General features: G+C 37.1%; 3 protein-coding genes, 5 long non-coding RNA genes and 1 pseudogene across 13 annotated transcripts in view; 6 read left to right on the plus strand and 3 right to left on the minus strand.

The window, feature by feature from the left end:
- Positions 1 to 265, minus strand: part of LOC122037222 (zinc finger MYM-type protein 1-like) — an 873-nt gene extending 608 nt beyond the window's left edge. Inside the window, exon 1 of the mRNA XM_042596668.1 lies at positions 1 to 265. This exon is cut by the window's left edge and continues 608 nt beyond it. Coding sequence (XP_042452602.1) covers positions 1 to 265 — 265 coding nt within the window.
- A 17,684-nt stretch (positions 266 to 17,949) lies between these two features.
- LOC122037234 lies at positions 17,950 to 23,051 on the plus strand. Of its 2 annotated transcripts, none has more exons than XR_006127587.1 (5): positions 17,950 to 19,043; positions 21,932 to 22,005; positions 22,082 to 22,178; positions 22,379 to 22,464; positions 22,761 to 23,051. It is a non-coding gene; the product is annotated as an uncharacterized LOC122037234 (long non-coding RNA). The 2 variants fall into 2 exon arrangements; XR_006127588.1 differs by having other exon boundaries at positions 22,791 to 23,051.
- A 47-nt stretch (positions 23,052 to 23,098) lies between these two features.
- Positions 23,099 to 26,992, plus strand: LOC122037220. The gene is made up of 6 exons (XR_006127583.1): positions 23,099 to 23,197; positions 23,280 to 23,420; positions 23,756 to 23,809; positions 25,044 to 25,187; positions 25,309 to 25,479; positions 25,581 to 26,992. It is a non-coding gene; the product is annotated as an uncharacterized LOC122037220 (long non-coding RNA).
- Positions 26,993 to 28,908: 1,916 nt separating this feature from the next.
- LOC122037237 lies at positions 28,909 to 30,349 on the plus strand. Of its 2 annotated transcripts, XM_042596677.1 has the most exons (3): positions 28,909 to 29,597; positions 29,733 to 29,781; positions 29,925 to 30,349. In XM_042596677.1, the coding sequence occupies exons 1-3, from the start codon at positions 28,958 to 28,960 to the stop codon at positions 29,965 to 29,967; spliced, it is 732 nt and encodes a 243-aa protein (XP_042452611.1). In that variant the 5' UTR covers positions 28,909 to 28,957; the 3' UTR covers positions 29,968 to 30,349. The 2 variants fall into 2 exon arrangements, with proteins under 2 accessions (XP_042452611.1, XP_042452610.1); XM_042596676.1 differs by having other exon boundaries at positions 29,733 to 30,349.
- A 2,866-nt stretch (positions 30,350 to 33,215) lies between these two features.
- On the plus strand, positions 33,216 to 44,328 carry LOC122037219. The gene is made up of 3 exons (XR_006127582.1): positions 33,216 to 34,972; positions 35,065 to 35,115; positions 44,150 to 44,328. It is a non-coding gene; the product is annotated as an uncharacterized LOC122037219 (long non-coding RNA).
- A 295-nt stretch (positions 44,329 to 44,623) lies between these two features.
- Positions 44,624 to 73,537, plus strand: LOC122037223 (annotated as a pseudogene).
- A 465-nt stretch (positions 73,538 to 74,002) lies between these two features.
- Positions 74,003 to 82,144, plus strand: LOC122037214. 3 transcript variants are annotated; one of them, XR_006127575.1, is made up of 11 exons: positions 74,003 to 74,107; positions 74,195 to 74,469; positions 74,904 to 75,099; positions 79,680 to 79,834; positions 79,974 to 80,038; positions 80,136 to 80,217; positions 80,948 to 80,996; positions 81,082 to 81,154; positions 81,609 to 81,686; positions 81,804 to 81,881; positions 81,986 to 82,144. It is a non-coding gene; the product is annotated as an uncharacterized LOC122037214 (long non-coding RNA). The 3 variants fall into 3 exon arrangements; XR_006127574.1 differs by having other exon boundaries at positions 74,901 to 75,099; positions 79,680 to 80,038; XR_006127573.1 differs by having other exon boundaries at positions 79,680 to 80,038.
- LOC122037213 lies at positions 77,970 to 78,909 on the minus strand. 2 transcript variants are annotated; one of them, XR_006127571.1, is made up of 3 exons: positions 78,455 to 78,909; positions 78,194 to 78,335; positions 77,970 to 78,119 (listed from the first exon to the last, which is right to left on the minus strand). It is a non-coding gene; the product is annotated as an uncharacterized LOC122037213 (long non-coding RNA). The 2 variants fall into 2 exon arrangements; XR_006127572.1 differs by having other exon boundaries at positions 78,404 to 78,909.
- Positions 82,145 to 119,137: 36,993 nt separating the features above from the next.
- Positions 119,138 to 121,254, minus strand: LOC122037224. The gene is made up of 3 exons (XM_042596669.1): positions 121,222 to 121,254; positions 119,648 to 120,331; positions 119,138 to 119,551 (listed from the first exon to the last, which is right to left on the minus strand). Exons 1-3 carry the CDS (start codon positions 121,252 to 121,254, stop codon positions 119,138 to 119,140), a joined length of 1,131 nt encoding a protein of 376 aa, XP_042452603.1.
- Between the last annotated feature and the right edge of the window lie 22,925 nt (positions 121,255 to 144,179).

Genomic DNA, 144,179 nt, shown 5'->3' on the forward strand with positions numbered 1-144,179 from the left:
TCTCATCTCGTACATTAATATGATATTCACATATCTGTTTTCTTTTTCCTGGATCTCGTTCAATACAACTAGAGGATAACTGATGATTGTCGCTAGAAGAGGAAATTGAAGGAATTTGGACACTAAGAATTGGAAGACTTTCACAAGATTGATGTTGCATTATAGGGACAGTGGGAATTGAAGTGCTTTCACTAGTTTGACGATCTCTTTTCTTAAAATACGAGGCTATCGTCTTTCCTTTCTTTGCAGCAGATTGATGTTCCATTTTAAAATAGTTCAAGTTATATCCCTAAATAAAAAATGAAATAACAATAGAATAAATAAACAAGTAAAAGTAACAATGAATAAACAGTGTTTCATATGGACATTCTAAGAGTGTTATTTATTGAAGAAGAAAACATTCAAGGAATTATAACACTTATAGAAGAAGTCAAATCCTAAGTAATCTGTAGTTCCATTCAGAAAAACTTCCCAAATGAACTCGAGCAGTCATATAAGATAATATGCATACGATATGTGTTAGTTAACCAAAGCAAATACAATAAAAGAACATTCTCATAACCTAAGCAAATAAGCAATTATGTTAATTGTTAGTTTATTTGGATGAAACCAATTTGACCAAATCACTATTAGATTGAACTTCAACTTGGACATTAACTATAAATGATATGCTTGTCTTGCATAATCCGTGTGCAGCAAAGTTAAAAGTTCATAACTTTCAATGCTTTAACTTCAACAAATATCTTCTAAATGCTTTAACTTTCAATCTTACTTCAATATGAAATCTCAAAGTTCATAATAACCTTAATCTATAATGAGATAAGAATCATTGATCCGACATGATAAAGCTACTTTGTCAAAGATGCAAATTGCAAGAATCAAGTTCTACACAAAGCTCATTGCTCAATAGACAAAGCAACTTAGACCAAATAAATATGAGTTAAACCCATACCCATTGAGATGTGGTGCTGCAAGATATTAACAAGCACTTTTACAAAAGAAATAAAGGGCATCCATTTTAGAATTGTCTCGCAGTAACAATCATAAGCTACTGAACATGAGAATTGGGGCATCAATTTCATTCTCAGAGCTGCATCCATACAAGCATTGAGTTGTTTCACAAAATCACACAATGTCTAAGCTCAAAAATTTAAAGTTCATCAATAATCAAACAACTAGAAGTGGGAAATCAAAAATCTAAAAGCACAGCAAGTCAACAACCATTCTGAAATCCAGGTAAGCAATTCATATGGTAGAAACTAGAAACATCACAAGTTCACAACTTGACATATAATCTAATAGAAGAAATCAAGAATCCAGGAATCCAGAAATAATCAAGAAGAAAACCAAATAATAAAAGAAATAAAGAAATCCAGAAATCCAGAAATAATCAAGAAGAAAACTAGGGCAACAATCGATTTAAAAACTAATTACTATAAGAACGAAAATAGAGAAAATACTAACCTTTCTTCTGTCGATGATGGTGGACGCCGACTCTTCCTTCTGAGTTTTGATTCGCTGTTGCGATGATGCCTTGCCGATTCGCCGATTCGCAGATCGCCAACTTGCTGTACGCAGGAAGCCAGAAAGCCAAATGTTATATACCTATAAAAATAAATTTTGGGCTGGGCAACAAGGCTGGGCTATAGCCCAGTATAGCCCTAAGGAAGATCCGTCCCTGTCAATCGCCACACGACAACTTAAGTTCAAAAAAAAAAAAAATTCAGGTGGCATTTGGTTCTCTCTTAGGAATCGGAATGAGAATGAATATTATAATATTATAGAATGAGAATGGGTATGAGCTTGGGTATCATTCTTAAAATTAATGTTTGGTTAGTTGAATATTTTTAATCGGAATGAACCTAAATTTTCTTTTTTACCCTTAGAGGAAAATAAGAGAAAAAATTATATGAGATAAATGTGAGAGAAACATATAATGAGAGAGAAAGTGTTATGGAAAAAAATTAAGAGAGGGAAAGTATGATGAAGGAAAATAAAAGAAAGTGCATGATAGGAGAGATTGAGAAGAGAAAGAGTATGATGAGAGAGAAAGAGTGATGGGAAAAAATGAAGAAAGAGAAAGTATGAAGAGAGAAAATGAAAGATCGAGGAGAGAGAAAGTGTGATTGGAGAAAATGAGGAGAGAAAGTGTTATGAGAGAGAATGAAGAGAGAGAAAGTGTGACGAGAGAGAAAGTATGATGAGAGAATGACAAGAGAGATTGAGGAGAGAGAAAGTATGATGAAAAAATAAGGAGGGAGTGTGTAATGAGAGAAAAAGTGTGATGGAAGATAATGAAGAGAGAGAAAATAAGGAGAGAGAGTGTGTGATGAGAGAGAATATAGAAAGAAAATGGTAGAAAATGTGTGATGAGAGAGAAAATATGTTGAGAGAAAAAGTGTGATGATAGAATAAGAGAGAGAAAATATGATGAGAGAGAACAAGGAGAGAGAGTGTGATATGAAAAAAATTAAACAAATATACTAAGGGTATTTTTGTCCAAAACTAAATTCACATTCCTATTCCATCAAAACCCAAGGGAGGAGGTGAGTTTCATCCATACCCAAGTTTTTGGATTTCATTCCAAAATTTTGATTCTATTCCAAACAACCAAACATAAAATTTGGTTCCCTCATTCCCAAACCCCTAAACCAAATGTCACCTGAGCTTAACTTGACATGGGATCGTGTTTGACCCAGCGTGAAATTAAACCCAACATTTTAAAGAATATATTCTATTTAAATATTTAATTTGAGAAACATATAATTTTTAAAATTAAAAACTAGTTGTATTTGATTAATTATTTAATATTTTAAAAAACAATTTAATATATAATTATTATTAAATTATAATTAATTTAAAATTATTGATTTAAATTTTCATAATTAAGTTATCTAATTATAATCATCAATCAATTTATCTTTATTTCGTTTCAAAATCAATAAATTTCTTTCACTGATTTACGATTAATAATAAAGGATTTGCGTGAATTAAAAAGTCTCATGCCCGTTGCGTGTGACCGTTATCGCTCTTTAATCTCATGCCCGTTGCGTCGCTTTGCCCCTCCGTCTCCCACATCGCCCCCTTTCTCGCCACACGGAGTCGAAGGAAAGAAGAGGTTGAGTCGGGCTCCTCCGTCTCCCACATCGCCCCCGTTTCTACCCCGTCCACCCCGCTTCCTCGCCTCCTCCCCTTCTTCCTGCCCATTTTCCAATTTTCCGGGTTCCTCCCTTTTCCCCTCGACTCGTTGCGTGAAGAGGAGCTAAAGCGACGGCGAGCTGTGATGGGCACCGGGGGCAAGGTACCAATCCCGCTTCCTGCTCCCTGTTTTTTTCCCGATGCCAGAAATCTTGCTTCGTGTTGTGGGATTTGGGCATTTTTGTTCGATGCCCTAGTGTTGTGATTGGCTGCTTATTGTAGTGATTCTCATAATTGCACGTTTATGTCCCATTTCGTTTTGTTTTTGTTTCCTTTTCTTGGTTTGTACTGGGTACTAGAGACATTTGTGCAAACATTCACTTTGTTTTTTATCGCTTCTTTACCTTTTAAATTCATGTTATTTTCTGTGAGTTAATGTAACTTTTGTTTTATTGCTTCTTTTCCTTTGAAATTCATGTTATTTTCTGCGAGTTAATGTAACTTTTGTCACACAAGTTGATGTAATTTTACTAGGTTCCCAACGTATGCATGTGTTTGTTTCTTTGACTTAGGACGTATGGGTTTGGTTATTGCAAGTATCTTTTGTGCTGTGGTAATTTTTTTTTCGGATCTAGAGTGCCTGGATTTCTCTTAACTGCATTTTTACTCATTTTTACAGCTCACATTATGTGGTACAGATTCGTGAGGAATCCTTCAATCAAGAAAGCTTGTCTTATCAATTTTCTATATGTTTACATTATGTGAATGAATATTTCTTGTTGAATTTTCCAAATCTAAATATGTTTGCTATACCTTTTTAGAGAGCTATAACTTGGTGATAATTCCTAGTGTGAGTGGGTGGGGTTAAGACTCTACCCAGATGCTTCCATTTAAATTATTGTTGAAGTCTCTTAATAATGCAGGATTTCTGAACAATGTGTGTTAAATTTACTTTAGTAGAGTTTTTATTTTTTTGGTTTCTAGATACATTCACAGATAATACCTATTAACTTACCACAACATGTTGGTGTCAAACTTTGATAACTCAGAACACAAAGATGATTTGCTCTTGAAGAAAAAGGGGGAAAACTCCCTTTTGTGATGCTCAGTTGTCATAAGAAATTTTATTACAGAATGTTAGGTTAATTCAAAGTTCTAGTCTGAATCAACACACATGTGGGTTAGCCTAATAACATACTTCGACAATTAGTTTCCTCAAAATATTTTTTGTAGTAAGTAATTTGTATGCATATTCTTTTCCCTTCCAAGATTTCTTTTCTATTTATCTTATGACATCCTAATAATTTAATGGAACTGAGAATCTAAGCCTAAGTTGTCTAAGGCAACTTTTCCAAGATTTCTTTTCTATTTATCTTATGACATCCTAATAATTTAATGGAACTGAGAATCTAAGCCTAAGTTGTCTAAGGCAACTTAGGTGTAATTCAACTCTTTGAGGGTCCCTTTGCCTTCTTCATGTCTGATAATGTTAGTTTGTCATATCAGAAAGGAATTTTAGGATTTCTATATCTTCAAAGAGATAATATAAAGCAACAAAATACCATTGTACTTTCTTTCTCTCCACTTCAGAACATGTTGCAAAGATCATTTAGAACTACTTTAGAACATTCGTGACAATACAGGGAGTTTGTTGTTACTAGAGTTGCTGCAATTGCTGTCCAAGCTTATTGCCGAGGTACTTTGCACAAATTCTTTTTCTATAAAATGCATAATTCTAAGTCTAATTAAATAGCATTGTGGAAGCTTTTGTGGGCCGTCAAATGTTTACTCTTTTTTTTAAAGCTGTAGTGTTTTGAAGAATTCCAAGGAATATTAACAAGCTTCTTTGTAGAGTACGAGCATTGTGGTAGTCACTAATGATTTGAATAGTTGATCCATGTTGTGGATATAATTTTTAAATTTCAAAGGATAGATGTGAATTAATGTGATAACATTAGTTCCACTTTTTGGCTATATAATTTTTCTACTTTATTCTCTTGGTTGTAATTCTTTATATATACTGATCAATCGCCTTATGTGCATAGCATAATTCTATTGAGATATCAAACTACCTCAAGTTATATAATAATATCCTGTGAACATAAATTGCATATGAGATTTCTTTGTTTTTCTTACAATGTTTCGCCAGATTTTTTTGCATGTAGAAGAATTGGAAGCAGCTGTTTTTATTCAGAAAAATGTTTGGGGATGACTTCATGTATGTTCATTCAGTTGTTGTCATACTCCAATCCTGGTTTCCTTGGTCTGCAGAAATATATGTACATCAAGGAGCAGAAAACAGCCATTCACATCCTGGTTTTTTTTTGCTCTTGTTTCTAATTGCTTTCATAATAGTTGCTTTGACATTTCTGTAGTTGGTTTTTTAGCTTAATTAATTGTGATTTCACCTTTTTTTGGTCTCATATGTTTCTGGTCTTGATTGGTTTGTAAATATAGAAAGTGAGTTTAGGAAATTCAGAATGAGTCCTCTAGTTTCTTCTTTCAATAGTTAGTTTCATATGTGCTTTCTATTTATTACAAGGATCTATCATCAATGAAACAATTTTTCATCAGCTATATAATCAGAGTCAATTAAGTTCACTCTTGGCAATTTTGATTAAGCTCCTTTTGAAATGGATCATACGTTGATTGGTTTTTGATTATACGTTCAATCAATCATCTATTTGAACTTTTAAATGGCTCACCAAATGTATACACATGATGCTTGGTGGATACATTCTGAATTTATTAGTGGTGCTATCTGAATTTTTAGCAAGGAGCTTAATTGATTTGTAAATTAAGTGATACGTATTGCATTGTTATATGGTCTAGCATGGATCAATAGTCTTAGTGAGAATTCTTGTCGAAAAATGGTATTGGTTAGTATTAATTGCATTATTTATTATTATATATTTTGAACTGTTTACATAAGAGGGGAATATTTAGTTCCATAGAGGATTTGGATTAGCCGACCCCGCCTATAAGGTTTGATTGTTGTTTGTATAGGGGATATAGATTATAAGTTAATGAAGCAATTTGATTAAGCCTATAAAGTTAATGAAGCATATTGGTTGAATAAAGTATAGGGAGTCTCTACTAATAATTGCCAATAGCAGAAGTATAGGGCTTTCTCATTATTATTCTCCCAATATGGGGATTGTGCTGCTCTCTCTAGCTGGACATTATTGATTTGCTCTATTGGGATGTTATTGGACTTCTGGTAGTTCAAGGGATCAAACTCCTTTCCTCGACTGGGACATTATTGGACTTCGGGTCTCCTAGTCTTATCTGTATTTTCAATATTATACCTTATTGATCTGCTCGGTCGGGACATTATTGGACTTTTGATATTCTTAGTTTTCTGGTTATCATCCTTCTGACCAAGGGATCAAACTCCTTTCCTTGATCGGGGACGTTATTGGATTTCTGGTATTCTTGGTTTTCTGGTTATGATCCTCCCGACCAAGGGATCAAACTCTCTTCCCTGGTTGGGACATTATTGGACTTATGATATTTTTGGTTTTCTGGTTATCATCCTCCTGACCAAGGGATTGAACTCTCTTCCCTGGTTGGGACATTATTGGACTTATGATATTTTTTGGTTTTCTGGTTATCATCCTCCTAACCAAGGGATCGAACTCCTTTCCCCTGTCTCGGGACATTATTGGACTTTTGGTATTCTTGACTTTCTTATTATTACCCTTCCGATGTAGGGATTGAGCTCCTCTCCCTAGTCGGGACATTATTGATATGCTCTATTGGGATGTTATTGAACTTCTGGTATTTCTGGTTTTCTAATTTGATTCCAAGGGATCAAACTCCTTTCCTCGGTCGGGACATTATTGGACTTCTGGTATTTCTAATTTTCTTATTATTATCTTGTGATATATAATGATTAAGCTCCTCCCGTCGGTCGGGATGGATCGTATTCAAGTATTCTGGTATTCGTATTCTTAATAGTGGATTGTTATTTAGGCATTCTAGGCATTTTTCTTCTTATTTATCTTAATGGCCATGGGATCAAGCTCCTTTTCTCCCCGATCTAAATGAAATAGATATTCTGGTATTATGCTATTCTTGGTTTTCTGGTTATCATCCTCTCGACCAAGGGATCAAACTCCTTTTCTCTTGTCGGGACATTATTGGAGGGTATTCTTGGCTTTCTCATTATTATACTCCCAATATAGGGATTGTGCTGCTCTCTCCAGCTGGACATTATTGATTTGCTCTATTGGGATGTTATTGAACTTCTGGTAGTTATCATCCTTCCGACCAAGAGATCAAACTCCTTTCCTCGGTTGGGACATTATTGGACTTCTGGTATTTCTGATTTTCTTATTATTATCCTGATATAATGATTGAGCTCCTCCCATCGGTCGGGATGGATCGTATTCAAGTATTTTGATATTCTTATTCTTAACAGTGGATTGTTGGTATTCAGACATTCTAGGCATTTTTCTTAATGGCCGTGGGATCAAGCTCTTTTTCTCAGTTGGATAATAATTCTAGTACATACAGATATTATTATTATTTTTCTCCCCGGTTCAAATGAAATGGATATTCTGGTATTCTGGACATTCTTATTCTTATTCCTAGCCGCAGGATCGAGTCCTTTCATCTCGGTCCAAATGAAATGGATATTCAAGTATTGTTAACATTTTTATTATTTTCATCACGACCAAGGATCTAGTTCCTCTCATCGGTTAGCTCATATTTAATCTACCAAACTCATTGTTACCATTATTTTTGGGTCATTGAATCCTATAATTTTTTGTATTTATGCATTTTAAATTTACATCTTTCCTATTTGGTGTTGATATTTTGTTTGTCCTCTTCTTAGTCACATGTTGTTAATAAATTTCTATTCCCGAATTAATAATCATTGCCTTCAATAATAGCGTGAATTCGCTGACAATTAAGTAGGTTCTTAGCCTAGGTCCTACTTATGTTGTGTTGAAGTTTATAGAAAGTAAATTCTTATGCACTTGTTTGTATGTTCATGCTAACCAATATTTATGATGTAGGTGTTCTAGATATCCTAATGATGTATGGTGCATTTTCAACATCACGTCGATCAGTTGTTACCCAAATATTTTGTCGTTTTCTTTGGTTTTCAATTGCTTCTTTTGCTATCTTTTATTTATATGTATGTGCTTTCTATTTGATTATGAGGATCTATCTAACTAGGTACATTCTTGTGCTAATTTCAACGAAACAATTTATAATCAGGAGTCAATTAAGTTCACTCTTGGCTATTTTGATTAAGCTTTGATCACTAATTGCTTATGTTAATAGTTTACTAATACAATATAGGTTTTGTTAGTCCTTGTTGCTCTTTTTGAAATGGATCATACGTTGATTGGTTTTTGATTATATGTTCAATCAATCATCTATTTGAACTTTTAAATGGCTCAACAAATGTATGCACATGATGCTTGGTGGATACATTCTGAATTTATTATTTTTTATATGAAGGAGAATTAGTGGTGCTATCTTAATTTTAGCAAGTAGCTTAATTGATTTGCAAATTATGTGTATGTATTGCATTGTTATACATGGCTAGCATGGTCTTAGTGAGAATTCATGTTGAAAAATGGTTGGTTAGTTTTAATTGCATTATTTATTATTGTATGTATTTTGCGCTCTTTATGTAAGAGGGGAATATTTAGTTCCATAGACGATTTAGGTTAGCCGACCCTGCCTATGAGGCTTGATTTGTTATTGTATAGGAGATATAGATTATATGTTAATGAAGCAATTTGATTAAGCCGAAAAGCATGTCAACCTACAATATTCTATATTGGTTGAAGTATAGGGAGTCTCTACTAATAATTGCCTATAGCAGAATCTCTATTTATATGAGAATAGTAGCTCCAAGCTATAGTATCTTATAATATATCACCATGAGGGATTGTATTTCTTATCTTATCTTATCAAAGGGATTAGCCGATCCCTTTTACTTCTAAGTTATTCCCTATTGGGATTGGTTTTCTTATCTAGTATTCCCCAACAACGGGATTAGTTTCTCTGATTGTGTTGGTCTGGACCTGAGCAGGATAATTTTATCCATATCTTATTAATATTCTCCTAGGGGATTGGTTCTCTGATCTTACTAATAGACCTCAGTAACATTAGTTTTTCAGATTTTATTGGTTTTTTCACTTACTATCTCCTGGTGTGATTGAAATTCTATTAGACTTACTTGATATTGTCTAGTGATTTTGACTTTCTGATATCATCGACATATCCCCGGGCAAAGCTCTTTTTACAAATATCCCCAGCGGATTGGTTTTCTCATCTTATTGGTATTATATTCTCTGAAGAGACATTATTGGACTTTTGGTATTCTTGGTTTTATCATCCTCCCAACCAAGGGATCAAACTCCTTTCCCTGGTCGGGGACGTTATTGGACTTCGGGTATTCTTTGTTTTCTGGTTATCATCCTCCCGACCAAGGGATCAAACTCTTTTCCCCGGTCGGGGCATTATTGGACTTCTGGTATTCTTGGTTTTCTGGTTATCATCCTCTCGACCAAGGGATCGAACTCCTTTCCCCTGTCGGGACATTATTGGACTTTTGGCATTCTTGGCTTTCTCATTATTATCCTTCCGATATAGGGATTGAGCTCCTCTCTCTGGCTAGGACATTATTGATATGCTCTATTGGGATGTTATTGCACTTCTGGTATTTATGATTTTCTAGTTTGATTTCTTACGACCAAGGGATCAAACTCCTTTTCTCGGTTGGGACATTATTGGACTTCTGGTATTTCTGATTTTCTTATTATTATCCTGATATAATGATTGAGCTCCTCCTCCCATCGGTCGAGATGGATCATATTTAAGTATTCTAGTGGTATTCTTATTCTTAACAGTGGATTGTTGGTATTCAGGCATTCTAGGCATTTTTCTTCTTATTTATCTTAATGGACGTGAGATTAAACTCCTTTTCTCAATTGGATTATAATTCTAGTACAATATTATTATTATTTTTCTCCCCGGTCCAAATGAAATGGATATTTTGGACATTCTTATTATTATTCTTAGCCGCGAGATCGAGTCCTTTCATCTCGGTCCAAATGAAATGGATATTCTAGTATTCTTAACATTTTTATTATTTTCATCACATCCAAGGATCTAGTTCCTCTCACCGGTTAGCTCATATTTAATCTACCAAACTCATTGTTATCATTATTTTTGGGTTATTGAATCCTATAATTTTTTGTATTTCTGCATTTTAAATTTACATCTTTCTTATTTGATGTTGATATTTTGTTTGTCCTCTTCTTAGTCACATGTTGTTAATAAATTTCTAATTCCCGAATTAATAATCATTGCCTTCATTAATAGCGTGAATTCGCTGACAATTTAGTAGGTTCTTAGCCTTAGGTCCTACTTATGTTGTGTTGAAGTTTATAGAAAGTAAATTCTTATGCACTTGTTTGTTTATGTTCATGCTAACCAACATTTATGATGTAGGTGTTCTAGATATCCTAATGATGTATGGTGCATTTTCAACATCACGTTAATCAGTTGTTACCCAAATATTTTGTCGTTTTCTTTGGTTTTCAGTTGCTTCTTTTGCTATCTTTTATTTATATGTATGTCCTTTCACATTAGATTATTACTTTAGAATTTATAATTCCTTAATATATTGTCATACTTTTGTTATTATATCTTTTTTTCTATGTTTTATCACCCCTTCATTAATAATTACTAATATGCTTATCAAAATTGATACACTTGGTTTAAGTAAAAGCACTGCATGATGGTTCCATGGTTCCAGTTTTACTGCTTTTAGAATATATATCTTTTTCATTGGAATTTATGCTGCATATAATTCCTTTGTTGGATTCCTTGTGAGAATTTAATTCTGTCATCGCTTAATGGATTTATGTGATTGGATGATTGCTCCTTGGCTTTCTTTGAGTGTTCAGTTTGTGTCGTCTTCTTGTTCCTAGTAATTGACACTTGTTTTTTTTCTTCCTCAAGGAAGATTAATATGTTGGATGGATATGTAAGAGGACTATAGTTCTTTTCTTCCTAGCAACATGTATGCAAAGAGCATGGACAAAATCATCATCCTTTATGTGTTTTTGAATTTACTATTTTGATGCACTTCAAGTTCCTTATGATGATTTCCTTTATCATCATTGAATCTTGGTTTTCAATTAATTCTAGTGGTTGTTTTTCCAATTCTTTTACCTAGATTTCTTGCTTCTCAACTGTTTCTACTTAGGAACTTTGACTATCTTTCCAATTAAACAACCTTTGTGATGTTTCGTATTGATCACTCGAGCACTCATATTTGATTTGTGGTTTGAAATAAATGCTTATGATTTAACAATTAGTTTGATTGATATTAGGATTGTAATTGAAAGGAATTTCTTTTCTATTGTGTTACCAAAATTTTGCCTTTTCTAGTAGTAATTACTCAAATTTAATATTAATCTTATGAGTGAATGTAATGAACAAATTGTGATATTTAGTGCTATACCACTATTGTCTAAAGATCTATTGATATGTCGTTGTAGTATTTCAGTCATGAGAAATAATTCTTTGCTGTTTTAAATTCTAATCATATGAACATATATACAAGGTAAGTTAACTTCTATGATTCTAGTTTTATTTTTTGTTCTTTGTTTTTGGCCTATTGGTTCTTTAGTTGCTATTTGAACTTTAAATGCCTTTCAGATCTTGTCAACGATATTCTGTTTGATGATATATGATATTTCATATTTTAGATATGTACTTTTATGGTTGGTCATTCTTGGCGGGAAATTTTCTTTTGCCTCTCTCTAGGAAAGTAAGTACTCGACGGTGTCTAAGTTCAATCTTGATTTTTTTTGTTCCATATGCAGTTTTTTCTACCTTATGTTGCTGATAATTTCTTTTATTTTTCTAATTGTGATTTTGTTGATTCATGAAGAAATACTGCTCAGGATTTTTCTTTTTGCAATGTGCTTAGTGTAGGATTATTTAGACAGTGTTGTGTTAAAGCCTTTGATAAAGCTCGAGCTGTTCTCTATGATGATTCTGATCCTGATGTAGTCGGAAAATGTGTTGTTTGTTTCATTTCTTTGATTTGTCAATGTTTTATTATTTAATCTAATTATTGATTGTCTTAATATTTTCTATCATAGGTAAAGATCTTAAAGGAATTTCAGTTGACCTATTGGTTCTAGGCATGATGGTTAATGCTCGAGTGATTTCTGTTCTTGAGAATGGGATAATGCTATCATTTCTTACATACTTCACTAGATGTGTATGGCTTTTCAATTTTTTCATTGCTTATATTTTTTTTTTGAAGGTGCAAGGCTTTGAATTGAATAAGATGCATTCACCTAGCTGCTTATAATCTAATGCTTTTTGATAGGTTGATATGTTCTATTTAGAGAAAATGCTTTCCAAACTAGAACAAGAAGAGACATTTATGCTCAGAACAAAAAGGTATTACATTCTCATTGCCAATGAGTTAGTTGTTATCTTGTAAATAACCATGCTTTCTAATTCTTTTTTTTGACACATGAGCTACACTAAATAGTGTATGCAGTCGACACATGAGCTACACTAAATAGTGAATGCAGTAGTTGAAATGGTAGCCCTTGCGTGTGCTCAGGCGGTATTGCCAATGCAACAGTAGCTTTTGTAATTGGGTTCCATCCTTTGAACTCCTGAATTTCTGATTGTTGAAACTGTTTCTCAGATTCTTTTTCTTGCATGCCAGAGAATGTATCAGTCACTAGGCGTCCTGCAGTTGTTGCAGTTGTATCAGAATGCTTTTATAGGATCAGCTCTAGCTTTATTTAAAAGTTCCTTTCCGTTGTGATGACTTGCCTTGAGTATATGTGGAACCTTTCTTAGAATCTGATTCAGGTAGCTATATTTCCTCATTTGATACTGCCAGAGGTTGGGATAGTTCGAAATTGTTACTGTCCCAGGTGGACACATGTCCTTCTGGTTCTGACCATCTGTGCACACCTGGGTCCGTAGGTCATTCTCCCCAATATCTTTTATGTTGTAGTGAAATGTTGATGTTGCAGTCATTATCTGTTTGCTGTTGTGTAAGTGGCTGACTATTCTGTCCGGCTGTTCCCACTATCACAGGACTCGTGTTGTCTCATCACTGGCCTCATCAGCAGCACTTCCAGGTCTTCATGGTTGTTTGGGGATTCTGGGAGGCATTTCAGTGGGCCACATGGTGTCCCAGTTGCCGGCAGGCAGTGCAAAGCTTCAATATAGATTCAAAATGCAGTTGTGTGGCTGGTAGATCAATTACTTATTGCTATGAAAAGGAGGTAATCATTTTTGAATTGGAATTTCTTTTTATTACAACCAATTTACCTTTTAATTTTTTATTTCATATAGGAATTTTTATTCTTTTATCTATTGAAATGGGTTGTGCAAAATTAATTGATTTTTTTATTGCCTAGAATTTTTGTTCTTTTTTCATTACCTTGGTAATTGTAGTTGTCAATCATAGAATTGATGGATTGAAAGCACATGATAAATGCCAAATATGATAAATGCTTCGTCAATGATAACTCAAAGAACAAAGCCTTTCTTAACTTTATGCTAAAATTTGGCCACTAGATTGGATCCATTCTCATGCCCTTGACATTAAGTCTTGTAAATCATCACATATGTTATGTTGCCTCTTCAACTTATGGCATCTAGTCTTAAAAATTTATCACATATGTTATGTTGCCTCTTCAACTTATGACATCCAGTCTTGTAAATTTATCACATATGTTATGTTGCCTCTTTTGTTTTTTTTCCCACTTTGTAGTTTTTGCTTTTTATATTCTGTTATTGATATTTCAACAATGTGAAGTATTTAGAGAACTTTTTGTTTTTGAGTTCTAAAAATTGTTCCAAGTTGCTCGAGATTGAAAGCCAGAATGTCCAAGGTTGGTTGATTTTGTTTCTTTTTCTCCTCTAATCATTTGAAATGCTATAATTAGTATGTTTCCATGAAGTGTTCATCATGAGTTTTTTTTTTTGAAGTTTCGAAGATTGGACTACAATATATGTCAAGGTTTAAAATTTCGACTCGTGTCGAGGTTTCGGTTCTGGACTGGAATGATATGGTTTCGGTACCGTATCATGCCGTGCCGATATAGTTTCGGTATTTTTTAAATATAAAATATATTAAGTTAAAACTAAAATATTTAACATAAATATTTAAAAAATAAAAAGATAAAAAGATATGAAATTAGATAAATAAATACATAAAAATTTTATTATAAATTTTAAATTAAAATAAATGAAATATAAAATTAATTAGATAATTTTATTTGGGTTTAATAAAATCTCTTTAGATTATATTGATCATAGTCATGAGTTGATTAAAATAATTAACCTAAGTTTAATTAAAAAAAAAAATCTAAAATCTGACACCACTCGCGAGCCCGCTCGACTTCGGCACTGTCGCGGGATTGTGCGACCAGCCATGGTCGCGTGGATTGCGTGACTCCTTCGGCGCGACCACGTTGGCCAGTGACCGCAGGGTCACTTCCGCGGCGGCAACGGAAGAGTTATGCGACCTCTCCGCTATTGTTGCAGGGTTGAGCGACCCTTTTGCTGTGACCATAGGGTCGTGCAACACGTCGCACCTGTCGTGGGTCTGGTGCCGAGGTTATGTCGGTGCCGGTTGCCGAGCGGAACGAGACGTTTCACTCGTTTCGACCGTTTCGGCACAACACTTTAAACCATGATATATGTGTGTGATCATTAATGAATGACTTAAGAATCATGCTCTTGTTTCTTGAAACTCAGTACGATTTGATCTTTCTAGGTAAAAGTTATTTTTGACAAGCTTCTTCTTTCTTCTTTTGGTTCTTTTAAGGTTTGTAGGTCAGATTTTGGTGTTCATTCTCTCCCCTTTGGATGTTGTTGTAAGAATGTTTCTCTCTTTTCTTTTTAGAGCTAACTACTTTTGTCCTACTTTTTATTGGAGTAATTCAACGACATAAATTGATTGCAATAGATAACTCATTAGTCATTATATAGGTTTCTTAGTTTTGTTGCTTGATATGACATTTTATGGGCACTTTGATAGCTCATTCATACGACTGCTTGCTACTACCATGCTTAGTGGGAAGAAACTTGCCCAAGCATTGGTGAGCGCAGATATTATTTGTAATGTGATTTTCATATTCAACTAATGGAATTCAATTTGATTGAACATCTTTTTAGCTCCCTACTAAGAAAAGTGCTATTGCAAAACCGCAAGTGAAAACAATAGATGGGGTGGAACAATCGAAGGATTTTGTTGAGATTGATATGACATTTTATGGGCACTTTGATAGCTCATTCATACGACTGCTTGCTACTTCCATGCTTAGTGGGAAGAAACTTGCCCAAGCATTGGTGAGCGCAGATATTATTTGTAATGTGATTTTCATATTCAACTAATGGAATTCAATTTGATTGAACATCTTTTTAGCTCCCTACTAAGAAAAGTGCTATTGCAAAACCGCAAGTGAAAACAATAGATGGGGTGGAACAATCGAAGGATTTTGTTGAGATTGAAGATGCTGAGATAATTAAAACTCCAATTCTATTTTTTTTTTGAATTAAAGACCACTTGTTTTATTTTACATGGAATTAAATTACAAAGATGGAAAAAAAGCTAATGTAGAATAATTATTCAATAAATCTTTTGGGTATATTTCGTTGATTGCGAAATGAGTTTAGAGAAAATTGAAGGAAGATTGGGATCACACGTAAAGGTGGAAATTATTGGATGGAAGGTAATGAATCCTTCCACAAAACCTTCACTTACTCTAATTGAAGCTACAACATTGGGAGAAGTCGACAAAGGAATTAGGGAGCTGAAAAATGATCCTCTTGTAGAATTGCTTTCACCAAAATGGATTTTCACTTCTGCATATACAACCAAGTGAAATCTTTTTGTTAGAGACTGGTGTATTGGTGTGCAAGGTTGCCTTTTTGAATGAGTAGAATTGGCAGCTAGTGGCTTTCTCCAGACAGCTCTTGATTTTGTTTGGACTGTCCATAGATTTCCTTCCTCTTCCAATTTCCTATCTTGAATAATTGTAGGAGCATCTACTTTGAGAGCAATAGAGGCAATTGTTACTTAACCTGAAATCAGACATTGCAGTAAATCTTCTAAAGTATGTATCCTCATTAAATTCGTGCAATGTTCTAAGTTTCATGTTGACCTAAATTCTGTTTTATCCTCCACAACATGGAACATCTATCCTGTTTGCATTCTTTGTTTGATATGGGTTACTTTTACCACTTATCAGCCATATCAAGAGTCTACCAAGTAGAAGCGTCGTTCACAAATAGCTCAAGGTTCCATTTTTTCATTCAAGATTATGAATGTTTCCTTCTCAAATTTTTATTTTTGATAATTTTTTATACTGTCATCTCTTTGTCAGATATTGTTTGGTTTATTATGTCTATTGAGCATCAAGAATATATATTGTTGTTTATATTGCATGTTTTTATAGCTCTTATAGACTTGATGAAACTAAAAGTGTAATATTTGAAAACTAAAAAGATCTGTATGTTATTAGTTAATTCTAACAAGTAGTATATTGTAAGTGGCTACAAAACATTGCTATTTTGAGTTTCTTCTAGTGTTTCACTTTTGCCTATCTCGGGAATATATGAATTATACATAGTTTTTATTGGAACCACCAGATGATGTATTGTGAAAGTTGGGACATTGAATTGATTTTTCGCCATAATAATTTTTAAACAATCTTCCTACACAAAATATTTTTTTCTTTTTATGATATTGCAAATAATCCTTATTTGTGCAAACTATTATAGATTTTAATATGGATTGCTTGAACCCTGTGAGTAGGATTGTACTGAGCAACATTATTTGGAAACAACATAGTGTCCTCAGGCACATTATTAATAATTCAATTTTTTCATTGTTTATATTTTTGAAGGTGCAAGGCTTTGAAATTGAATAAGATGCATTCACCTAGTTGCTTATAATCTAATGCTTTTTGATAGGCTGATATGTTCGGCTTTGAAATTGAATAAGATGCATTCACCTAGTTGCTTATAATCTAATGCTTTTTGATAGGCTGATATGTTCCATTTAGAGAATGCTTTCCAAAGTGGAACATGGAAAGACAATTATGTTCAGAACAAAAAGGTGTTACATTCGCATCATTGTCAATGAGTTAGTTTTCATCTAGAGAATAACCATGCTTTCTAATCTTTTTTTTTAACACATGAGCTACACTAGATAGTGAATGGAGTCATTGAAATGGTAAAAGAAAACTATTTGGTAATCAGCTGACTGGAGTTTGGTTATACATGCCACTTATATTCAATACACAAGCCTATTGTATATTTATGCTATTATCATGCTAATCATGCTTGCATATTCTTTGCTCTTTTGCAAAAAATAAATTTAAGGATTTGCTAAACATGCATATGTATGCAGATTTATCCTTTTTCCAATTGTTGTTTAGTTTTTTTTTGCATCTTTGTGTAATTTATGTTTTTTACACAAAGTACACAAAGTTATTGGCAAGCTACTAGTTTTAATATCATAATCTTTGTTTTTACTTTTCTTTCATTGCCTTCATCATGGTTCTACTCATCCTAAAAGGGTTTGATGATGTTTGATATATAGAGTTGAGGAACCATTTGAAACTTTTAATTCTTTTTTTCTTGAGCCACAAAGGCTAGGCCAAACGCTTGGAATTCCTAAGAATAGTGTAAGGACAAACACCGAAGCAGAAATATATGTAAGGTTTTGCTTTCTAAAAGCATGATTCTTCTTTAATCCAAAATATCTATCAGCTTAATTTTAGTTGTTTTAGTTCTTCGTATTTTCTTTAGTCCACGATTATATTTCAGGCGTCTAAGTTGTGCAACCTTCTTCTAAAAGCTGTATGGAATGCTCCTGCATTAGGTGGCTCATCATGCATTATATGTAAGAGTATCTTTAGGCTTTGAACTTAATTAGTTTTTTTTTTGTAATGCAGCTTTGTGTTTTACAATTTTGTAGATCCATATTGTTTACAATAAAATCGTGGGATGCTTACGAGAAGAGGATTAGATTAGTGACCTATAAGTATCCATCATGGGTACCATTAAGTTTTTATGTTTAAAGTTTTATTCATGATAGACATAGCCTATTTTGTTTTATTTACGGCGAGAGAGATGCACTTATTATGCCTAAGAATTCTGGAATTCTTCCAATGGTCCTAGTAGCCATTATTCTTGTTGGCCAGCAAGGTATTTAATTTTTGCTCCCCCACATATTTGGTATTTTCTTGTGCTTTATAAGGTAATTTCTAGTCTTGACTATAGATATTTGTTGCCAGAGATACAACAACAAATTCCAAGGATTCACAAGATGGCCTCATCTGGTCCAAGATATCAAGAGATGAATACATGAGATATGCATTCGAGGAGTGTTATATCATAGTATTAAAGTTATTTTGATGTTGGTACTTGGACATCTGTTAACTTTTTTTTAGGTGGAGAGAATCTACAAGGGTACATATTAGTAAAAAGAAACATACAAGCTTCAGGTTAACCAAGTTACAGTTCGTGACGCCCAGAATTTTTTGCTTTAACTGGTATTCTCATATTCTCTCTCCATGCAATTTGCACTTTACTTATCCAATATTATTTTATTTACCTTTTTTTTCTTCTATCAAATGTTCATCTACAAAAAAAGTTGTGTTGGGTTCCATCAAATTTTGGACGTTCTACTTTCTTGCCATCTTAATGTTAGCTAACCACTACTTATTACAAAGCTTGAGCTGTGTAAAAAGAGACAAATTTCTAGTGGTGACAACATCCAAAATGGAGACAACATCCAAAATGGAGAAGTAGTGACAAAGTACAAATGGTAGCAACATTCCAAGATAGTTGTACAAGCATCAAATCTAGAGGAGGTATCATTATTATTGTATGTCTTGGTTGGTTCTTGGATATAAATATCTTATGTCTTGCATATAAACCATTATAAAATGATAAATGATTTATTATAAAGACTAACTGTTATTATATATGATGTCTGTTGATTGCATATATATCTTCAAAAATAAGATGAGTAGAAATTGAGGAAGAGTATTTTATCACTAACCTTGTTAAGGCCCAATAATAAGTTCAATCTAGCCTAAAATGTAAGGACTTTCATGAATCCCTCACAATTTTTTAACATACTAAAGAAATCTAACTTAGCACTATAACACAAACAAAAGGGTCAAGTTTAACCTCCAATATTTGTCTCTTACATACGTTAACATGCCTACATTGTCAACTCATGCAACCCAAGAACTTAATCTGACATAGAAAATAAGTGCTAATAAGATAGTTGTTAAAACATCAAGTTAGCTTCTAGCTTAGTATGCACACAATGAAGATTGATTTATATAACAATTTGATCAACCTGATATAGCCAAATTCCACAAAAAATTGGACCAAATTGATAAAGAACAAAATAACATCTCACAAATATTAGAGATTAAATTATTATTTTATTGATAGAAAAATATCAATACATTAAGCGACGACTCTTTATAAACTTACTCTAAACTAGTAAAACTAAAAAGAACTTTAACAAAACTTTAAATATATTAATCTTTTTTATACCAAAATAATTGTCATAGTAGAGTTTCTCCCTCTCGCAAATTATAACAATTTTTTTTCTTAGCCACCTTACTCTTCACACCATTTTAGTGAGTGCTTCTTATCCACACTTCCCTTCTTCCTCTTCTCTTCCATTATTTTGTGTTAATGGCTTGTTTTTAAGAGTAATTGCTCAACTTTTCCCTCTCATTCTCTTAATAAGCTTGTAGAGGTTACAAAAAAGGTAAGTAAACTTTCATCCCTTTATTCGTATTTTTTATACTTTATGCTTGTAGTGAGTGCTAAAATTTTCAATAGAATATCCTGTATGCACTAGGTAACAGACTTATTGCATGCAAATCATAGGTTTAATGCATTCTTTTGTACCAATGCAATAGTCAATTTTACATGTATAAGTTTTAATTTTGTTTATTGATTGTTTTCCTTATGTTTTCTGTGACACAATTTTTTCCCAAGATTATAGATCTATTCAGAATGGTCTCTATACAATTTTTAGATTGGTTGAAGTGATTTGTGAGTAATTCCTTTGCATGACACATTTTTAAATCGATCTTCTTTCTTTTTACTAATAAAAAAAAAAAATTTTTAGTGCTCTTGTAGTTTTACTAAACAATCCTAAGATCTTTGAGAGAATTTTTGGACCCAAATATATTTTAGATATTATTGGTTGACTTGAATGCATGTTCTCTTTCTTGTGATTTTTTTCTCTTTTTATTGTTTTTAGTATTTATCTCTAAGTATTTCTCTTATGATCGAATCCATCCCCAACTTTTTGTGCTTGTTAGCACATGATTAGATGCATTGTAATCATTATTTATTTGTTTTTTGATACCATTCAGATAATACAATTCTCGTAGTGGTAACCGGAATTAATTGGCTGACTTTCTAAATTCTAATCCTAATTATTCCTATAAAATCTAACTTGATTTTTTATGTGTCTTGAACTTGTGGGTAGCATCAATAATAAATTTTGTTATTTATAAGTTGGAGCCAAATTTTGTTGTCTGGGATTCTTTAATAAAAAAAAAGGTAGATCCGTTACCTTAGCGCCCCCCTAGTGCCGGCCCCACGGATATGGAGGGAGGTACATGCAGGTACATAGACCATAGGCGCATGGTGGGGTAAATCCCAGGTCGTCAGTTCCTGAGAATCGACCCCTAACCATTACGCTAGAGATGTCATGTGCCCACCGTTTGCGCTATGCCCTGGGACGTCTGGGATTTTTTAATGATTTGAGCTATGTTGCTGTAAGAGTTTTGATTGCCCTTGTATGTGGCTTATGAATCGTTGGATTTGAATATTGGTTTGTGTATGTGGCTTCTTTTGGTGTTCTTGTTATATTAGGGATACATAAATTTTAATTCGGATTGTGATTATGCTGTGTTGAGGAGTTTTTTTGGTTTGCCTGAGATTGTTCATTAAATCTAGCTTTGATTTTGTAATATTGTCCTCAATCTTTGCCTTGGGTTACTTGAAGTTCATATGTTACTTGTATTTAGTTGAGGGAAATCTTTCTTGGGCAATACTTGGCAGCTCAAATCACTAATGGAGATGGAATAATGTTGGCATAGTGCTTGTTGGATTTAAGTGGGGCTTTCTTGTCCTTGTTGATAACGATGAAGTTATCATATGGACAAGTTGTTTATTGGAGTTTAGAGTTTTATTGGGAAACAACAACGAACATTTACTTTAATGATGAATTTTATATTGGGTTGAGGCGAAAAAGGGCTACCGACCAAAAGTAATATTTGGAAGCATATGTTTTATTTCTCCTAATTTATGTAAACTTCTAATAGACTGGTTTTCTCCTTGTATTTAGTAATGTGCAGAGTTACTAGAGGAATTCATGAATTCTATGAAAAGATATGGAAAAAAGTACTAACTCAGGTCACTGACTAGATCTCCTCATCGCGGGTCTATGTTGAAACAAAGATTGGTTTTCTCCTTACCTTTTCATTGAATGAAGTGATATAACTTGTTTCCTATTTGCTATTGATTAAATTAGGTGAAGCTCTAAAGTTGTATGACACATATTTTTAAAATGATTGCATATAGGTTTGTATTGTCTAGCCATAACTACTGTTGTCCTGCTTTTTGTTGGAGTTTCAACAACATAAAATGATTGCAATAGATAACTCATTAGTCATTCTATAGATTTCTAAGTTTTGTTGCTTCATATGACATTTTATAGGGCACTTTGATAGCTCATTCATAAGGTTGTTTACTGCTAGCATGCTTAGTGGGGAGAAACCTACCCAAACATTGGTGAGTGCTAATATTATTTGTAAGGTGATTTTCATATCCAACTAATGAATTTCAATTTAATTGAATATCTTTTAAGCCCCCTACTACGAAAAGTGCTACTGCAAAGCCATGTATGAAAACAACAGATGGGGTGGGACAATTCAAGGATTTTGTTGAGATTGGAAGATATTGAGGTAATTTGTCTCAACAAAACTCCAATTCTATTTTTTTTGGCATTAAAGATCTCTTGTTTTCTTTTACATGGAATTAGATTGCAAAGTAGGAAAAAAATTAATGTAGAATAATTATTCAATAAATCTTTTGGGTATATTTGTTTGCTAATACTCTATTTCTGATTTGGTTCTTAATTTCTTTGATTGTGAAATGAGTTTAGAGAAAATTGAAGGAAGATTGGGATCATGTGTAAAGGTGGAACTGTCTCTCAAATAAAGAGCAGTGTTTCGAAGGAACTGCTAGCAGGTAATGAATCCCTCTTTCTTGTCATTATTATGTTTAGTTGTCTAGCCTACCTATATGGTGTGCTTTCATATAGGAACATAAGTGATACATCAAGGTTGTCATTCTGTGTAGCATGTTTCATTCTATTAACTCCATATAACAATTGTAAAGTAGTACAATCAACAAAATTTTCATTCTTGTAATGATCTAGAATATGTCGTAAAATCAATCATTATAACATTGATGCTAGCATGGTCAAGGATTTATTTTGATTGAGTAAGAAATTTGATTTGTTTTTATTTTAAAATTTGTATAAGCTGTTACAAGATGCTTTGTTGATGTTCAAGCTCTACAAAATCATGACATCCCAAGGTTTCCGGTGAAGGCATTTCATGGATGGTATCTGTAGTTGAAGACTTTCGAATTGCACATATAAAGCTAAAGGTGCTATTGGAATCTTTTTACCGCTTGTAATTCTCACAAAATCCTCTCTTCAAAGTAAGTGTTGGTTATAGAATTTAATTAATTTTTGCAAAGAGTTTGGGCTGTAATCTACAATCAGGAAAGCGTACTGTTAGACTTATTGGAGTCTTACATAAATTTGTAGGCTCAATTTTTTTGACTTTTCAAATAATAATTGTTATGACAATGAGAATCTTAAGTTTTGCTTTATGAGACATTAAAGGTTTCCTCCAATGTCAAGCTTACTCTTTTGAGTCCTTTGGATGCTAAGTGTGAAAAGAATGCATATGAGGTAAAATATGAATTATGCAACATTATCTTTTTGTTGGATTTATTTAATTCATCACTATGGTTACTTACTTGACAATTGTCAGGGTGTGTTGCAACAAATCCCAAGAAATTAGTGAGCGTATTGGATTCTCTTTTTCCGAATCTAGATATGATTCACTTCCTCGTGAGGATGTTAATGCAAAACACCTAATTTGTTGAAGGATCTGGGAAATTTTGACTGGAAAGTATGAGATTCAAACTCATCATCCAATCTTTTATAATTTCTAGCATTTTTGTGTTAATAAAAACTGAATTTGATTCTCTTAATGGATAAGTTCGTTTGGAATCCATTATGTTAAATCTGGATGAACTGTATTTCTGTTCATCTTTGATATGATATATTGCATTGTCATGGGTAAAAAGTGTTACTCCTATTTATTCTTCTTTCAGTTATAAGGTCTATATATGTGAAAATGCTTTTCTTTGGTCATGTCTCTTTATGATTTGCTTGGTTATAGAGTAACTCTTTTTTTTTGTAAATTTGTTTGTTCATTCTCTTATGATTATTACTTTGTAACAGATTACAAGTGACACCAGGAAACTTGTCTATCACACTTTAATCAAATTGCTCGAGGTGCCAATATTATTCTTTCTAAAGAACTTGCCTTCTCAATTTATACCCTCAAATATCTAAATAACTATTGTTATATGCATTACTATCAACTCTTTATTCTGTTCATAGAATTTACCATCTAACAAACTACTATTACTTCATTTATTTTCAATTCACTGCCTATTGTTCTTTATGCTATCTTTTTCAAGACAAACTTTTTTGAATATGATGATTTTTCTAGGCATCTTCCAACATGCTGGAGTTTTTGCTTGGCATTGCTTAAATAGATGAATTTAAGTTGATGGATGAAGTTGAAAAGTTCTTTGGTCATTGCTTGGCATTTTTCATAAAGTTTATGGATTAGAACATTTGCAAAAAGGGTTCAATTATTTCATTGCTTTAATTCATCTATTTTTCCCTTGCAATGCCAAAGGTTCATGAATACTTTACAAAACAAAGCCCATGGGCTCATTGTAAGAGTTGTCAACTAAATTTGATCTTGATCACCTCCTTGTAGATCTCAAAGCATGAAACTTGGTAGTTTGGTTCTTCTAATTGCCTCTAAGATTTATACAATTTGGGGTTGATAATATTAGACTCGACCAGAAATCCAGAAATAAAATCCAACATAAATGTGACACGTTCTCAAACAAATATTAGAATAAAAGCCAGAAATCACATAGTAAGGGCATAAATATGAAAACATGACTGATGTTGATCCATTTATGACTGATTTTTAAAAAACAATTAGCAACTTTTTAACATCATGTAGATTTCCATTTTGGGAGTTTAGGTGATTTTACATCACCTATACTAGTTTTAAAAAAAAATAGTTTGCTGATGTTTTTTTTTAATGTTGATAGAGAATGGCAATTGTTAAAGTTAAAATGACATAACATAACTTGCTGACATCACATGTGATTGCAGGAATTCGTCTCACTTGTTATTACTTTTTCACTAGAATTCTTTTTGTTTTTAAAACAAGTATGCTATTTATCTCTTCTTCACTTTGATAGAGTCATGCAGGAAAATGAGCATTTCTCTTGTCTAAGTTGAACTATGATCTTCATAGAACATGATGTTAGTTATCGCTGTATTCTTTGTTTTTTGCTCTCACTTTGATTTGGTCATTTTTGTTCCACCAATCAATATACTCTAACTTTGTGAAAACTTCTATAGTGTTAATGGAAGTACACTCAATTGCTTCATTTTTGAATGACACTGCTCACAGAGTGTTAATACCAATTTTTTCCAGGTATTTTCTTGGGAACCAATACTATGCCATGATAATGTAGATGTGGGATGGTCTAGACTATCAGATATGGATGTTAACGAGGGAAAGCTTCTTGGATGTTCATACAATCAAAGTTGTGTTGGCATATGGGTTGTGGACCTCTCTGTGCGTGTTCTAACTCATTCTATTAGCCTTAAAAATATATTTTTGCTTCTTGAGAAAACATTAAATTGTCACTAAATCTGTAAATATAAAGTTTAATACTAGTTGATATTATGAAATGCAGTGCATTGAACCATATGCAATTGCTAGTCCTAGATTAAATGATCATTCAGGCCAAAGTCTACATCAGATGGTAATCCATCTATGCCAGCTGATAACATAAAGTCTAGTATGAGGAGGTTATCAATATTACAGAGTTTTGAAACAAATTCTAAAGAGACAAAATCATTATCAGGTAGGCTATTTGAATAGTTTATATTGCATTTTTCATTTCACGTGTTTGGAAAAGTATGAGATATGAATATTTCTCTTTTCTGTACTGCTTTATATCTAAAGCAACAGTCATTGCTCCAGCCAGGTGCCCCTCAAATAATTGGGGCATGTGCTAGCACGATAGCACCTCTGACAACACCACCATCTGTTTCTTCCTTTGTAAAAAGAAGTTTATCAAAATTTCAGTCTACATCTGACCTTCAGACTAGCAAAGCAGATATGGCACCTGTGATTGTTCCAAGAACTAGCCCGAGGATACACTTGCCCTCTGATTTTACTAAAGACTTTGGGGTTGGTAAAACAATGTCATTTGATATCCAATCAAAATTTACTGAATTTTGGAAGGTGTCAAACATCAAAGAGAATTTAGATAAAACAGATATCCATTCAGTCTGGGAGCAGTAGTAATATTGAACAAAATGAATTTCTGGGCCAGACTCCTATTTCTTCTAGCAATGCTGGAACTCAACATGTGTCAGCTGAAGCAAATAATTTGGATGGTGTTAAGAACTTGATTAAATAAAGGATCAGGTCTATCTAATTCATTCAATGAACCACATTTGCACTTTGATAAGGAAAATTGTAAGTCTGATACCACCTTATTTTGTTTTGTTAGATTATTCATGATTCCAACTTATCAAGATTTCTTGTTATTATTGTTGAAAGCTGTTAGTTATAGGACATTCTAAAGCATACATCATCACTGTTCGATGTTATTTTGTATTTCTCCTTCAAATGAACTATACTTGTAGATATTAAATGCAATATTTCTTTGCAAATCATGGCATAGATAATGAAGAGAACTTCCTGAGTGAAATTTCAGCATTGATAATTTTCAATCTTGGTTGGACTGGTATAGATAAGGTAGATTTTGTTGGACACGGGAGGAAATCCATTAAAAAATTAATCAGATTGGTGATGTCTTATTTGCACACTTGCAAGAGAGATGTCCATGTCTTCACTATTTTGGACATATTCACCGCATTTAATTCGACCTTAGCTAAAGGGCTAACTGAATCAACCATAGCCAATCTTGACTAACCATGTTCAATATTAAATTTGTTTATGAATCATTCAATATGCTTTTTCTCATTTCAGGGCACAATTTCTGTTGTCGGCTTTTTGGCGTTTTAAAAATAGTTGTTGGAACATTGGTAGAACACAGTTTCTTATTCCTTGGTGTTGGAGAGGTTTTACTCCTAATCTCAATTGGTTTATTTGGTCTATTGAATGTGTTTAACACTTTAACTTTGATTTTTTTTTCACTTGTGTATTTTCTTGTGAACATCTTAGTTTCCCATTCTGGGAGTATGAATTCCTATTTACTTATGCTTCGTCCTTGTATTTCATATTACAAATCTTGTAATGCATATAATTATATGAGAAATAGATATAGGAAGATCATGTCTATTAGGATTTTATTTATGAGGTGGGCTTCTGCTTTTTTAAAAAGAGGGTAGAAGATAATTTTTCCGATTTTGTGGTTTGGATCGAAATCTACTGTTTGCCATAATTTCGCTATGCTACTTAGTGCTAAGTGTACATGTTACATTTTATGTGACTTTAATTATTGCACTATGTAGGTATATGTTTCAAGAGTATTTTAACTAATCTCAGTTAAAATGTTTGTTCTGTTTATACGAATACTTCTTTAAATCTTTTCCTTATCTTGATTATCAATACAGGCTGGTACCATAGATGTTAAAGCAGGTTTTGAACTTAGTCTTTTTATTATGTGCATGAACAACGTTTTGGATGTGATGATGATAATTTTAGATATTGGCAAATTTTGGTTGTGGATTTCTTATGGTTGTTGTAGACAAATGGTGCTCCATTGGAAGTGACTCGCAAGAAGTTATGAATGGTCGATTCTAAGGTAAGGAAGAGAATCTTGGACCTTGGTTATACTTATTACAAGCATACAACTTTTAATTGTTTTACTTTGTTGTTCATTGTTTGCATTGTGATCCTTTCTGGGGCTTAATTATGAGCTCACACAAGGATTCCCTTCAACATTTTAAGCAACCTTGGGCACATGATCATGAACCTGTCAATAATCTTGTAGTTATCAAGGTATTGCTGCCTCAAGTGCCATTCTGGTTTCTTGGCAGGTGGTTTCATGGGCTAAATGTTTACTATGCACTTGTATATTTTCTCTCTTACTATGTGTGACTCTTAAGCTATATCATTGTTGATGATAAGAATGCTTTCTCCAACTCAGGTTTACTCTTTTAAAGTGGTTTCTCTAGTAGTCATGTTTTCATTTAGTTCTTCTACAAGTATATATTACAACACTAATACTTTATCTTATTTTTGCTGTCTGAAGTTTGTACAAATTCAAGCGGACTTTCTACTAAGGAAGTAGTTGAAGCGATGGCTAATTTTAATGAGGTTAGCTTCTACACCTAGACCTCTACCAAATCCTTACCATAATGCATTTTTACAATTTAACTATATTCAGATAGTATTAGATCCAATGCACGAGTTCCCTTGCATTGATTTTGGCTCAATCCAACCCTACCTCTCAATCAGAATGTAGTGTAGAAGAGGCATATATGTGGAGTAAGGTAAGTTTTCTCTATCTTTTTGCAGCAATAGTTGCATAATTCATATTCACAATTTACTTTGGTAGTTAAGAATTTGGCTTTCATTCACATGGTCAAGCAATATTTGCTAGTGTGAGTCCATTTGATCCAATTGAATATGATGGAAAAGTTCTTGTGCCAGGACAGGTTTAAAATTTTTATTTGTTACAAACTAACCTTTGGTGTTTCACTTTCTTCTGGTCAAATAATGCATACATCTTCTCGAGATTTGGCCTTGGGCTGGTGATCTTCGGAGCAACCCGTGTGCACAATGATGACATGCTTACGTGCAGCCTGAAAGTTCACAAGTGGAATCACCATTACTATATTTCTATTTTTGTATATCAATATTTCAAACTTGTTCCATATACCATAAACCCATCGGGAACATGTTTAATCAACTTTGAAATTTACTTTTCCATATATTCCACAAAACTATGGAAAGTAGAATAATTGTGGTATCTTTTGTTGGACAACAAAAGCTTTAACTCCTAATGAAGTAGGACAACTTGGACAAAGGAATGGTCTACCCACCATTCCCCAACATTAGGAAGATATTTGCTCATATTGCTGCGAATGTTGCAGCAAAAGTGTAAAATACCGAAAATAGGCGAAAATTAATAAGGGAATTTTTCGAGATTTTTCGGGAATTTTTGGGAGCACGTATGGACGAGTTTTCGAGGAGAAAAGTGGGTCTGGAAAAGCCTGTTTAGGCCACTCTGTTTTAATGAGGAAAAGTTTTATTTTCTTTTTCTTTTTCTTTTCTTTTTCTCTTATTCTTCTCTGCGTGCCCGACATGATATGCTGCGTACTTATCAGCTCAGCAGTCAAATTTTCAAACTTGAACAAGGTTCTATGTCAGTCACCAATTATTTTGCTACTCTGAAGGGGCTGTGGGATGAGTTTGACTACTACCGGATGGAAAACTGGAGTTCCACTGATGATCATCAGAGATATTTAAAGCTTCTGGAAAAAGACAGAATTATTAAATTTTTGGATGGACTTAATGCAGAGTTTGAAAACTTAAAAGGGAAAATCCTTGGTCTTGATCCTACTCCCTCTCTAGAACAAGTTTACTACAAAATTCTCAGTGAAGAAGGTAGAAGAAGGACGATGAACAACAAGGGGATTTCCACGATAAGCCCTCCGATTGGGGAGACCTCTGTCTTTATTGGTTCTGCAAACAAGTTCCGACCTGGGGGAACTAAAGGACGAGGAGACAGATTTTGTCGGCACTGCAAGAGGACTAATCATGATTCAGATTTCTGTTGGGAAAAATATCCAGAAAAGAAACCTGAAAAATTTAAACATAATGCTAAGAAGGCTCCTAATAGTGGTAATATTGCTATCCAAAAGTTAGAAAATGAAGAGATTATTGGTTCCTCTGTGCCTTCTACCACTGTATTGTCTTCTACCGATATTGTTAACCTCCAGCATCTTCTCTCTCGGCTTCAGGCTTCATCTTCTGTCTCTACTCCAGTTCAAGCGCACACAGGTATTCATAGCTTGGGATTAAGTGTTACTGGTCCCAGCTTTCTTTTACAGCCCCTGGGCCATTGATTCAGGAGCTACAGATCACATGACAAATGCTGCTAACTCCTTTATTTCTTACTCTTTATCCTCTGGGTAGGAGAAAGTGATCATTGCAGATGGAACCAAAGCCACTGTTGCTGGCAAAGGTTCCATAAAACTTACAGATCATTTTTTTCTATCCTCTGCACTTCACGTTCCTTCCATTTCTATTAATTTACTTTCTGTTAGTAGCATTACTAAACAACTACACTGCTCCGTAACCTTTTTTCCTGATCATTGTGTCTTCCAGGATCTCGAGACCAAGCAGACGATTGGGACTGGCCGTGAAGTAGGGGGTCTTTATTATTATCAGCTTGAATCAACATCTGCTCTGAAATCTGCAGCCAAGTGTTTGGAAAATAAGCATCAAGAAATTCTTTTATGACATTCTCGGTTAGGTCATTTGTCTTTTCAGTCTTTGGAAATTTTATTTCCTAGTCTCTTCTTTTCTGTTCCTCTTCAGTCATTTCAATGTGAAATCTGTCAGTTATCCAAACATTGTAGAACCCATTTTTCTGAGTCTATAAAGAAGAGTTTGTCTCCATTTGATCTTGTTCATTCGGATGTGTGGGGGCCCTCTCCTGTGACTTCGTTGGATGGCTATCGATATTTTCTTTCTTTTATTGATGACTACACCCACTGTACATGGCTTTATTTGATGAAAACTAGGGAAGAAGTTCCTCGTCTCATTCAAAATTTTTATAGAATGGTTGAAACCCAATTTAGCTCAAGGGTGAAGATTCTTCGTTCTGACAATGCCCGTGAGTACTTTGCACAGTCTCCATGCAAAGGCACACTTTATTTTAGTTAAGCTTTAGTGAGCTATGCAAGGCACAATATATCTCCATGTTTACAAGTTCTCTTTTGGCTTAATTCTTTTGTTGATTCTATTCATTGAGGATTAGATCTTCAAGTCAATCTTCTTTTCTTGCCTCTTATTAATCTACCTTAATAAATAAGATAGTGGAGTCTGTTAGGGTCGAAATGTAGCTAGAGGAGGGGGGGGGGGGGGGGGGAATAGCTAGTCGCGCTCGTCGTTGCTTGCTTCTTGGTGATGATATACAGCGGAATGTACAAGAAACAAAAATACAACGCTAACACAAGGATTTACTTGGTATCCACCTCAAGAAGAGGTGACTAATCCAATGATCCACACGTGACACACTCTCCAATAATGAAATCACTCATTTACGGTAACTACCAAAGGCGGAGAAGCCTTACAACACTCTAAGTACAAGAAGAAAGAAAGGGAAGCAAATACAATTGAAATCTGACAAGATTTACACTGGAAACCATAACCCTAGCTTCTTCTTCTTCTTGTAGATCGCCTCTTGACTTGGACGTGCACCAGCACTTGCCTCCAAGAACCTTCAAGAACTGGCGGTGAGAGCTCGGAGAAGTTGCTGTGTTGATCGGCGAAGAATCGGGCGAAGAAGTTGCTGAAGAAGACGCTCCAACGGCTTTATCCAGCGCTAACAGTCGGATCCCAATCGATTGAATGACTCCTAATCGATTGGGGAGGCTTTGGATCGATCGGTTGATCGATCCAGAGCGCCTCTGTGCTCTCTGGAAATTGCCTGAATCGATTGCCCGATCGATTCAAGGCTTTTCACGATTTTCCAGCGCTCCAATCGATCGCCTGATCGATTGGAGGCTCCCAATCGATCGGGTGATCGATTGGGAGGGCTTCTGTGCAACGGCGTCACTCCCCCAATCGATCCACTGATCGATTGGGAGGAGTTTTTGTCACGGGACTCACCCAATCGATTGGGTATGATTCAATCGATCGGTTGATCGATTGATCCAACTTGATTTTCCCTAATCAAGTCCCAAGCCCCTAAAACCCAATATCCGGTCAACCATGACCTGTTGGGACATCATGCCTAGCATCCGGTCACTCTCGACCTGCTAGGACTTCCTCACCAAGTGTCCGATCAATCCCTTTGACCCACTTGGACTTTTAACCTCGTGCCAAGTATCTGGTCAATCCTTTGACCTACTTGGACTTCTCATCTCGTGCCAAGTATCTGGTCAATCCTTTGACCTACTTGGACTTCTCAATACCAGGTGTCCGGTCAACCTTAATCCACCTAGATTTCCACGTGCCTGACTTCGCTCACCAGGACCTTCACCTAGCTTCACTCACTTGGATTTTCATACTGCTTAGCTTCACTCACTAGGTCTTTCACTTGACTTCACTCACCAGGATTTCTCAACTGCTTGACTTCACTCACCAGAACTTCTCCTCTGCCTAGCTTCACTCACCAGGACTTTCCTTCTGCCTAGTTTCACTCACTAGGTCTTTCACCTGGCTTCGCTCACCAGGATTTCCCAACTGCCTGGCTTCACTCACTAGGACTTCTCCTCTGCCTAGCTTCACTAACCAGGACTTTTTTCTCTGCCTTGCTTCACTCACAAGGTCTTTCATAACTGTCTGGCTTCACTCACCAGGACTTCCCAGTCAAGTATCCAGTCAGTCTTGACCTACTTGACTCTTCTTCACATCTAACTGGTCAACCTTGACTAGAGGAGAATTGTACCAACAATCTCCCCAAATGAACGATTGCACCTGCAATCTCCATGTATTGTCAGTCTCTATGTATTGTCAAATATCGAAACCCAAACATCAAGACTCAAACTTGAGCCTTCTCAAGCTTAGTCAATTAGGTCAACCTTGACCTAGGGAATATTGCACCAACAGAGTCTAGACCATCTAGCAATTTTCTCACTTAATTCATTCATTTCTCAGCTTTCGCGTCAGCTTAATGCATTTTGATGATCTCATTTATAAATTCCTTGAGACACCAAATTTTCTCGTTGAATTTTATTTTTTGAATCTTCATGAAGCCATAAGCGACCAAGATTGACCAAATATAGCTAGATGTTATTTCTACTTTTCCAATTTTGTTATCATTACTATGTCTTATTATTTATTACATCCATACAATGATTTATTGTTCTCTCTTCCAAACTGAATGTTTTTATTTCTTCTTTATATTTATTATCTAATCTCTACATACAAGTTTCAAGGATCTTTGAGTATTGAACTTTCCAATAACAAGCATCCAAACATGTGCATTGTTCATCGAAAAATTGCATTTATTCTTGGGCAGTGGGCTTTTGAGGTTGTAAATTTTTCTATTAATAGTTTGAGGACATTGATCATCTTATTGAGGCACAAGGTATGTGTTTAAATTGTGTTTCTTCATTTTGTATTTTCAATTGCTTTTATTTTTTAGTGGTTGTAAAATTTGAGATTAATGTTTCTTCCATGACTACTTTCAGATATTTTAGAACCAAATATAATGTGGTAAATTGTAGTGTAGCCAAATCATGTCATGTATAGATAGATATTAGTTTTATCTTGGTGGGCATAAAACAACATGTTTTTAGGTTATAGAATTTTTTTGGTATGACTTGGATGTACTAGTTACTGCTTTAAAAATTCTATAGCTGAAGAAATATCCTTGTTTCAAGAAATATCCTTGTTTCAGTGTTTTTTTTTTGTGCTTTTCTTTCAAGAAAGTGTTGTATCTGTGTATTCTTTTTTTTGCTGATTTATGCTCCATTTTATTTTTGTGTGTTATCAATTGTCAAATTTATTCTTCAGGCTTTAGCTTTGCAATGTTCATGATATTTTGTATCTTGCAAAAGATTTGCTTAGAGTAATTTTGTAAACATTTGAGATGAAGGTATGCTCCATGTATTTTATGTTAGAGTATCACTTTTGCCATACTAGTTGCTCTATCATCCATCATTTTCAATTAAAATAATTCTGAAGCATATAAACATGTTTAATCATAATGTCTATATATTTTAAAAAATAATTGTACACATGACATCGTGTGATAGGTGATATTTACTGCTGACATAAGCTCCGTTGGTATTAACAAAAAAAAAGGAGCTCCGTTACAATCTAATAATAACTATTAGTACATGGTCACCTAAAAAAAAGAATTATTCTATTTAATATAGCAAGATAAAAAGTACATATTGCTTTTGATGATTAAAATGAGCCAAGGCTTTGGACAGTATGCCAATTTACTCTAATCCTAATCTAGTAGAAGCTTACATGTTCATCTAATCTCTTATGTTGGTTAATGCATTAATTTTAAATACTAAGTTGAAGAGACTTAACATGAGACCATATCATATGGTACTCCATTCACCTGCTTTGTCTGATTGTTTGAAGTTACATTTTCATGTAGAGTCGGCATTTAGAAGTCTAGTTACCATGTGACGAGTATGGAAATGTTGTGCTTTGTAGTAGAGATTGCAGTGTTCAGAGGAGGCACCAAAAGGCAAGCTTCTATTCACTTTTCATCTTACTTTTAATTTGATAAATTCTCAGAACCATTTCCTTATGGTCTGGAGTTTGGGAGTATATTTACTAATGCCCTCTCTATTTTCAACATAGAAGTAGTTTCTGAATATTCTCCCTTTCTAGCTTGTCTTTGGCCTCTCATTTTACAATCATAACTTAGATTCAAAGGAAAAAAGCTCAATCCATCTTCAAGACAAATTTTTAACTGAAATTTATAAACATATTAACAGATTCATGGCCAACAAATTTATCACAATAACTATTCTAGCATGAGATTATCCTCTTTCATAACTTTATTTTCAAACTAAAAAAAAACTTCAGTTTGTCATTCTTCTTCCCGAATAAACTTTTTATTTTTTGAATCTAAAATGACTGAATGACTTTATTGACAACTCAATAAATTGTTACCAGATTATTGAGGAAAATGTGTAGGTTATGTTGGTGCCACTACAGTTGAGTATCTTTATAGCATGGAAACTGGTGAATACTACTTTCTAGAGCTCAATCCTAGATTATAGGTTTGTTGATATACACACTGTAAACTGCAGATGGTTTATTCAAAATTTTCTATAGATTTTTTTTTGTTTTTTTAAATTATTTTTGTAGGTTGAACACCTAACTAAGTGGATTGCTAATCTAAACTTGCCTATGTCTTAAGTTGCTGTAGGGATGGGAATACCTCTTTGGCAAATTCCAAGTGAAAATTTTATAACCCATATGGTTAACAAACTATCCATTTATTTATGATGTTTACTATTCTTATCTCATAATGTTTGCTTGAATTGAGAAATCAAACAGTTTTATGGAATGAATAATAAAGGAGGTTATGATGCATGGAAGAAAACATCTATTCTAGCAACTCCTTTTGACTTTGATAAGGCTGAGTCTGTCTGGCCTAGAGGACACTGTGTAGCTGTTCATGTCACTAGTGAGATCCAGATGATGGGTTCAAGCCTAAGAGTGGAAAAGTGCAGGTGATACTTTTGAGAAATATATTATCGTGTCGTGTTATACATTCATAAAGATTTGATTAAATATTTGATTTCTCTTATCTTGATATATGCAGGAATTGAGTTTTAAAAGCAAACCTAACACAAGGGCGTAGTTCTCTGTCAAGGTTTGCTTTCTAAGAAATCTTAAGAGTTTTTTTACATTTAATCTATAAATATTATGCTTGTCTTCTGTTTACGGGGAAATACTACAATCAATCACTATTGCTTCAAACTCCAGACAAAGAGTTGGCAAATCTTTATTCAATATTTTAGTCTGACCAAGATAGAATTTTTTTTTGTTACTACATATTACTAATTTAGTCTATGAGATCCACATGTAACTAATGAAGTTTTTTTTTAAATTTTTTTATCAGTATAATTTTTACTTCTTTTTGCTAGTCTATGTTTTTTGATTTCTTCATCTAGACAATATGGATAGACGGTTGGATTGCTGATTTATAGTGAATTTGGAACATATCTTTGTGACTTGTATAGTGCTTACTATATAGAAAAGAAAAACCTTCTATTATCTAAATATAGAAGTGCTAAGTCCTTTAAGTAACATCCATTTTGCATGATTTGCAGTCTGGAGGTGGCATTCATGAGTTCTCTAATTGGCAATTTGGTATGGATCATCTGAAATTGACCAAGTGCATCCTAATTAAAGTTTTTAATTTTATGGTTGACCGTAAATGGTTGACATATATGTTTTGGTTTTTGGCAAACTTCTCAACTTATTTTAGGCCATGTTTTTGCATTTGGAGAGTATAGAGCTTTCACAATAGCTAATATGGTTCTTGGGCTGAAAGGGATACAAATTCGTGAGAAATCCACACAAATGTTGACTACACAATTGATCTCCTCAATGTAAGATATTTCGAAATGACATTTCTCTACTTCTATACACGTGTTCATCCTCTGCAATTGTAGGCTTCAGATATAGAGACAATAAGATCCACACAGGTTGGCTAGATAGTAGAATTGTTATGAGGGTCCGTGCTGAGAGACCACCTTGGTACCTTTTAGTTGTTGAAGTCCTACTTTATGTATGTTTCATTAAGTCACTTTTTCTCTACTATATAACTCAAAATTTCCAAATTCAACATTTCTCTTGTCTGTAATCCTTAGCAGTGCATCCATTGCCTTGGAGCATGTAGGTTATCTTGAAAAAGGGCAAATCATATCCCACTTAGTATGTGTTTTCCTTATCCTATAACTAATTGCAGGACCTAGATGCTTTCTAATCTTTAAATGTTGGAATTTAGTAGTTAGACATTATTTTTTTGTCTCTCTTAAAGATGAATGATTTAGAGATTGAAGCTGAAATTCATACTTTGAGAGATGGTGGTGTCCTGATGCAGGAAAGAGTTTTCTTTTTTATGTTACTACATCTATCCAAGCTAACCTTATGCTTTCATTTAACTCAATGAACAACACCGTTATTTTTACCGATTGCTCATACTTTGTTGTTATTGAGCATTTTGATGAGAAGTATTATTTAGATCCTTGAGAAGTACAAATTTTTGATTTCACATGCAGCTCTATATTGTTGGTGCAACCTTAGGTCAAGGTTGACCTGGTTGACCCGACTCGAGTTGACGTGACTCGAGTTGTATTTTGATGTTTGACTTGGGAAGATTGTCGGTGCAACCTTAGGTCAAGGTTGACCTAGTTGTGTTGCATGTTGATGTTTGACACTCGTGAGAGAGTTCTATTCTTGATGTGGGACAAGAATAGATGTTTGGGAGATTATTGGTGCAACCGTAGGTCAAGGTTGACCTGGTTGACCTGATTCGGGAAAAGTCCAAGTATGGAGACTTGGCACGGAAAAGTCAGCTATTTCGAAAAGTCCAAGTATGGAGACTTGGCAAAAAGTCCAAGCGAGGAGCTTGGCACGGAAAAGTCCATGCTTGGCATGCAAAAAGTCCAAGTATGGAGACTTGCATCGGAAAGTCCTAACTGGATGTTAGCGGTTGGAAAGTCCGTGAGTGAAGCTAGGCGTGGAAAGTCCTAACTGGATGTTAGGCAATGGAAAGTCCAGTGAGGAAGCCAGCGGTGAGAAAGTCCTAACTGGATGTTAGGCGGTGTGGAAATCCTGGTGAGAAGCGGTGAAAGTCCGGTGAGTGAAGCCGTGCAAGGAAAATCCAGATGGATCGAGGATGATCGGACACGGTGTTGGAAAGTCCAAGTAGGTCAAAGGATTGACCGGACACTGGTGGGGAGTCCTAGCAGGTCGAGGTGACCGGATGCTAGGGATGAAGTACCAATAGGTCAAGGTTGACCGGATATTGGTTCGAAGTCTTGGGACTTGGTTTGGGCAAAAACGATCGGTCACCGGATCGATCCGGTGATACTGTTGCTCGATCGGCGGTGACCGATCGATCAAAGCTCTCGTTCTTGATCGATGCGGTGACCGATCAGATTAGTTCCCGATCGGCCGCCGCACCGATCGACAACCATCGAGGCGCAGCAGTTCGGGAGAAGAGCTGATCTGCGGACCGATCGAGGAGGTTCCCGATCGTGGACCGATCAGAGCTTCTGATCGGTCCATGGACCGATCGGGAGAAGCGAAGTTAGGGAATGGATCGGTCTGTGGACCGATCCACATGGAGCCTGATCGGTCCACAGACCGATCCAGGCACTAGCCGTTGCGACACAACGGCTAGATTTCTTCTGTGTTTTCTTCGCTTTCTTCGCAGGTTATAAAAGGAGGGCTGCTGCTGCGAGCCTCCTTCTTCTTCTTCTTCTTCCTCCTTCCGGTTGCTAAGTGCTGCTGTGCTTGAGCTTTGTTGAGCTCGTCCAAAGCTTCGCGTGAGCTTTCGGCTGGGTCACCTGCTGTTGTAGGCGCTTGGAGCTGTTGCTTCATCCAGTCGACAAGAAGGCAAGCTAGGGTTATTACATTCTTGTATTGTACTTAGTTTCTTGCTGTATTCTTGTACTTCTGTTTATCTTGCTGTTGCAAGACATTGTGGCGAGGTTTCTCCACCCAGAAGGAGTTTGATTTAGCCGGTTTTCCGGGGACTCATCCACCGACGGATTGATAGGCTTCGTCCACCTTACGGACACGCCGAGGAGTAGGAGTTTCATCTCCGAACCTCGTTACATCGACGAGTTTGAGGTTTGATCTTTCCGCTTTCGTTTCTTTGTTTTATTTTCCGCTGCGCTAACCCTTATTGTAGAAAGAAACGAGAAATTTGGGGTCGGCTATTCACACCCCCCTCTCTAGCCGCGTACAAAGGATCCTAACAAGTGGTATCAGAGCGAGGCCGCTCTTCATCGGATCAACACCCGTGGGAGCAAAGCTAGAGAATGGATCTCTATGGAGAAGATGTCACCATTCCACCCTTCTACGAATGCGGCGACTTCGCGTATTGGAAGGTAAGGATGAAGTACTTTCTTATGACTAACATAATGAATTGGTTTTGTGTACAAGAAGGTTTTACTCCTCCGGTGGATAAGGAAGGAAAACCACTTGAGAAGAAGGAGTGGACAAGAGAACAAATTCACAAATCCGAAATCAACGAAGAGGTAACGAGAATAATTGAATTTTCATTGCCTACTAACATCTTGTGTAAGATAGGTTACAACAATGCCAAGGAATTATGGGATAACTTGGCCAAGTACCATGAGGAGAGCTCCACTTCAAGCCATGGAGAGGAGCCTAGTGAGCCAAGTAGCTCACATCATGGAGGGAGCAAATTAGAAGTTGAGGGTTACTCAACATCTAAGGACGAAGAGGAGGAAAGTTCTTCTTCAAGTTCGGAGCAAGAAGAAGAAGCTTCTACCTCCGAAAGAGATGAAGAAGAGAGCTCGCATCCACCCTCAACCCTAGGTAACTCGAGCAATTTAAGTTCAATTAAATTACACATTATGTGCTTTGAGTGTAGGGAACATGGACATTACAAGAGTAAGTGTCCAAAGAGGGTAAGAAAGACTCCACCGGCGCCAAAGGTCAAGGAAGCCGAAGTCCCGATACGCAAAGGCAAGGAGCACGTGGTGTGCTTCCAATGCAAGCAAAGGGGACACTATAGGAGCCAATGTCCGAGGGGGAGGCAACCTCACAAGGGCAAGAGACCGGGCACATCGATAGGGGGAGCTAAGGCAAACCCTAAGGTAACCTCTAAGGTTCATTATTGCAATTCTAATAAAACTCATGCTAGTAGTTTTGTTGCAATTGTTAATAATGATAAGCATGTTAACTTTAGGAACCAATACATGTGCTTAGGAGCTAAACATGTTAGCCTAGGTAAGGATAACACTAGAAATACCAACCCTAGGATTAACGCTTCTAAAGTTAAGGAAAACCTAGGTAGAAATCCCAAGAAGACTAGACACATGCCTAGGAATATCTCAAGAGAAAATGACAAATTAAAACTTGAGGTATTAGAGAGGGAAAATCAAGTCTTGAGGTCAAGACTTGATAATTTAGAAAAGGCTCTTAAAAACATGGAGAAGTCATCTCTAGGGTTTAAGAGTCAAAAACCCAAGTCCAAGGACAAGAAAGGTTTGGGTCACAAACCTAAGTCCCAAATGGTCAAGCCCACTTACCACAATGTTCCATTTGATTATGGAACAAAACCTAGGGCTAGGAAGACCATTACCAAGGTTACAAGGGGAGTCACCCCTATAGTTGACCTTGATGAGACCCAAATGACCAAGGCTTCAAAGCCTAAGAGGGTCATTAGGAGGGTTGCTAGGGAAGTTATCCCTAGTGAATATTTAGTGAACCCAATGAGCTCTAATAGGTATTGGGTTCCTAGGAGCATTTTCTCTACCCCATAGATGGGTTAGAGAGTGTCAACTCCAATTAGAAGGGTAGTTAACCCAACTTTGAGGAAATTGACACTCAAAGAGCATTTTCAAGGTTTTGATAACCTTTGAAAATGAAAAAGGATTATTATTTACTCCTTAAAGAGTAAATTGTGCCATATTTGAAAAATATCGATTTTAATCTTATTTGGGACAATTTAAGAAAACCTAGAGAAATACCATAATTGGGATTTTGGTTGTCTCTTAGGGATATATGGGCAATCTAGGGTTAGATTCTAAGTTAGCTAAGGCTAAGGATACTTAGATAGGGAATTTAGGTATTTTATTTGTGCTAACTTGCCATGATTGGTTGCCATATGCCATGCCATGACATCATATTTATTTTATTATCATTTGAAATGTCATGATAATGCTTAGATTATCTATATGTCATGTGTTAGTTTCGTTTCAAACTTTATGCCATGTCATCATCTCTTGCATTAGTAATCAATTGAATTGATTTAAGGATGAAAAACACACTTTGATATTGAGATCAAATTTGTGTTTAGAAAGTGTATGAGACCTTAGTCTAAGATACCTAAACCCATATCTCACATCAAAATTGACTTGGATGTGTTTGATACACTTTAGATGTGTGTGAGATATTAGGATCATGAGTTAGGATCAAGGTGCATAGTCCTTGTACCTAGATGACTCTAATTCAAGAAATTAAGGATCATAGGGAAAGCTTGTGTACAAGTCATGTACATCTAGCCCTAAGATTATGGTCCTAAATTCAAATGGTTTTAAAATCATTTTGAAATTGATTTGGAAAACCTTGATGAAGCCATCTTAGTGATTGCATTCATCATTGAACATTGTGATACAAAGTTGACTTAACTTTGAACTATTTCAAAGTTTTTGAACTTTGTATCAAGATTGAAAAATGGAAACTATTTTCATAGAAAATTATTTTTCCGTGATAGTATATGGTATGAGGAGTGTATCCTCAAAATTTTACGATTTTTGGAATTTTCTGGAATTTATTAGGAGTTTCTGAATTTCCGGGAAGGGAAATCAGAAATCTCTGATTTCAGAGTGTGGATCGGTCACCGGACCGATCCAGGGAAGTTCTGATCGGTCTGGTGACCGATCAGTGATGATCGGTCCGGGGACCGATCCATGGGGTTTCTGATCCGTGCCAGTTTCTGATTTTCAGCTGTTGGTCTGAAATTTCAGCTGGAAGTTGGGTTTTGTGGATTTCTAAAGGTTTAGAACTCTCAAAGACATTGTTGGTGCAATGGTCAAGGGGGAGTTGACCTTTAGGGGGAGTTTTACCTAATTGTCAAGAGGAGTTGACTTTTAGGGGGAGTTTGTACTCCTTAAGACTTTTGAGGATTAGTGATATGGGATTATCACTAAGTTGATTGTTGAGTTTAGTATCAAGGGGGAAATTAAGAGTTTCAAATGAAAGGTATGGGACTTTCATTAGGAAGAAACTCTTGACCTTGATACCCTCCTTTTTCTTTTTGATGTGTGTCAAAAAGGGGAGAGTAGTCATTGGAGAATTATTGGAGAACCCAAGTTAGGTTATCGGGTTAACCTAAGCTAGGGGAAGAATGTCAAGGAATGTTCAAGGAAGAACATTGGAATTCTTTTTGATGTGTGTCAAAAAAGGGGAGAATTATTGGGGAACCCAAGTTAGGTTATCGGGTTAACGTTCAAGGGAGAATATTGGAGTTTGGAAAGAATGTTCAAGGAAGAACATTGGAAAACCTGAGTTAAGGTTTAACCTAACTTGATTATGGTTTTGTCAAACATCAAAAAGGGGGAGATTGTTGGTGCAACCTTAGGTCAAGGTTGACCCGACTCGAGTTGACGTGACTCGAGTTGTATTTTGATGTTTGACTTGGGAAGATTGTCGGTGCAACCTTAGGTCAAGGTTGACCTAGGTGTGCATGTTGATGTTTGACACTCGTGAGAGAGTTCTATTCTTGATGTGGGACGAGAATAGATGTTTGGGAGATTATTGGTGCAACCGTAGGTCAAGGTTGACTGGTTGACTGATTCGGGAAAAGTCCAAGTATGGAGACTTGGCATGGAAAAGTCAAGCAGGGAGCTTGGCATGGAAAAGTCCAAGTATGGAGACTTGGCGGAAAAGTCCAAGCAGGGAGCTTGAAAAGTCCAGTATGGAGACTTGGCTGGAAAAGTCCAAGTATGGAGACTTGGCAGGGAAAGTCCTAAGGATGTGAGACGGTGAAAGTCCAGTGAGTGAAGCTAGGCGGTGGAAAGTCCTAACTGGATGTTAGGCGATATGGAAAGTCCCGTGAGTGAAGCGGTGAGAAAGTCCTAACGGGATGTTAGGCGGTGTGGAAATCCTGGTGAGTGAAGCGGTGAAAGTCCCGTGAGTGAAGCCGGGAAAATCCAGATGGATCGGGGATGATCGGACTTCGGTGTTGAAAGTCCAAGTAGGTCAAAGATTGACCGGACACTTGGCGGGGAGTTCTAGCAGTCGAGGGAGTGACCGGATGCTAGGGATGAAGTACCATAGGTCGAGGTTGACCGGATATTGGTTTGAAGTCTTGGGACTTGGTTTGGGCAAAAAGCACTGATCGATCACCGGACCGATCAGGATCTCTCTGGATCGGTCCCCAGATCGATCAGTAAGCTCACAGGATCTGGTGACCGATCAGATTAGTTCTGATCGATGCCGGCACCGATCGACAACGATCGAGGCGCAGAAGTTCGGGAGAAAGCGATCGGTCTACGGACCGATCAGAGTTTGGGTCTGTGGACCGATCAGGAGCTTCCCTGATCGGTCCATGGACCGATCAGAGACGGAACAGAAGCGAAGTTAGGGAATGGATCGGTCTGTGGACCGATCCACATGGAGCTTGATCGGTCCACAAACCGATCCAGGCACTAGCCGTTGCGACACAACGGCTAGATTTCTTCTGTGTTTTCTTCGCTTTCTTCGCAGGTTATAAAAGGAGGGCTGCTGCTGCGAGCCTCCTTCTTCTTCTTCTTCTTCCTCCTTCCGGTTGCTAAGTGCTGCTGTGCTTGAGCTTTGTTGAGCTCGTCCAAAGCTTCGCGTGAGCTTTCGGCTGGGTCACCTGCTGTTGTAGGCGCTTGGAGCTGTTGCTTCATCCAGTCGACAAGAAGGCAAGCTAGGGTTATTACATTCTTGTATTGTACTTAGTTTTCTTGCTGTATTCTTGTACTTCTGTTTATCTTGCTGTTGCAAGACATTGTGGCGAGGTTTCTCCACCCAGAAGGAGTTTGATTTAGCCGGTTTTCCGGGGACTCATCCACCGACGGATTGATAGGCTTCGTCCACCTTACGGACACGCCGAGGAGTAGGGGTTTCATCTCCGAACCTCGTTACATCGACGAGTTTGAGGTTTGATCTTTCCGCTTTCGTTTCTTTGTTTTATTTTCCGCTGCGCTAACCCTTATTGTAGAAAGAAACGAGAAATTTGGGGTCGGCTATTCACACCCCCCTCTCTAGCCGCGTACAAAGGATCCTAACATATATCTCCTGGGCAAACATATCTTAAAATATTTGTACGACTAAGCAATCAATTATAAAATATTTTAATTTGTTTACAATCATATCTTAAAAATGCATTTTCTCCCATGATACTAGTACCCATATGTGAATGTTATAAGCTCATCAACATAGAATTGCCCATATGTGGGAAAATAAGGAAACTTATCTTCTTTAGGATTTTATGTGATCTTATATGATGTATGTGAAAGGGAACTCAATAAGATATTAAAACATAATTAGCATGAGTTAAACTTCATAAAAGGAAACAAAGCATGATGTATGCTGTGAAATTTCACAGGTTGTTATTTTGATTGCCTCTAATTGAGGGATTTCTAAGTTTATTTTTATCCACAATTATGAAGACAAAGTAATCAACTGCAGTAATCTTAACAGAATTTAGTGTGTATGATTTTTACAATATCTGTACTATTTTCTATAATTTTTGTAAAAAGGAATAAGTAAAACATAGCTAGTAATTGTTCCTGAATTATTTCAAAAAAGAAAAAGCTGTATAGGAGAGGCTTGTGGAGTCTTTGGTGAGTCTTGTGAAGTCTTATGAGTATTGTGCGATCTCTTTTCAAATAGTATCTATCTGTCAAGGAATTGTTCAGTGATAAAATTCGGTTAATTGGATATCCGATGATAAAATTCCATTCGGTTAAAAATTACCAAGTAGCAAATATTTCATTAACAAGATCTGATTATAAGTTATTATATGGTAAAATGAACAAACAGTTACCATTTGGTACAATATTCTCAAATTGACTTATTTACATTTGTGGTTCATGACATCAAAATTTTTGCCGTGTAACCCTTATGTTAACTTTTCAATGAAATTGTTCAATTCTTTTTTTGTACAGGCTGACATCATAGAACAACTCCGGCTTCAACACAAGAAGGATCTTCTCCGGGTGGTAGACAGGTTTGAATCACATTACTGCTTTTGAAGTACTATAAAATTTTAATATTTGCAACGATGACGTGCAATATTTGCTACTTGAAGGGTATGAAAAATAAGAACAAGCTAATACTTATATTCATGGAAGCATAGGTTTATCCCAACCTTAATCCCTACCATGATATGCTAATTCGTTTCTCTGCTCTTAATCATTCAAGTTACTCCAAGGTCTGCTTATGTCTTAAGTAATATAAGTTGCTCTATTTGAGAGGACATTATTATTTATTGTGCTTGACATAATTAATTGCTCCAGTTGGCATTGAAAAGCTAGCCAACTTCGTGAGAAAACTAAACTTAGTGAGTTACAGACAACATCGCGAGAAATTTATCCGAACTTGCAATGTTTACTGAAGATGGAGAACCCTTTAGGAGGAAGATGGCTATTGATGAGATCATAGAAGATCTTGTCTGTGCTCCATTAGCTATGGAGGATGCACTTATAGCTCTCTGTGATCATTCTAATCCTACCCTTCAAAGAAGGGTTGTCAACACATATATATGTAGAGTATACCAGGTTAAACTTCATAAGCGTGAATGACAGACAACACTTGGTCATTTTTCTGACTAGTGACTTCTTTTGCAACCCTATATCATCAAGGACAGTATCCTGATGTAATGGCACCATTCTGGTCTGATGGCATCATTGAAATTTTACCAAGAACATATAGAGAAGAGATGGGGGGGGGGGGGGGGAGGGAAATCATTAAATCTCTTTAGCTTCTGACATCATTAACTTGCATTGCCTTGAAAGAGACATCTCTGTTTTGTGGATTCTGGTATTGAAATCACAAATGAGCTCCCTCCTCGTGTTGACAAAGGCAATATGATTCATATCGCTTTGATTGGCAGTAACAACCAGATGAGTACTTTACTGGACAGATACAATATGAACCAATTTTTCGGGTTCCTCCCTTTTCCCCTCGACTCGTTGCGTGAAGAGGAGCTACAGCGACAGCGAGCTATGATGGGCACCGGGGGCAAGGTACCAATCCCGCTTCCTGCTCCCTGTTTTTTTTTCCCGATGCCAGAAATCTTGCTTCGTGTTGTGGGATTTGGGCATTTTTGTTCGATGCCCTAGTGTTGTGATTGGCTGCTTATTGTAGTGATTCTCATAATTGCGCGTTTATGTCCCATTTCATTTTGTTTTTGTTTCCTTTTCTTGGTTTGTACTGGGTACTAGAGACATTTGTGCAAACATTCACTTTGTTTTTTATCGCTTCTTTACCTTTTAAATTCATGTTATTTTCCGAGAGTTAATGTAACTTTTGTTTTATTGCTTCTTTTCCTTTGAAATTCATGTTATTTTCTGCGAGTTAATGTAACTTTTGTCACACAAGTTGATGTAATTTTACTAGGTTCCCAACGTATGCATGTGTTTGTTTCTTTGACTTAGGACGTATGGGTTTGGTTATTGCAAGTATCTTTTGTGTTGTGGTAATTTTTTTTTCGGATCTAGAGTGCCTGGATTTCTCTTAACTGCATTTTTACTCATTTTTACAGCTCACATTATGTGGTACAGATTTGTGAGGAATCCTTCAATCAAGAAAGTTTGTCTTATCAATTTTCTATATATTTACATTATGTGAATGAATATTTCTTGTTGAATTTTCCAAATCTAAATATGTTTGCTATACCTTTTTAGAGAGCTATAACTTGGTGATAATTCCTAGTGTGAGTGGGTGGGTTAAGTTATAAACTCTACCCAGATGCTTCCATTTAAATTATTGTGGAAGTCTCTTAATAATGCAGGATTTGTGAATAATGTGTGTTAAATTTACTTTAGAGTTTTTATTTTTTTGGTTTCTAGATACATTCACAGATAATACCTATTAACTTACCACAACATGATGGTGTCAAACTTTGATAACTCAGAACACAAAGATGATTTGCTCTTGAAGAAAAAGGCGAAAAACTCCCTTTTGTGATGCTCAGTTGTCATAAGAAATTTTATTACAGAATGTTAGGTTAATTCAAAGTTCTAGTCTGAATCAACACACATGTGGGTTAGCCTAATAACATACTTCGACAATTAGTTTCCTCAAAATATTTTTTGTAGTAAGTAATTTGTATGCATATTCTTTTCCCTTCCAAGATTTCTTTTCTATTTATCTTATGGCATCCTAATAATTTAATGGAACTGAGAATCTAAGCCTAAGTTGTCTAAGGCAACATAGGTGTAATTCAAGTCTTTGAGGTTGTTTGTGATAGGTCCGCCTCCATGAATAGTCCCTTTGCCTTCTTCATGTCTGATAATGTTAGTTTGTCATATCAGAAAGGAATTTTAGGATTTCTATATCTTCAAAGAGATAATATAAAGCAACAAAATACCATTGTACTTTCTTTCTCTCCACTTTAGAGCATGTTGCAAAGATCATTTAGAACTACTTTAGAACATTCGTGACAATACAGGGAGTTTGTTGTTACTAGAGTTGCTGCAATTGATGTCCAAGCTTATTGCCAAGGTACTTTGCACAAATTCTTTTTCTATAAAATGCATAATTCTAAGTCTAATTAAATAGCATTGTGGAAGCTTTTGTGGGCCGTCAAATGTTTACTCTTTTTTTTTAAAGCTGTAGTGTTTTGAAGAATTCCAAGGAATATTAACAAGCTTCTTTGTAGAGTACGAGCATTGTGGTAGTCACTAATGATTTGAATAGTTGATCCATGTTGTGGATATAATTTTTAAATTTCATAGGATAGATGTGAATTAATGTGATGACATTAGTTCCACTTTTTGGCTATATAATTTTTCTACTTTATTCTCTTGGTTGTAATTCTTTATATATACTGATCAATCGCCTTATGTGCATAGCATAATTCTATTGAGATATCAAACTACCTCAAGTTATATAATAATATCCTGTGAACATAAATTGCATATGAGATTTCTTTGTTTTTCTTACGATGTTTGGCCAGAATTTTTTGCATGTAGAAGAATTGGAAGCAGCTGTTTTTATTCAGAAAAATGTTTGGGGATGACTTCATGTATGTTCATTCAGTTGTTGCCATACTCCAATCCTGGTTTCCTTGGTCTGCAGAAATATATGTACATCAAGGAGCAGAAAACAGCCATTCACATCCTGGTTTTTTTTTTGCTCTTGTTTCTAATTGCTTTCATAATAGTTGCTTTGACATTTCTGTAGTTGGTTTTTTAGCTTAATTAATTGTGATTTCACCTTTTTTTGGTCTCATATGTTTCTGGTCTTGATTGGTTTGTAAATATAGAAAGTGAGTTTAGGAAATTCAGAATGAGTCCTCTAGTTTCTTCTTACAATAGTTAGTTTCATATGTGCTTTCTATTTGTTACAAGGATCTATCAATGAAACAATTTTTCATCAGCTATATAATCAGAGTCAATTAAGTTCCTTTTGAAATGGATCATACGTTGATTGGTTTTTGATTATACGTTCAATCAATCATCTATTTGAACTTTTAAATGGCTCACCAAATGTATACACATGATGCTTGGTGGATACATTCTGAATTTATTAGTGGTGTTATCTGAATTTTTAGCAAGGAGCTTAATTGATTTGTAAATTAAGTGATATGTATTGCATTGTTATATGGTTTAGCATGGATCAATAGTCTTAGTGAGAATTCTTGTCGAAAAATAGTATTGGTTAGTATTAATTGCATTATTTATTATTATATATTTTGAACTCTTTACATAAGAGGGGAATATTTAGTTCCATAGAGGATTTGGATTAGCCGACCCCGCCTATAAGGTTTGATTGTTGTTTGTATAGGGGATATAGATTATAAGTTAATGAAGCAATTTGATTAAGCCTATAAGTTAAGGAACCATATTGGTTGAATAAAGTATAGGGAGTCTCTACTAATAATTGCCAATAGCAGAAGTATAGGGCTATCCTCCCAATATGGGGATTGTGCTGCTCTCTCCAGCTGGACATTATTGGGATGTTATTGGACTTCTGGTAGTTATCATCCTTCCGACCAAGGGATCAAACTCCTTTCCTCGACTGGGACATTATTGGACTTCGGGTCTCCTAGTCTTATCTGTATTTTCAATATTATACCTTATTGATCTGCTCGGTCGGGACATTATTGGACTTTTGGTATTCTTAGTTTTCTGGTTATCATCCTCCCGACCAAGGGATCAAACTCTTTTCCCTGATCAGGGACGTTATTGGATTTCTGGTATTCTTGGTTCATCCTCCCGACCAAGGGATCAAACTCTCTTCCCTGGTCGGGACATTATTTGACTTATGATATTTTTGATTTTCTGGTTATCATCCTCCTAACCAAGGGATCGAACTCCTTTCCCCTGTCTCGGGACATTATTGGACTTTTGGTATTCTTGGCTTTCTTATTATTATCCTTCCGATGTAGGGATTGAGCTCCTCTCCCTAGCCGGGACATTATTGATATGCTCTATTGGGATGTTATTGAACTTCTGGTATTTCTGGTTTTCTAATTTGATTCCAAGGGAACAAACTTCTTTCCTCTGTCGGGACATTATTGGACTTCTGGTATTTCTAATTTTCTTATTATTATCTTGTGATATATAATGATTAAGCTCCTCCCATCGGTCGGGATGGATCGAATTTAAGTATTCTGGTATTCGTATTCTTAATAGTGGATTGTTGGTATTTAGGTATTCTAGGCATTTTTCTTCTTATTTATCTTAATGGTCCTGGGATCAAGCTCCTTTTCTCCTCGATCTAAATGAAATAGATATTCTGGTATTCTGCTATTCTTGGTTTTCTGGTTATCATCCTCTCGACCAAGGGATCAAACTCCTTTTCTCTTGTCGGGACATTATTGGAGGGTATTCTTGGCTTTCTCATTATTATCCTCCCAATATAGGGATTGTGCTGCTCTCTCCATGGACATTATTGATTTGCTCTATTGGGATGTTATTGGACTTCTGGTAGTTATCATCCTTCCGACCAAGGGATCAAACGCCTTTCCTCGGTTGGGACATTATTGGACCTCTGGTATTTCTGATTTTCTTATTATTATCTTGATATAATGATTGAGCTCCTCCCATCGGTCGGGATGGATCGTATTCAAGTATTTTGATATTCTTATTCTTAACAGTGGATTGTTGGTATTCAGACATTTTAGGCATTTTTCTTAATGGTCGTGGGATCAAGCTCTTTTTCTCAATTGGATAATAATTCTAGTACATACAGATATTATTATTATTATTTCCCCGATCCAAATGAAATGGATATTCTGGTATTCTGGACATTCTTATTCTTATTCTTAGCCGCGGGATCGAGTCCTTTCATCTCGGTCCAAATGAAATGGATATTCTGGTATTCTGGACATTCTTATTCTTATTCTTAGCCGCGGGATCGAGTCCTTTCATCTCGGTCCAAATGAAATGGATATTCTAGTATTCTTAACATTTTTATTATTTTCATCACGACCAAGTATCTAGTTCCTCTCACCTGTTAGCTCATATTTAATCTACCAAACTCATTGTTACCATTATTTTTGGGTCATTGAATCCTATAATTTTTTGTATTTATGCATTTTAAATTTACATCTTTCCTATTTGATGTTGGTATTTTGTTTGTCCTCTTCTTAGTCACATGTTATTAATAAATTTCTATTCCCGAATTAATAATCATTGCCTTCAATAATAGCGTGAATTCGTTGACAATTAAGTAAGTTCTTAGCCTAGGTCCTACTTATATTGTGTTGAAGTTTATAGAAAGTAAATTCTTATGCACTTGTTTGTATATATGTTCATGCTAACCAAAATTTATGATGTAGGTGTTCTAGATATCCTAATGATGTATGGTGCATTTTCAACATCACGTCGATCAGTTGTTACCCAAATATTTTGTCGTTTTCTTTGGTTTTCAGTTGCTTCTTTTGCTATCTTTTATTTATATGTATGTGCTTTCTATTTGATTATGAGGATCTATCTAACTAGGTACATGCTTGTGCTAATTTCAATGAAACAATTTATAATCAGGAGTCAATTAAGTTCACTCTTGGCTATTTTGATTAAGCTTTGATCACTAATTGCTTATGTTAATAGTTTACTAATACAATATAGGTTTTGTTAGTCCTTGTTGCTCTTTTTGAAATGGATCATACGTTGATTGGTTTTTGATTATATGTTCAATCAATCATCTATTTGAACTTTTAAATGGCTCAACAAATGTATGCACATGATGCTTGGTGGATACATTCTGAATTTATTATTTTTTATATGAAGGAGAATTAGTGGTGCTATCTTAATTTTAGCAAATAGCTTAATTGATTTGCAAATTATGTGTATGTATTGCATTGTTATCCATGGCTAGCATGGTCTTAGTGAGAATTCATGTTGAAAAATGGTATTGGTTAGTTTTAATTGCATTATTTATTATTGTATGTATTTTGCGCTCTTTACGTAAGAGGGGAATATTTAGTTCCATAGAGGATTTAGGTTAGCCAACCCTGCCTATAAGGCTTGATTTGTTATTGTTTAGGAGATATAGATTATATGTTAATGAAGCAATTTGATTAAGCCGAAAAGCATGTCAACCTACAATATTCTATATTGGTTGAAGTATAGGGAGTCTCTACTAATAATTGCCTATAGCAGAATCTCTATTTATATGAGAATAGTAGCTCCAAGCTATAGTATCTTATAATATATCACCATGAGGGATTGTATTTCTTATCTTATCTTATCAAAGGGATTAGCCGATCCCTTTTACTTCTAAGTTATTCCCTATCGGGATTGGTTTTCTTATCTAGTATTCCTCAACAACGGGATTAGTTTCTCTTATTGTGTTGGTCTACACCCTGAGCAGGTTAATTTTATAATCTTATCCATATCTTATTAATATTCTCCTAGGGGATTGGTTCTCTGATCTTACTAATAGACCTCAGTAACATTAGTTTTTCAGATTTTATTGGTTTTTTCACTTCCTATCTCCTGGTGTGATTGAAATTCTTATTCTATTAGACTTACTTGATATTGTCTAGTGATTTTGACTTTCTGATATCATCGACATATCCCCGGGCAAAGCCCTTTTTACAAATATCCCCAGCGTAATGGTTTTCTCATCTTATTGGTATTATATTCTCTGAAGAGACATTATTGGACTTTTGGTATTCTTGGTTTTATCATCCTCTCAACCAAGGGATCAAACTCCTTTCCCTGGTCGGGGACGTTCTTGGACTTCGGGTATTCTTGGTTTTCTGGTTATCATCCTCCCGACCAAGGGATCAAACTCTTTTCCCTGGTCGGGACATTATTGGACTTCTGGTATTCTTGGTTTTCTGGTTATCATCCTCTCGACCAAGGGATCGAACTCCTTTCCCCTGTCGGGACATTATTGGACTTTTGGCATTCTTGGCTTTCTCATTATTATCCTTCCGATATAGGGATTGAGCTCCTCTCCCTGGCTAGGACATTATTGATATGCTCTATTGGGATGTTATTGCACTTCTGGTATTTATGATTTTCTAGTTTGTTTTCTTATGACCAAGGGATCAAATTCCTTTTCTCGGTTGGGACATTATTGGACTTCTGGTATTTCTGATTTTCTTATTATTATCCTGATATAATGATTGAGTTCCTCCCATCGGTCGAGATGGATCATATTTAAGTATTCTGGTGGTATCTTATTCTTAACAGTGGATTGTTGGTATTCAGGCATTCTAGGCATTTTTCTTCTTATTTATCTTAATGGACGTGAGATTAAGCTCCTTTTCTCAATTGGATTATAATTCTAGTACAATATTATTATTATTTTTCTCCCCGGTCCAAATGAAATGGATATTCTGGACATTCTTATTCTTATTCTTAGCCGCGAGATCGAGTCCTTTCATCTCGGTCCAAATGAAATGGATATTCTAGTATTCTTAACATTTTTATTATTTTCATCACGACCTAGGATCTAGTTCCTCTCGCTGGTTAACTCATACTTAATCTACCAAACTCATTGTTATCATTATTTTTTGTTCATTGAATCCTATAATTTTTTGTATTACTGCATTTTAAATTTATAGCTTTCCTATTTGATGTTGATATTTTGTTTGTCCTCTTCTTAGTCACATGTTGTTAATAAATTCCTATTCCCGAATTAATAATCATTGCCTTCAATAAAAGCGTGAATTCGCTGACAATTAAGTAGGTTCTTAGCCTTAGGTCCTACATATGTTGTGTTGAAGTTTATAGAAAGTAAATTCTTATGCACTTGTTTGTTTATGTTCATGCTAACCAACATTTATGATGTAGGTGTTCTAGATATCCTAATGATGTATGGTGCATTTTCAACATCACGTTGATCAGTTGTTACCCAAATATTTTGTCGTTTTCTTTGGTTTTCAGTTGCTTCTTTTGTTATCTTTTATTTATATGTATGTCCTTTCACATTAAATTATTACTTTAGAATTTATAATTCCTTAATATATTGTCATACTTTTGTTATTATATCTTTTTTTCTATGATTTATCACCCCTATATTAATAATTACTAATAAGCTTTATCAAAATTGATACACTTGGTTTAAGTAAAAGCACTGCATGATGGTTCCATGGTTCCAGTTTTACTGCTTTTAGAATATAGATCTTTTTCATTGGAATTTATGCTGCATATAATCCCTTCGTTGGATTCCTTGTGAGAATTTAATTCTGTCATCGCTTAATGGATTTATGTGATTGGATGATTGCTCCAGATAATCTTTTTTCATACCTTCTTGGCTTTCTTTGAGTGTTCAATTTGTGTCGTCTTCTTGTTCCTAGTAATTGACACTTGTTTTTTTTTCTTCCTCAAGGAAGATTATTATGTTGGATGGATATGTATTGAGAGGACAATTGACTATATTAAGTTTTTTTCTTCCTAGCAACATGTATGCAAAGAGCATGGACAAAATCATCATCCTTTATGTGTTTTTGAATTTACTATTTTGATGCACTTCAAGTTCCTTATGATGATTTCCTTTATCATCATTGAATCTTGGTTTTCAATTAATTCTAGTGGTTGTCTTTCCAATTCTTTTACCTAGATTTCTTGCTTCTCAACTGTTTCTACTTAGGAACTTTGACTATCTTTCCAATTAAACAACCTTTCTGATGTTTCGTATTGATCACTCGAGCACTCATATTTGATTTGTGGTTTGAAATAATGCTTATGATTTAACAATTAGTTTGATTGATATTAGGATTATAATTGAAAGGAATTTCTTGTCTATTGTGTTACCAAAATTTTACCTTTTCTAGTAATAATTACTCAAATTTAATATTAATCTTATGAGTGAATGTAATGAACAAATTGTGATATTTAGTGCTATACCACTATTGTCTAGAGATCTATTGATATGTCATTGTTGTAGTATTTCAGTCATGAGAAATAATTCTTTGCTGTTTTAAATTCTAATCATATGAACATATATACAAGGTAAGTTAACTTCTATGATTCTAGTTTTATTTTTTGTTCTTTGTTTTTGGCCTATTGGTTCTTTAGTTGCTATTTGAACTTTAAATGCCTTTCAGATCTTGTCAACGATATTCTGTTTGATGATATAAGATATTTCATATTTTAGATATGTACTTTTATGGTTGGTCATTCTTGGCGGGAAATTTTCTTTTGCCTATTTCTCTAGGAAAGTAAGTACTCGACGGTGTCTAAGTTCAATCTTGATTTTCTTATACCTTATATTGCTGATAATTTCTTTTCTTTTTCTAATTGTGATTTTGTTGATTCATGAAGAAATACTGTTCAGGATTTTTCTTTTTGCAATGTGCTTAGTGTAGGATTATTTAGACAGTGTTGTGTTAAAGCCTTTGATAAAGCTCGAGATGTTCTCTATGATGATTCTGATCCTGATGTAGTCGGAAAATGTGTTGTTTGTTTCATTTCTTTGATTTGTCAATGTTTTATTATTTAATCTAATTATTGATTGTCTTGATATTTTCTCTCATAGGTTAAAGATCTTAAAGAAATTTCAGTTGACCTATTGGTTCAAGGCATGATGGTTAATGCTCGGGTGATTTCTGTTCTTGAGAATGGGATAATGCTATCATTTCTTACATACTTCACTAGATGTGTATGGCTTTTCAATTTTTTCATTGCTTATATTTTTTTTTTGAAGGTGCAAGGCTTTGAATTGAATAAGATGCATTCACCTAGCTGCTTATAATCTAATGCTTTTTGATAGGTTGATATGTTCTATTTAGAGAATGCTTTCCAAACTAGAATAAGAAAAGACATTTATGCTCAGAACAAAAAGGTATTACATTCTCATTGTCAATGAGTTAGTTGTTATCTTGTAAATAACCACACTTTCTAATTCTTTTTTTTGACACATGAGCTACACTAAATAGTGTATGCAGTCGACACATGAGCTACACTAAATAATAAATGCAGTAGTTGAAATGGTAGCCCTTGCGTGTGCTCAGGCGGTATTGCCAATGCAACAGTAGCTTTTGTAATTGGGTTCCATCCTTTGAACTCCTGAATTTCTGATTGTTGAAACTGTTTCTCAGATTCTTTTTCTTGCATGCCAGAGAATGTATCAGTCACTAGGCGTCCTGCAGTTGTTGTAGTTGTATCAGAATGCTTTTATAGGATCAGCTCTAGCTTTATTTAAAAGTTCCTTTTCGTTGTGATGACTTGCCTTGAGTATATGTGGAACCTTTCTTAGAATCTGATTCAGGTAACTATATTTCCTCATTTGATACTGCCAGAGGTTGGGATAGTTCGAAATTGTTACTGTCCCAGGTGGACACATGTCCTTCTGGTTCTGACCATTGTGCACACCAGGGTCCGTAGGTCATTCTCCCCAATATCTTCTATGTTGTTGCGAAATATTGATGTTGCAGTCATTATCTGTTTGCTGATGTGCAAGTGGCTGACTATTCTGTCCGGCTGTTCCCACTATCACAGGACTCGTGTTATCTCATCACTGGCCACATCAGCAACACTTCCAGGTCTTCATGGTTGTTTGGGGATTCTGGGAGGCATTTCAGTGGGCCACATGGTGTCCCAGTTGTCGGCAGCCAGTGCAAAGCTTCAATATAGATTCAAAATGTAGCTGTAAATCCACTTCACTCCCATCTGGTAAGGTTGTTACATTGTGGCTGGTAGATCAATTACTTATTGCTATAAAAGGAGGTAATAATTTTTGAATTGGAATTTATTTTTATTACAACCAATTTACCTTTTAATTTTTTATTTCATATAGGAATTTTTTTTCTTTTATCTATTGAAATGGGTTGTGCAAAATTAATTGATTTTTTTATTGCTCGGAAATTTTGTTCTTTTTTCATTACCTTGGTAATTGTAGTTGTCAATCATAGAATTGATGGATTGAAAGCACATGATAAATGCCAAATATGATAAATGCTTCGTCAATGATAACTCAAAGAACAAAGCCTTTCTTAACTTTATGCTAAAATTTGGCCACTAGATTGGATCCATTCTCATGCCCTTGACATTAACTCTTGTAAATCATCACATATGTTATGTTGCATCTTCAACTCATGACATCCAGTCTTGTAAATTTATCACATATGATATGTTGCCTTATTGTCCTTTTGTTTTTTTTCCCACTTTGTAGTTTTTGCTTTATATTCTGTTATTGATATTTCAACAATGTGAAGTATTTAGAGAACTTTTTGTTTTTGAGTTCTAAAAATTGTTCCAAGTTGCTCAAGATTGAAAGCCAGAATGTCCAAGGTTGGTTGATTTTGTTTCTTTTTCCCCTCCAATCATTTGAAATGCTATAATTAGTATGTTTCCATGAAGTGTTCATCATGAGTTTTTTTTTTGAAGTTTCGAAGATTGGACTACAATATATGTCCAGGTTTAAAATTTCGACCCGTGTCGAGGTTTCGGTTCTGGACTGGAACGATACGGTTTCGGTACCGTATCATGCCGTGCCGATATAGTTTCGGTATTTTTTAAATATAAAATATATTAATTCAAAACTAAAATATTTAACATAAATATTTAAAAAATAAACAAGATAAAAAATAATCTTTTAAAAAAGGAAAAGATACGAAAATAGATAAATAAATATATAAAAATTTTATTATAGATTTTAAATTAAAATAAATGAAATATAAAATTAATTAGATAATTTTATTTGGGTTTAATAAAGTCTCTTTAGATTATATCGATCATAGCCATGAGTTGATTAAAATAATTAATCTAAGTTTAATTAAAAAAAAATATGAAATCTGACACCACTCGCGAGCCCGCACGACTTCGGCACTGTCGCGGGATTGTGCGACCAGCCATGGCCGTGTGGATTGCGTGACTCCTTCGGCGCGACCACGTTGGCCATGCAATCCCTCTACAGTGACCGCAGGGTCGCTTCCGCGACGGCAACGAAAGGGTTATGCGACCTCTCCGCTATTGTTGCAGGGTTGAGTGACCCTTTTGCTATTACCATAGGGTCGTGCAACACGTCGCACTTATCATGGGTCTGGTGTCGGGATCATGCCGGTGCCGGTTGCCGAGCGGAACAAGACGTTTCGCTCGTTTCAAGCGTTTCAGCACAGCACTTTAAACCATGATATATGTATACCATATGTGTGATCATTAATGAATGACTTAAGAATCATGCTCTTGTTTCTTGAAACTCAAGAAGGTACGATTTGATCTTTCTAGGTAAAAGTTGTTTTTGACAAGATTCTTCTTTCTTCTTTTGGTTCTTTTAAGGTTTGAAGGTCAGATTTTGGTGTTCATTCTCTCCCCTTTGGATGTTGTTGTAAGAATGTTTCTCCCTTTTCTTTTAGAGCTAACTACTTTTGTCCTACTTTTTATTGGAGTAATTCAACGACATAAATTGATTGCAATAGATAACTCATTAGTCATTATATAGGTTTCTTAGTTTTGTTGCTTGATATGACATTTTATGGGCACTTTGATAGCTCATTCATACGACTGCTTGCTACTACCATGCTTAGTGGGAAGAAACTTGCCCAAGCATTGGTGAGCGCAGATATTATTTGTAATGTGATTTTCATATTCAACTAATGGAATTCAATTTGATTGAACATCTTTTTAGCTCCCTACTAAGAAAAGTGCTATTGCAAAATCGCAAGTGAAAACAATAGATGGGGTGGAACAATCGAACGATTTTGTTGAGATTGAAGATGCTGAGATAATTAAAACTCCAATTCTATTATTTTTTGGAATTAAAGACCACTTGTTTTATTTTACATGGAATTAAATTACAAAGCTGGAAAAAAAAGCTAATGTAGAATAATTATTCAATAAATCTTTTGGGTATATTTTGTTGATTGCGAAATGAGTTTAGAGAAAATTGAAGGAAGATTGGGATCACACGTAAAGGTGGAAATTATTGGATGGAAGGTAATCAATCCTTCCACAAAACCTTCACTTACTCTAATTGAAGCTACAACATTGGGAGAATTCGACAAAGGAATTAGGGAGCTGAAAAATGATCCTCTTGTAGAATTGCTTTCACCAAAATGGATTTTCATTTGGCTAAGAACACTATATGATCTTTGCACTTCTGCATATACAACCAAGTGAAATCTTTTTGTTAGAGGAGGCTGGTGTATTGGTGTGCAAGGTTGCCTGTTTGAATGAGTAGAATTGGCAGCTAGTGGCTTTCTCCAGACAGCTCTTGATTTTGTTTGGACTGTCCATAGATTTCCTTCCTCTTCCAATTTCCTATCTTGAATAATTGCAGGAGCATCTACTTTGAGAGCAATAGAGGCAATTGTTACTTAACCTGAAATCAAACATTGCAGTAAATCTTCTAAAATATGTATCCTCACTAAATTCGTGTAATGTTCTAAGTTTCATGTTGACCTAAATTCTGTTTTATCCTACACAACATGGAACATCTATCCTGTTTGCATTTTGTTTACTGTATTGGATCCTTCAATGTGACCATTCTTTGTTTGATATGGGTTGCTTTTACCACTTATCAGCCATATCAAGAGTCTACCAAGGAGAAGCGTCGTTCACAAATAGCTCAAGGTTCCATTTTATCATTCAAGATTATGAATGTTTCCTTCTCAAATTTTTATTTTTGATAATTTTTTATACTATCATCTCTTTGTCAGATCTTGTTTGGTTTATTATGTTTATTGAGCATCAAGAATATATATTGTTGTTTATATTGCATGTTTTTATAACTCTTATAGACTTGATGAAACTAAAAGTGTAATATTTGAAAACTAAAAAGATCTGTATGTTATTAGTTAATTCTAACAAGTAGTATATTGTAAGTGGCTACAAAACATTGCTATTTTGAGTTTCTTCTAGTGTTTCACTTTTGCCTATCTCGGAAATATATGAATTATACATAGTTTTTATTGGAACCACCAGATGATGTATTGTGAAAGTTGGGACATTGAATTGATTTTTCGCCATAATAATTTTTAAACAATCTTCCTACACAAAATATTTTTTCTTTTATGATATTGCAAATAATCCTTTTTTTGTGCAAACTATTATAGATTTTAATATTGATTGCTTGAACCCTGTGAGTAGGATTGTACTGAGCTACATTATTTGAAAACAACATAGTGTCCTCAGGCACATTATCAATAATTCAATTTTTTCATTGTTTATATTTTTGAAGGTGCAAGGCTTTGAAATTGAATAAGATGCATTCACCTGGTTGCTTATAATCTAATACTTTTAGATAGGCTGATATGTTCCATTTAGAGAATGCTTTCCAAAGTGGAACATGGAAAGACAATTATGCTCAGAACAAAAAGGTGTTACATTCGCATCATTGTTAATGAGTTAGTTTTCATCTAGAGAATAACCCTGCTTTCTAATCTTTTTTTTTAACACATGAGCTACACTAGATAGTGAATGGAGTCATTGAAATGGTAAAAGAAAACTATTTGGTAATCAACTGACTGGAGTTTGGTTATACATGCAACTTATATTCAATACACAAGCCTATTGTATATTTATGCTATTATCATGCTAATCATGCTTGCATATTCTTTGCTCTTTTGCAAAAAATAAATTTAAGGATTTGCTAAACATGCATATGTATGCAGATTTATCCTTTCTCCAATTGTTGTTTAGTTTTTTTTTTTTTTGCATCTTTGTGTAATTTATGTTTTTTACACAAAGTTATTGGCAGGCTACTAGTTTTAATATCATAATCTTTGTTTTTACTTTTCTTTCATTGCCTTCATCATGGTTCTACTCATCCTAAAAGGGTTTGATGATGTTTGATATATAGAGTTGAGGTACCATTTGAAACTTTTAATCCTTTTTTTCTTGAGCCACAAAGGCTAGGCCAAACACTTGGAATTCCTAAGAATAGTGTAAGGACAAACACTGAAGCAAAAATATGTGTAAGGTTTTGCTTTCTAAAAGCATGATTCTTCTTTAATCCAAAATATCTATCAGCTTAATTTTAGCTGTTTTAGTTCTTCGTATTTTCTTTAGTCCACGGTTATATTTCAGGCGTCTAAGTTGTGCAACCTTCTTCTAAAAGCTGTATGGAATGCTCCTGCATTAGGTGGCTGATCATGCATTATATGTAAGAGTATCTTTAGGCTTTGAACTTAATTAGTTTTTTTTTTTTTTTGTAATGCAACTTTGTGTTTTACAATTTTGCAGATCCATATTGTTTACAATAAAATCGTGGGATGCTTACGAGAAGAGGATTACATTAGTGACCTATAAGTATCCATCATGGGTACCATTAAGTTTTTATGTTTAAAGTTTTATTCCTGATAGACATAACCTATTTTGTTTTATTTACGGCGAGAAAGATGCACTTATTATGCCTAAGAATTCTGGAATTCTTCCAATGGTCCTAGTAGTCATTATTCTTGTTGGCCAGCAAGGTATTTATTTTTGCTCCCGATATTAGGTATTTTCTTGTGCTTTATAAGGTAATTTCTAGTCTTGACTAGATATTTGTTGCCAGAGATATAACAACAAATTCCAAGGATTCACAAGATGGCCTCTTCTGGTCCAAGATATCAAGAGATGAATACATGAGATATGCATTCGAGGAGTGTTATATATATCAAAGTATTAAAGTTATTTTGATGTTGGTACTGGGACATCTGTTAACTTTTTTTTAGGCGGAGAGATTCTAAAAGGGTATACATATTAGTAAAAAGAAACATATAAGCTTCAGGTTAACCAAGTTACAGTTCATGACGCCCAGAATTTCTTGCTTTAACTGGTATTCTCATATGCTCTCTCCATGCAATTTGCACTTTACTTTATCCAATATTATTTTATTTACCTTTTTTTTTCTTCTATCAAATGTTCATCTACAAAAAAAGTTGTGTTGGGTTCCATCAAATTTTGGACATTCTACTTTCTTGCCATCTTAATGTTAGCTAACCACTACTTATTACAAAGCTTGAGCTGTGTAAAAAGAGACAAATTTATCTAGTGGAGACAACATCCAAAATGGAGACAACATCCAAAATGGAGAAGTAGTGACAAAGTACAAGTGGCAGCGACATTCCAAGATAGTTGTACAAGCATCAAATCTAGAGGAGGTATCATTATTGTTGTATGTCTTGGTTGGTTCTTGGATATAAATATCTTATGTCTTGCATATAAACCATTATAAAATGATAAATGATTTATTATAAAGACTAACTATTATTATATATGATGTATGTTGATTGCATATATATCTTCAAAAATAAGATGAGTAGAAATTGAGGAAGAGTATTTATCTAATTGAATCACTAACTAACCTTGTTAAGGGCCAATAATAAGTTCAATCTAGCCCAATAATAATTGAATCACTAACTTTCATGAATCCCTCACAATTTTTTAACATACTAAAGAAATCTAACTTAGCACTATAACACAAACAAAAGGGTCAAGTTTAACCTCCAATATTTGTCTCTTACATACGTTAACATGCCTACATTGTCAACTCATGCAACCCAAGAACTTAATCTGGCATAGAAAATAAGTGCTAATAAGATAGTTGTTAAAACATCAAGTTAGCTTCTAGCTTAGTATGCACACAATGAAGATTGATTTTTATAACAATTTGATCAAACTGATATAGCCAAATTCCACAAAAAATGGAGAAAATTGATAAAGAACAAAATAACATCTCACAAATATCATACACAAATATTAGAGATTAAATTATTATTTTATTGATAGAAAAATATCAATACATTAAGCGACGACTCTTTATAAACTTACTCTAAACTAGTAAAACTAAAAAGAACTTTAACAAAACTTTAAATATATTAATCTTTTTGATACCAAAATAATTGTCATAGTAGAGTTTCTCCCTCTCGCAAATTATAACAATTTTTTTTCTTAGCCACCTTACTCTTCCCACCATTTTAGTGAGTGCTTCTTATCCACACTTCCCTTCTTCCTCTTCTCTTCCATTATTTTGTGTTAATGGCTTGTTTTTAAGAGTAATTGCTCAACTTTTCCCTCTCATTCTCTTAGTAAGCTTGTAGAGGTTACAAAAAAGGTAAGTAAACTTTCATCCCTTTATTCGTATTTTTTATACTTTATGCTTGTAGTGAGTGCTAAAATTTTCAATAGAATATCCTGTATGCACTAGGTAACAGACTTATTGCATGCAAATCATAGGTTTAATGCATTCTTTTGTACCAAGAAAGAAATATTGATCAAAGCTATAATTGCAATAGTCAATTTTACATGCATAAGTTTTAATTTTGTTTATTGATTGTTTTCCTTATGTTTTCTGTGACACAATTTTTTTCCCAAGATTATAGATCTATTCAGAATGGTCTCTATACAATTTTTAGATTGGTTGAAGTGATTTGTGAGTAATTCCTTTGCATGACACATTTTTAAATTGATCTTCTTTCTTTTTTACTAATAAAAAAAATATTTTTAGTGGTCTTGTAGTTTTACTAAACAATCCTAAGATCTTTGAGAGAATTTTTGGGCCCAAATATATTTTAGATATTATTGGTTGACTTGAATGCACGTTCTCTTTCTTGTGATTTTTTTCTGTTTTTATTGTTTTTAGTATTTATCTCTAAGTATTTCTCTTATGATCGAATCCATCCTCAACTAACGGTCGGATCCCAATCGATTGAATGGCTCCTAATCGATTGGGGAGGCTTTGATCGATCGGTTGATCGATCCAGAGCGCTTCTGTGCTCTCTGGAAATTGCCTGAATCGATTGCCCGATCGATTCAAGGCTTCTCACGATGTTCCAGCGCTCTAATCGATCGCCTGACCGATTGGAGGCTCCCAATCGATCGGGTGATCGATTGGGAGGGTTTCTGTGCAACGACGTCACTCCCCCATTCAATCCACTGATCGATTGGGAGGAGTTTTTGTCGCGGGACTCACCCAATCGATTGGGTATGATTCAATCGATCGGTTGATCGATTGATCCAACTTGATTTGCCCTAATCAAGTCCCAAGCCCCAACCTAATATCTGGTCAACCATGACCTGTTGGGACATCATGCCTAGCATCCGGTCACTCTCGACCTGCTTGGACTTCCTCACCAAGTGTCTGGTCAATCCCTTTGACCCACTTGGACTTTTCACCTCGTGCCAAGTATCCGGTCAATCCTTTGACCTAATTGGACTCCTCATCTCAATCCTTTGACCTAATACTTGGACTTTTCACTTAGTTTTTCAATTGCTTTTATTTTTTAGAACCAAATATAAAATTTGAGATCTGAAAGTGTCTGGTTGTAAGATTTGAGATTAATGTTTCTTCCATGACTACTTTCAGATCTTTTAGAACCAAATATAATGTGGTCAGTTGTAGTGTAGCCAAATCATGTCATGTATAGATAGATATTAGTTTTATCTTGGTGGGCATAAAACAACATGTTTTTTGGTTATAGAATTTTTTTTGTATGACTTGGATGTACTAGTTTCTGCTTTAAAAATTATGTAGCTTAAGAAATATCCTTGTTTCAGTGTTTTTTTTGTGCTTTTCTTTCAAGAAAGTATTGTATCTGTGTATTCTTTTTTTTGTTGATTTATGCTCCATTTTATTTTTGTGTGTTATCAATTGTCAAATTTATTCTTCAGGCTTTAGCTTTGCAATGTTCATGATATTTTGTATCTTGCAAAAGATTTGCTTAGAGTAATTTTGTAAACATTTGAGATGAAGGTATGTTCCATGTATTTTATGTTAGAGTATCACTTTTGCCATACTAGTTGCTCTATCATTAAAATAATTCTGAAGCATATAAACATGTTTAATCATAATGTCTACATATTTAAAAAAATAATTGTACACATGACATCGTGTGATAGGTGATATTTACTTGTTTCTCCCTATTTTTCAAAGAGGTTGCTGACATAAGCTCCGTTGGTATTAACAAAAAAAAGGAGCTCCGTTACAATCTAATAATAACTATTAGTACATGGTCACCTAAAAAAAGAATTATTCTATTTAATATAGCAAGATAAAAAGTACATATTGCTTTTGATGATCAAAATGAGCCAAGGCTTTGGACAGTATGCCAATTTACTCTAATCCTAATCTAGTAGAAGCTTACATGTTCATCTAATCTCTTATGTTGGTTAGTGCATTAATTTTAAATACTAAGTTGAAGAGACTTAACATGAGACCATATCATATGGTACTCCATTTACCTACTTTGTCTGATTGATTGAAGTTACACTTTCATGTAGAGTCGGCATTTAGAAGTCTAGTTACCATGTGACGAGTATGGAAATGTTGTGCTTTGTAGTAGAGATTGCAGTGTTCAGAGGAGGCACCAAAAGGCAAGCTTCTATTCACTTTTCATCTTACTTTTAATTTGATAAATTCTCAGAACCATTTCCTTATGGTCTGGAGTTTGGGAATATATTTACTTGTGCCCTCTCTATTTTCAACATAGAAGTAGTTTCTGAATATTCTTCCTTTCTAGGTTTGTCTTTGGCCTCTCATTTTACAATCATAACTTAGATTCAAAGGAAAAAAGCTCAATCCATCTTCAAGACAAATTTTTAACTGAAATTTATAAGCATATTAACAGATTCATGGCCAACAAATTTATCACAATAGCTATTCTAGCATGAGAGTATCCTCTTTCATAACTTTATTTTCAAACTAAAAAAAACTTCAGTTTGTCATTCTTCTTCCCGAATAAACTTTTTATTTTTTGAATCTAAAATGACTGAATGACTTTATTGACAACTCAATAAATTGTTACCAGATTATTGAAGAAAATGTGTAGGTTATGTTGGTGCTGCTACAGTTGAGTATCTTTATAGCATGGAAACTGGTGAATACTACTTTCTAGAGCTCAATCCTAGATTATAGGTTTGTTGATATACACACTGTAAACTGCAGATGGTTTATTCAAAATTTTCTATAGAATTTTTTTTTATTTTTTTTATTTTTTTTTATAGGTTGAACATCTAACTAAGTGGATTGCTAATCTAAGCTTGCCTATGGCTTAAGTTGATGTAGGGATGGGAATACCTCTTTGGAAAATTCCAAGTGAAAATTTTATAACCCATATGGTTAACAAACTATCCATTTATTTATGATGTTTACTATTCTTATCTCATAAGAGGTTATGATGCATGGAAGAAAACATCTATTCTAGCAACTCCTTTTGACTTTGAGAAGGCTGAGTCTGTTTGGCCTAGAGGACACTATGTAGCTGTTCATATCACTAGTGAGATCCAGATGATGGGTTCAAGCCTAAGAGTGGAAAAGTGCATGTGATACTTTTGAGAAATATATTATCGTGTCGTGTTGTACATTCATAAAGATTTGATTAAATATTTGATTTCTCTTATCTTGATATATGCAGGAATTGAGTTTTAAAAGCAAACCTAACACAAGGGCGTAGTTCTCTATTAAGGTTTGCTTTCTAAGAAATCTTGAGAGTTTTTTTACATTTAATCTATAAATATTATGTTTGTCTTCTGTTTACGGGGAAATACTAACAATCAATCACTGTTGCTTCAAACTCCAGACAAAGAGTTGGCAAATCTTTATTCAATATTTTAGTCTGACCAAGATAGAATTTTTTTTTTTGTTACTGCATATTACTAATTTAGTCTATGAGATCCACATGTAACTGATGAAGTTTTTTTTAAAATTTTTTTATCAATATAATTTTTACTTCTATTTGTTAGTCTATGTTTTTTGGTTTCTTCATCTAGACAATATGGATTGACTGTTGGATTGCTGATTTATAGTGAATTTGGAACATATCTTTGTGACTTGTATAGTGCTTACTGTATAGTGGTTTTTGGCAAACTTCTCAACTTATTTCAGGCCATGTTTTTGCATTTGGAGAGTATAGAGCTTTCACAATAGCCAATATGGTCCTTGGGCTGAAAGGGATACAAATTCGTGAGAAATCCACACAAATGTTGACTACACAATTGATCTCCTCAATGTAAGATATTTGGAAATGACATTTCTCTACTTCTATACACGTGTTCATCCTCTGCAATTGTAGGCTTCAGATATAAAGACAATAAGATCCACACAGGTTGGCTAGATAGTAGAATTGTTATGAGGGTCCGTGCTGAGAGACCACCTTGGTACCTTTTAGTTGTCGAAGTCCTACTTTATGTATGTTTCATTAAGTCACTTTTTCTCTACTATATAACTCAAATTTTCCAAATTCAGCATTTCTCTTGTCTGTAATCCTTAGCAGTGCATCCATTGCCTTGGAGCATGTAGGTTATCTTGAAAAAGGGCAAATCATATCCCACTTAGTATGTGTTTTCCTTATCGTATAACTAATTGCAGGACCTAGATGCTTTCTAATCTTCAAATGTTGGAATTTAGTAGTTAGACATTATTTTTTTGTCTCTCTTAAAGATGAATGATTCAGAGATTGAAGCTGAAATTCATACTTTGAGAGATGGTGGTGTCCTGATGCAGGAAAGAGATTTCTTTTTATGTTACTACATCTATCCAAGCCAACCTTATGCTTTCATTTAACCCAATGAACAACACCGTTATTTTTACCGATTGCTCATACTTTGTTGTTATTGAGCATTTTGATGAGAAGTATTATTTAGATCCTTGAGAAATACATATTTTTGGTTTCACATGCATCTCTATATCTCCTGAGCAAACATATCTTAAAATATTTGTACGACTAAGCAATCAATTATAAAATATTTTAATTTGTTTACAATCATATCTTAAAATGCATTTTCTCCCATGATACTGGTACCCAAATGTGAATGTTATAAGCTCATCAACAGAGAATTGCCCATATGTGGGAAAATAAGGAAACTTATCTGCTCTAGGATTTTATGTGATCTTATATGATGTATGTGAAAGGGAACTCAATAAGATATTAAAACATAATTAGCATGAGTTAAACTTCATAAAAGGAACAAAGCATGATGTATGCTGTGAAATTTCACAGGTTGTTATTTTGATTGCCTCTAATTGAGGGATTTCTAAGTTTATTTTTATCCACAATTATGAAGACAAAGTAATCAACTGCAGTAATCTTAACAGAATTTAGTGTGTATGATTTTTACAATATCTGAACTATTTTCTATAATTTTTGTAAAAAGGAATAAGTAAAACATAGCTAGTAATTGTTTCTGAATTATTTCAAAAAAGAAAAGGCTGTATAGGAGAGGCTTGTGGAGTCTCTGGTGAGTCTTGTGAAGTCTTATGAGTATTGTGCGATCTCTTTTCAAATAGTATCTATCTGTCAAGGAATTGTTCAGTGATAAAATTCGGTTAATTAGATATCAGATGATAAAATTCCATTCGGTTAAAAATTACCAAGTAGCAAATATTTCATTAACAAGATCTAATTATAAGTTATTATATGGTAAAATGAACAAACAGTTACCATTTGGTACAATATTCTCAAATTGACTTATTTACATTTGTGGTTCATGACATCAAAATTTTTGCCGTGTAACCCTTATGTTAACTTTTCGATGAAATTGTTCAATTCTTTTTTTGTACAGGCTGACGTCATAGAACAACTCCGGCTTTAACACAAGAAGGATCTTCTCCGGGTGGTAGACAGGTTTGAATCACATTACTGCTTTTGAAGTACTATAAAAATTTTAATATTTACAATGATGACGTGCAATATCTGCTACTTGAAGGGTATGAAAAATAAGAACAAGCTAATACTTATATTCATGGAAGCATAGGTTTATCCCAACCTTAATCCCTACCATGATCTGCTAATTCGTTTCTCTGCTCTTAATCATACAAGTTACTCCAAGGTCTGCTTATGTCTTAAGTAATATAAGTTGCTCTATTTGAGAGGACATTCTTATTTATTGTGCTTGACATAATTAATTGCTCCAATTGGCACTGAAAAGCTAGCCAACTTCGTGAGCAAACTAAACTTAGTGAGTTGCAGACAACATCGCGAGAAATTTATCTGAACTAGCAATGTTTACTGAAGAAGGAGAACCCCTTAAAACCCCTAGGAGGAAGATGGCTATTGATGAGAGCATAGAAGATCTTGTCTGTACTCCATTAGCTATGGAGGATGCACTTATAGCTCTCTGTGATCATTCTAATCCTACCCTTCAAAGAAGGGTTGTCAACACATATATATGTAGAGTATACCAGGTTAAACTTCATAAGCGTGAATGACAGACAACACTTGGTCATTTTTCTGACTGGTGACTTCTTTTGCAGCCCTATATCATCAAGGACAGTATCCGGATGCAATGGCACCATTCTGGTCTGATGGCATCATGGAAATTTTACCAAGAACATATAGAGAAGAGATGGGGGGGGGGATGATTATCATTAAATCTCTTCAGCTTCTGACATCATCAACTTGCATTGCCTTGAAAGAGACATCTCTGTTTTGTGGATTCTGGTACTGAAATCACAAATGAGCTTCCTCCTCGTGTTGACAAAGGCAATATGATTCATATCGCTTTGATTGGCAGTAACAACCAGATGAGTACTTTACTGGACAGATACACATCTCTGCAGTTGCAAATTGTAAAGTTATAATAGGTTGTCCTTTGAATATTAGTTGTTTCTTTTTCTCAGTGGTGAAGATCAGGCCCATGAAAGGTTAGATAAACTGGCAATGATTTTGAGTGATAATAAATTGAGCTCTAATCTTCTGGATTCAGGAGTTGGTGTTGTTAGTTGTATTATACAGAGGGGTGAATGACGAACTCCTATGTGCCACACTCCTTTCACTAGTCATTTGAAAAGAAGCATTATGTGGAAGAACCTCTACTTCATGATGTAGATCCTCTTTCTACATTACTAGAATTTGTTTGTCACTATATTCTGAATTGTTCATAGGCTTTTCTCATCTTCTCCTTTGGATTGAGCTTAACTTGTTATTGTTTATGCACCTTAGGAAAAGATGAAAGGCTTCTGAAAGTATACCACATAAAGGGATCACCAATGTCATCTTTACACTGTTGTAGATAATGCTAATACCAAGTGGATGTTTCTCCAAACGATCTTGAGACAACCAAGGACAAATGCTAGCTCTGGATCAAGCCCATCCCTTGACATAGAAATATATAATGCCTAACCTTATTTGTCCTTTAATTTCTACAAGCTTATTGAGGTCATTAATGAATGCTTTAGAAGAGTTGAAGTTACAGGTCCACAACGCAACTTTCATATCTGATTACTCACTCTCACATGTATATTCACATTTTAAGGGTGCAGGTATTTCATGATCTTTTACCACCTTCAAAGTTAGTTCAACCTCAAATTTTTGTTAATTTTTTTCTCTATATTTTACTATTTCTATTTCATTAGCTTTTTTGTAATAATGCTAAGCTACTGCCTTTACATGTTCCTTACTAAAATCCTAGTAATCCAACACTAGAAGTGTTTAATTACCTTTTTGTGGGCTAACATGCAATCTTTCCATTCTACTATCCAGAATGATGGATGAAACTAGCATACATATGATCTTAAATGAAATGGTTGTCATAATTCATGAATTTATTAGTGTTTGGATGCATCGTTTGGCTTTTTGTGAGCGGGAAGTGAAGCTACGGCTTAATTTTCTAGGACCCCCTAATGGTGCTCGGAGAATTATGGTGACTAATGTCACTGGCCATACCTGCATTGTCCACGTAAGTCACTATTGTGTGCTTTATAAATTAACTTTATGTTAGGACCAAAAGGGATTTAGATATCTCCACAATGGCATAGTTTTATCCACTTTGGACCTAAGCCCTCATTGATTTGCTCTTGGGCTCTACTCAAAAGGTCTCATATAAATCTTTCCCTTATAAATCTATGATTTTTCCCATGTATTTTCAATGTGGGACTTTATTTACAATCTTGCAACACTAACAATCCCCCCTCAAATGAAGGACCAAGCTTCCCAGTCCGATCCTCGACCCACCAGGTCTTCCTATCCCTCGGTCCACCCAACCTACTAGGACTTCCTTGCCTAGCCGCGACTATGACTTCCTGCCTGGTGTCTGTGTTGGAATATGTCCGATGCAGATGCGTGTTAGAGCACGTTTCGTAAACATGCGCAGTGAAAAATAAAATAATAATAATTTCTAATTATTACATCACGCACACCACACACATACAAGGATACAATATGCCAAACATGATTGCATAATTAAAATTTTACGAAAAATAAATTTACGCTAGGTATACCTTACGGATGACATGTAACGAGAAGGGCATCAACCGTAGTGACATTGTCGAACCTCACCTCTATTCGTATCCACGTCGAGCTCCTCAAGACAACTCCATGAGTACAAGCCTCTCCTTCGAAAGTTACTAGCCACGAGCGAAGAAGAGAGATCAAGAGGAAGAAGAAGCGAAGCACACAAGGGAGTGTTTTTCTCCCTTGTGGTGGTCACGGCAACAAGAGGGAGAACTCTCTTGTTGGCGGCAGGAGAGAGAGGAGAGGGAGAGGATGATTGAGTTTCCAAAAGCCAATCAACCAAATAATGAAAATTATATCTAATTCTCTCTCAATTATATCTATATATAATCCTCTTTAATGTGTTGGATTAGAAAGCTCAAATCCAACCCATTGTCCCTTTAACCAAAAATTAGTCCATTAACCCCTTGGTTTGGTTCACAACTAAACCAAGTTGGTTCATGACTAATTCATGATTAAACCAAATATGGTTCAACTCTACCATAAAAGATGTAGCCCATCTGTGCTTCTATCATGACAAATATTTCCAGATTTGTCTTATGTATGGTCCAACCAAACATTTATCTCTTGATCTAAGAATCCTATTCTTTAACTTGTTTTACGTCTTTTAGAGATTCATTAGTGCGTGTGACCTAATAGGTTCCCGGTTCATATTGGTTGTCCATGATTAACTACTTAATTATAGAACGATCATAAATGGCACCTAATAGTACATCATGATCCTCAATTAGCAGGAAAATTATAGTTAATCTTAGAACTAATTCTAAACCCTTCAACAGCTACAGTGAGTCGTGCCTTGTTCTTTCACTCGTCTTATACCCACTTGGTTCAGAACATGGTCTATGTGTCTTTCCCCACTAGACTGATTATGTCACACCTAGCCCAAGTAATACTTCCTTGTTCTATGGATTCAAATTACTCATACATGTGTCTAAGAGTCTCGCACTCTTAATATGTGATTCTTTGGCCAAGACTTTAAGTAATAATCCTAATGAGTGGCCATAGGGTATACGTTTCCTCGCAAAGTGCAGTGAATTCTTTGTGTGCTATCCAAACATCTTCGGACATTTTAACTTATACACAATCATCCTGCGTCCATACCTCAATGAGGTTCTTGCTTAAGATGTCAAAGTATAACTCTCCATGACCAAGATGACTTGTATATCTCAAGTCGAAGGAAACTTGCACTCGAGTTGCAGTAAGAGCTTCACAGACATATCCATATATATAGATAACTACATGAAGTCTTACAGTGAGTCACTCCAATGAACTAGTTACGATAATTAGCATCCACATTTAACTCTCGACATCCTAATGTCTCCAACTAGTGAGAAAACAGCTACTTGGCGAACCAAGGAGTATAACTCGTGCTAATCTTACAGAATTGATGATGTCCAAATGCATCAATTCGACGAATAAGGAAATTCTAATACGTTCATAATTACACATATAGAGATAATCACTAGTTGTGATCCAATCATAATTTCTCTCATGCTATGAATTGTATTGGAGACATTCAGTAAATAAGTTTAAGACAATCAAACATGTAATATGCACTCAAATAGTGAATTTATATTTAGTAAAAATCGTAAGACGATTTGCCTTAGGACATCCCTCAAAATCTAATAGCATGGTCCTCTTGATTCGGACATGGAGCCCCCACTTCCTTTGTTTAAGGTCAATATTTTACTCACATGAATTAATTAGACCATCTCTCTTGTGCCCAGTTGGCGATTAGACCTTCTGGCAGTTCATGCTTTGATACCAATTGTTAGGACCAAAAGAGATTTAGATATCTCCACAATAATATGATATTGTCCACTTTGGGCCTAAGCCCTCATAGTTTTACTCTTGGGCTCTACTCAAAAGGCCTCGTACCAATGGAGATATCTTTTCCTTATAAATCTATGATCTTTCCCATGTATTTTCAATGTGTGACTTTGTTTGCAACCTTGCAACCCAACACTTTTATCCTATGATTATGTTCGATCTCTATCATCATTTTGTCTGAGGTTAAATACTTCCTACTTAGATTAATTGAGAAGTGGAAGATACAAAATCTCATGAAATGGTTTACCATTCCTACATGGATGTGAATGGTCCCTCCTTGGAATTCCCATTAAGTGCTCAATATACAGAACTAGGGCCCATTGATAAAAGGCGTTTGAATGCAAGAAGAATAACACAACTTACTGTTATGATTTCCTATTGGTAAGTTTCCCTTCAAATTGTTATAAGAAAGCAGCTTATGCAGAATCATATGTTAAATTTACCTTCATGTATATCATTGTAAAGATGTGTTTACCATGTATTCAGGCATTCGAGACTGCACTTAGACGGTTGTTGGAATCATACACATCCAGTAACATTAGGGTAAACAATAATAGAGATCTCATTAAAGTGATATAGTTGGCATTTGCAAACAATCATGGAGATTGGACTACTCCTTTAGTCACTGTGAGCCGGTCCTCTAGTCTCAATGACATAGGTATGGTAGCCTGGTTAATGGAGATGTCTACACCAACTTCCCTAGTTTGTGGCAAACAACGTCACTTTCAGAGTTGGTTCATTTGGTCCTAGGGAAGATGCATCCTTTCATGCAGTGACCAATTTAGCATGTGATAAAAACCTCGCTCTAATTTATTTGGCTACAAATTCTGGTGCTAGGATTGGAGCAGCTGAAGAAATAAAATCCTTTTCTAGGATTGGGTGGTCTGATGAAGCAAGCCTGGAACAGGGCTTTCAGTACTTTTATATGAGTCCAGAAGATTACAATTGCGTTGGTTCATCTATTATCGCTCAAGAACTCAAATTGGAAAATGGTTAGACAAGATGAGATCATTGACACAATTGTAGGAAAACTAGATGACTTGGGGGCGGAGAACCTGTCTGGAAGTGGTGCCATGGTGTTTATTCAAACGCATATAATGAGATATTCACTCTCACTTATGTGACTGGAAGAACTGTTGGCATTGGAGCTTATCTTGCCCGGCTTGGCATGAGTTGCATTCAACGTCTTCATCAGAGAATTATTCTCATAGAGTACTCCACACTGAACAAGCTTCTTGGACGTGAAGTCTACAGCTCTCACACGTAGTTGGGTGGACCTAAGATAATGGCAACTAACGGAGTTGTCCATCTGACTATATCAGATGATCTTGAAGGCATTTCTTCCATTCTGAGATGGCTTAGCTATGTTCATCCTTATGTTGGTGGCAAGAAGAATGGTAAATCTTTTTGAAGACATGATTGTTTATCTACTAATGTTTAATAGTAACATGTATGTTTTTATAGTTCATGTGGAGGAGACAAAGAATGCCAAGGAGGAAGTGAGGGAATTGTTGTTGAAACTAGAAACAACTATCCATCACAGGGTTAAGCTTATTTAGAAAAATCTCTCAGTTATGCTTAGGATTCTTGGTCAGATGGCTATTGCTAATCCAATATTTACTCATGGTCATCAGCTACCTACACTGGTAAGTGATTGTATGTCTTTTTTTGGTCTTCCTACTTCAAGATTACTTATAGGTACTGTGAAAGTGTTTCTTTTTTAATAATCTATCAATTAAATCAATGGTTATTAGTGACGGCTTTTTAGTTACTAGCTAAAAATTGTTGCAATAGAGATTTTGTTTGGTCAATTTATTTCTCATCCTTAAACAATCTGCTGCAGGTCAAATACGTTGATCCATTAATGCACTCATCAATTGTTGGAGATACAGCATTTGAGACTATGAACAGCAAATCTTGCTCATCGTCTAGCCCCACCTCTTTTTAGCTAGGTACACGAGATAGCTGCTTCTTTGCATATAATTTTTGCAAAAGATGTGCATGTAGTCTTGGAGCTTACCTAACCTCTGAAGGTCAAGTTCCCAAAGGTCCCCCATTGGATATTTTTGAGCAAATAGTTAATGGTATGTCAATGTCATTGAATGATGGACCGCTTCTAGTAGATTTGTTTACCTTTATATTTCCAGTATATTTCTGCCTAAATTTAGTTACCATTCAACTGTACTTCTTGTTTGTTGTTCTTTTTAATTGCTCCATATTTTGCTTTCTTCTAAGAAGATTGCACTTCTCGATAACTTACTTCACATACTATATATGCATTTGGATCCTATATTGCCACTCGCTAGGCCACGGATGCTCTTTGTCGGATATGAATACCTTGATTTTGTAATGATGATCAACCATTTTATATTATAATTTTCTTGTCTCTTGTTGACTCTTCATGGCTTTTTCCAGGTTCTTTATCATGTCCTTGGTGTTCGTCCAGGCTTATTATCCACTAATTGGGCCATTGTTGAACGAGTTATGCCTTGGTATCCAAGCTAATGGATTGGCCAAAGTGAGTAAAATGTGGTTTTGTTACTTAAAATTACACTTATACTTATTTTTTTATTCTTTTTGCTTCTAATATTTCTGTGTAATTTAGTCCCTTTCTGGAGTTTATGCTAAGGATTTGCACGCCTGCTTGACCGCTATAAAATGCATTCCTTCTATCCCTGGCCATGTGCTTCGGAATGATGCTTTGATCATGACAAGTATTTGGATTGCTTGGAAGATGTCTATCCCTGGCCATGTGCTTCAAGCCTTTGCTTCTATCTTCCATCTGCTTCTCCATTACTCAAGGTGATTGATAGTTAAAACAAACTTATATTGCGGGTGCATGCTGTGGAAGTGGACCTCAATGAAATAACGTTGGGGCAGGTAAGCTTCAGCAAAGTAGGTTAGCAGCTTTAAATAATATTTTCCAGTATATCAGAACTCTGATTGCCTTTAAAAATGTTTTCCTTGAGCTTACTTTCTTGTTTTCTAACCATCACAGACTGTCATGTTTTTCAGGAACAACTTAATCAAAGTAACCAGTCATTTATTTTATGTTTAAAAGTAATTTGTCATGTATTTTCTCTATTACTTTCCTACTTTGCTAGTTTCACAGCCAGTTGATGTATATCTGACTATGAAAAAGTTGTTGTATGTGAATATCCTATTTGACCAAATGTTTGTTTTAAAGCCAAATCCTATTAGAGTTTCTCTGTTCATAGTTATGCTTTCAATTAAATATGAGTGGTAAAAATACCATGTCAGTGCGCTATAATGCTTTTTGTTGTTGCCATGTAAGTATTTTTCTATCACAGCAGGTTGCTGATGATTCAACATCATATGGATGCTGCATTTTGGTCGAAGAACTTCTACAAAAACCTTCAATTTTCATTGCTTATAGGGGACAAATAATGCTCATCACCACTACGCCATCATGTTTTCACTACATCACATTGTTACTACATCTTATCAAGGCTTCCATTTTTTTTATTTGCATTTTGGGATACTAAAAAGGTAACAAACTAGCCTAACTTCCTCATCCATCATACTTCTTGTTGCCTTTTGATGTCCAATTGTTTAATTTAACTATATAAATGCATTTAAGCTTCTCAAACGACCACAATCTAAAATTTAACTTAGTGGTCGTAGCTTAGATTATTGAACCTTGTAAGTATTGAAGTTAAAAATTGTTCAGAAGTATCATTGTTTTTATATGCTAATGAAAATTTTTGTAATGTAGATATGCATAGGAAAAAAATCTTTTTTAGTAAATTAGTGGGGCCGTGGGGGTTTTTGCTTATATAGTAATTGGGCACCTCACAATTTTTAGTTTTTGTCGTTGTTGTAGTATCTTTGTTGAAGAAAGGTTAGAATAGCTTACGAAAGGCTTAGAAATGCTAAATCTGATATCTACAAAAGATGCATCTTAAGAAGAAAGGGTGCTTGATATCACTTATAACTCACTAGAGGAAAACTACACTACCAAACAAAGGAAATGAGTGATTCTGATTCAACACCAGATGCTACTCCTAAGGAAGTCTATAAATCACTGGAGGAGTATGGTGCTAAGGAAGGAGAAAAAGGCAAAGAAGGGATTCTGATTAAGCTACTCTTAAGGAAGTTTATAACTCACCTGATGAAGAGTGTACTTCTAAGAAAGTATCATTCAGCAAGGATCATGACTAACACCAACAAATTTCTATCTAAGATACTGCAACTTTAGCAGCTGACCAAGGATTGACAGACCTTATTGAAAGAGAAAATGTAGTCATTAGCCAAAATAATTTTGATGACTATATTAATAAAATTAATGCAAACAAGCGACAGAAGTTGGATGCAACCGATACTATTTTGCCACTTTTCCAGTATCATGCTTATGAGAGCTCTGATTCCTCTAGCAAGTAAGCTTTTTTTAAAACTATTTGTTTGCATTACCAAGTCAATCAGTCATTAGCAAAGTATAGCGTCAATTAATTAGTGAAGACTATCATCATATACTTGCCATCAAACAAAGCATAGTATAACTTGTGATAATTATTAGTTCAAGAAATATGCTTAATTTTCTTAGACCATACAAATGTAGTGTCAATTAATTATTATCTTGTGGGTACAGATGTGGAATAGTTAGGTTATTATTTGGATTTTTTAGAACCTCTACATGTTTGAATTCATCTTTTCCCTGTGTCACGCCCCAGAGGAGTCTCTGTCCGAAGAAATTTCGACAGCATCTCCCCTGTACGGCGAACAATCTGAAACTTTTCTACAAGCACTGTATACCTCAGCCACATGCGGCTGGAATAATAACAATAAAAGAAAACAAACACCACGCAGTTAATATCAAATTCAGCCTCTAGCTGACACAACCACGCAGTTAAAAATAAAGCAGCCTACTCGGCTGTACCAAAACCAAAACACAAAACTGCTAGCCGGCTAGGCTTACACAACCAACAACAAATACAAAATACCACATAACAACATCAACACTCCAAAAATAAAACCGGAGTACAGAGCTAACAAACTGATACATAAAACAAAACAAAACATACGTGAAACCGATAAGTCTTCTGATGTGACGTGGGGACCAGCAGACAGGATGCTCCAAGCGACACCATAAGTAACCTGGTACCTGAAAAATATAGAGTCCACGGGGGTGAGTTCAACAACTCAGCGAATACCAATAGACATGCCTAGTAAGATATATCTAACAGCAATAAACATGGAATACAGCTTCCTAATCATATATAGGGAATACGCAAAACTGGAAGGCAACTGAGGAAGCTGTACTCACCAGGAACTCCTATCCAGACAAAAAGGGTCATCAAACCGAAAGTGCCCTAAATCCTGTATGCATGTCAAACATATGCATCCAACCAAATGCAACAAATAAATGCAGCAAACACAATCACAAGAAATAAATGCATCAATGCATATGATGCCAATGATGTGTCCTGGTCACCCCTGACGCCAGTCAGTCATCTCACACACAAATGGCGAGACCGAGTGGGTAGGGCTGTGACAACCGTGCACTCTGTCGTCACTGCTCCTGATGAGTGACCGAGTGGACGGGATGCTGTCGGAGTACTCCTGTCCTGTGACCCCAAATCATAAATGGGGGAGCTCAATGCTCTCAACTCCCGGTACACGATGACGGGGAGGAATCCCTGCCGGCTAACACGTTGTGTCACACTACCCATGAGCGGACCAACGTAGCCAAACAAAGTCCCTGCCACACTTGCTGAATCGACCACTAACCCATGAGTGGTGGTGTGTGCAGATCCATGTAACTGGCGATGTGCTCAACAACAATGGAGTCGACTATCGCACAGCATGCAATCATGATGCATGACACTAAGCATGGCAATATCCTGATCAGCATAGAAAAATTCATATATATATAATATGGATACCACAGTATCAGTAAGTCAAATCCACGGATCTAGGGTATACTGGTCCTCTATGGTATAACAACCTAGATCCTATACATATCCCCCTCCATAACATATGCACCAACAATATGCACATATCAAAGAAAAATGTTCTAGGTACACAAATCAGATATGATGTACAAATAGAGGTACACAAGCCAGGTATGGTATAAAAACCTAGGTATCAGATAATCTAGATACACATGCCAGAAAATAAAATCTAGAACCTAATCCTAACCTCAGTAAGGTATGGTATGTCACTTACTCTAGGAACTAAGGTACTCATGGCAATAATCATAAAACGTAAACATAGATACATAACAAATGGCCAACAGATCATGCTATGGGTATCAAACCGTGACATACCAAGGCAAACATGTTCATTGCTTGCAGCTATAAAGTACTATGCATATCCAAAGACAATATCATAAAAGATAAGTCAAGAGGTACCCGCCTCCAATAGCAGGTTCAATCCAGTCAAATCCAACATCGAGATGCTCGTCTCGTGTCAAAGTCCTTAATTCACAGCCACCGGTTTGTACTGAAACCAAAGAATTGCTGGCTGGAACTTGCTGCCATTAAGGGACGTTGGCTGCTGAAAATTCTTCACTGTCCGGATCATATGAAGAATCAAGATCGATAACCAATCAAGCAAAAATCCTAATTCAACAACCGAAGCTTACCTCCAAGATCCGGCTACGGCATAGCTCTGTGTCCTCTTCGGCACTGTCGAGCAGAAACACAATAAAGGATTTGGCACTATTTTCTCCGGTCCGAAACCAAACCCATGATGAATCTATCCTCCATCCACCATTAACACCTCACCTGAACGAAATCAATCCAATGCAACCAAACAAACAATGGATTTAATTCAATATTTAAATACATCTTACCCCAAACAGCAGTCACCGAAAGGGCTGTTGAGGTCGGCAGACAAGGCTCACCAGTGATGGTCGTGCTGCCAAATTGCAGCAGAGGGGCGGCGGTCATGAATTAAGGCACGACGGTTGGCGCTAGGGCTCAGGAGACTGGTGACACTGCTCGGCCGGAAGAGAGGAAGGGACAGGGAGAAGCTTCGGCAGAGGGATCTGGCAAGGGCACACCTTCGGCGACAGCAAACGAAGAGGCAAGGCAATGCAAGGAGTCGCCGCGAGGTGGTGAAGGAGAAGGGAAAACCTAGGGCTCCGGTGCCGGTGGTGTCTCGTCGGACCAAAGGAAAGGAGGGGAAGTCGCCGGTCGGCCGGGGCTGGCTCGGGCACGGAAACTTCGCGCCGAGAGGGTGGAGACCGAAAGAAGGGAAAGCCCTTGGCCGAGAGATTTTGTACGCGGAGAGGGAGAGGGAGTTCGGCGCCGGTTAGGGCTCGGGGTCGGGGGAAATCGGGAGAGGGAAGCAGCGTGGGAGAGGAGAAGAAAATAAAAAAAAAAAGATATATAAAAGAAAAAGGAAATGATTTAAAGAAAATAAACATTTCCTCTTTAAAATAGGGTAGCCCAAACAGGCCTTCCCGGGCCCTATTTTTATCCCCGTAAACTCGTCCATACGGTCTCCGAAAAATTCCCGAAAAATCTCCAAAAATTCCGAAAAATTCTCCTATTAAAATTTGCCTATTTTCGGTATTTTACACCCTGGGTCTTTGGAAGATTTACATATTTATCCTTTCAAACTTTGGAAAATGAATTTCCATTGCAGAAATGATATTTGATTTTTCATATATTTTTCTGAAAGTATTAATTTTACAATTTTTTGGGGTCATGTGACTATTTTCAATTTCTTTATGTTATTCTGTAAATATTTCCTCTGAGTTAATTAGAATTTATAGCAAATAGCATGATCCACTATGATGCTTCCTATACGCTCTGCCTTAAACATTTTGTTCTTATTATCAAGATACCTAAATTCAACCACACAAACATGCTCTAGTCCCAACATATTGCACTTTTTAGTTATTTTGTTATGCATGCACTATCTTTTATAATCGTTTTAAAGCACCATGTCGTTCTGTTACTTGAAAACTATATGTGGGCACTTGGTTTCACTTATGAACCAAATAGCTAGAGATGCAGAATGATCCAAACAAAGGCAATATGCTTGATTACATTAATTGATGATATTTACGATGTCTATGGAACCTTGGATGAACTCCAGCTCTTCACTAATGCCGTCGACAGGTGACAGGCATTCACAATCATCATCAAGTCATGTTTATCTCAACTATCTAAGCTCGAGCGAGTTTTGTTGCAGATGGGACATAACTGCCATGGACAAGCTTCAAGAATACATAAAATTATGGGACTTAACTGACGTGGAGACTAACAACGAACAGGTCCTTAATGATGAACTTTATATTTGGTTGAGACAAAGGACTACTAGCCAAATATTGTCTCGAAGTGTATGTTTAATTTCTCCTAATTTATGTAAACTGCTGCCTTTCTCCTTGTATTTTGTCAAATTGTCAAATGCAGAGTTACTAGAGGAATTCATGAATGTTGTGAAATATAGATATGTGGAAAAAGTACTTCTAATTCAGGTCAATGACTAGATCAACTCTTTGTGGTTACAGATTTGCTTTGTGTTTCCTACTTATGCTATTTTGATCTCAAATTTGTTTAGTGTTATATTTTCAGTTTGAAGACTTTGCCAGCTATAATGCATGAACTCCTTGCCAAATATCACAAAACACATCTAGTCTTCAATGATGATATACAAGTAATTGATTTTAGCTCTAGTGTTTTAGACTTCAGTATCTTCCTTTATAGTTCTTTGAAATTGTATAACTTGATTCACTCACATTATACTATCTCCACATGTTTATGAACAATTCAATATGCTTATTCTCTATTGTGCTTGCTAGGCGTTTTGGCGCTTTAAAAATAGTTGGTGGAACATTGGCATAACAAAGTTTCTTATTTCTTTGTGTTGGGGAAGTTTTACTCCTAACTTAATTGGTTGATTTGGTCTATTGAATGTATTTGCATTTGGTCTATTAAATGTTTTTGACTTTGATTTTGTTGACTTGTGTATTTGCCTGTGAACATCTTAGTTTCCCATTATGGGAGTATGAATTCCTATTTACTTATGCTTCGTCCTTGTATTTTATATTACAAATCTTGTGATGTAAATAATTATATAAGAAATAAATATAGAAAATCATTTCTATTAGGATTTTATTTATTAGTTGGGCTTCTGCTTTTTGAAAAAAATGGCAGAAGATGGTTTTTCCAATTTTATGGTTTGCATTAAAATCTAATATTTGCCATAATTTTGCTATGCTACTTAGTGTTAAGTTTACATGTTGCATGTTATATGACTTTAATTATTGCACTGCACGTACATGTTTCAAGAGTATATTAACTCAACTACTCTCAGTTAAATATCTATTTTATTTTTGCTATCAATACTTCTTTGAATCTTGTCCTTATTTTGATTATCAATACAGGCTGGTACCGGTATTTGTAGAACTCATGGCTCTTGAGATGTCAAAGCAGGTTTTCAACTGAGTCTTTTTATTATGCGCATGGACAACATTTTGGATGTTCTGATGATTTTACATACTGGCTCATTTGGTTGTAGATTTTTATGGCTGTTGTAGACAAAAGCTCCGTTGGAAGGAATTTGCAAGAAGATATAGATGGTTGATTGTAAGGTAAGGAATAGAATCTTAGACCTTGCTTATTTAGTTATTCTTATTGCAAGCATAAAACTTTTAATTGTTTTACTTTGTTGTTCATTGTTTGCATTGTGATACCCGTTCCAGGGCTTAATTGTGAGCTCACACAAGGATTCCCTTCAACACTTTACGGAACCTTGGGTGCATGATCATGAGCTAAATGTCTGCCATGCACTTGGATATTTTCTCTTACTATGTGTGTGACTTTTAAGTTATATCATTATTGATGACGAGAATGCTTTCTCCAACTCGGGTCTACTCTTTTAAAGTGGTTTCTCTAGTGGTCATATATTTTCATTTAAAAGATACTAATACTTTATCTTATTTTTGCTGTCTCAAGTTTGTACAAATTTAAGTGTACTTTCTACTTGTAAATTTGCCTACACTAATTTTCGAATAGTCCTTCATTTGTTCTAGTTTAATTTCTTAGGTAATCAAGCCCACTATTTTACTGGGTCATCTGGAGTGGGAAAAACTTTCACTGAGGAATACGACTACTTTTAATGAGGTTAGCTTCCAGACCTCTACCAAATCCTTACTAAAATGCATTCAGTTTCTACGTGCAATTTACCTATATTCAGAGAGGATTAGATCCAATCCACAAGTTCCCTTGCATTGATTACAGAAATCCATAATTTTGGCTCTATCTAGCCCTACCTCTCAATCAGAATGCAATGCAGAAGAGGCATATTCATGGCGTAAGGTAAGCTTCCTCCATCTTTTTACAGCAACAGTTGCATAATTCATATTCATGATTTACTCTGATAGTTAACTTCTGTTACTGAAGAATTTGACTTTCATTCACAGGGTCAAGCAATATTTGCTAGTGGGAGTACATTTGATCCAATTGAGTATGATGGAAAAGTTCTTGTGCCACGACAAGTTTAAATTTTGTTCTCAACATAAACAACCTATATCAATAAGAAAATTTTTATTTGTTATTGTTAGAATATTGTAAATATAATAACTAGGGGTATTATTATAATTATGTTGTATCCTTCTCTATATAAGTCAATAACTCCGTGGTCTCTAATACACGGTTTTCTCTTAACATGGTATCAGAGCCAAACCTTAATTTTTCCGCCGCCGCCACCAATTCCTGCTGCCATTAGTCACACTTGGACGGGGACAAATCTCTCCCGATCTCTCTTCTCCCTCTCGCGTCACTCGCAAGCACAAGCCCCGCCTCCTTTCCTTGCGCGGCAGCAGAGGCATCTCCTTCCCTATCGCGAGCACAGGTCGCCGCTGCTCTTCCTTCTGCGTGGAATATCCTTGCGTCGCCGCAGCCAACCCTAAATTTTCCAGCGCTGTCGTAGCAAACCTTAAATTTTCTAGCGCCGTCACAGCAAACCCTAAATTTTCCAGCGTCGTCGCAGCAAACCCTAAATTTTCTAGCGTAAACCCTAAATTTTCCAGTGCTGTCGCAACAAACCCTAAATTTTCCAGCGCCGCAACAAACCCTTAATTCTCTCCGTGCCTGTCTCCAAGGTGTTGCGACGTCACTGAAGATTCGGGTTGCTGCCCTCTTTCACCGAACTAATCAATGGCTACCTCCAGCACTCCAAAGCCGGATATTTCGATCTTTACCAACCACATCACCGCACCACTCTCCTTCGAGCAGTTGGATGGTAAGAACTACTCCTCTTGGGCTTACATTGAGCTTTGGCTTGTTTGATGGAGTCAAAGAAAGAGCGCAACAAGCTAACGATATGGATCATGGTCAACCCACTCTAGATATTAATGATGATCCATTATGCATCAACGGAGGCCCAATTACAAGGGCTAAGGCTAGAAAGATGAAGGAAGCACTTCATGTACTAATTGAAGATGTGAAGGTCAAAGCTACCATTGAAGAAGGCTTGACTAAGAACAACTCATTCGACATAGTCAACTTAATTCAAGCCTTAGATGAGCTTAATTAGCACTTAACTCTCATGTCTATGTAGTAGGGATATGTAGGCTCAATTTAAACTCAATTTCTACTTTTATTGGGTTGTAATAAAGCCATAAGCTTATAATGGCTAAGTAGTCTGCATAGGCCTTTACTAAATGGGCTTTCTTTTGGTCTTTTAGGGTTTTTTGGTCACCTTATAGCTATAAATAAAGGGGGTGACGCCCACACATGTATCTTTGACATATTTTTCAATCTAAAGCACGGTGAGGCTCTCGCTTGTTGGTTCTTCATTGAACTTGAACTTATCAAGGCATCTCCTTGTGATGTTCAAAGACTTATCAACCTCAATCCCAAGGTTGTGGCGTCTTCCATCTCCTATACCAAGGTTCGTGCTTTTCTAAGCATTGGATCGAGGTTTCTTTCATCCATCTTATCGTCTTAGACCTTCCTTCTTTCTGTTTTCAATTCGTTGTGGGTTCTTGAGATATCTTTCTCATTGGGTTCACATCATTGTTGGACAGGGTTATGAGACACATCTCTCTCAAACCGAAGAGGATGTTCAAGTCGTCGATCATCCTCTGTGGAAAAAGGTTGATGCCCAGTTGTGTTGCATTATCCGAGTCACCATCCATCCATCTCTTAAGGATGTCTTCCGCACTCACAAAACCTGTAAAGATGTTTGGACACAGGCTTAACAACTCTTTACAAACACCTCTCGGCGACTCTATCAAGTTTGTGAAGATCTCATGACCTGTTAGTTAGAGCCCTAGAGCCAATCATTTGATGATTGTATGGACTCATGTATATCATATTCTTATATATATATTAAGGCATTTGATTTTTGGTTATTATGCTTATTTGTATTAGTGCCAGATAAAATAAGTATAGTAGCGTCCTTGAGTAGAAGGTTCATACCTATATCAATCGATTAGTTGAATCGATAGTGAGATGATATAGGGAACACTACTCTAATTTATTCCTAGTCGAGTATTAACATTCAGGGACAATGTTAATACAATAAGACTAGCATGTAGGTCAGCTCGATGACTTGATCTCACAAGTCATGGATATAGAGATATCAAGCTGACACATGGGTATGCATTAGAGAATGTATACTGAATGACCCGCCATGAGAAAGTATCATGGATCGTTATATGAGTGTCATATACTTTCTCATGTGGCTATTAGTATGACTATTAGTCCTTAGACCTGAAGTCACCATGGATCCCTACATAAGGAGTTATGTACTTTGGTTTCGTCAAACGTCACCCGTAACAGGGTGGACTATAAAGGCGATTACTGGGTATGTAACAAATTATGCAGATGGATGTGAGTGATGTAGATGGGATATATCCCTCCCATATGACGGGAGCGACATCAATATTCTTGATAGAGTTAGACCACGAAGTGCATGGCCATGCCCAAATGAGTCAACATTAGATGTTGAGCTCATTTGATCGAGTGAGTCTACTTGGAGTTCAAGATTTAGATTGATTAGAGGATGACACGGTCTATGCCTCATATTGATCAATCTAGATGTCTAGAATAGAAGGACAATGTCACATATTGTGAGGAGTCATAATTAGTAGTCACAAGGTGATGTTGGATCTTAACATTTCTTGTAACTTGGGTAGCAATGATGTATTGCTAGATGCCGCTCATTGCTTATGTTTCTAAAAGAGTTTAGAAACATTGCCAACGTTACAAGAACCTATTGGGTCACACACAAAGAACATGTGGATGGAGATTAGGTTCATATGATGAACCAATTGGATTAGGTTCATATGATGCACCAAAGATTGGATTCAAAATTAAACTTATTGAGTTAGACTCAATTAGATTCAAATGTTGAATGAGTCTAATTTAAATTTGATTCATTGGGTCAATTTATATTAATGAATTAGATTCATTAAATTAAAATTGACTTGAATCAAAGGTTGGATTTGACTCAACAAGGAAGAGAATTGGTCAAGTTTGACTTGACCAAATGGAAGTTGAAACATCAAGTTTGACTTGATGTCTTGCCACATCATCATGAAGGTTGACTCATCCTACTTGGCATGACCAACCTAGCCACATCATTAGCCACATCACCACCTCATAATGGTATGCCACCTCATTGGAGGTTACACATCCAATTGGTTTTAATGTGGCCGGCCACATTAATGAGGGGCTTTATGGTGTGACCGGCCACACATTAGATGGTGTGGAGGTTTTTGTTTTGGGAATTGATGTGGTGTCATTATTCCTTCTTCTTCCTTGGGTTCCCCTCTCCTCTTGAGTTGCTGTGGTCGTGGCTATCATGGTGAGGAGAAGATGTTGAGTTGTTTCCAAGAGCACAAGGGAAAGTGAAGGTCACAAAGGAGGGTACTAAAGGAGTGTATGTGATTCTCTCTTCTATTTCTCTCTTTTCTCCTTTTTGTTCCCATCCGAGAGCTCTAGAAAAGTGTTAGCACACTTGGGGCTCTCTTCTCCATCTTTGAGTGGTAGAAGACCACTCCTTGTTCGTGTGGATATCACTAGAGGAGTGTCTACATTGACACTCTCGAGATCCAACGCTTCCTTGGACGAGCGGGACTAAACGAAGGGCACGCATCGAAGGTAAAATGGTTTTTCCTTTGTAGATCTACTGTAGATCGTAGTATAAAACTCGTATTTGTGTTTTCGAAATTTTTCTTTACACGGATCTACGGCTTTGGGTGATTCGGGGTTTCCGCGACTAACTACCCTATCGAATATTTGATAGGCATTGAAAATAAGAAGTTGACTTTTACTTTTAAAAAGATTAAAATGTTCCAATAAGAACTTGAGGATTTGATATTAATCAAATTGGCACAAATATGATGGAATTTATAAATGTGTCAAATTGGGACTTTAACACTATCTAGGGAGTTAAGATTATCTATTATATTTTAAAGGTGTCCTAAAATAATCGTTTTAGATATTGTATCATTAGATAAATTAAATTCCTTATTTGAGTGTGCATTTTATATGTATATAATATTGATCTTAAACTCAATTAATGAAGTCTACAATAAAATACATAGTATAAGATAAATTGTGATTGGATCATAATTAGTGAGTATCTCTCCATATGTAATTATGTACGTATTGAAATATTCTCTAGTCGATGAATTGATGAGATTGAACATTATCAATTCTGTAAGACTAGCATATGTTATGCTCCTTGATTTATCTAAGTAGTCGGTCCTCACTGGCTAGAAATATTAGGATGTTGAGAGTTAATATATGGATGCTGATTAAGGATAACTAGTTCATTGGATGTGACTTGTTATGAGACTTTATGTAGTTCTCTACATGTTGTTGTCTCACCGTAAATGCACAATTAAATCGTCAAGTAATAAAAAATATCGATCCATAAGGACTATTGATTAAGCAATAGGCAATTTTACAAAGTAAATTATCTAGACAATCGAAAGCTATTTGAAGTCAAGTGTGCTCAAGAGAATGAGAGAGTGAGAGAGAAAGAGAGAGTCAAAAGGAGGTTGAGAGAAAGGAAGTGATCGAGGGAAAGAATTGATTAGGGAAAGAATTGATCGAAGGAGCTATGTTTTTGATGGGCTATTCAAGCTCAATGTAATGACCATTAGGCCTAAGATAAATAAAAATTAAAGTTCTTCCATTTATATGCTTGAGTATTCGTGTTTGTGGCATGATGACTAGGACATGCGATATGTTATGTAGATTAATAAATATGCAAAGTATACTTACCTTCCACCTTGACTCAAAAATACAAGTGTGAGATTTGTGTTGAACCGAAAATGACAAGGTTATCCTTTTAACTTATTGAAAGAAGCAACGAACCACTTGACCTAATCCACACTGACGTGTGCGACCTAAAAGGTACGTCAATACGTGGTGGTAATAAATACTTCGTCACTTTTATAGATGATAACATAAAATATTATTATGTGTATCTTCTCAAAAGTAAGGATGAAGCTATAGAGAAATTTGCTCTCTATAAAAATGAGGTTGAAAACTAACTTAATAAAAGGATTAAGGTGGTTCAAAGTGACAGAGGCGGTGAATACATATCACCGTTCACTGAGTTGTGTGCTGAACATAGAATCAGACACGAAACAACAACTCCTTATACTTTCTCAGTAAAATGGAGTTCATGTAGGGGGAAGTTGTGTTAACAGCTAAATACTTTTTAAATAAGGTGGTCCGAAAGAAAATAGATGAGAGCCCTTATGAGTTATGGAATAGAAGACAACCGCCCTACAAATATTTATGAATGTGGGGGTGTCTTGCCAAAGTGTTAGTGTATGATCCAAAAAGGATCAAGATATGACTAAAGATTCTTGATTGTATATTTATTGGATATGCACAGAATAGCAGCGTGTATCGGTTTGTTGTGTATGATTCACAAATACCAGAGATATACAAGAACTCGATAATATAATCATGAAATGCTTCGTTCTTTGAGCATGTGTTTCCCTATAAGACTCAAGAGGATGCTAGCTCTGTTAGAATGTATACTAAAAACCTTGCTTTTGTATAAACATTTATTTTGAAATGAGAATCACATCGGTCAAATGTCTGCAGTTGTCCATTTAATTTATATTGTAGATAACATGGTGTGTGGTGTCACACAGAAAATCATGTTATTAGTTTCTTATAAATTATAAATAGAAGCTCACAACTAGATGGATTGAGACAAACTATTAGAATGGTTGTAGTATAATTTGGTATTAGTTTATCTTGACTATAAAATTACACTAGTACACTATGTGTGTATAGAGCAAGACCATTTGAGGTTGTTTCTTTTATACTGACTGCATAAAAGAACAAAACCTCTGTTATTATGGATGTGCGTACTCTTAATACCGATATGATAACGAACACATGTACTTACTATTTATTTCTTTAATTGGTCAAAGGATGAGATTTATTTGTTAAATTAATAGGCCCGATAAGTTGGAAATAATATTATTTATATGGTGTGTTATTGATTAAAGAAGGAAGGTGTGTTCTATTTATTATGTAAAATACCGAAAAATGGCGAATAATAATAAGAGAATTTTTGGAATTTTTGGAAATTTTTCGAGAATTTATCGGAGCTTGTATGGACGAGTTAACGGGGATAAAATTTGGGTCCCAGGAAAGCCTATTTAGGCTACCCTGTTTTAATGAGGAAAAGTTTTATTTCCTTTTCCTTTTCTTTTTCTTTTTCTCTCATTCTCACCCGCGTGCCCGAGCCCCTCACCCAACCCTTCTCCTCGAGCTGACGCCTCCTCCTCGTGCCGAGCCGTCGTCCCCTTGCGTGCCCTAACTGTCGCACGCAACGGTTTCCTCGCGATTAAAGTCGCGGCCGAGGGTTGTCGATCCCCTTTCCTCTCTTCCTCACTTCTCCCGAGCGCCGACCGTTGTGCCGTAGATCTGAGCCGCACCGCCGACGCCCTCTTCCTTTGTAGAGCGTCGCTGCCGCACAGGACATCGCCGACCACCTCCACACCGTGCCCTAATTCCCAGATCTCCTCTCATCAGAGTCGAGCCCTCCTCACAGCGACCCGTGCTTAGATCGCCGGGGATAGGGAGGGTGCGCCGAGGACAAGGCTGATCACCAAGTTCTATCGTGCCACCTACAAACCCAAGTTTGGTTCGGCGCCACCAGATTGAGTCGGTGCCTTCTCCCTTGCTTCCACGCGACAACGGATCCGTGCCATCGTTGGTCCTTGCACTGTTAACACTCATATGTGGTAAGGAGGTCAAATTAAACTTGTGTTGGTGATAGGTTATTGTGTTGGATTCTAATCTTGTCTTCTGGATCCGGTTGATTCCAGTGAGGCAAGGTTTTGTTCTGTGGGATTTCCGGCAGAAATTCCCTCCAGCAGCACCTGGTTTCCACCGCGGTTGTGAAGTGAGGTAAGGAATGGAAGATTTTTTTTATTATTATTATTTGTAGCAGCATGCTCAGGATTTGAACTAGGAAAGGTTAAGAATAAAATATATTCGAGTTTATTTGAGTAGGTTGGTTATATATAGATCTGATCAATTGAATAAGGGAAGGGTTAAGGTTAATGAAGTTAACCCTAATTGATCAATGGATTAGGATTTAGTTTAGTTAATGGATGCATGATAGGATTAACTAAACTAAATATTGTGACACAGGACTTTGACGTGAGACGAGTATTTTGACTTCGTATTTGGACAGATTGGACTTTTCGCTTGGAGGCGGGTACTTTGACTTTATGTCATTTGATATGCATAGTAATGTTTATAACATATAGCAATGATTGTGTTTTGTTATCTGTTTCAGTTGATCACTACCTGACCTGTTACATGCTTGCTTGTTTATTTATTTTGCACATCATGCTAGTATATACCTGATTATGCCTATTTATAGAGGTAGTGACACAACCATGTTTCTATTATGTTCAGGACCTAGGGTTTTTGATTCCTTATCTGACCTGTGTACCTAGACCATTGATTAGGTCAATTTATTCTAGGGTACACATTTTATATATATGAATTGGTTCAGGATATTGTCATGCTTAGTGTCATGCACCATTCGCATGATTGCATGTTGTGCGATTGTTGGCTCCATTATTGTTAAGCACATCGTTAGTTACATGTATCTGCACACACGACCACTCATGGGTTAGTGGTATATTCAGGCAGGGTGTGTTGCAGCAGGTGCTCTGTCAAGGGCTCCGTTGGTCCACTCATGGGTTAGTGTGATGCAGCGTTGTAGCAGGACAGGGATCCCTCCCCGTCATCGTGTACCGGGAGATGAGAGCATTGGCCTCCCCCATTTATGATTTGGGGTAAGGAGGATAGGTGTACTCCGACAGCATCCCGTCCACTCGGTCACTCATCAGGTGTAGTGATGGCAGAGTGCACGGTTGTCACCGCCCTACCCACTCGGTCTTACCATCGTATGTGAGACGGCTGACTGGAGAGTAGGGGTGACCAGGACATGTCATTGGCATCATATGCATGATGCATTTATTGGTTGTGTTTGTGTTTGCTGCATTTATTTGATGCATTTGGATGGATGCATATGTTTGACATGCATACAGGATTTATGTCACTTCCGGTCTGATGACCTTGATATCCTTATACCCTGGTCCTGGTTAATACAGTTTTCTCCTGCTTATTTTAGTTACATTTATCCTTCTAGTATCAGGAGACTGTACGCATGATTAGTGCTAGATGTTATTTTCTTTATTATGCATATCAGTTGTTACCCGCTGAGGAGTTGACTCACCCCCATGAATATTTACTATTTTCAGGTTGATGCTGTCAGGAGAGTTCCCGTCGCTAGTCCCTTGCAGTCCACAAGGACGTCGTGTTAAACTTTTAGTCTTTCTTGTTTTAGACTATGTTTGGACTTGTTTGTGTTGATACAATTGGATCTTGTATGGATTCTTATTGCCTATGAGTTTTATTGGATTTGTTTTACTACACGCCTGCCTAGACGGCAGAAGAGGTAAGTTGATTTTATCGTCGGATTTGAGCATTATGAGTGTAATGGAGTAGGACATCAGTTTTGTGCTTTATGGGTATAGTTGAGTAGGGTTGTTTTTGAGTCATATTATCACTGTTACAGTTTGTTAAATTATTAACTGCGTGGGTGATTGTTTATATTATTGTTATTATTCCGGCCATGTTGGCCGAGGTATATGGGGCCCAGAGGGCGATGTAGAAAGTTTCAGATTATCCGTCGTATAGGCGAGATGCTGCCGAAATTTCTTCGGACAGGAACTCCTCCGGGGCGTGACAATTTATTTGGTATCAAAGCACAAGTTTTACGATCTTTGTTTTCGTATTTTGGATATTTGGGTTATCCTGATACCAATTTATTTGGTATCAGGGCGCCAGGTTGGCGATACTTGTTTGATTTCCGTGTGTTGGATTTTCGAGATTTATCTGATACCAATTTATTGGTATCAGAGCGGGTTATGATGCATGCTTTTAGTATTCTGGATATTTGGATATCTATTTCGGTTTGTACGGATTTCCGTTATGGTTATGTTTCGGACTTCCGTTTCGGATTTGTATGGATTTCCGGCGATTTTCTCGTACGAAATTCCGAGGTCAATTTGGGGACTGGACAGCGACGGAACATCTCCAGACAGCTGATAGGTATGATGTGTTATTTTATAGTTGATACATGTAATAATATCTGCGATATAACTTAACAGATATGAGGAGGTCTACACGTATTGCTGCGAGACGTGGTGTTGGACGACCCCGTACGAGGACCTTGGGATCTCTGGATTTGCCAGAGATGCCTACTGGGGCTGAGCCTGTCAGTAAGGGACAGACTCAGCATACTGCGGGCGCGTCGGGCTCTCAGACCTCGATAGCTTCTATAGAGGTACCTACCTCGGCTGCACCGACTGTATCCACCCCTATCGTATTTACGGTACCACCAGGGGTACTACCGGCATACCCCGCACCTGCTCCGGCCCAGCCTACGGCGTACTCGGCACCACCGCCACCTGGACCTACAGTGTACCCGACACCAGTGGCACCTGTGCCCCCAGTACCTATAGTATACCCAGCAGCACCTGCACCAGCGATGCCGGCTGCTCCACATCCGGTACCATTACCTACCGTACCTCCAACCGTGACCACCTATATTCACCCTACAATGCCACCGATGGCTGATGCTCCAGTTTATACAGTAGCACCGGGAGTACCTCCTCCGGTCTATTCAGTGGTACCACCTGTAGCACCAGCTCCAGTGGTTCCGCCAGTTCCTGCAGTCGTCCCGACACACCTCACTGACATTGTCGCGGCACGAGCTAGGATTCCAATATTAGCAGAGTCGATGAAGAGTCGATTCACACTCTTCCGAGGAGACCTTGATCCGAGTATGGCCCTATCATGGATAAAGACTATGGAGCAGACCTTCTTCTATATGGCTTGCTCCAAGTGGGAGAAAGCAGAGCTGGCTACTTTTCATTTACGGGATGAGGCTAACACTTGATGGGTTACTCAGCGTTCTATCATCGGCGAGCGGAACATCACTTGGGCCAGGTTCAGAGAGGCTTTTGAGAGCCGCTTCTTCCCACGAGCATATCAGATGACCCGTTGGCAGGATTTCATGAGCCTGCGTCAGAACAACCGGTCGGTGACAGAGTATAATACAGAGTTTAACCGATTGGCCAGATTTTGTCCAGAGCTAGTTGTTGAGGACAATACACGTATGCAGCAGTTTGTTCAGGGGCTGGATGGACATTTGCAAGTAAAGCTTGCCGATTTGGGTAGTGCATCTTATTTAGAGACGTTGGACAGAGCCCTCATGGTTGAGTCAGCTCTGCAGAGAGCGTATCCGGACAAAAAAAGGAAGCAGACGAGTCAAACATCAAGACAGATCCAGTAGGCACAGACGACCGGACAACAGCAGAGTAGTCGCAGTCGGCCTGGTCAGGGTACTTCTGGGGCATCTGGTCAGCCTTAGAGGTTCAGGCAATTTCCATCGGGACGTTTCCGGCCTCCTCAGGAGACCCGGAAACAAACCGTCGGTGACATTCACTGTGCCCGGTGTGGATCCAGAGAGCACACCACATCAGCCTGCACCCTGGGACAGTCGGTTTGCTATTATTGTAAACTGCCGGACACGTGAGTCGGGATTGTTCGCTGAAGGCTCATCATATTGCTTCCGGAGTTTCTGGTCATAGAGTTCAGTTCAGTCAGACAGGGACTCAGCGAGGAGGGCACAGAGCTCCACCTTCGCATCGTCAGTAGAGGACAGCTCCACCTGCAGCAGCTGCATTTGGCATGCTTGGACAGGAGTACTCCGGTGTTTCCATATTACCCCAGAGCTCTGTTCCGGGATCTCATTATCTGACTCAGGGGTAGTACCAGTCGCAGCCCCAGCCACTGGCTCAGTACCAGATGCAGTCCCAGCCATCGGTACAGTATCAGTCGCCGCCCTCTCAGACTTCTCTATCACAGTATCCAGCACCGCCTCAGTGGCAGGCTTCTGCCCAGCCGCAGCAGCCACTGGCAGCGTTACCCCCTCCTCTACCACCAGAGACTGGCCGTATTCATGCGATCTCCAGAGAGGACATGCAGCGAGCCGACGGATCCGTTTTCCGTGGTACGATTTCTATTTATGCCTTATCTGCAGATATACTGATAAATATTGCTCGCATTCTTTTATATCTCGTACTTTTATGCGGGAGATTGGTAGATTACCCACTTTCAGATCACGGGGACTGACCGTCTCTCTACCCTCCGGTGACACCATGGACGTCACCCAAGAGGTCAGAGGTTGCCCGTTAGATTTTGGCAACCTAATACATACGGTGGATCTTTTAGAATTGGAAATGGTCGATTTTGATATTATACTTGGCATGGACTGTTTGTCAGCATATCATGCCACAGTTGATTACCAGACGAGGGTGGTCACATTCCGGCCATTATGAGTTTTTGGTAATGTCATTTGGGCTTACCAATGCTCTAGCAGTAATTATGGATTGTTGTGGTGGAGCATTGCTCCCACATGTTATGGATGGTTGTGGTGAAGCGTTGCTCCCACATATTGAGGATTTCTTATGGTAGAGCGTTGCTCCCACATATGTGGTATTTCCTGTGATGGAGCGTTGCTCTCACACTTGAGGATTTTTTTTTTTTTTTGTGATTTATATTGTTGGTGATTAGATTTCAGACTTGTTGTCGGGGATGATCTTATAGTTGAGTATGCCTGTTGTACGGGCATTATGAGTTCTAGGTTTTACCATTTAGGCTTACAAAGCCCTAGATATTTTCATGGACTCGATGATTTCGGTATTCCTAGGTTGTTTGGATCAGTTTCCATTATCCTTGTTGGCAATGTTGTAATCTAGTTTTTTTAATCCAAGCTCGATATCCCCATCTTTTCACTTGAGGTATGTGATTTAATTTACCTTTCAGCATTTTGTACTCTTTACCTGTTATTAGTACGTGCTGATGGTAGATAACGAAATTTGGGGACCAAATTTTTATTAGTGGGGGAGAATGTAAAATACCAAAAAATGGCGAATAATAATAAAGGAATTTTCCAAAAATTTTGAAAATTTTTCGAGAATTTTTTGGAGCTCGTATGGACGAGTTAACGGGGATAAAATTTGGGTCCCGGGAAAGCCTGTTTAGGCTACCCTGTTTTAATGAGGAAAAGTTTTATTTCCTTTTCCTTTTCTTTTTCTTTTTCTCTCATTCTCACCCGCGTGCCCGAGCCCCTCACCCAACCCTTCTCCTCGTGCCGACGCCTCCTCCTCGCGCCGAGCCGCCGTCCCCTTGCGTGCCCTAACTGTCGCACGCGACGGTTTCCTCGCGATTAAAGCCGCGGCCGAGGGTTGTCGGTCCCCTTTCCTCTCTTCCTCACTTCTCCCGAGCGCCGACCGCTGTGCCGTAGATCTGAGCCGCACCGCCGACGCCCTCTTCCTTTGTAGAGCGTCACCGCCGCACAGGACAGCGCCGACCACCTCCACACCATGCCCTAATTCCCCGATCTCCTCTCATCAGAGCCGAGCCCTCCTCACAGCGACCCGTGCTTAGATCGCCGGGGATAGGGAGGGTGCACTGAGGACAAGGCTGATCACCAAGTTCTGTTGTGCCACCTACAAACCCTAGTTTCGTCCGGCGCCACCAGATTGAGTCGGTGCCTTCTCCCTTGCTTCCACGCGACAACGGATCCGTGCCATCGTTGGTCCTTGCACTGTTAACACTCATATGTGGTAAGGAGGTCAAATTAAACTTGTGTTGGTGATAGGTTGTTGTGTTGGATTCTAATCTTGTCTTCTGGATCCGGTTGATTCCAGTGAGGCAAGGTTTTGTTCTGTGGGATTTCCGACAGAAATTCCCTCCAGCAGCACCTGGTTTCCACCGCGGCTGTGAAGTGAGGTAAGGAATGGAAGATTTTTATTATTATTATTATTTGTAGCAGCATGCTCAGGATTTGAACTAGGAAAGGTTAAGAATAAAATATATTCGAGTTTAAGGTTATATATAGATCTGATCAAATGAATAAGGGAAGGGTTAAGGTTAATGAAGTTAACCCTAATTGATCAATGGATTAGGATTTAGTTTAGTTAATGGATGTATGATAGGATTAACTAAACTAAATATTGTGAAACAAGACTTTGACGTGAGACGAGTATTTCGACTTAGTATTTGGACAGATTGGACTTTTCGCTTGGAGGCGGGTACTTTGACTTTATGTCATTTGATATGCATAGTAATGTTTATAACATATAGCAATGATTGTGTTTTGTTATCTGTTTCGGTTGATCACTACCTGACCTGTTACATGCTTGCTTGTTTATTTATTTTGCACATCATGCTAGTATATACCTGATTATGCCTATTTATAGAGGTAGTGACACAACCATGTTTCTATTATGTTCAGGACCTAGGGTTTTTGATTCCTTATCTGACCTGTGTACCTAGACCATTGATTAGGTCAATTTATTCTAGGGTACACATTTTATATATATGAATTGGTTCAGGATATTGTCATGCTTAGTGTCATGCACCATTCGCATGATTGCATGTTGTGCGATTGTTGGCTCCATTATTGTTAAGCACATCGTTAGTTACATGTATCTGCACACACGACCACTCATGGGTTAGTGGTATATTCAGGCAGGGTGTGTTGCAGCAGGTGCTCTGTCAAGGGCTCCGTTGGTCCACTCATGGGTTAGTGTGATGCAGCATTGTAGCAGGACAGGGATCCCTCCCCGTCATCGTGTACCGGGAGATGAGAGCATTGGCCTCCCCCATTTATGATTTGGGGTAAGGAGGATAGGTGTACTCCGACAGCATCCCGTCCACTCGGTCACTCATCAGGTGTAGTGATGGCAGAGTGCACGGTTGTCACCGCCCTACCCACTCGGTCTTACCATCGTATGTGAAACGGCTGACTGGAGAGTAGGGGTGACCAGGACATGTCATTGGCATCATATATATGATGCAATTATTGGTTGTGTTTGTGTTTGCTGCATTTATTTGCTGCATTTGGATGGATGCATATGTTTGACATGCATACAGGATTTATGTCACTTCCGGTCTGATGACCTTGATATCCTTATACCCTGGTCCTGGTTAGTACAGTTTTCTCCTGTTTATTTTAGTTACATTTATCCTTCTAGTATCAGGAGACTGTATGCATGATTAGTGCTAGATACTATTTTCTTTATTATGCATATCAGTTGTTACCCGCTGAGGAGTTGACTCACCCCCGTGAATATTTACTATTTTCAGGTTGATGCTGTCAGGAGAGTTCCAGTCGCTAGTGTAAAATACCGAAAATAGGCGAATATTAATAAGGGAATTTTCTGGAATTTTTGGAAATTTTTCTGGAATTTTTCGGAGCTCGTACGGACGAGTTGACGGGGATAAAAACGGGGCCCGGAAAAGCCTGTTTAGGCTACCCATTTAAGCGAGGAAAAGTTTGCTTTTTCTTTTATTTCTTTTCTTTATTTTTTTTTCTTTTCCTCCGGTTTCTCTTTGTCGTCGTTTCCCTCTTCCCCTGCCGAAGCTCTTGCGCGCCTGAGCCTTACTCGCGACTGTGCCCTAACCGTTGAGGCGGTTTCCCTCTCCTATTTCTTCTTCTCCTCCTCCGAGCATCGGCAGCCGGCAAAAGTTCTCTGCCCTAGCTTCTCCACCGCCGCACACCCCTTTCTCTCCTTCTCTGCCGAGTTGGTCTGTGCCCTAGCCATCCCCGACGCCGCCATCCAAGCCCTAGTGCCGGGCGAGCCGCCCTCCCGATTCTGTCTCCTCGCCGAGCGACGGCGCTGATCTCCAGTCACACCTCCCCTGTGCCTTAGCTTGTGTTCTCCGTCGTGTCCTCTTGCGCTGCTGCCTGCCTTGACCCCTTTTCTGCCGCGCCGACCTCCGACCACCGCAGTGTCGCCGGCCTCTCCTGTGCCCGAGCATCGTGCCGACGCTGACGCACAACACCTCTCCGCCGTTCCTTGTAGTGATCCTTGAGGTAGGCGATCTAACTAGTTGTGGAATTAGGGATTTCAATTGATTGATCTCCTTGTTGTGATTTTCTTCCTGTTCTGGACTAGGAGGAAGATTTCGGATCAGTTTTTATAGTATTTCCAAATCAGAGCTTGGATCTTCTCCTCTGAGATCATTCCTTTCTTGCGGTGGATTTAGGTCACGATTGAGGTAAGTTTGGGATGTCGATTTTGCATCTTCTGTTCTTGATCCGAACAACGTAAATCGTTCCCAACTAAGAGTTGTTTCGTTTTTGATCCTGTTCTGGACAGAATCTGTGCAGTGGATTTTAGCAGCAAAGCTTTAAAACTTCAGCAGCAACGATCCTTGCTATTGAGCCACAGCGACTGTGGTTGAGGTATAGTGTAGGAATTGATCTTCGTTGTAGAGGATTCCTAGTCGAGTTAGTAATAATTGTTAACTTGGATTCATATGTAGGTTTTAATGAAATCGAATAGTAGAATGGTTAGGGTTAATGGAGCTAATCCTAATTGATTTTGAGTTCAATTTAATTAGGGTTCCTGAAGAAAAATAGTTTGGTTTAGCTATTTTAGTTATAATTAAACTTAGCTAAACTGTACGATTTATTAAAGGATATTGATTCGAGACGGTGTCTTGACGGGGGATCTGTTTTGGATACGATCCTTTTCTATTGGAGGCGGGTACTTTGACTTATGTCTTTTGATATGCATAATAATGTGTTTAACATATAGCAATAATTGTGTTATCCATTTGTTTCGGTTGGTCACTACATGATATGTTACATGTTTGCTTGTTTACTTATTAGGCACTGCATGTTATTATTTACCTGATCATACATACCTTAGGTAGTGACCCAACCATATGATACATTATGTTCAGGACCTAGGGTTTATTTGATACTCTATCTGTTTGTGTACCTTCCATTTGATTCATTATCTTGTAGTACACATTTTATACTTATGTATAGAGCATGCTATGCTATTCGTAATATTGCCATGTTTAGTGTCATGCATCATCTTGCATGATTGCATGCTGTGCGATTGTCTGCTCCATTATTATTGAGCACATTGCCAGTTACATGTATCTGTACACACCACCACTCATGGGTTAGTGGTATATCAGACAGGTGTGTGGCAGTTCTGCTGTTTGGCTCCGTTGGTCTGGTGACTCAGCGTGGTAGCCGGCAGACAGTTCCGCTCTGTTTGGCTCCGTTGGTTTAGTGTAGCAGCGTTGTAGCCGGTGACGTTGTCCGCTCATGGGTAGTGTGACTCAGCGTGGTAGCCGGTAGAGAGTCCTCCCCGTCATCGTGTACCGGGAGATGAGAGCATTGCGCTCCCCCATTTATTATTTCGAGGTAGGAGTATATGAGTACTCCGACAGCATCCCGTCCACTCGGTCACTCATCAGGGGCAGTGATGTCAGAGTGCACGGTTATCACAGCTCTACCCACTCGGACTCACCATTGTGTGTGAGATGGCTGACTGGCGTCAGGGGTGACCATGTCATTGGCATCATATGCATGATGCATTTATTGTTTGTGTTTGCTACATTTACTTGCTGCATTTATATGTATGCATATGATTGACATGCATACAGGATTATGACACCTTCGGTTTGACGACCCTGTTACCTTTATACCTTGGTCCTGGTTAGTCCAGTTTTCTTCTATTTTTGTTTCAGTTACATTTATTCTTCTCGTATTCAGAAGATTGTACGCATGATTAGTGTTGTCTGTTATTTAATTTATTATGCATATCAGTTGTTACCCGCTGAGCGTTGGACTCACCCCCGCCTCCGTTGTTATTTTTAGGTTGATGCTGTCAGGAGGCCGTTCCATTCGCTAGTCCCCATTGCACGTAGTGCTAGTCAGATTGTCCGCCGTACAGGGGACATGCTGCCGAAATTTCTTCGGACAGAGACTCCTCCGGGGCGTGACAATTTATTTGGTATCAGAGCTTAAGTTTTACGATCTTTGCTTTCGTATTGTGGATATTTGGAATAACCTGATACCAATTTATTGGTATCAGAGCACCAAAGTTTGGCGATACTTGTTTGGTTTCCGTGTGTTGGATTTTTGAGATTTATCTGATACCAATTTATTTGGTATTATTGGTATCAGAGCAGGGTGTGATACCTGCTTTTAGTATTCTGGATACATTGTGCTAGCCTAAGTTTGCAAGTCAAACTGGGTAGTTATTTTGGTTGCACGGGTTTTCCATTACGTGTATGTTTTGGACTTCCGTTTTGGATTTATATGGATTTCCGGTGATTTTCTTGTACGGAATTCCGAGGTCAATTTGGGGACTGGACAGCGACGGGACATCTCCAAACAACAATTAGGTATGATGTTATTTTGGTAATTGGTTATACTGATAGTAATATCTGTAATATAATTTAACAGATATGAGGCGATCTACGCGTATTGCTGCGAGACGTGGTGCTGGACGACCACGTACGAGGACCGCGGGATCTCTGGATATGCCTGTCAGTTAGGGACAGACTCAGGGTACTACGGGTGCGTCGGGCTCTCAGACCCCGATGGCTCCCTTAGAGGTACCTACCTCAGCTGCACCGACAGTATCCACTCCTACTGTATTTCCGGTACCACCAGGGGTACCATTGGCATACCCGACACCAGCTCCAGCCCAGCCTATGGCGTACTCGGCACCACTGCCACCTGGGCCTACAGTGTACCCGACACTAGCGGCACCTGTGCTCCCAGTACATACGGTGTACCCAGCAGCACCTGCATTAGGGATACCAGCTGCTCCACATCCGGTACCATTGCCTACAGTGCCATCGACGGCATATGCTCCAGTTTACCCAGCAGCACCGGGAGTACCTCCTCCGGTTTATGCAGCGGTACCACCTGTAGCACCAGCTCCAATGGTTCCGCCAGTCCCGACAGCTGCTCCGACACACCTCACTGACATTGTTGCGGCACGAGTCAGGATTCCAGCATTGGCAGAGTCGATGAAGAGTTGATTTACACTCTTCCGAGGAGACCGAGATCCTAGTGTGGCCTTGTCTTGGATTGAGACTATGGAGCGGACCTTCTTCTATATGGCTTGCTCCGAGTGAGAGAAAGCAGAGCTGGCTGCTTTTCATTTACGGGACGCGGCCGACACTTGGTGGCTTACCCAACGTTCCATCATCGGTGAGCAGAACATCATTTGGGCTAGATTCAGAGAGGCTTTTGAGAGTCGTTTCTTTCCACGAGCTTATCAGATGGCTCGCCGGCAGGATTTCCTGAGTCTGCGACAGAACATTCGGACAGTGATTGAGTATAATGCAGAGTTTGATAGATTGGCCAGATTTTGTCCAGAGCTTGTTGCTGAGGACAGTTCGCGTATGCAGCAGTTCATTCAGGGGTTGGATGGACATTTGCAAGTAAGACTTGTCAGTCTTGGTACCACTTCCTATCTGGAGACTTTAGACAGAGCCCTATTGATTGAGTCAGCGCAGCAGAGAGCGTTTCCAGACAGAAAAAGGAAACAGCCGGGTCAGACATTTGGGCAGATCCAGCAGCCTCTGGCTACACCACCGTAGAGCAGGCGTAGTCGGTCAGATCAGGGTACATCTGGGGTATCACGTAAACCTCGTAAATCGGGCGCCTTCTTGACGCTTCCTGCCTCCCAAAGAAAATCGAAACAACCCGCCAGATATTCACTGCTTTGATGTGGGTCCAGATCATATCACCTCACCGTCGGTTTGCTTTCATTGCAAACCGCCTGGCATCGAGCCGAGATTGTCCAGAAGACTCAAGATATGACTTCCGGAGGGTCTCCATGGAGGACATCCACCATCCGAACTTATCGAGGAGGCGAAGAGCCCAACCTTCGTATGGCCAGCAAGGAGCTCACTTCGCAGCAGCATTTGGCATGCATGGATAGGAGTACTCCAGTGCTTCCATAGCACCCCAGAGTTATGTTCCAGGACCTTATTATCCGACGCAGGGGCAGTATACTCAGTCCCAGCCAGCTGCACAGTATCAGTCACCGTCCTCTCAGTCTTCTCTGCCACATTATCCAGCACCACCTCAGTGGCAAGCTTCTGCCCAGCCGCTGGCAGCGTTACCCCCTCCTCCTCCGCCAGAGACTAGTCGTATACATGCGATTACCAGAGAGGATGCGCAGCGAGCCGACAGATCCATTTTCCGCGGTACAATTTCCATTTATACATTTTCCACTGATATATTGATTGATACTGGTAGCTCACACTCTTTCATATCTCGTACCTTTATACGGGAGATTGGTAGATTACCCACTTTCAGACCCCAGCGATTGACCGTCTCCCTACCGTCCGGTGATTCATTGGACGTCACTCAGGAGGTCAGAGGTTGCCCGTTAGATTTTGGCAACCTAATACTTACGGTGGATCTTTTAGTATTAGAAATGGTTGATTTTGATATTATTCTTGGCATGGACTGTTTGTCAGCGTATCATGCCACAGTTGATTGCTAGACGAGGGTGGTCACATTTCGGCCTCCGATCCAACCCTCGTGGGATTTCACTGGCATCATAGACGACGGCATATCGATCATTTCGGTGATTCAGGCTCAAAAGCTGCTGTCGCATGGTTGTCAGGGTTTTCTGTTATCTTTGATTAGTACTGAGGACAGTAGTAGTTCGCAGCTCTCCGACGTTCCTGTAGTCCGGGAGTACCTAGATGTATTTCCAGAGGAGCTGCCAGGTTTACCTCCCAGAAGGCAAGTGGAGTTCGCTATTGAGCTGATTTCGGGGACCGCACCGGCATCGAAAGCTCCTTATCGTATGGCACCAAAAGAGTTGAACGAGCTGAAGGTTCAACTCCAGGAGCTTTTGGATAGGGGATTTATTCGCCCTAGTGTTTCTCCGTGGGGTTCTCCAGTGTTATTTGTCAAGAAAAAGGACGGCACTATGAGGTTATGTATTGACTATAGACAGCTGAATGCAGTGACCGTCAGAAATAAATATCCTTACCACGGATCGAGGATTTATTTGATCATCTCAGAGGTACCTCCGTGTATTCTAAGATTGATCTGCGATCCGGATATCATCAGCTGTGAGTCAGAGACTCAGACATTCAGAAGATCGCTTTCCGTACCAGATACGGTCATTATGAGTTTTTGGTAATGCCATTTGGGCTTACCAATGCTCCAGCGGTGTTTATGGACTTGATGAACCACATCTTTTTGGAGTATTTGGATCGGTTTGTTATCATCTTCATCGATGATATATTGGTCTACTCTCGTTCCGAGGAGGAGCACGCACTGCATCTTCGCACAGTTTTGGAGATTCTTCGACGACATCAGCTGTACGCGAAGTTCAGCAAGTGTGCATTCTGATTATCTTCAGTCGATTTTCTGGGACACGTGGTCTCTAGCAGAGGTATTTCAGTTGATCCTCAGAAGATCGAGGCTGTCACCAGTTGGGAGCAGCCGAAGTCAGTTCAGGAGATCCGCAATTTTCTGGGATTGGCCGGTTATTATCGACGTTTTGTCAAGGGTTTCTCACGTATTGCTATGCCACTGACACGTCTTACCAGGAAAGGCGTGAAGTTCACATGGTCCGAGGATTGCGAGACCAGCTTTCAGGAGCTGAAGCGGAGATTAGTGTCGGCTCCAGTTTTGGTTTTACCTTCTGGAGAGGACGGATTTGTACTCTACACCGACGCTTCTCTACAGGGTTTGGGTGCTGTTCTGATGCAGCACAGCAGAGGTAGTCTCTTATGCTTCCCGTCAGCTAAAGGAGCATGAGAAGAACTACCCAGTTCATGACCTGGAGTTAGCCGCCATCATATATGCTTTAAAGATTTGGCGTCATCATCTGTACGACATTACATTTGAAATTCTCACTGATCATAAGAGTCTCAAATACATTTTTACCCAGAAGGAGCTTAATCTCCGACAGAGGAGATGGATGAAGTTCCTGGAGGATTACGATTGTACCATTAGCTACCACCCGGGGAAAGCTAATGTGGTTGCCGATGCACTCAGTAGGAAGTCCAGAGCGACTTTGGCTTGCCACTGAGTTTCAGTTACAGACTTGGTTCAGGGTTTCTCTGAGTTAGATCTGGAGGAGCAGGGACCGACAGAGCAGGGTATTCTGGTTACCATGGTTGCTTAGTTGTCGATCAGGACGAGGATCCGAGAGGCCTAGGCTGGTGATCAGCATTTGCAGTTCATTAGCAGTCAGATAGCTTCTAGGCAGCAGACCGAGTTTACACGAGACGAGGAGGATATTATGTACTTCCGAGGCAGATTATGTGTACCTCAGTCTCATCCGGTCTTACAGGAGCTACTTCAGGAGGCTCATCGCTCTCGATTTGCGATCCATCCAGGCGGGACTCGTATGAAGAAAGACATCGCAGATTTTGTAGCTAGATGTCTTGTCTGTCAGCAGGTGAAGGCTGAGCATCAGAGACCTGCCGGGTTACTTCAGCGGATTCCTATTCCTGAGTGGAAGTGGGATCACATTACCATGGACTTTGTGGTGGGTTTGCCTAGGACACGATGAGGTCATGACGCGATTTGGGTAATCGTTGATCGATTAACCAAATCCGCTCACTTTTTAACGATCCAGAGGACTGATTCCCTGGACCGATTGGCAGATCTGTATTGTCGAGAGATCATTAGACTACATGGTGTTCCGTTGAGTATCATTTCGGATAGAGATCCACGGTTCACGTCTCGTTTCTGGCAGAGTCTGCAGCAGACCTTGGGCACACAGCTCCGTTTTAGTACAGCTTTCCATCCACAGACAGATGAATAGTCAGAGCGGACCATTCAGACTTTAGAGGATCTACTGAGGTCATGTGTTATGGATTTCGGAGGCAGTTGGGAGGACCATCTGTCGTTGGTAGAGTTTGCTTACAACAACAGTTTTCATTCGGCTATCCAGATGGCACCGTTTGAGGCGTTGTATGGTAGACCTTGTCGGACACCCGTCCTCTGGGATGAGGTTGGAGAGGCCCAGATGTTGGGACCTCATAGAGCTTAGCAGGATGTAGAGTTGGTCCGTACTATCAGACGGAGGATGTCAGAGGCGCAGGACCGCCAGAAGAGTTATGCTGATCGGCGACGTAGACCACTAGAGTTCTCTATCGACCATGTATTTCTGAGTTTCACCCACAAAGGGTGAAAAGATTTGGCCTCGTGAGTAAGTCGCCCCACGGTATATTGGCCCTTCGAGATCTTGAGAGGATCTGAGCTTACCTAGTTAGCACTTCCACCGTCCCTGGCAGGCGTCCACGATGTATTCCACGTATCTATGCTGCGGAGATACGTGCTCGACCCAACGCATGTGCTAGCAGATATTCCAGTTCCAGTTCAGCCTGACATTACATATGAGGAGATTCCGGAACGGATTCTTGACCGGAAAGAGCGTCAGTTGCGGAACAAGACTATCTGGCTGGTTAAAGTCGGATGGCAGCATCATTCAGACGAGGAGGCTACTTGGGAATTCGAGGATATGATCCGAGCTTGATACCCCCATCTTTTCCCTTGAGGTATGTTATTTAATTTACCGTTCAGCATTTATACGCTTTACCTGTTGTTAGTGTTTGCTGATGGTAGATAACGAAATTTAGGGACCAAATTTTTATTAGTGGGGGAGAATGTAAAATACCGGAAATAGGCGAATATTAATAAGGGAATTTTCTGAAATTTTTGGAAATTTTTCGGGAATTTTTCGGAGCTCGTACGGACGAGTTGACGGGGATAAAAACGGGGTCCGGAAAAGCTTATTTAGGCTACCCATTTAAGCGAGGAAAAGTTTGCTTTTTCTTTTATTTCTTTTCTTTATTTGTTTTTCTTTTCCTCCAGTTTCTCTTTGTCGCCGTTTCCCTCTTCCCCTGCCGAAGCTCTTGCGCGCCCGAGCCTCACTCGCGACTGTGCCCTAACCATTGAGGCGGTTTCCCTCTCCTATTTCTTCTTCTCCTCCTCCGATCATCGGTAGCCGGCAAAAGTTCTCTGCCCTAGCTTCTCCACCGCCACACACCCCTTTCTCTCCTTCTCTGCCGAGTCGGTCTGTGCCCTAGCCATCCCCGACGCCGCCATCCAAGCCCTAGCGCCGGCCGAGCCGCCCTCCCGATTCTGTCTCCTCGCCGAGCGACGGCGCTGATCGCCAGTCACACCTCCCCTGTGCCTTAGCTTTTGTTCACCGTCATGTCCTCTTGCGCTGCTGCCTGCCTCGACCCCTTTTCCGCCGCGCAGACCTCCGACCACCGCAGTGTCGCCCGCCTCTCCTGTGCCCGAGCATCGTGCCGACGCTGACGCATAGCACCTCTCCGCCGTTCCTAGTAGTGATCCTTGAGGTAGGCGATCTAACTAGTTGTGGAATTAGGGATTTCAGTTGATTGATTTCCTTGTTGTGATTTTCTTCCTGTTCTGGACTAGGAGGAAGATTTCGGATCAGTTTTTATAGTATTTCCAAATCAGAGCTTGGATCTTCTCCTCTGTTCTTGATCATTCCTTTCTTGCGGTGGATTTAGGTCACGGTTGAGGTAAGTTTGGGATGTCGATTTTGCATCTTCTGTTCTTGATTCGAACAATGTAAATCGTTCCTAACTAAGAGTTGTTTTGTTTTTGATCCTGTTCTGGACAGAATCTGTGCGGTGGATTTTAGCAGCAAAGCTTTAAAACTTCAGCAGCAACGATCCTTGCTATTGAGCCACAGCGACTGTGGTTGAGGTATAGTGTAGGAATTGATCTTCGTTGTAGAGGATTCCTAGTCGAGTTAGCAATAATTGTTAACTTGGATTCATGTGTAGGTTTTAATGAAATCGAATAGTAGAATGGTTAGGGTTAATGGAGCTAATCCTAATTGATTTTGAGTTCAATTTAATTAGGGTTCCTGAAGAAAAATAGTTTGGTTTAGCTATTTTAGTTATAATTAAACTTAGCTAAACTGTACGATTTATTATAGGATATTGATTCGAGACGGTGTCTTGACGGGGGATCTGTTTTGGATACAATCCTTTTCTATTGAAGGCGGGTACTTTGACTTATGTCTTTTGATATGCATAATAATGTGTTTAACATATAGCAATAATTGTGTTATCCATTTGTTTCGGTTGGTCACTACATGATATGTTACATGTTTGCTTGTTTACTTATTAGGCACTGCATGTTATTATTTACCTGATCATACATACCTTAGGTAGTGACCCAACCATATGATACATTATGTTCAGGACCTAGGGTTTATTTGATACTCTATCTGTTTGTGTACCTTCCATTTGATTCATTATCTTGTAGTACACATTTTATACTTATGTATAGAGCATGTTATGCTATTCTTGATATTGTCATATTTAGTGTCATGCATCATCTTGCATGATTGCATGCTGTGCGATTGTCTGCTCCATTATTGTTGAGCACATCGCCAGTTACATGTATCTGTACACACCACCACTCATGGGTTAGTGGTATATCAGACAGGTGTGTGGCAGTTCTGTTGTTTGGCTCCGTTGTTCTGGTGACTCAGCGTGGTAGCCGGCAGACAGTTCCGCTCTATTTGGCTCCGTTGGTTTAGTGTAGCAGCGTTGTAGCCGGTAGGCAGTTGGACTTTGTTTGGCTCCGTTGGTCCGCTCATAGGTAGTGTGACTCAGCGTGGTTGCCGGCAGAGAGTCCTCCCCGTCATCGTGTACCGGGAGATGAGAGCATTGCGCTCCCCCATTTATTATTTCGGGGTAGGAGTATGTGAGTAATCCGACAGCATCCCGTCCACTCGGTCACTCATCAGGGGCAGTGATGTCAGAGTGCACGGTTGTCACAGTTCTACCCACTCGGACTCACCATTGTGTGTGAGATGGCTGACTGGCGTCAGGGGTGACCATGTCATTGGCATCATATGCATGATGCATTTATTGTTTGTGTTTGCTGCATTTACTTGCTGCATTTATATGGATGCATATGATTGACATGCATACAGGATTATGACACCTTCGGTTTGACGACCCTGTTACCTTTATACCTTGGTCTTGGTTAGTGCAGTTTTCTCCTGTTTTTGTTTCGGTTGCATTTATTCTTCTCGTATTCAGAAGACTTTACGCATGATTAGTGTTGTCTGTTATTTACTTTATTATGCATATCAGTTGTTACCCGCTGAGCGTTGGACTCACCCCCGCCTCCGTTGTTATTTTTAGGTTGATGCTGTCAGGAGGCCATTCCAGTCGTTAGTCCCCATTGCACGTAGTGCTAGTCCTCTGCTGATCACGAGTCGTTATTTTAGTTTTCCCTATCAGACTATGTTTTGGTCTTGTAATGTTTTACTTATGGATCTTGTATGGATTCTTATCGTTGATGGATTTTGGTATGATTTGGATATGTTTTACTCCATGCCTGCCTGGACGGCAGAAGAGGTGAGTTTGTCGGATTTGTGTTTTATGAGTGTAGTGGAGTAGGAAAAATCGGATTTGAGCTTTACGAGTGTAGTTGAGTAGGGTTGTTTTCGAGTCATCGTATTACTGTTCTATTTGTTTACTATTAACTGCGTGGTGATTGTTTTATTATTGTTATTATTCTAGCCGCATGTGGCTGAGGTATATAGTGATTGTAGAAAGTTTTAGATTGTCCGCCGTACAGGGGAGATGCTGCCGAAATTTCTTCGGACAGGGACTTCTCCGGGGCGTGACAGCTAGTCCCCTGCAGTCCACGAGGACATCGTGTTGAACTTTTAGTCTTTCTTGTTTTAGACTATGTTTGGACTTGTTTGTGTTGATACAATTGGATCTTGTATGGATTCTTATTGCCTATGAGTTTTATTGGATTTGTTTTACTACACTCCTGCCTAGACGGCAGAAGAGGTAAGTTGATTTTATCGTCGGATTTGAGCTTTATGAGTGTAGTAGAGTAGGACATCGGTTTTGTGCTTTATGGGTGTAGTTGAGTAGGGTTGTTTTTGAGTCATATTATCACTGTTACAGTTTGTTAAATTATTAACTGCGTGGGTGATTGTTTATATTATTGTTATTGTTCCGGCCGTGTTGGCCGAGGTATATGTGGCCCAGAGGGCGATGTAGAAAGTTTCAGATTGTCCGTCGTATAGGGGGGATGCTGCCGAAATTTCTTCGGACAGGGACTCCTCCGGGGCGTGACATATTAGGATGATGATGTCCCCTTGAGGAGCTTATAAGGATTGTCATGTAAACCCTACAGGTGGACTTAGTTCCGACATGACAATGAAGTTGAGTGGTACTACTCTTGGAGCTAGATGTTAATTAAGTGAGTTGTCAATAACTCATTTAATTAATGGACATTCGATATTTTAAACACAGGGAGGTTAATGCACTCATAATAAGGAGCTCATAATCTAATATGGGATTGGTGTGGTAGTTCAATAATAACTCTTTAGTGGTATAAATTATTATTGATGAACTTGAGTTGGGTGTTCGGGTCGAACACATGAAGCTCAAGCTCATCAGGAGGCCAAAACTAATTCCTCCTCCAGGTCCCTGTTGTAGCCTCTATAAAGCCTCGCATTCACCTATTTTGATTATCCTTCCTACCTAAGCAAGGGGTCAGTCAAGCCTTGCTTGGTGCCCAAGATATGGGTCGGCCAAGCCTTGCTTGGTGCCCAAGCAAGGGGCCGACCATAACTTAATAGAAAAGGAAGTTTTTTTTAAAAAACAAAATTTTGTTTAAATATTTCCTTTTATGGTTATCTACAATGGTTAAAAAGAGAGATTTTAATTTTGTTAAAATCTTTCCTTTTTTGTAACCAACTATAATAGGAATAAAAGAAAGATTTTATTTAGAACAAAATTTTGTTATAATCTTTCCTTTTATAACTATTTACAATGGTTTAAAAAGAGAGATTTTAATTTTATTAAAATATTTCCTTTTTTTGTAAACCATCCACAATAGAAATAAAAGGAAAATTTTATTAAAAACTTTCCTTTTTAGCTATTAGCAAAGAATATAAAAAAATGAGGAGGGTGGTGCCCAAAGCGAACCTAAGTTATCTCTTCTCTTCTTGTGTGGTCGACCCCTTCTTCTCCTATTTTCTTTCCTTAAGGCTGGCGGCACCTATTTCCTTCTTCCTCCCTTTCTTCCCTCTAGGACCGGTGCTCATCTCACCTTGGTGGTCACGGCTTGAAGGAGAAGAAGAAGAAGAGAAGAAGCACTTGGTGGTCGGTTGCTTGGAGGAGAAGAAGAAAAAGGAGGAGGCGCCTCTTCACTTTGCATTCTTTGTGGCCGAGAGTTTGGAAAGGAAGGAGAAGGCTGGGTGTTTTTATCTTGGTAGATCGTCTCCCATACGACGTCCAAGAGGAGGAGAGGAATACAACAGAAGATCAAGAGGTCTTTAAGATACAAAGAAAGGTATAACTAGTTAATTGTTTTCGCTGTGTACTAGTTTAGTTTTCCTTTATATGGATTCTGAAATATCAACACAAGATGCTAGCGATCTTGTGCTTTGATTGAGGTCTCTGTAGTTTAACCTAAGGTTATTGTAAGGAGTTTAAATATTCAATTTCTTTGAAAGTCTTTTGTCTAGGTAGTGGTGGATGATCTCATACCCAAGAAGGCCAAGTGCCTCGCCAATGACCTAGAAGTCAATCCTTGAAATATATATTTAATCAACTTCTGTAATATGGTTTAACTTCTAATGAACACATGAGTTGAACTTCGATTAATAATGTTAAGTTTCGTTTGCAATCCAAGTTTAACTTCTGAAAAGTACATGGGTTGCTAGGAAAAGTTTTGTGCTTGTATAATTTTTTTTGTACAGGGAAACAGAACGGAATTCCGAGTAGCACTAACAAGCTCCTCAAAGTGGGAATATAAAACCCAAGGTGAAGATAATGATGAGGAACCAGTGGTTGAGCTTAGATGGAGCAACAGAGCTCGAGTAGAAAAATCTTATGGATCAGATTTTATCACTTTAATGTTGGAAAGTGAACCCCGAAGTTACTCAGAAACTATAGACTCTTCTGATGAACCTCACTGGCGAGAGGCAATTGCATCTGAGATAGACTCTATCTTGCAAAATCACACTTGCAAACTTGTTGATCTTCCTCCTGGAAGTAAACTATTAGGTTGCAAGTGGATCTTCAAGAAGAAAATGAAGTCAGATGACACAATTGATAAGTATAAGGCAAGATTGGTAATCAAAGGATACCGACAATGAGAATGCTTTAATTACTTTGATACATATTCTCCGGTATCAAAAATAACTTTCATTAGAGTATTGTTGGCTATTGTCACTCTATGGAATTTTGAAATACATCAGATGGATGTAAATGCTGCCTTTCTAGATGGATGTAAAGACTGTCTTTCTAAGCGGAGATTTAGAAGAGGAAATCTACATGGAGCAACCTGAGGGATTTTCTGTGCTAGGACAGGAAAACAAGGTTTGTACATTGGTGAAATCATTATATAGCTTGAATGGATGTTGATTCAAGATTAATGAATATGATAAATGTGTCTACATGAAAACCACAGAGAATGACTATGTCATCTTGGTGGTAAAAGGCGAATACACTCGCCCCAACGCCCCCGCCAACCCGTCCTAGAGCCAACATAGAGGAGGTAAATCACGGGCGGCTATTAGCCTTTGGAATAACGACTAACACATAAGGGAGGCATTTTACCTCGGCTTTACCAAGATTCGAACTCCAGACCTCATCGTGGTAACACCTCATGTGCAAGCCACTAGATCGTCCCTATGGGACGAATGACTATGTCATCTTAGCCTATATGTAGATGACATACTTATCATTGGGAGTAATGATAAGATAATCAAATTCACTAAAAATATGTTGAACTCAAGATTTGACATGAAAGACATGAGCCTAGCTGATGTGATTCTAGAAATTAAAATTCTTATAACAACAGAAAGACTTGTTCTTAGTCAGTCCCATTACATGACAAGATTCTTGAGAAATTTAGCAAGGGTGATACTGCATTGGCACGAACGCCGATAGATACGAGTCAACATCCATCAAAAATCGAGGTGAAAGTATCTCTCAGCTATTAGAGCACTCTCGAATGATTGGAAGTATGATATACTTGATGAGTTGTACACGACCAGACTTGTCCTACGCAGTAAGTAAATTGAGTAGATACACGAGTAATCCCAGTGTTGAGCATTAGAAAGGGATAACAAGAGTATTGAGGTACTTGAGATATACTCGTGAATATGAACTGCATTATACGAGATATCATGCTGTCATCGAAGGATACAGCGATGTGAGTTGGATATCTGATATAAAAGACTCTAAGACTACGAGTGGATATGTATTCACTCTTGGAGGTGCAGCCATATCCTAGAAATCTTCTAAGCAAACGGTAATAACCATATCCATGATGGAATATGAGTTTGTAGCTCTTGATTGATGTAGTGAAGAGGTTGAATGACTACGACAATTGTTAGAAGATATTCCATGATGGTCGAAACTTGTGCCAATAATTTGCATATACGATAGTCAATCAGCGATCGGTCGGACATATATGTATAATGGTAAGTCTAGGCATATACGTCGTAGACATAATATCATTAGACAACTGTTGACTATGTGAAGTTATCACTGTTGACTATGTGAAGTTAAAGGATAACCTAGCGGATCCACTAATCAAGGGGTTAAACAGAGAGTTAGTTGCAAGCTCATCACGAGGAATAAGGTTGATGTCGTTGACAGCGATCAGTGCAGAGGACACCCAACCTATGCTGCCTAGAGATCCCAAGAACTGGGTTCAAAGGGACAACTAATTTGCACTGACTAGACACACTGTGGGGGGTAGCCCAATAAAACAGTGACTAGATCAGGGTAAGCCGATGGACTTTTAATAATATAGAAGAGTAGATGACTACTCTCGAAGGATCACCTATGTGACAAAGAAGTGGGGCCGCATCGAAGAGAATTGGAGGCACAATTCTTAGAGTTTCTCATAGAACCAAGCGTGTTCATGGTCAAAAATGAACACACTCATGAGAATTAAGCTGCATCAGGATAAGTCTTGGGTGAGATATGTCAATGCTTACACAAACGACAGAATAGTTTAAGGATATCATGTCTACTATCAGCTAGTAAGCAAATAGATCTTCACAAGAAAAGATACAAAAGGTAAAACCTACCTATCCTATACTGGACTCAACTGCTGAATGTTATCACATACTCTATCTCCATTCATGTGGAGAATTGTTGGATATAAGTGATGTGAATGGAGAATAGGTGGAAGAGGAAAGAGACTCCATTGTGATTGTGAATTTAATCCCACATTGAGAGTTTTTGGCATATTTATTGGTTTATATTGATTCACATGCATGGAGAGAGACTTTCTCTCATGTGTGGGTTCGCAGGGGGGTGCAAATCCAAGGCCCAGATTGCATTGAACTATGTTGACTCATGTGCGAACACAACTTGCGCGCGATGAATGCCGGATCGGTTGGAATAAAATTTGTCCAAGTGGAACAACCAACATTTTACAATGTAAGCCACAGAGATAAAAGAATGGGTAGCTTCAAAATCTATTAATGCATGAGTTGGTATGTTGGTAACAAAAAATCATACCTGTGATGATAGCCGCATCCAGATCCACCTACTCCTATGTCATAGCAAATACCCTTCCTTTAGTTGGCTCCTTGAACTGTGGACAGTCTCTAACAAAATGCCCTGTCTTCTTGCACATATAGCAAACATCTGTACCCGTCAGACACTGCCCGGTATGAATCTTCTCGCACTTGAGGCATCGAACTTTGTTCTCAACTTTGGAGATAGTACCTTCAGCTGGTTGTGATTTCTAAAATCGCTGACAAGGATGTGTCTATTTCGGCGATTGCTTGCCCTGAAACTGACAAAGAACAGACTTCTTCTTGCCCGGCTCTTGTTGATCCCTTCCATGGTAACTCAATCTCTTGTTCTGTGCTTCCTTGATTATGTCATTCTTGTCCCTTTCGGACATCAATGCCTGGTCTACTAGCTCTCTGAATGTGGTGACCCAACTTAATCTGACGTCATGATGAATGGCAGCTCTCAATCCCTCCGTAAAGTGCTTCAACTCCTCGATTGGTTGGTCGGCAAACATTGGTACAATGTAGCGCCCCCACTCAAACTTCTTGACATACTCAGCCACCGTCATATCTCCTTGGCGAAGCTCCAAGAACTCCCTCGCCAGTCGGGTTCTGCTATCGGCTATGAAATATTTCCCAAAGAATAGTTCCTTGAAATCAGCCCAAGTCAATGTAACCAAATCCACTGTCAATCGTGCACCCTCCTACTATACTCGTGCATCGTCCCGTAGCATGAATATCACGCACTTGACCTTGTCCGCATCTGCAAGCTACATGAAGTCATATATCATTTCCAAGGATCGCACCCATCTTTCTGCAATCATCGGATCTGTGGTACCTTTAAACTCTGTCGGTCTGAGCTCCCGAAACTGTTTGTAGACCAGGTGCGCATTGGGTGTAGGACGTTTAGGTGCACTCTCCTTTTCCCTAGCCTGTAATAATTGTTGAATCTGCTCCCCATGAATACGGTTCTGCTCCTATAGAAGTGCAGTAAGTCCCGCTAGGAACTTATTGTTCTAGCCACCAAACTCACTGTTGTTCCTTCGACCAGCCATAACCTGTACGTTTCCAATATCTTTTCATTGTTGTCATAAATACATATCAATATATATCAATCATAACATGGCTAAGTTATCACAATAATGAAGAACTATAAAAACATAGATCTTATAAACTTGTTGGTTGAAGTAGTCGAGTTCCTGATGGGATGTCTTACGCATGTTGTCCCACAGGAGTGCGCTCAGATACCAACTAAAACATCCCTAGATTATTCCTCAAGTTTTTTTTTAAAAGGACTGCCCTCTCAACAATTACTAAGTAGATAACCATAGTACTATCCCATTACAAAAGAAAAGAACCATCATAACCAATAAAAATGACAACATCTCAAACAACAATTTAATGAATAAGGTCAATAATTCCTCAAACAACTCTCTTACATGTAATAATAAGAAAAACCCCTCATAATGAAACCAGTATGCCCCGCACTCCTAAATGTCCAGACAGTACATGCATCCATTCTCCCTCCTCGTCTACTCCGTCCGTAGGCCTTCTGTCATATCCTGAAAGTCATCCTCACTTGTAACGTCGGCATCATGAGTCTACGAACCCAGCAAGCACAATCCAATATGAATAAAAGAGGCATCCATAAAGTAGCAGAAATAATAACTAGAAATAAACATCAAAACATAACTCAAATACAGTATAGCGAAGAAAAGTTTACGATGCTCAAGTGATCATACATAGCTAATAAGATGAATATGTCATATATCCGTAACCACTAATAGAGCCAGTCAACAGTCCCATGACCCTAGAGGTAGCCTCTAGAGAATATGCAGTCATATAGCCGAAGCTAACAATAATTTACAGTATCAGTTATAAATTACAGTATCAGTCGTGCTTGGAAGGACCCTCCCGGAGCTCATCTCGGGGTGCCCAACCCGTACTGTCACCACATATATTTATACCCATCCAATTAGCTACATAAGAAATTTAATCTATCCACATTATAACTTTGTCATTAGTTCATTCCGATCAGTCAGTAGACATACCATTTCACATTCAAATTAAACATAACTCAAGAATAAGAATTGAACAGATACCTAACTCATATGTAACGAAGTAACAAAATAAAATAATAACAACTAAAAGGTTGCAATACGTAACTAAGTACTAAAGGAGAAATATTCAGCACCTATAGTAGTTATCAAAACTAGAAGAATCCACTTCGAATTCCCATCTCCAAGTGTAAACCATAGAATTCATGCCTCTTTCTATAGGTGTAACTACCAAAACATGTCCACCTAAAAAGAATCCCAAAACCATTGATTCGATTTCCAAGCAAAACTTACTAACCAAAACCGACCAAATCCCAAGTCACTAACGCTCCAAGTTCAACAAAGCTAACCAATTAAACAAAAATAATCTGATCGAGAACTTGATCAATCCCAAAGTCACCAATTCAAACACCAATCCAATCTTACAAAGACGCAAAACAAACTTGAATTGAATCCAAACCAAATCCACATCTATTCAGAAAACTAAACCACAAAATCACCGTTCTCAAAAGAAACTCAAGAACACCACAATCACTGATTGTCGGAAGGAAACTTAGGACACCAAACAAATTACAAATCCACCGCTTAACCCAAAAACAGAACATCCTCGATTAAATCCATACAGAAGCAGAACGATATCGAGTTAAATCTATACAACTCCACGATAAATAAAAAATCTAATTATCTGTCCTAAAATCCAAGAATGGTAGGAAGAACAAGAGCATCTTTAATCAAAAGCCTCAAATCCTTGCAGAAATTCGATCGAGCCACCATTTGTCAAGAACATCTCGGAGCCGGAAGCTCAAATCACAACTTATTCCACCAATTAGCATCTCAGTCAAGCATTTAAACAAGTGCCACACAGAAAACTCGAAACATTAACAACACATGAGAAAATGAATCCAAACTCATCAACAGCCAATCGAACACCACAAGAACCACGAGAAGAACACTTCAAAGAAAATCGAGCTATATCCAAAAACAGAATGCACTGGCAAAATCCAGAAACAATGCGAACCAAGCAAGAACCATAACGAAACCTCAAGCCGAATCGAATCTCTACAAGATAGAACAAACCAATCGTAAACCACTCCACCAATCTGATCACATAGATGAACATATCACACCTTCTAAGTTCTTACCCCCTTACCTCACAGATCTCATACAATCATAAGGATATGAACTTGCCTTTCCCTCCCTTGTATCACCGTCGGCAGTCCTCGCCCAGTGTTATTGCACCGTCGATGAAGTAGCTAAAGGTCCCGGCATCCGATTGTAATGTGCGTCGTTGTGGGTAGAGCTTTGCCGGAGCTCACGCCACGGGGAAGAGCTCCATCGCAATCAGCGGAGGCGATCAATGGATAGGTGGTGGAGATTTAGGGTTGTGTGGAGAAGGAACCACCAAACTTAAGTAAGGGTGCTTTATACCTAGCTTAATTAGCTTCAACTTTGGTTAATTAGAGTTAATCAACTCCTAGTTTAATTGGGTATCATATACTTCCCTCAAGCTTAATTATTCTATCCCCTTAAAATGTGCCTCTCTAATTCATTTTAAATACTGAAAACAAATCCCTACAATTCTTAGAAAATTTAGTAAATAAATTTCTTTCTCAACGCTCGTAAGACCTTAATTTATTACTATTGTTTTTAATTAAATTCCTCAAATAATCACTTGGGAGACCTTACAATTCACCCACTCTCATAGATACATGGAACACATTGTGAACTCCTGATAGATTGAGTGGTAGGGCAATCCGGTACGCTTTGATTCTAATCCACTCCAAAACCTCAAAAGGTCCAATATACCTTGGACTGAGCTTCCCCTTCATTGGTGACACCTTGAGAAACACATAGTCCCCTTCAGCAAATTCCAAAACCTTTCGTCGCTGATTGGCATAACTCTTTTGGCGATTTTGTGCTGCTGGCATTTTGTCTCGAATCTTAGCCACTAGATCCATTGTGTGAGTCACTAGGTCTGGGCCCAATATTGCCCTCTCCCCGACCTCATCCCAATGCAACGACGTTCTGCACTTCCTTCCATGCAATGCTTCATATGGAGTCATACCTATAGTGGCCTGATAACTATTATTATAGGTAAACTCTACCCGGTGTTCCTCATACATGCACGCAACAGATCCTCCAAAATATGAATCACTCGTTCATATTGGTCGTCCGTCTGTGGATGAAATGCAGTACTAAAGGTGAGCCTTGTACCTAATCCACGATGTAGGCTTCCCCAAAATCTGAAGGTAAATTTTGAATCTTTGTCTGACACAATCTGAGCTGGAATTCCATGTAACCGTACAACCTCTGGTATGTACAGTTCTGCATACTGTGTTATCGTGAAGGTGGTTTTCACTGGTAGAAAGTGTGCCGACTTTGTCAATCGATCCATAATAACCCACACTGCGTTTGATCCCCTAGGTGAGGTTGGTAGTCCCACCATAAAATCCATGGAAACCTCTTCCCACTTCCAGACGGGAATCGGGAGTGGCTCCAGTAGTCCTGCTGGCCTCTGATGTTCGGTCTTTACTTGTTGACATGTAAGGCATTCATGCACTACTTTGACTATCTTCATGCCTGGCCACCAATATAGTAACTGTATATTCTTGTACATCTTCGTACTTCTAGGGTGAGCGGAGTACGGAGTGGTATGTGCTTCAATCATAAGGTCCTCCTGAAGCGACCCCATTTTTGGTACCTAAATGCGACCCTTGTATAGCACAACTCCATCCACCGTTGTATAGATGGCATGTCCCTTTTCCTCATCCCTATGTTTCCATTCTGTTAACTATTGATCCATGACCTGTCCTTCCCAGATTTGATCTAATAAGTTTGACTTTATGGTCAAAGCTGACAACCTAATCTGCTCATTTGGTGCCACTAACTCCAAACTCAGTCGTCGAAATTCGGATATCAACTGCTGCTGAGTGGTTAGCTGCAACAATATTGCAGACTTACGACTCAAGTCATCTGCTATTACATTGGCCTTACCCGGATGATAATTAATATTACAGTCATAGTCCTTCACTAATTTCAGCCACCGCCTCTGTCTCATATTCAGTTCCTTCTGTGTAAAAAAATATTTGAAACTCTTATGGTCTATGAAAATCTCGCAACGCTCCCCATAAAGGTTATAATGCCTCCAGATCTTTAGAGAAAAAATGACTACCGCTAGTTCCAGGTCATGTGTGAATAATTTTGCTCATGCACCTTCAACTGACGCGAAGCATAGGCAATAACCTTCCCATTTTGCATCAACACAACCCCTAATCGAGTTTTGGAGGCGTCAGTGTACACTACAAACCGTCCAGACCCATCTGGAATAGCTAGCATGGGTGACATCATCAATCTTTCTTTTAACTCCTCAAAACTTTTCTTGCACTGGTCTGTCCATTCATACCTTATCCCCTTTCTTGGTCAACGAAGTCAAGGATAGTGCAATCTGTGAAAAATTCTGGATGAATCTCTGGTAGTAGCCTGCCAGCCCCAAGAAGCTTCGGATCTCAATAACATTCTTCGGTGTACTCCAATTCTGGATTGCCTCTACTTTGGCTTGATCCACCTCTATCCTTTTCTTTGAAACTATGTGCCCTAGAAATGGAATCTGCCTCAACCAAAAGTCACACTTGCTGAATTTTACGTACAAACATTTATCCTTCAGTGTTTGCAACACTGTTGTCAAGTGTAGTCGATGCTCCTCGCGACTTCAAGAGTAAATTAGTATATCATCAATGAAGACAATTACGAACTGGTTCAAATACGACTGGAAGACCCAATTCATCAAGTCCATGAATACTGTTGGGGTATTAGTGAGTCCAAATGGCATAACCAGAAACTCGTACTGTCCATATCAAGTTCTGAATACCGATTCATGAACATCTTTCTCTTTCACCTTCATCTGATGATATCCTAATCTCAAATCAATTTTTGAGAACACTGTTGCTCCTTGTAGCTGATCAAACAAATCTTCAATCCTGGGCAATGGGTACTTATTCTTGATTATAACTCGATTTAGCTCTCAGTAATCAATGCACAGACGCATAGTCCCATCTTTCTTACGAACAAACAACAATGGTGCTTCCCATGGTGACAAACTTGGTCGGATGAAACCCTTATCCAGTAATTCCTGCAACTGCTCCTTCAATTCTTTCATTTTCGTAGGTGCCAATTGATATAGTGCTTTCGACACTGGTGTGGTCCCCGGTATCAATTCTATTCCGAACTCCACCTCCCGATAGGGGGTAGACTCGTAATATCATCCGGGAACACTTCTAGAAAATCTTGAGCTACCTCCACTTCCTCTAAACTTGGTCGACGAGTCTCTACATCCACTGTAATATTAACTAGCATTCCCTCACAACCCTTACTTAGCATTCGTCGAGCTATACACATTGAAATCATGTGAGGGAAGGTCGGTCTTGGGACTGCATAAAAAATGAAGAATTCCTCATTTGATAGCTTCAACCTAACCGTCCGTTATTTGCAATTGATGACTGCCTCATGCTGAGTCAGCCAATCCATTCCGATGACCACACCAATTTCTGCCATTTTCCAGCACGATGAGTTATGCATCCACTGTTTGGTTTTGCATCATCATCTGGTAGTTCCTTACCACTCTGTTACTATGTAATTCCTCTCCGGAAGGTAAAGAAACACTATATCCCTTAAACATTCGTTCAGGTGTAATGCCCAATTTTGCAATGTAAGCCACAAATATAAAAGAATGGATAGCTTCAGAATCTATTAATGCATGAGCTGGTATGTTGGCAACAAAAATCATACTTGTGATGATAGCCGCATCCATATCCACCTGCTCTTGTGTCATAGCAAATACCCTTCCTTTGGTTGGCTCCTTGAACTGTGGACAATCTCTAACAAAATGCCCTGTCTTCTTACACATATTGCAAACATCTGTACCCGTCAGACACTGCTCGGCATGAATCTTCTCGCACTTGAGGCATCGAACTTTATTCTCAATCTTGGAGACAGTAACTTCAACTAGTTGTGATTTCTAATATCGTTGACGTGGCTGTGTCTGTTTCGACGATTGCTTGCCCTGAAACTGACTAAGAACATACTGCTTCTTGCCCGGCTCTTGTTGATCCCGTCCCTGGTAACTCAATCTTTTGTTCTGTGCTTCCTTGATTATTTCATTCCTGTCCCTTTTAGACATCAATGTCTGGTCTACTGCCTCTCTGAATGTAGTGACCCGACTTAATCTAACATCATGACGAATGACAGCTCTCAATCCCTTCGTAAAGTGCTCCAGCTCCTCGATTGGTTGGCTGGCAATCATGGGTACAAAGTAGCGTCCCCTTTCAAACTTCCTTACGTACTCAGCTACCGTCATATCTCCTTGGCGAAGCTCCAAGAACTCCCTCGCCAGTCGGGTTCTATTATCCGCTGTAAAATATTTCTCATAGAATACTTCCTTGAAATCAGCCCAAGTCAATGTAACCAAATCCACTGTCAATAGTGCACCCTCCCACCATACTCGTACATCGTCCTGTAGCGTGAATATCGTGCACCTGACCTTGTCCGCATCTGCAAGCTGCATGAAGTCATATATCATTTCCAAGGATCGAACCCATCCTTCTGCAACGATCGGATCTGTGGTTCCTTTAAACTCTGTCGGTCCGAGCTCTCGAAACTGTGTGTAGACCAGGTGCGCATTAGGTGTAGGACGTTTAGGTGCACTCTCCTTTTCCCTAGCCTGCAATAATTGTTGAATCTGCTCCCCATGAATATGGTTCTGCTCCTATAGAAGTGCAGTAAGTCCCGCTAGGAACTGATTGTTCTGGCCACCAAACTCACTGTTGTTCCTTCGACCAGCCATAACATGTACGTTTCCAATATATTTTCATTGTTGTCATAAATACATATCAATATATCAATCATAACATGGCTAAGTTATCACAATAATGAAGAACTATAAAAAACATAGATCTTATAAACTTGTTGGTTGAAGTAGTCGAGTTCCTGATGGAATGTCTTGCGCATGATGTCCCTTAGGAGTGTGCTCTGATACCAACTAAAACATCCCTAGATTATTCCTCAAGTTTGTTTTTTCAAAAGGACTGCCCTCTCAACAACTGCTAGGTAGATAACCATAGTACTATCCCATCACAAAAGAAAAGAACCATTAACCAATGAAAATGACAACATCTCAAACAACAATTTAATGAATAAGGTCAATAATTCCTCAAACATCTCTCTTACAAGTAATAATAAGCAAAACCCCTCGCAATGAAACCAGTATGCCCCGCACTCCTAAATGTCCAGACAGTACATGCGTCCATTCTGCCTCCTCATCTACTCCATCCGTAGGCCTTCTGTCATATCCTGAGAGTCATCCTCACCTGTAACGTAGACATCATGAGTCTACGGACCCAGCAAGCACAATCCAATATGAATAAAAGAGACATCCATAAAGTAACAGAAATAACAACTAGAAACCAACATAAAAACATAACTCAAATACAGTATAGCGAAGAAAAGTTTACGATGCTCAAGTGATCCTACATAGCTAATAAAATGAATATGTCACATATCCGGTAACCACTAATAGAGCCGGCCAACAGTTTCATGACCCTAGAGGTACCTCCTAGAGAACATGCAGTCATATAGCGGAAGCTAATAATAATTTACAGTATCAGTCATGTTTGGAAGGGCCCTCCCCATAGCTCATCTCGGGGCACCCAACCTGTACTTATTATACCCATCCAATTAGCTACATAAGAAACTTAATCTATCCACATTATAACTATGTCATTAGTTCATTCCGATCAGTCAATAGACATACCATTTCACATTCAAATTAAACATAACTTAAGAATAAGAATTGAACAAATACCTAACTCATATGTAACGAAGTAACAAAATAAAATAATAACAACTAAAAGCTTGCAATACGTAACTAAGTACTAAAGGAGAAATATTCAGCACCTATAGTAGTTATCAAAACTAGAAGAATCCACTTCGAATTCCCATCTGTAAACCATAGAATTCATGCCTCTTTCTATAGGTGTAACTACCAAAACATGTCCACCCAAAAAGAATCCCAAAACCATTGATTCGATTTCCAAGCAAAACAACCAAAACCGACCAAATCCCAAGTCACTAACACCCCAAGTTCAACAAAGCTAACCAATTAAAGAAAAATAATCTAATCGAGAACTTGATCAAGCCCAAAGTCACCAATTCAAACACCAATCCAATCTTACAGAGATGCAAAATAAACTTGAATTGAATCCAAAACAAATCCACATCTATTCGGAAAACAAAACCACAAAATCACCGTTCTCAAAAGAAACTCAAGAACACCACAATCACTGATTGTCGGAAGGAAACTCAGGACACCAAACAAATTACAAATCCACCGCTTAACCCAAAAATAGAACATCCTCAATTAAATCCATACAGAAGCAGAACGATATCGAGTTAAATCTATACAACTCCACGATAAATCAAAAATCTAATTATCTATCCTAAAATCCAAGAATGGTAGGAAGAACAAGAGCATCTTCAATCAAAAGCCTCAAATCCTTGCGGAAATTTGATCGAGCCACCATTTGTCAAGAACATCTCGGAGATTGAAACTCCAAAGCAAGAACCTCCCGGAAATCACAAAATCAATTCGAAGACATCACAGGAGCCTCAAACCGAATCTAGAACTTCACCGGAAGCTCAAATCACAACTTATTCCACCAATTAGCATCTCAGTCAAGCATTTAAACAAGTAAGTGCCACACAGAAAACTTGAAACATCAACAACACATGAGAAAATGAATCCAAACTCATCAACAGCCAATCGAACACCACAAGAACCATGAGAAGAACACTTCAAAGAAAATCGAGCTCCATCCAAAAACAGAATGCACTGGCAAAATCCAGAAACAATGCGAACCAAGCAAGAACCATAACGAAACCTCAAGCTAAATCGAATCTCTACAGGATAGAAGAAACCAATCGCAAACCACCCCACCGATCCGATCACATAGATGAACATATCACACCTTCTAAGTTCTTACCCCCCTTACCTCACAGATCTCACACAATCATAAGGATATGAACTTGCCTTTCTCTCCCTTGTATCGCCGTCGGCAGTCCTCGCCCAGTGTTATTGCACCGTCGATGAAGTAGCTAAAGGTCCCGATGTCCGATCGTAATGTGCGTCGCGAGGAAGAGCTCCATCGTAATCAGCGGAGGAGATTAGTGGGTAGGTGGTGGCGATTTAGGGTTGTGAGGAGAAGGAACCACCGAACCTAGGTAAGGGTGCTTTATACCTAGCTTAATTATAGCTTCAACTTTGGTTAATTAGAGTTAATCAACTCTTAGTTTAATTGGGTATCATATACTTACCTCAAGCTTAATTATTCTATCCTCTTAAAATGTGGCTTTCTAATTCATTTTTAAATCCTGAAAAAAAACCCTATAATTCGTAGAAAATTTAGTATATAAATTTCTTTCTCGAGGCTCGTGAGACCTTAGTTTATTATTGTTATTTTTAATTAAATTCCTCAAATAATCACTTGGGAGACCTTACACATTCGGCCACTTGGAAATCTGCATTCGACACTTGTAGACATCAGTTTCTGTTGACAATATAAGATTATCAACTCAGATCATTACAATAAATAAGTTGAATTTATATTTATATATTTAAATTAGGTTAAAGTCCCAAAAATCTCCCATGATAAATTGTTCGCCAACATGTGCTGCTGGACGTGTACTAAAACGCCAAGATATTGAACTTCTCCAAGGTGAAGATGGTGAGAGTGGGCAAGGCTGCTGCAACCGTCGGTGGACATGTTCGACTTGGGGGTGCTACTGTCGGGAAGGAAGGGAGGCGGGAGATGAGGGCGGTGTTGGGGGTGGAGGAGAAGGGGTGCACCTGAGGACGTGGATGGACCTGAAGTTGAAGGGGTTGTATATCCAGCGCGCGGATGGCGCGGTGACGGTAGCGGCCATGGTGATGGCGTGCACGCGGGAGAGGTCAAGGCTTAGTGAGATTGCGTTTGGGTTGACGGTGCTGGCGCAATCGTGCAGTGACGCTATCGACAGGGCGTGGGCGCCGAGCTCGGAGGAGACGATGCCCATTAAGGATGTTGTGGCCCGTTGATTTCTTGATTTCGAGGCAGCACACTTGGTCAATGTGTAAATTAGTTAGACCAGGAGTTTTAACTAATTAGTCAGGTTCGTATTTTTCGTGGTTAATATTATAAAATAAATAGTACTGAGAACAAAAAAGGCTTTTCTTGGTCAATGGGATACATAGATAGCATGGTTTTTAGAAAAATTATCAAGAAAGAATGAATTTTCAAGGTTGAGGATATGTTCTTTATTATAATCTTGGGTAAAAAAAAAATTAAAGGATATGTTCTTTTGTTCTAATTAATTTTAATTTGTAGATTTATGAGAAGACTATAATTGACACCTTAGAAGTCTGGAACTTTCTAATTAATGTATAAGTTAATTTAATCATACATATACTATGAGCCTTGAATAAGCTCAAATCCTCCTTGTATATAGTGTGTATAAAAGTGTTATCGTCCCCGGGGTCATGGTACCGTGGTAGGATATTCAGGTTGTCTCCCAAGCACCCGCAGTTTGAACCCCAGCTACGACGTATTTGTAGGAATTTTTCCTTCAAATGGGGGGCGTAATCAAAGGATGTTTGACTTCTGGGCTGACCGCCACGTGCACTTTCCGATTTACCCTGGTGGCCGGTGGGAAACTTCCGTGGGATCGAGCCGGTCACCCCAGGCGCGACGTTACCCAGCCTAATTAATCTTTTTTTTTATAAGAGCGTTATCGATATTTCTTTTTTAAATTTGTTACAAACCATATATAATCACTATAGCATATAAAATATAAGTCGATGTTGAATTCTAGTATACATACATAGTGTTTTCAAGAATATCAGATCTTGTATATCTAAAAAAAATGTTCTTCCTCGTGCTTCCAATAAATATTACTAATTATTTATTGCAAACCATTTTCTCTAGCATTTGAAAAGGTTCTTCTTTTATGCTTCCAATAAATATTACTAATTTATTGCAAACCATTTTCACTAGCATTAGACGCTCTTAGCTATAGCAATCTATCTATGATCATGTTCAATTGTTCTAAATATGTCCCTACGTGACACTCTAAAATAATGTAAAAGTTGGCGCACGAATTTGTTCTTATTATAAATTCGTTGTCAAACAATCAAAAGATGGCTCTAGGAATTGGATTGATGGAACAATGAATCTAAAGCATAGTATTCTTAAATCCATATGAATGCAAAATAGATTCATTCTGCCTATCTAATTTTTATTGTATTTTATAGAGAAATAAATATAAGAAAAAAATTACGATACAATATATATTAAATAGATAACAACGGAAGTATTGTCGTAATATCTATCTAAAATCTAGAGATATTGTGGAAAATATAAGTGGATATTTCTTAGACTGCTAGGATGATGACGTCTCATTCTTTTTGCCAATAAGAGACGTAAATATATGTCATAATACTTTGAACTATGTCCTAGTGGACAATGAAAGTTATTCTCTATGTCATACGATGGGATCAAAATTTGAATTTAGGAATTTAGGATTGATCACAAAATTTGATTTGGGGATTTAAACTAATTAGTCGATGATAGAAATTAGATATATATAAAAAAGAGTTCCGAGTTGATCCCAGAATAAAGCCCAACTAAGCTAACACTTACCTTTACCCCTGGCTTCTCCTATGAATGTGAGTAGCCCTTTGACTATGAACCACCTCTATTATACCACAAGCAAATGGTTACTCGTCCGGTTAAAATACACCATCTTCTTTCTCCTTTTTCCTCCTTTCCCCTCTTCTCCTTTTCTTTTTCTTAAGTTTTTTTTTTCCACCATAAATTCTTTCCTTTTTTTTAAATTCAACTTCACAGTAAACAAAGCATTAAAGTTTAAATTGGACCTTTAAACTAAAGAATTTGGCTTCAGGTACACTACTATAATATATAGGTGATCATTTTACCCTAGAATCGACCTACTACCTAAATTACAAGGCTGATTAATATTTTTTTGTAACTGTATATTTCAAAATATTTATTTCTTTTGATTTAAAAAACTATAATAAAAATGATTTAAATTTAAAAACTCTTCAAATACGTTATTCACCTGTAGGGTTTAGTTTGATTCAATATTAATATCTCCTTTCTAATAATTAAATAACTTTAGAGATGATGATCAATAATAATATGAAAATGATTTCTTATAATAATAATTTAATAAATATAATTATCCAATATAATTAAGTTAGGTTTATGTATGTACATTTGTACAATGTATGTTAAATTTGAAATTAAAGATCCAATTAGTTACATTATTTTAGTTTATTTTTACATATTCTAAATAAAAAGTGTTGAATTGAGAGGCTAAACCTAATATGTTAGGATCGTACTTTAGCATACTCATAAACACAGGACTTTGTCCAAGTCTATAGATGTCGAATTTGATATCAATCGGCACACGACAACTTAAGTTCAAAAAAAAAAAATTGAGGTGGCATTTAGTTCTCTCTTAAGAATCGGAATGAGAATGAGTATTATGGAATGGATTTGGTATGAACTTGGGTATCATTCTTAAAATCAATGTTTGGTTAGTTGAATATTTTCAATCGGAATGAACCTAAATTCTTTTTTTACCCCTAGAGGAAAATAAGAGAAAAAATTATATGGGATGAATGTGAGAGAAACATATAATGAGAGAGAAAGTGTTATGGAAAAAAATTAAGAGAGGGAAAGTATGATGAAGGAAAATGAAGAGAGAGTGCATGATAGGAGAGATTGAGAAGAGAAAGAGTATGATGAGAGAGAAAGAGTGATGGGAATCAATGAAGAAAGAGAAAGTATGAAGAGAGAAAATGAAAGATCGAGGAGAGAGAAAGTGTGATTAGAGAAAATGAGAAGAGAAAGTGTTATGAGAGAGAATGAGGAGAGAGAAAGTGTGACGAGAGAGAAAGTATGATGAGAGAATTGTGCAAGAGAGATTGAGGAGAGAGAAAGTATGATGAAAAAATGAGAAGAGAGTGTGTAATGAGAGAAAAAGTGTGATGGAAGATAATGAAGAGAGAGAAAATAAGGAGAGAGAGTGTGTGATGAGAGAGAATATAGAGAGAAAATGATAGAAAATGTGTGATGAGAGAGAAAGTATGTTGAGAGAGAAAGTGTGATGATAGAATAAGAGAGAGAAAATAAGATGAGAGAGAACAAGGAGAGAGAGTGTGATATGAAAAAAAATTAAACAAATATATTAAGAGTATTTTTGTCCAAAACTTAATTCACATTCCTATTCCTTCAAAACTCAAAGGAGCAGGTGAGTTTCATCCGTACCCAAATTTTTGGATTTCATTCCAAAATTTTGATTCTATTCCAAACAACCAAACATAAAATTATTTGGTTCCCCCATTCCCAAACACCTAAACCAAACGTCACCTGAGCTTAACTTGACATGGGATCGTGTTTGACACAACGTGAAATTAAACCCAACATTTTAAAGAATATATATTCTATTTAAATATTTAATTTGAGAAACATATAATTTTTAAAATTAAAAACTAGTTGTATTTGATTAATTATTTAATATTAAAAAAAAACAATTTAATATATAATTATTATTAAATTATAATTAATTTAAAATTATTGATTTAAATTTTCATAATTAAGTTATCTAATTATAATCATCAATCAATTTATCTTTATTTCGTTTCAAAATCAATAAATTTCTTTCACTGATTTACGATTAATAATAAAGGATTTGCGTGAATTAAAAAGTCTCATGCCCGTTGCGTGTGACCGTTATCGCTCTTTAATCTCATGCCCGTTGCGTCGCTTTGCCCCTCCGTCTCCCACATCGCCCCCTTTCTCGCCACACGGAGTCGAAGGAAAGAAGAGGTTGAGTCGGGCTCCTCCGTCTCCCACATCGCCCCCGTTTCTACCCCGTCCACCCCGCTTCCTCGCCTCCTCCCCTTCTTCCTGCCCATTTTCCAATTTTCCGGGTTCCTCCCTTTTCCCCTCGACTCGTTGCGTGAAGAGGAGCTACAGCGACGGCGAGCTGTGATGGGCACCGGGGGCAAGGTACCAATCCCGCTTCCTGCTCCCTGTTTTTTTCCCGATGCCAGAAATCTTGCTTCGTGTTGTGGGATTTGGGCATTTTTGTTCGATGCCCTAGTGTTGTGATTGGCTGCTTATTGTAGTGATTCTCATAATTGCACGTTTATGTCCCATTTCGTTTTGTTTTTGTTTCCTTTTCTTGGTTTGTACTGGGTACTAGAGACATTTGTGCAAACATTCACTTTGTTTTTTATCGCTTCTTTACCTTTTAAATTCATGTTATTTTCTGCGAGTTAATGTAACTTTTGTTTTATTGCTTCTTTTCCTTTGAAATTCATGTTATTTTCTGCGAGTTAATGTAACTTTTGTCACACAAGTTGATGTAATTTTACTAGGTTCCCAACGTATGCATGTGTTTGTTTCTTTGACTTAGGACGTATGGGTTTGGTTATTGCAAGTATCTTTTGTGCTGTGGTAATTTTTTTTTCGGATCTAGAGTGCCTGGATTTCTCTTAACTGCATTTTTACTCATTTTTACAGCTCACATTATGTGGTACAGATTCGTGAGGAACCCTTTAATCAAGAAAGCTTGTCTTATCAATTTTTCTATATGTTTACATTATGTGAATGAATATTTCTTGTTGAATTTTCCAAATCTAAATATGTTTGCTATACCTTTTTAGAGAGCTATAACTTGGTGATAATTCCTAGTGTGAGTGGGTGGGTTAAGTTATAAACTCTACCCAGATGCTTCCATTTAAATTATTGTGGAAGTCTCTTAATAATGCAGGATTTGTGAACAATGTGTGTTAAATTTACTTTAGTAGAGTTTTTATTTTTTGATACATTCACAGATAATACCTATTAACTTACCACAACATGATGGTGTCAAACTTTGATAACTCAGAACACAAAGATGATTTGCTCTTGAAGAAAAAGGGGGAAAACTCCCTTTTGTGATGCTCAGTTGTCATAAGAAATTTTATTACAGAATGTTAGGTTAATTCAAAGTTCTAGTCTGAATCAACACACATGTGGGTTAGCCTAATAACATACTTCGACAATTAGTTTCCTCAAAATATTTTTTGTAGTAAGTAATTTGTATGCATATTCTTTTCCCTCCAAGATTTCTTTTCTATTTATCTTATGACATCCTAATAATTTAATGGAACTGAGAATCTAAGCCTAAGTTGTCTAAGGCAACTTAGGTGTAATTCAACTCTTTGAGGTTGTTTGTGATAGGTCCATGCTCTGCCTCCATGAATAGTCCCTTTGCCTTCTTCATGTCTGATAATGTTAGTTTGTCATATCAGAAAGGAATTTTAGGATTTCTATATCTTCAAAGAGATAATATAAAGCAACAAAATACCATTGTACTTTCTTTCTCTCCACTTCAGGACATGTTGCAAAGATCATTTAGAACTACTTTAGAACATTTGTGACAATACAGGGAGTTTGTTGTTACTAGAGTTGCTGCAATTGCTGTCCAAGCTTATTGCCGAGGTACTTTGCACAAATTCTTTTTCTATAAAATGCATAATTCTAAGTCTAATTAAATAGCATTGTGGAAGCTTTTGTGGGCCGTCAAATGTTTACTCTTTTTTTTAAAACTGTAGTGTTTTGAAGAATTCCAAGGAATATTAACAAGCTTCTTTGTAGAGTACGAGCATTGTGTAGTTGATCCATGTTGTGGATATAATTTTTAAATTTCATAGGATAGATGTGAATTAATGTGATAACATTAGTTCCACTTTTTGGCTATATAATTTTTCTACTTTATTCTCTTGGTTGTAATTCTTTATATATACTGATCAATCGCCTTATGTGCATAGCATAATTCTATTGAGATATCAAACTACCTCAAGTTATATAATAATATCCTGTGAACATAAATTGCATATGAGATTTCTTTGTTTTTTCTTACGATGTTTGGCCAGATTTTTTTGCATGTAGAAGAATTGGAAGCAGCTGTTTTTATTCAGAAAAATGTTTGGGAATGACTTCATGTATGTTCATTCAGTTGTTGTCATACTCCAATCCTGGTTTCCTTGGTCTGCAGAAATATATGTACATCAAGGAGCACAAAACAGCCATTCACATCCTGGTTTTTTTTTGCTCTTGTTTCTAATTGCTTTCATAATAGTTGCTTTGACATTTCTGTAGTTGGTTTTTTAGCTTAATTAATTGTGATTTCACCTTTTTTTTTGTCTCATATGTTTCTGGTCTTGATTGGTTTGTAAATATAGAAAGTGAGTTTAGGAAATTCAGAATGAGTCCTCTAGTTTCTTCTTACAATAGTTAGTTTCATATGTGCTTTCTATTTATTACAAGGATCTATCAATGAAACAATTTTTCATCAGCTATATAATCAGAGTCAATTAAGTTCACTCTTGGCAATTTTGATTAAGCTCCTTTTGAAATGGATCATACGTTGATTGGTTTTTGATTATACGTTCAATCAATCATCTATTTGAACTTTTAAATGGCTCACCAAATGTATACACATGATGCTTGGTGGATACATTCTGAATTTATTAGTGGTGCTATCTGAATTTTTAGGAAGGAGCTTAATTGATTTGTAAATTAAGTGATACGTTTTGCATTGTTATATGGTTTAGCATGGATCAATAGTCTTAGTGAGAATTCTTGTCGAAAAATGGTATTGGTTAGTATTAATTGCATTATTTATTATTATATATTTTGAACTGTTTACATAAGAGGGGAATATTTAGTTCCATAGAGGATTTGGATTAGCCGACCCCGCCTATAAGGTTTGATTGTTGTTTGCATAGGGGATATAGATTATAGTTAATGAAGCAATTTGATTAAGCCTATAAGTTAATGAAGCATATTGGTTGAATAAAGTATAGGGAGTCTCTCTACTAATAATTGCCAATAGCATAAGTATAGGGCTTTCTCATTATTATCCTCCCAATATGGGGATTGTGCTGCTCTCTCCAGCTGGACATTATTGATTTGCTCTATTGGGACTTCTGGTAGTTATATCATCCTTCCGACCAAGGGATCAAACTCCTTTCCTCGACTGGGACATTATTGGACTTCGGGTCTCCTAGTCTTATCTATATTTTCAATATTATACCTTATTGATATGCTCGGTCGGGACATTATTGGACTTTTGGTATTCTTAGTTTTCTGGTTATCATCCTCCCGACCAAGGGATCAAACTCCTTTCCATGATCGGGGATGTTATTTGATTTCTGGTATTCTTGGTTTTCTGGTTATCATCCTCCCGACCAAGGGATCAAACTCTCTTCCTGGTTGGGACATTATTGGACTTATGATATTTTTGGTTTTCTGGTTTTCATCCTCCTGACCAAGGGATCGAACTCTCTTCCCTGGTTGGGACATTATTTGACTTATGATATTTTTGATTTTCTGGTTATCATCCATCTGACCAAGGGATCGAACTCCTTTCCCCTGTCTCGGGACATTATTGGACTTTTGGTATTCTTGGCTTTCTTATTATTATCCTTCTGATGTAGGGATTGAGCTCCTCTCCCTAGCCGGGACATTATTGATATGCTCTATTGGAATGTTATTGAACTTCTGGTATTTCTGGTTTTCTAATTTGATTCCAAGGGATCAAACTTCTTTCCTCGGTCGGGACATTATTGGACTTCTGGTATTTCTAATTTTCTTATTATTATCTTGTGATATATAATGATTAAGCTCCTCCCATCGGTCGGGATGGATCGTATTCAAGTATTCTGGTATTCGTATTCTTAATAGTGGATTGTTGGTATTCAGGCATTCTAGGCATTTTTCTTCTTATTTATCTTAATGGCCATGGGATCAAGCTCCTTTTCTCCCCGATCTAAATGAAATAGATATTCTGGTATTCTGCTATTCTTGGTTTTCTGGTTATCATCCGCTCGACCAAGGGATCAAACTCCTTTTCTCTTGTCGGGACATTATTGGAGGGTATTCTTGGCTTTCTCATTATTATCCTCCCAGTATAGGGATTGTGCTGCTCTCTCCAGCTGGACATTATTGATTTGCTCTATTGGGATGTTATTGGACTTCTGGTAGTTATCATCCTTCCGACCAAGGGATCAAACTCCTTTCCTCGGTTGGGACATTATTGGACTTCTGGTATTTCTGATTTTCTTATTATTATCCTGATATAATGATTGAGCTCCTCCCATTGGTCGGGATGGATCGTGTTCAAGTATTTTGATATTCTTATTCTTAACAGTGGATTGTTGGTATTCAGACATTCTAGGCATTTTTCTTAATGGCCGTGGGATCAAGCTCTTTTTCTCAGTTGGATAATAATTCTAGTACATACAGATATTATTATTATTTTTCTCCCCGGTCCAAATGAAATGGATATTCAAGACATTCTTATTCTTATTCTTAGCCGCGGGATCGAGTCCTTTCATCTCGGTCCAAATGAAATGGATATTCAAGTATTCTTAACATTTTTATTATTTTCATCACGACCAAGGATCTAGTTCCTCTCACCGGTTAGCTCATATTTAATCTACCAAACTCATTGTTACCATTATTTTTGGGTCATTGAATCCTATAATTTTTTGTATTTATGCATTTTAAATTTACATCTTTCCTATTTGGTGTTGATATTTTGTTTGTCCTCTTCTTAGTCACATGTTGTTAATAAATTTCTATTCCCGAATTAATAATCATTGCCTTCAATAATAGCGTGAATTCGTTGACAATTAAGTAGGTTCTTAGCCTAGGTCCTACTTATGTTGTGTTGAAGTTTATAGAAAGTAAATTCTTATGCACTTGTTTGTATATATGTTCATGATAACCAATATTTATGATGTAGGTGTTCTAGATATCCTAATGATGTATGGTGCATTTTCAACATCACGTCGATCAGTTGTTACCCAAATATTTTGTCGTTTTCTTTGGTTTTCAGTTGCTTCTTTTGCTATCTTTTATTTATATGTATGTGCTTTCTATTTGATTATGAGGATCTATCTAACTAGGTACATTCTTGTGCTAATTTCAACGAAACAATTTATAATCAGGAGTCAATTAAGTTCACTCTTGGCTATTTTGATTAAGCTTTGATCACTAATTGCTTATGTTAATAGTTTACTAATACAATATAGGTTTTGTTAGTCCTTGTTGCTCTTTTTGAAATGGATCATACGTTGATTGGTTTTTGATTATATGTTCAATCAATCATCTATTTGAACTTTTAAATGGCTCAACAAATGTATGCACATGATGCTTGGTGGATACATTCTGAATTTATTATTTTTTATATGAAGGAGAATTAGTGGTGCTATCTTAATTTTAGCAAGTAGCTTAATTGATTTGCAAATTATGTGTATGTATTGCATTGTTATACATGGCTAGCATGGTCTTAGTGAGAATTCATGTTGAAAAATGGTATTGGTTAGTTTTAATTGCATTATTTTTTATTGTATGTATTTTGCGCTCTTTACGTAAGAGGGGAATATTTAGTTCCATAGAGGATTTAGGTTAGCTGACCCTGCCTATAAGGCTTGATTGTTATTGTATAGGAGATATAGATTATATGTTAATGAAGCAAATTGATTAAGCCGAAAAGCATGTCAACCTACAATATTCTATATTGGTTGAAGTATAGGGAGTCTCTACTAATAATTGCCTATAGCAGAATCTCTATTTATATGAGAATAGTAGCTCTAAGCTATAGTATCTTATAATACATCACCATGAGGGATTGTATTTCTTATCTTATCAAAGGGATTAGCCGATCCCTTTTACTTCTAGTATTCCCCAACAACGGGATTAGTTTCTCTGATTGTGTTGGTCTGCACCCTGAGCAGGATAATTTTATCCATATCTTATTAATATTCTCCTAGGGGATTGGTTCTCTGATCTTACTAATAGACCTCAGTAACATTAGTTTTTCAGATTTTATTGGGTTTTTCACTTACTATATCCTGGTGTGATTGAAATTCTTATTCTATTAGACTTACTTGATATTGTCTACTGATTTTGACTTTCTGATATCATTGACATATCCCCGGGCAAAGCTCTTTTTACAAATATCCCCAGCGGATTGGTTTTCTCATCTTATTGGACTTTTGGTATTCTTGGTTTTATCATCCTCCCAACCAAGGGATCAAACTCCTTTCCCTGGTCGGGGACGTTATTGGACTTTGGGTATTCTTGGTTTTCTGGTTATCATCCTCCCGACCAAGGGATCAAACTCTTTTCTCCGGTCGGGGCATTATTGGACTTCTGGTATTCTTGGTTTTCTGGTTATCATCCTCTCGACCAAGGGATCGAACTCCTTTCCCCTGTCGGGACATTATTGGACTTTTGGCATTCTTGGCTTTCTCATTATTATCCTTCTGATATAGGGATTGAGCTCCTCTCCCGCTAGGACATTATTGATATGCTCTATTGGGATGTTATTGCACTTCTGGTATTTATGATTTTCTAGTTTGATTTCTTACGACAAAGGGATCAAACTCCTTTTCTTTGTTGGGGCATTATTGGACTTCTGGTATTTCTAATTTTCTTATTATTATCCTGATATAATGATTGAGCTCCTCCCATTGGTTGAGATGGATCATATTTAATAAGTATTCTGGTGGTATTCTTATTCTTAACAGTGGATTGTTGGTATTCAGGCATTCTAGGCATTTTTCTTCTTATTTATCTAGGACGTGAGATTAAGCAGCTCCTTTTCTCAATTGGATTATAATTCTAGTACAATATTATTTTTATTTTTCTCCCCGGTCCATATGAAATGGATATTCTGGACATTCTTATTCGTATTCTTAGCCGCGAGATCGAGTACTTTCATCTCGGTCCAAATGAAATGGATATTCTAGTATTCTTAACATTTTTATTATTTTCATCACGTCCAAGGATCTAGTTCCTCTCACCAGTTAGCTCATATTTAGTCTACCAAACTCATTGTTATCATTATTTTTGGGTTATTGAATCCTATAATTTTTTGTATTTCTGCATTTTAAATTTACATCTTTCCTATTTGATGTTGATATTTTGTTTGTCCTCTTCTTAGTCACATGTTGTTAATAAATTTCTATTCCCGAATTAATAATCATTGCCTTCAATAATAGCGTGAATTCGCTGACAATTAAGTAGGTTCTTAGCATTAGGTCCTACTTATGTTGTGTTGAAGTTTATAGAAAGTAAATTCTTATGCACTTGTTTGTTTATGTTCATGCTAACCAACATTTATGATGTAGGTGTTCTAGATATCCTACTGATGTATGGTGCATTTTCAACATCACGTTGATCAGTTGTTACCCAAATATTTTGTCGTTTTCTTTGGTTTTCAGTTGCTTCTTTTGCTATCTTTTATTTATATGTATGTCCTTTCACATTAGATTATTACTTTAGAATTTATTATTCCTTAATATATTGTCATACTTTTGTTATTATATCTTTTTTTCTATGTTTTATCACCCCTTCATTAATAATTACTAATATGCTTATCAAAATTGATACACTTGGTTTAAGTAAAAGCACTGCATGATGGTTCCATGGTTCCAGTTTTACTGCTTTTAGAATATATATCTTTTTCATTGGAATTTATGTTGCATATAATCCTTTTGTTGGATTCCTTGTGAGAATTTAATTCTGTCATCGCTTAATGGATTTATGTGATTGGATGATTGCTCCAGATAATCTTTTTTCATACCTTCTTGGCTTTCTTTGAGTGTTCAATTTGTGTCGTCTTCTTGTTCCTAGTAATTGACACTTGTTTTTTTTCTTCCTCAAGGAAGATTATTATGTTGGATGGATATGTATTGAGAGGACTATTGACTATATTAAGTTCTTTTCTTCCTAGCAACATGTATGCAAAGAGCATGGACAAAATCATCATCCTTTATGTGTTTTTGAATGTACTATTTTGATTCACTTCAAGTTCCTTATGATGATTTCCTTTATCATCATTGAATCTTGGTTTTCAATTAATTCTAGTGGTTGTCTTTCCAATTCTTTTACCTAGATTTCTTGCTTCTCAACTGTTTCTACTTAGGAACTTTGACTATCTTTCCAATTAAACAACCTTTGTGATGTTTCGTATTGATCACTCGAGCACTCATATTTGATTTGTGGTTTGAAATAATGCTTATGATTTAACAATTAGTTTGATTGATATTAGGATTATAATTAAAAGGAATTTCTTTTCTATTGTGTTATCAAAATTTTGCCTTTTCTAGTAATAATTACTCAAATTTAATATTAATCTTATGAGTGAATGTAATGAGCAAATTGTGATATTTAGTGCTATACCACTATTGTCTAAAGATCTATTGATATGTCATTGTTGTAGTATTTCAGTCATGAGAAATAATTCTTTGCTGTTTTAAATTCTAATCATATGAACATATATACAAGGTAAGTTAACTTCTATGATTCTAGTTTTATTTTTTGTTCTTTGTTTTTGGCCTATTGGTTCTTTAGTTGCTATTTGAACTTTAAATGCCTTTCAGATCTTGTTAATGATATTCTGTTTGATGATATATGATATTTCATATTTTAGATATGTACTTTTATGGTTGGTCATTCTTGGCGGGAAATTTTCTTTTGCCTATTTCTCTCTAGGAAAGTAAGTACTTGACGGTGTCTAAGTTCAATCTTGATTTTTTTTGTTCCATATGCAGTTTTTTCTACCTTATGTCTTGATATTTTCTATCATAGGTTAAAGATCTTAAAGGAATTTCAGTTGACTTATTGGTTCTAGGCATGATGGTTAATGCTCGAGTGATTTCTGTTCTTGAGAATGGGATAATGCTATCATTTCTTACATACTTCACTAGATGTGTATGGCTTTTCAATTTTTTCATTGCTTATATTTTTTTTTGAAGGTGCAGGCTTTGAATTGAATAAGATGCATTCACCTAGCTGCTTATAATCTAATGCTTTTTGATAGGTTGATATGTTATATTTAGAGAAAATGCTTTCCAAACTAGAACAAGAAGAGACATTTATGCTCAGAACAAAAAGGTATTACATTCTCATTGCCAATGAATTAGTTGTTATCTTGTAAATAACCATGCTTTCTAATTCTTTTTTTTGACACATGAGCTACACTAAATAGTGTATGCAGTCGACACATGAGTATATGTGGAACCTTTCTTAGAATCTGATTCAAATATTTCCTCATTTGATACTGCCAGAGGTTGGGATAGTTCGAAATTGTTACTGTCCCAGGCAGTGTTCTAAAAAGCGCCCTAGGCGGCCGCCTGGAAAGGTGCTGGGCGGCCAACCTAGGCGGCTGGGCCGCCTAGGCGGCGCTCGGCGTCGATGGTAGTCGTTGGGCGCCGCATCACGGGACACGGGACGCGCCCGCCAATGCCAGACGCGTTCCCGAACGCGTCTGTTGCAGCCAGACCCGTCGCCGGAAGCTTCCAGCGGCCCTGGAAGCTTCGCCCGAGGCATCCGGTGGTACCAGGGTCGCGTCCAGCGTAGGTACGGGACGCGACGTTGAAGATTTTTCTTTTTTCTTTTCCTTTTTTTTAAAATTTTTAATTATTTATTTAATTAAACAATTTCTCACTTAAATAGGATAATTTCAATAGGCTTTTATACCCCTAATTAAATTATCCCAACAAACTAAATAAAAAATATATTTAAAATTTAAATCTTTTTTATAAATTTTATTAATTATTTATACTCTAATAATATTATATTTAAAATTTAAAAACTAGGATTAACTATTATTAATTAATTTATAATATTTTAGGTATAAATTAAAAAATTCTAATAAATCTTATTAATCCATATAAATCATATTTATATTCATAATTTTATATTTAAAATTTTAAAAAAATCCTAATAAAATTTATTAATTTATTTATATTCTAATAATATTATATTTAAAATTTAAAAATTCTAATAACTATTATTAATTAATTTATATTTTGATATTTTATATTTAAAATTAATAAATCTTATTAATCCGAGGAATCAGCCTAGCGGCGCCTAATTCCCGCCTAGGCGGCCTAGGCGCTAGGCGCTGGTCTAGCGCCCGATTAGCGCCTAGCGAATTTTAGAACCTTGGTCCCAGGTGGACACATGTCCTTCTGGTTCTGACCATCTGTGCACACCAGGGTCCGTAGGTCATTCTCCCCAATATCTTCTATGTTGTAGTGAAATGTTGATGTTGCAGTCATTATCTGCTTGCTGTTGTGCAAGTGGCTAACTATTCTGTCCGGCTGTTCCCACTATCACTGGCCTCATCAGCAGCACTTCCAGGTCTTCATGGTTGTTTGGGGATTCTGGGAGGCATTTCAGTGGGCCACATGGTGTCCCAGTTGTCGGCAGGCAGTGCAAAGCTTCAATATAGATTCAAAATGCAGCTGTAAATCCACTTCACTCCCATCTGGTAAGGTTGTTTCATTGTGGCTGGTAGATCAATTACTTAATGCTATGAAAAGGAGGTAATCATTTTTGAATTGGAATTTCTTTTTATTACAACCAATTTACCTTTTAATTTTTTATTTCATATAGGAATTTTTGTTCTTTTATCTATTGAAATGGGTTGTGCAAAATTAATTGATTTTTTTATTGCCCGGAATTTTTGTTCTTTTTTCATTACCTTGATAATTGTAGTTGTCAATCATAGAATTGATGGATTGAAAGCACATGATAAATGCCAAATATGATAAATGCTTCGTCAATGATAACTCAAAGAATAAAGCCTTTCTTAACTTTATGCTAAAATTTGGCCACTAGATTGGATCCATTCTCATGCCCTTGACATTAAGTCTTGTAAATCATCACATATGTTATGTTGCCTCTTCAACTCATGACATCCAGTCTTGTAAATTTATCACATATGTTATGTTGCCTCTTTTGTTTTTTTCCCACTTTGTAGTTTTTGCTTTTTATATTGTGTTATTGATATTTCAACAATGTGAAGTATTTAGAGAACTTTTTGTTTTTGAGTTCTAAAAATTGTTCCAAGTTGCTCGAGATTGAAAGCCAGAATGTCCAAGGTTGGTTGATTTTGTTTCTTTTTCCTCTCTAATCATTTGAAATGCTATAATTAGTATGTTTCCATGAAGTGTTCACCATGAGTTGTTTTTTTGAAGTTTCGAAGATTGGACTACAATATATGTCAAGGTTTAAAATTTCGACCCGTGTCGAGGTTTCGGTTCTGGACTGGAACGATATGGTTTCGATACCGTATCATGCCGTGCCGATATAGTTTTGGTATTTTTTAAATATAAAATATATTAATTTAAAACTAAAATATTTAACATAAATATTTAAAAAATAAAAAGATAAAAAATAATCTTTTAAAAAAGGAAAAGATATGAAAATAGATAAATAAATAAATAAAAATTTTATAATAAATTTTAAATTAAAATAAATGAAATATAAAATTAATTAGATAATTTTATTTGGGTTTAATAAAGTCTCTTTAGATTATATCGAACATACCCATGAGTTGATTAAAATAATTAACCTAAGTTTAATTAAAAAAAATCTGAAATCTGACACCACTTGCGAGCCCGCTCGACTTCGGCACTGTTGCGGGATTGCGCGACCAGCCATGGCCGCGTGGATTGCGTGACTCCTTCGGCGCGACCACGTTGGCCATGCTATCCCTCTACAGTGACCGCAGGGTCACTTCCGCGGCGGCAACGGAAGAGTTATGTGACCTCTCCGCTATTGTTGCAGGGTTGAGCGACCCTTTTGCTGTGACCATAGGATCGTGCAACACGTCGCACCTGTCGTGGGTCTGGTGTCGGGGTCATGCCGGTGCCGGTTGCCGAGCGGAACGAGACGTTTCACTCGTTTCGACCGTTTCGGCACAGCACTTTAAACCATGATATATGTGATCATTAATGAATGACTTAAGAATCATGCTCTTGTTTCTTGAAACTCAGTACGATTTGATCTTTCTAGGTAAAAGTTGTTTTTGACAAGCTTCTTCTTTCTTCTTTTGGTTCTTTTAAGGTTTGAAGGTCAGATTTTGGTGTTCATTCTCTCTCCCCTTTGGATGTTGTTGTAAGAATGTTTCTCCCTTTTCTTTTAGAGCTAACTACTTTTGTCCTACTTTTTATTGGAGTAATTCAACGACATAAATTGATTGCAATAGATAACTCATTAGTAATGCATTATATGGAGTAACTCTTGTTTCTTAGTTTTGTTACTTGATATGACATTTTATGGGCACTTTGATAGCTCATTCATACGACTGTTTGCTACTACCATGCTTAGTGGGAAGACACTTGCCCAAGCATTGGTGAGCGCAGATATTATTTGTAATGTGATTTTCATATTCAACTAATGGAATTCAATTTGATTGAACATCTTTTTAGCTCCCTACTAAGAAAAGTGCTATTGCAAAACCGCAAGTGAAAACAATAGATGGGGTGGAACAATCGAAGGATTTTGTTGAGATTGAAGATGCTGAGATAATTAAAACTCCAATTCTATTTTTTTTTGGAATTAAAGACCACTTGTTTTATTTTACATGGAATTAAATTACAAAGCTGGAAAAAAAAAGCTAATGTAGAATAATTATTCAATAAATCTTTTGGGTATATTTTGTTGATTGCGAAATGAGTTTAAAGAAAATTGAAGGAAGATTGGGATCACATGTAAAGGTGGAAATTATTGGATGGAAGGTAATGAATCCTTCCACAAAACCTTCACTTACTCTAATTGAAGCTACAACATTGGGAGAAGTCGACAAAGGAATTAGGGAGCTGAAAAATGATCCTCTTGTAGAATTGCTTTCACCAAAATGGATTTTCACTTCTGCATATACAACCAAGTGAAATCTTTTTGTTAGAGGAGGCTGGTGTATTGGTGTGCAAGGTTGCCTGTTTGAATGAGTAGAATTGGCAGCTAGTGGCTTTCTCCAGACAGCTCTTGATTTTGTTTGGACTGTCCATAGATTTCCTTCCTCTTCCAATTTCCTATCTTGAATAATTGCAGGAGCATCTACTTTGAGAGCAATAGAGGCAATTGTTACTTAACCTGAAATCAGACATTGCAGTAAATCTTCTAAAGTATGTATCCTCATTAAATTCGTGCAATGTTCTAAGTTTCATGTTGACCTAAATTCTGTTTTATCCTCCACAACATGGAACATCTATCCTGTTTGCATTTTGTTTGTTTACTGTATTGGATCCTTCAATGTGACCATTCTTTGTTTGATATGGGTTACTTTTACCACTTATCAGCCATATCAAGAGTCTACCAAGGAGAAGTGTCGTTCACAAATAGCTCAAGGTTCCATTTTATCATTCAAGATTATGAATGCTTCCTTCTCAAATTTTTATTTTTGATAATTTTTTATACTGTCATCTCTTTGTCAGATCTTGTTTGGTTTATTATGTCTATTGAGCATCAAGAATATATATTGTTGTTTATATTGCATGTTTTTATAGATCTTATAGACTTGATGAAACTAAAAGTGTAATATTTGAAAACTAAAAAGATTTGTATGTTATTAGTTAATTCTAACAAGTAGTATATTGTAAGTGGCTACAAAACATTGCTATTTTGAGTTTCTTCTAGTGTTTCACTTTTGCCTATCTCGGAAATATATGAATTATACATAGTTTTTATTGGAACCACCAGATGATGTATTGTGAAAGTTGGGACATTGAATTGATTTTTCGCCATAATAATTTTTAAACAATCTTCCTACACAAAATATTTTTTCTTTTTATGATATTGCAAATAATCCTTTTTTTGTGCAAACTATTATAGATTTTAATATGGATTGCTTGAACCCTGTGAGTAGGATTGTACTGAGCAACATTATTTGAAAACAACATAGTGTCCTCAGGCACATTATCAATAATTCAATTTTTTCATTGTTTATATTTTTGAAGGTGCAAGGCTTTGAAATTGAATAAGATGCATTCACCTGGTTGCTTATAATCTAATACTTTTTGGTAGGCTAATATGTTCCATTTAGAGAATGCTTTCCAAAGTGGAACATGGAAAGACAATTATGCTCAGAACAAAAAGGTGTTACATTCGCATCATTGTCAATGAGTTAGTTTTCATCTAGAGAATAACCATGCTTTCTAATCTTTTTTTTTAACACATGAGCTACACTAGATAGTGAATGGAGTCATTGAAATGGTAAAAGAAAACTATTTGGTAATCAGCTGACTGGAATTTGGTTATACATGCAACTTATATTCAATACACAAGCCTATTGTATATTTATGCTGTCATCATGCTAATCATGCTTGCATATTCTTTGCTCTTTTGCAAAAAATAAATTTAAGGATTTGCTAAACATGCATATGTATGCAGATTTATCCTTTTTCCAATTGTTGTTTAGTTTTTTTTTGCATCTTTGTGTAATTTATGTTTTTTACACAAAGTACACAAAGTTATTGGCAGGCCACTAGTTTTAATATGATAATCTTTGTTTTTACTTTTCTTTCATTGCCTTCATCATGGTTCTACTCATCCTAAAAGGGTTTGATGATGTTTGATATATAGAGTTGAGGAACCATTTGAAACTTTTAATTCTTTTTTTCTTGAGCCATAAAGGCTAGGCCAAACACTTGGAATTCCTAAGAATAGTGTAAGGACAAACACCGAAGCAGAAATATGTGTAAGGTTTTGCTTTCTAAAAGCATGATTCTTCTTTAATCCAAAATATCTATCAGCTTAATTTTAGCTGTTTTAGTTCTTCGTATTTTCTTTAGTCCACGGTTATATTTCAGGCGTCTAAGTTGTGCAACCTTCTTCTAAAAGCTGTATGGAATGCTCCTGCATTAGGTGGCTCATCATGCATTACATGTAAGAGTATCTTTAGGCTTTGAACTTAATTAGTTTTTTTTTTTGTAATGCAACTTTGTGTTTTACAATTTTGCAGATCCATATTGTTTACAATAAAATCGTGGGATGCTTACGAGAAGAGGATTACATTAGTGACCTGTAAGTATCCATCATGGGTACCATTAAGTTTTTATGTTTAAAGTTTTATTCATGATAGACATAACCTATTTTGTTTTATTTACGGCGAGAAAGATGCACTTATTATGCCTAAGAATTCTGGAATTCTTCCAATGGTCCTAGTAGCCATTATTCTTGTTGGCCAGCAAGGTATTTATTTTTGCTCCCGATATTAGGTATTTTCTTGTGCTTTATAAGGTAATTTCTAGTCTTGACTAGATATTTGTTGCCAGAGATATAACAACAAATTCCAAGGATTCACAAGATGACCTCTTCTGGTCCAAGATATCAAGAGATGAATACATGAGATATGCATTCGAGGAGTGTTATATATATATCATAGTATTAAAGTTATTTTGATGTTGGTACTTGGACATCTGTTAACTTTTTTTTAGGTGGAGAGAATCTACAAGGGTATACATATTAGTAAAAAGAAACATACAAGCTTCAGGTTAACCAAGTTACAGTTCGTGACGTCCAGAATTTTTTGCTTTAACTGGTATTCTCATATGCTCTCTCCATGCAATTTGCACTTTACTTTATCCAATATTATTTTATTTACCTTTTTTTTCTTCTATCAAATGTTCATCTACAAAAAAAGTTGTGTTGGGTTCCATCAAATTTTGGACGTTCTACTTTCTTGCCATCTTAATGTTAGCTAACCACTACTTATTACAAAGCTTGAGCTGTGTAAAAAGAGACAAATTTATCTAGTGGTGACAACATCCAAAATGGAGACAACATCCAAAATGGAGAAGTAGCGACAAAGTACAAGTGGTAGCGAATGATTTATTATAAAGACTAACTGTTATTATATATGATGTCTGTTGATTGCATATATATCTTCAAAAATAAGATGAGTAGAAATTGAGGAAGAGTATTTATCTAATTGAATCACTAACCTTGTTAAGGCCCAATAATAAGTTCAATCTAGCCTAAAATGTAAGGACTTTCATGAATCCCTCACAATTTTTTAACATACTAAAGAAATCTAACTTAGCACTATAACACAAACAAAAGGGTCAAGTTTAACCTCCAATATTTGTCTCTTACATACGTTAACATGCCTACATTGTCAACTCATGCAACCCAAGAACTTAATCTGACATAGAAAATAAGTGCTAATAAGATAGTTGTTAAAACATCAAGTTAGCTTCTAGCTTAGTATGCACACAATGAAGATTGATTTATATAACAATTTGATCAACCTGATATAGCCAAATTCCACAAAAAATGGACAAAATTGATAAAGAACAAAATAACATCTCACAAATATCATACACAAATATTAGAGATTAAATTATTATTTTATTGATAGAAAAATATCATTACATTAAGCGACGACTCTTTATAAACTTACTCTAAACTAGTAAAACTAAAAAGAACTTTAACAAAACTTTAAATATATTAATCTTTTTGATACCAAAATAATTGTCATAGTAGAGTTTCTCCCTCTCGCAAATTATAACAATTTTTTTTCTTAGCCACCTTACTCTTCCCACCATTGTAGTGAGTGCTTCTTATCCACACTTCCCTTCTTCCTCTTCTCTTCCATTATTTTGTGTTAATGGCTTGTTTTTAAGAGTAATTGCTCAACTTTTC

Source organism: Zingiber officinale, unplaced genomic scaffold, assembly GCF_018446385.1.
Source record: "Zingiber officinale cultivar Zhangliang unplaced genomic scaffold, Zo_v1.1 ctg246, whole genome shotgun sequence".
Taxonomy (NCBI): domain Eukaryota; kingdom Viridiplantae; phylum Streptophyta; class Magnoliopsida; order Zingiberales; family Zingiberaceae; genus Zingiber; species Zingiber officinale.

Excerpts from the sequence above, each read along its gene's own strand:
- LOC122037237 (XM_042596676.1), top strand. The coding sequence starts at position 28,958 with ATGTCAGTCACCAATTATTTTGCTACTCTGAAGGGGCTGTGGGATGAG. Across the intron at positions 29,598-29,732 it reads TCCAGTTCAAGCGCACACAG|GAGAAAGTGATCATTGCAGA; the intron begins GTATTCATAGCT and ends TCCTCTGGGTAG.
- LOC122037224 (XM_042596669.1), bottom strand. The coding sequence starts at position 121,254 with ATGGGGAGGGCCCTTCCAAACATGACTGATACT. Across the intron at positions 120,332-121,221 it reads TTCCAAACATGACTGATACT|GAGCAGAACCATATTCATGG; the intron begins GTAAATTATTAT and ends GCACTTCTATAG. Across the intron at positions 119,552-119,647 it reads AGCCGGGCAAGAAGCAGTAT|ATTGAGAATAAAGTTCGATG; the intron begins GTTCTTAGTCAG and ends ACTGTCTCCAAG.